This window comes from Hyaena hyaena, unplaced genomic scaffold, assembly GCF_003009895.1.
Source record: "Hyaena hyaena isolate Hyena2069 unplaced genomic scaffold, ASM300989v1 scaffold_88, whole genome shotgun sequence".
In the NCBI taxonomy this organism is placed as follows: domain Eukaryota; kingdom Metazoa; phylum Chordata; class Mammalia; order Carnivora; family Hyaenidae; genus Hyaena; species Hyaena hyaena.
This window is the reverse complement of record NW_024080720.1, coordinates 2,982,874-3,125,661: the sequence shown is the minus strand read 5'-3', so window position 1 is coordinate 3,125,661 and position 142,788 is coordinate 2,982,874. Positions and strand designations below refer to the sequence as shown.

General features: G+C 47.5%; 2 protein-coding genes across 5 annotated transcripts in view; one reads left to right on the top strand and one right to left on the bottom strand.

Moving 5' to 3' along the window:
- Positions 1-43,403, bottom strand: part of LCMT1 (leucine carboxyl methyltransferase 1) — a 43,676-nt gene extending 273 nt beyond the window's left edge. The window contains exons 1-11 of one of the 3 annotated variants that reach the window (XM_039234446.1): positions 43,160-43,403; positions 37,242-37,322; positions 26,447-26,538; positions 24,116-24,237; positions 19,214-19,290; positions 16,947-17,008; positions 12,993-13,095; positions 9,396-9,516; positions 5,662-5,763; positions 4,574-4,665; positions 2,804-2,901 (exon numbers count right to left, since the gene is read on the bottom strand). In XM_039234446.1, the coding sequence (XP_039090377.1) occupies positions 2,804-2,901; positions 4,574-4,665; positions 5,662-5,763; positions 9,396-9,516; positions 12,993-13,095; positions 16,947-17,008; positions 19,214-19,290; positions 24,116-24,237; positions 26,447-26,538; positions 37,242-37,322; positions 43,160-43,269 (1,060 nt within the window). In that variant the 5' untranslated portion in view covers positions 43,270-43,403. Of the gene's footprint in view, positions 1-2,803; positions 2,902-4,573; positions 4,666-5,661; positions 5,764-9,395; positions 9,517-12,992; positions 13,096-16,946; positions 17,009-19,213; positions 19,291-24,115; positions 24,238-26,446; positions 26,539-32,446; positions 32,532-37,241; positions 37,323-43,159 lie in introns of those variants that run through there. The other 2 variants (XM_039234447.1, XM_039234448.1) reach the window with 2 other exon arrangements.
- Positions 43,404-53,438: 10,035 nt separating this feature from the next.
- Positions 53,439-139,103, top strand: ARHGAP17 (Rho GTPase activating protein 17). Of its 2 annotated transcripts, XM_039234377.1 has the most exons (20): positions 53,439-53,607; positions 86,021-86,060; positions 89,775-89,876; positions 95,181-95,254; positions 97,580-97,691; positions 97,934-98,010; positions 101,019-101,130; positions 105,027-105,095; positions 105,271-105,352; positions 109,229-109,356; positions 110,765-110,876; positions 112,251-112,332; positions 114,427-114,507; positions 116,583-116,696; positions 119,764-119,855; positions 122,050-122,206; positions 123,954-124,184; positions 126,043-126,218; positions 130,139-130,726; positions 138,269-139,103. In XM_039234377.1, exons 1-20 carry the CDS (start codon positions 53,555-53,557, stop codon positions 138,397-138,399), a joined length of 2,613 nt encoding a protein of 870 aa, XP_039090308.1. In that variant the 5' UTR covers positions 53,439-53,554; the 3' UTR covers positions 138,400-139,103. The 2 variants fall into 2 exon arrangements, with proteins under 2 accessions (XP_039090308.1, XP_039090309.1); XM_039234378.1 differs by lacking the exon at positions 123,954-124,184 and having other exon boundaries at positions 138,269-139,102.
- The last annotated feature ends 3,685 nt before the right edge of the window (positions 139,104-142,788 follow it).

Genomic DNA, 142,788 nt, shown 5'->3' with positions numbered 1-142,788 from the left:
CAGTGGTGGGACTCTGGGACCCGGGTGACAGGCTTGGGGGCACGGGCCACACGTCCCGCCGCGGCAGCTCTAGTCAAGAGCAGCCACAGGGACACAAAGACTGGACGAGGCTGTGGGGGGGGGGAGGGGCATCGAGGAGATTAGGAGAGCCCCGCCACGACTCATGGGCTCTCTGCGGGCAATGCCCGAAGTCTGCCCTCTCAGTAGTGAATCCTGAGCAAGCGTAGACACGAACGGTCCTGCCCCTCACACATACAGCACCAATGTCACAAAGTGTTCAGTTTATTAAAAAAAAAAACCTTATAAAAACTAGAATCTGGGGCACCTGGGTGGCTCAGTTGGCAGGGTGTCCGACTTTGGCTCAGGTAACGATCTCATGGCTTGTGAGGTCAAGCCCTGCGTCAGGCTCTACACTGATGGCTCAGAGCCTGGAGTCTACTTCAGATTCTGTCTCCCCCTCTCTTTGCCCCTCCCCCACTCATGCTCTGTCTCTCTCTCTCTCTCAAATATAAATAAACATTTTTAAAAAAAATTTATAGGGGAGCCTGGGTGGCTCAGTCGGTTAAGCGTCCAACTTCAGCTCAGGTCATGAGCTCACGGTTCGTGGGTTTGAGCTCCGTGTCAGGCTCTGTGCTGACAGCTCAGAGCCTGGAGCCTCTTTCAGATTCTATATCTCCCTCTCTCTCTGACCCTCCCCTGCTCATGCTGTCTCTATCTCTCTTTCAAAAATAAATAAAACATTAAAAAAATTTTTTTTAATTTATAAAAGATAAAACCTAGAATTGGCTTCACCGTATTCCAGACAAACTACATTTCCAAAAGTGTGGGAAAGTTGAGTTAATCTGGACATAGCATCAGGACGGAATTTTTATTATTTTTTTAAAGTTTTTTAAAAATTGTCTTAAATGTTTATTTTTGAGAGAAACGGAGAGAGACAGAGACAGAGACAGACTGTGAGTGGGGGAGGGGCAAAGAGAGAGGGAGACACAGAATCAGAAACAGGCTCTAGTCTCTGAGCTGTGTTTGTGGGGCTCAAACCCACAAACCGCGAGATCATGACCGGAGCTGAAGTCAGACACTTAACTGACTGACTGAGCCACCCAGGTGCCCCCAGGACAGAATTTTTATAAAGCCACTGAAATTATCCTCAGTGCAAGTTTTTCACACAAGGGGAGATGGCTGTCATAATACTAAGTGGGGAAGGCTGGGATTCCAAGTTACACAGCGTGTGAATTCAGTTCTGCTAAAAAGAACATGGCAGCTAGAAAACGAGTGAAAGGAAAGAGCTACCAGTGGTGATCTCTGAGGGACTGGCACACAGGCGATTTTCTTCTTCACCTTACTTTTCAGAAGCTTTCAAAATCTCTACTAAGAATCACATGTCTTTAAAATTGCGCAGGAGGGGCGCCCGGGTGGCTTAGTCGGTTAAGCGTCCGACTTTCGCTCAGGTCATGATCTCACGGTTCGTGGGTTCGAGCCCCGCGTCGGGCTCTGTGCTGACTGCCAGCTCAGAGCCTGGAGGCTGTTTCAGAGTCTGTAACTCCCTCTCTCTCTGACCCTCCCCTGCTCACGCTCTCTCTCTCTCTCTCTCTCTCTCTCTCTCTTAGAAATAAAAAAAAAAAAAAATTAATTAAAATTGCGCAGGAGGGGAAGGGGAGAGGAGTATAAAACCCCACTCATCAATTCTTTTAAATAAAAAGACACATTTAAAAGGATCTTGTGGGCTGGACTGCTGGGTAAATTTATAAACTACTTGAATGATAAACCCCAGGGCACGACTGACAGCTACATGTACACACGGGGTTTGCGCACAGGGCACTGCCGGGCTCCATCATGTCCTGGGTTTCCCTGGACTCCCTGGGCCCCCTGCCTCAGGCTGTATGTCATCGGACGGACTGCAGGATGCCTCTGCAGGAGGTCTGAGGGCGGCTACTCCAGTCAAGGCCACAAATGGGATCTAAGATGGCCTCCACGGGCCGGAGAGATGGCCTGGAGGACGACCCCGCAGAGGAAGCAAGACCAACACGGGGCCCTTGTAAATGGGGAACTGGGTCAAGACCTAGGAAACAGAAACGTGGAGATGAGGATCCAGGCTCCCGCCACGGCCTTCTTCCGCCAGGCTAGGGGACTTCACCTTCATCACAAGAGGGAAGAGGTGGGGCGGGTATCTGGCTGGCTTGGTCAGTTAAGTGTCTGAGCTCAGCCCAGGTCATGATCTCACGGTTCATGGGTTCGAGCTCCATGTCAGGCTCTGTGCTGACAGGTGGGAGCCTGGAGCCTGCTTCAGATTCTGTGTCTCCCTCTCTCTCTGCGCCTCCCCTTCTCAAGCTCTGCCTCTCTCTCTCTCTCTCTCTCTGTTTCTCAAAAATAAACATTAACAAACAAAAAAAAGAGGCAAGGGAGAAATTCGACCTGCAGCTGCATGGGTTTGCAGGGGACACACAGGAGAATGTGTGTTTGACATCTAGCAAACAGGTTATAAGGTGATTAACAAGACAAACAGTGGCTACTTTTAGTAAGATTACTGCTTTCGACTCTCAAGGTCTCTTCCCTTCCAACCGAGGAAATGCCACAGGAGACCTTAAGGCGCTGCTGGTTCATCAGTGCCGGTCTACCTGGCTTATCTGAACGGTTCTCCTGGTTTCCATGCTAAGGAAACACGGAGAAGGGACAGCTAACTTCCTGTGTGTGCTCATGAACACACACAGACGGTGCCCCGTTCTTCCCAGGCACATCCTGCATTCTTTGCAGAGAAAAAGGTCCCCCATTTCTAGGTCAAATCAACAAAAGTAAAGCCACGTACCCAGTTCACTTCCTCCTTTGGTTGCCCAACAAAGGCAGTAGTGCTGCATGAGCTGTTCGAGAAGCTCCATTTCATCCAGGAATTCAAGGGACTCTATTCTGTGGAGAGAATAAAAAGCAGAGTGTGAATGTATGCAAAAAATGAAGATGACAACCTAAAGTTTAGGGATATGGAAGGATGTTTATATTCATACTAAGAGGAAAGAAGGCTATGAAATAGTGCATACAGTATGCTTCCACTTTAATTTATTTTAATGTAAAAAAAATATATACCGTAAACAAAGTCAAAAGACAAAAGAGAAACTGGAAAAAAATATTTGTAATACAAAAAACAAAGGGTAGATTTCTTTGCTACATAAAGGGCTGTTACACTTCATGAGAAAACTTTTTTTTTTTCTTTTAAATAGTCTCCATACCCAATGTGGGGCTTGAACTCATGATGCTGAGATCAAGAGTTAGTTGCATGCTCAATCAAATGAGCCAGCTAGATGTCCCCATTTAAAATGTACTCCTTTCGGGGCGCCTGGGTGGCTCAGTTGGTTAAGCGTTTGACTTCGGCTCAGGTCATGATCTCACGGTTCGTGGGTTCGAGCCATGTGTCAGGCTCTGTGCTGACATCTAGCTCAGAGCCTGGAGCCTGTTTCAAATTCTGTGTCTCGCTCTCTCTCTGACCCTCCCCTGTTCATGCTGTCTCTCTTTCTCTCTCTCTCAGAAATAAAACATTTAAAAAATAAAATGTATACCCTTTCACTCAGCAATTCTTCCTTTAAGAGTTAACACTATATGTACAAAGATGTACATTCCAGAATATTCACTGCAGCATCACAGCAAAAAACTGTAACCCAGGAGAGCTGGGCTAAATAGATTACAGTACATTCATACAACTGGAAGGTATGCAGCTCTCTGAAAGGATGTAATAGGTCTGTGTGCATTGACACGGAACAGCCTCTAAGGCTTATGATGAAATTCAAAAAGGAACTGTAGTAAATAACGTGCAGAGTACATGACTATCTATGAAAAGAAAAGTGGGGCATATGGGCTTGCACATGCATAGCTCACTTCTGGAAAACACAGAAGAAACTGGCAATGGTGCTGGTCTCTTGAGAGAAGGTAGTGGACTCATAGTGAGGGGAGCAGGATGGAAGGTTGGTTTTTGTTTGTACTTTATACTACCTTCTTCTGTTTTGTTTTATCATGTGCTTGTATGATTTTTTTTTCAAAAGAGCATTTTAAATATAAGTTTTAAAACATATGTACAAAGAGGTGCCTGGTTAAGCATCTGACTCTTGATTTTGGCTCAGGTCATGATCTCATGGTTCATGGGTTCAAGCCCTACCTCTCAGGCTCTGCACTGATATCATAGAGCCTGGTAGGGATTCTCTCTTTCCCTCACTCTCTGCTCTTCCCCCACTCTCTCTCTCTCAAAATAAAAATAAATTAATGGACTTTTCCCCCTTAGAAGCCCTTGGGCAGTGTCATTTTCTTCCTCCTCCAAAACACCGGGATTGCGCACGATTCCCACTTGTAGAGAGTGCTCTGGGAGTGTGACAGGTGTGACTGCTTGTTTTGACTAAACTGACCTGCGCTGGCATAAACCCTATCTCCACCAGCGGCTAATGAGTAACTCTCAAGGTGCTCTCAATGTTTACCCTGTATTAGCACGTTAACATGTTTCAAAATAAATCCAGTTAGGGTTTTTTTTTTACATTAAAGACAGTTATGCCTTTAATTCAGAATCCTTCGCCGGAAGCTAGCGCTCACCAACCCGCACCTGCTCACTTCGGCCTGAGGCAATGTGCTGTACACTTCCATCATGTTGACGGCTGACGCTGTTTCCCACCCATTCGCCAGGAGCCGTTCTTTCTAGAATGTGCGGTGGAGAGAAAAGGGGAAGAAGGTACAAGGCACTGTTGTACAAATCCAAGACACTCTTGAGGCCCAGGAGAATTTCTCTTAGAGGACTCCTTTTTCAAAAGCCCAGCCTGGCCCCTGTCTTTCTTATTTTCCAGTTTTCTACACCAAACATGCATTGTTGTAATGGGAGAGAAGTCACTAACGTATTATTTAAAGAAAAATAAAGGAAAAAACTTGTCTGTGAGCAAGAGTGCTTGGAAGCATTGGAGGGGTAATGTGATGTAAGACATGTACAATCTCACCTATTTAATGGGGGCACTGGCGGGTGGTGTCTCTTCAGTGAAAAAAACTATATAAATAAAAGATATTTTTAAAAAATCTATTATAGATCCTAAGAAACGTAAGGGACATGTCAAGTACAAAGTTTGGAACCATGTTTGGATCCTGTTTCAAACACATCATCTATACAATTTTTTTTTTTAAACTGGGGAAATCCAAACACGAAATGTGGAGTGGGTGGTATGAAGAAGTTCTGGCTGATGTGTGAAGTATAATAATGATATAACTGTTATCCCGGGGTGGAGGGGGGAGAAAGTGCTTACTGGTAGGAGATTCACATGGAAGTATTTACGGGGGAAATGAAACACTCTCTGGGATTTGCCTTAAAATATCCCAATGACAATACCAACTAAAAATGGGGATACATAAAACAATATTGAAAAACGTGAATCGCTAAAGTTGGCTCATCATGGGTTTTGTTTTACTGTTCCCCCTATGTTCATGTTGCTTGAAAATCTGCATCATGAAAACTTTAAATAATAGGGTATGGGAAATAGAAATGTGTATTTTCCAAACCAAGATGGCGGCCCAGGGCTTGGACTTCCCTGGTGCGAGGAACCAGTGGCCCACGTGGAGCCCCAGCTGCCTGCTCAGGTGGGCACTCGACCGGGCTTCGCACATTCTCTGATCTGAGGAGGGAGTCTGTCCTTCCCTGGACTCTCTGACCTGTGACTCTAACGACTTGCAGGTCTCCACTCCTGCCAGGTCACACTGTCGCCTCCGCAGGTTTTCGACCATGATCTGTCCAAACCGGTCGTCCATGTTCACCTGGGAAGGGAAAGAGGAGGCTGGGCACTGCCAGAAGGAGTTGCTGTTTTTTTTTTTTCTCAAATATGCAAAGTAAGACAATATTGTATTTCTGACCAGTCAAGGCTGACGTCTGCTAATACCCTGTGCAGGTGACGGAATTGGGTGCAGATGCGGCAGGCGGGGCCGACGAGAGCACATGCTGCCGCCCCCTGCAGGGCAACCGGGCGATGTGTGCTGGGCCTGGGAGCCAGGCAGACCGAGGCCAGCGAGCTGCTCCACAGGTACACTCACACGTACGCGCCAGGTGCCGGAGTATTTGCACTGCAGCATGACACCTGACAGGAAGAGCCTGGAAAGAACTGGCATGCCCAGCGTCTGGGGTTAAAGAAATTCTGGTGTGCTCATTTAATGAGATATTATATACTATATGACATATATGTATACATTATATATTATAATGAAAACAGGAAGACGATATCCAAGCAGGGGCAAATACAGATGTAGACGCAGATACAGACACAGACACGGAACGATTCTCAGATAATAAACTCTCGAAAAGTAGAGTATGGAGGGATGTGTGTAATACACTCCTACCTGCCTTTAAGATCTCTATCTACATTTATATAGGCATAGAATAATTCTGGAATCTGGCAACGTTGCTTCCCAGGTTAGAGGACTCAGGTCCAGGGTAGAAAAGTGACTTACCTTTCCCTGTGTATCGTTTCATACTATTTGATTTTTTTAAAGTTTTGTATGTGGTATTACTTTATTGATAAAAAAACATTTTAAACCCTTTTTAATGTTTGTTTATTCTTGAGAGAGAAAGAGAGAGCAAGAGGGGGAAGGACAGAGAAGGAGGGAGACACAGAGTCCGAAGCAGGCTCCAGGCTCTGAAGTGTCAGCACAGAGAGAGAGAGAGAGAGAGCAAGAGGGGGAAGGACAGAGAAGGAGGGAGACACAGAATCTGAAGCAGCTCCAGGCTCTGAAGTGTCAGCACAGAGAGAGAGAGAGAGCAAGAGGGGGAAGGACAGAGAAGGAGGGAGACACAGAATCCGAAGCAGGCTCCAGGCTCTGAAGTGTCAGCACAGAGCCCGATGCGGGGCTCGAACCCACAAGCTGTGACATCATGACCTGAGCTGAAGGTGGATGCTTAACCAACTGAGCCACCCAGGTGCCCCCCGCCCCCATTTAAAATCACTTTAAAAAGCCATTAATGTATCTATACACACAAATGCCACACAACATAATACACTGTGCATTATAGCATCTATACTATTACTTTGTCATCAAGGTACCAAAACTTCAACACTTTAATATACAAAATGCTTCCCAGAGCCCCTGTGACAACAGTGCCAGGCAAGACGCAGTATTACTCTCTTTTGGCGGACGTGTGAGGACAACAGGACCGTTGGCTTGATTAAAACATTGTTAAAAGAGGGGCGCCTGGGGGCTCAGTCGGTTGAACGTCCGATTTGGCTCAGGTCATGATCTCGAGGTTCGGGAGTTCCAGCCCTGCACCAGGCTCTGTGCTGACAGCTCAGAGCCCGGAGCCTGTTTTGGATTCTGCGTCTCCCTCTCTGTCTGCCCCTCCCCTGCTCACGCTGTCTTTCTCTCTTATAAATAAATAAACACTTAAAAAAAAAAAAAAGAAAGAAAGAAAACAGAATTCATTTTCCCCAGGACTGGTATCCTGCAACCAAAGACAGATTCCCAGGATTTATAGAAGATAAATGATACCAACTACAATTATATCCATTCACCAGGACTGAAGACTGAGTCTGAGGAATGCTCCCAGTTAGAGAGGAAGGAAAATCAACCAAAAATCACTTCTACAGGAATCTGGACTGGAGCATGAGAGAGTGAAAAGGTCAACCAAAGTCTAGCCTTAGACCTGACCATAATTATGTGACATTGTGCAAAGCCTTAACTGCTCTCATCCATAATGGAATTTAAAAATAAAATGAGATCAAAAAAATAAAAACAATAAAATTAAAAAAGCAACAGAATTAGCCACCATGTGCTCAGACACGTGCCCACTGCTACACAGCATCCCATGAACTGCCATAATAATCCAGAGAAGTTATCCCTTTATAAACAAGGATATGGCGGGGGCGCCTGGGGGTTCAGTTAGCTGAGCATCCAACTCTTGATTTCTGCTTGGGCCATGACCTGGGAGTTCATGGGATCGATCCAGGCTGCCAGCACAGAGCCTGCTTGGGATTCTCTCCACCACTGGCCCCACCCCCCCGCCACCCTTTCCCTGCTCATGGTCTCTCTCTCAAAATAAATAATGAACATTAAAAGAATACATAGAAACAAAAACAAGGACCTGGGGCTCAGAAAGATCCAAATCACAGCTAGCACCTGCTCAACAGCCAGGCGGGCCTGTAAATGCTCTCGTCGTACAAAGTAGCTTGCTTACTCCTCACTACAACCCTATGAAGTCAGATTTTATTCTCATTTTTTGGATAAGGAGACAGGAACAGAGAAGGTATGAAACTTGTCCAGGTCACACAGCTAGGCAATCTACCTCCAGAGCATGGACTCCCAACCAGCCTGTAATTCTGCCTCAGGTCACACAGCTAATCAAAAAAGCATAAGACTCAGACCCAAGCTGAATACTTCCAAAGCTCTAAGACAGAGCCCTTTCTACCGGGTCGGAAGAATAAACCAGGCAGCCAGTGGACTAAACTCACGGATCTTAGAAATTAGGAAATTTTAGGGGCTTCTGGGTGGCTTAGTCGGTTAAACGTCCAACTTTCGCTTAGGTCATGATCTCACAGTTCGTGGGTTCGAGCCCCGCGTCGGGCTCTGTGCTGACTGCCAGCTCAGAGCCTGGAGCCTATTTCTGAGTCTGTCACTCCCTCTCTCTGTGACCCTCCCCTGCTCATGCTGTCTCTCTCTCTCTCCTAGAAATAAATAAAACATTAAAAAAAAATTAGGAAATTTGATATTAAAATTCTGCACTGTAACTTCTGAAAATTTGGGAGTTCTCAGCTCCAGGCTGCCATGCCCACAGAGGAACAAATAACTGGCAGGCATCAAGCAGGGGTGAACTGTGGGTCACCAGAGTCCCTCCCCTCCACTCCTGCCTACCTTATACGTGGCCAGCCTGCATCACTGACACCCATATGCCTATGACACCCTATGACTTTATAATTAATACAGTGGTAAAATAAGAACTCACAAAGCTTTTATAAAGGTGAAGACAGAATTCCAAAAATTCTGGCTGTGAATCTGTAGGAAGTTAAGAAATCAGGAATACTGGGGACTGCTAGACTTGATTAAAAATGGGACATGTCGGGGCACCTGGGTGGCTCAGTCAGTTGGGCGGCTGACTTCGGCTCAGGTCATGATCTCACAGCTCACGAGTTCGAGCCCTGTGTCGGGCTCTGTGCTGACAGCTCAGAGTCTGGAGTCCATTTCAGATTCTGTGTTTCCTTCTCTTTTTTCCCCTTCTCTGCTCTTTCTCTCTCTCTCTCAAACATAAACAAACATTAAAAAAAAATTAAAGAAAAAAAAAAAAGGAGACGTGTGTAGCCAGCGGCGGAAGGAAAAGAACAAGTGGAAACTTATCCTGAGGCAGCTCAGAGAGGGTAAGCCACCAGAGGAATGCACGCAGCACGGGAATGTCTTGTGCTTCCTTTTACCTGTTCGTAGTTTATGAACATAGCGGTCTCAAAACTGTGAGCTGCCCACTTGATAAGGTTGGCCGACTGCTCCGGAGTCATGTAAACCAGCACACATTCCGTTATCAGGAGTGTTGGCAATCTTCAGAGAAGAAAAAAAGGCACATAAGTACGTATCGATCAAACGGGGACTCTCCAATGGACCCCACGTGGCAGTACTGGCAGGAGAACCCTGGGGTGCCCGCCGCAGGAAGAGAAGCCCTGAACAAGCACACCGACGATCAGGGCGGTAAGAGATGGGGACCCCCCCATCGTGACCCAAAGTTTCGGACTGTAAAAACGTGAGCAGCGAGCAAGGTTTTGTCCGGCTTGTGCATACAGTGTGAAAGGTGCGTGGTAGATCATAAAAAATGGCTACGAATTCTCCCCCGCCGTGCCCGCACATGGTCACGAGGTGACCCTGCCGACTCTCTCTGCTCCGAGGTCCAGTCTAGTTCCCTTCCCCTGGAACCTGGATTAGTCGTATAACTTGCTTTCGCCAACAGAACAGTATCAAACACGATGCAAGCAGAAGTTGAAAATCACTTGCGCGCTGGCCCTTGCTCTCTTGCTTGGAAACCTGAATCCCTAAGGGAGTGAACCCAAGCTAGCTTGCTATCGGAGAGGAGGCCCTGTGCATGAGAACAAGGCATCCACATAGGAGTAAGCCCCAGGGGACAGCAGCTACACCTGGCCCCAGTGGAAGAACCACCTCGCTAAGCCCAACCCAAATGGTCAACTCACACAGTCTGGAGCAACTTGTGAATTGCTCTATATTGTGAGTTGTTCTAAACCACGGAGTTTGGAGAGATTTTGTTACACATCAAAAGCTGACTGATAAAATGAAGAAATACTGATATCTATTTAACAGAATCTAATTCTTCTTATACAAACTTTTATGATCAAGAATTAAAAACAACATGAACCGTCTTCAGTAAATTACACATTAGTACACACTCTGGCGTTACCAGACTCAAAGTAACGAACAAATTATGAAACAGGATAAGGAATAAACTCCTATAGAAATCTCCAAAAGCTTTAACTGTAGAAAGGAACACCCTAATGTCTGAACTCCAGTGATTTATTACTGCTCCTTCTGACTCCTTTACTGCGCCTTCTCTTCCTTCTCTGCCCCTTTAGACTGCTGTTCCTCATGGCTGGTTGCTGTTTTTCTCACAAAGCCAAGTATGTTATTTTTGCCCATGTTTATTGGCAGGGAATTTCGAAGCAAATAAATCGTTTGAACTCAAAATACCCGAGAAATAAAAAGATGTATCCAGGGGTACCTGGGTGGCTCAGTCAGTTAAGCATCCAACTTTGGCTCAAGTCATGATCTCATGGTCCATGGGTTTGAGCCCCACATCAGGCTCTGTTCTGACAGCTCGGAGCCTGGAGCCTGCTTTGGATTCTGTGTCTCCCTGTCTGCCCCTCCCTGGCTCGTGCTCGTGCTCACTCTCTCTCTCAAAACTAAATAATAGTTACATTAAGAATCCAAGTGCGCCTGAGTGGCTCAGTCAATTAAGCATCTGAGTCTTGATTTCGACTCCGGTAATGATCCCAGGGTTGTGGGATCAAGCCCTGTGTCAGGAATCTTCTCTCTCCCTTTCTTTTCCTCTTCTCCTCTCCCCGAATTGCACATGTTCTCTTTCTCTCTAAAATAAAGACATGTGTGTATACACACACACACACACACACACTGCTACAAATAATCTCTGGAACCAACTGGATCATGGTACAAAGAAACTGAGAGAACTAAACCCAGAGGAAAGCCAATGAAGTCTGAGTTGCAGATGAAATTGAAAATCAGAGAGAAAAACATTAAAAAGAAGTTTTTTAAAGTAAGCATTTTTTTAACCTAAGTCTAAAACCCCAGATTATATCAATAGAAATGATTAGAAAGAGTGAGTGAGTGAGTGGAAAAAAAGGTTTCAAACCTTAATAGGTTGATAATTAGAAAAATACAGTCCTAAAAACCTTTTAATTTATTTAAAAAGTCTTTTTAATATTTATTTTTGAGAGACAGAAAGAGAAGCACAAGCAGGGGAGGTGTAGAGAGAGAGAGACACACACACATAGGAACCGAAGCAGGCTCCAGACTCCGAGCTGTCAGCACAGAGCCTGACGTGAGGCTCAAACTGACGAACCGTGAGATCATGACCTGAGCCAAAGTCAGATGCTTGACTGACTGAGCCACCCAGGCGCCCCTCTAAAAACCTTATTCAAGCAAAAGGCACTGATTATTACACAAGGCATTACCACATGGGGAAGCCAGGTGTAGAAGGCTACGTGGGAATTTCCTGCAGCTTTTTCATAGATTTGAATTATTTGAAAACGAAAAGTTAAGGAGGTTTACAGTATATTTTTAAGAGGCAGACACTGGGAATATTAAAAACAGGATGAGAGGCACCTGGGTGGCTTAGTCGGTTAAGCGTCCGACTTTCGCTTAGGTCATGATCTCGCGGTTCATGGGTTCAAGCCCCACGTCGGGCTCTGTGCTGACTGCCAGCTCAGAGCCTGGAGCCTATTTCAGAGTCTGTGTCTCCCTCTCTCTCTGACCCTCCCCTGCTCACGCTGTCTCTCTCTGTGCTAGAAATTAAAAAAAAAAAAAATTAAAAACAGGATGAATACTTTTCAAAATAGAAGTGAAAGCAAAGCAAAAACAGCCCATAAAGGAAAATACAGAGCACAAATGAGCCCCACAGAACTATGTATGCAGTTCTAATACTTGTGATAGCCGCTGTTCTCCGTCCATTTTGTAGATCTCCAAAGGCGAGGCAAACCTATCAAGAGCTCCCCTGATTAGCTTTTTTAAGTTTATTTACTTATAGTGAGAGAGACGGAGAAAGCGTGAGCAGTGGAGGGGCAGAGAAAGAGGGAGGGAGAATCCCAAGCAGGCTCTGCACTGTCAGCACAGAGCCAAATGTGGGCACGAACTGGGAGATCGTGACCAGAGCCAACATGAGGAGTTGGACGCTCAACCACTGAGCCACGGAGGCACCCCAAGGGCTCTCCCAATTTGTAAGTGGTTACTTTCCTGGCCATTTAGCACATCTGCCCAAACAGTGGGTTACTATAGTCGCAGCAGGCTGCTGCTGGTTACCACTGCCACTGTACTAATCTACAGGAGACTACACAGTCTACATACCAATTTCTGTTCAGTTGCTTTCACACGCATGCTTAACGTAAGCTCCAAGCTGTCAGCGCAGAGCCTGACCCTGGCGGGGTTCGATCTCACCAACTATGAGATCATGACCTGAGCTGAAATCAAGAGTTGGATGCTTCACCAACTGAGCCACCCAGGCGCCTGCAGTTATAGGTTTTTACGCATACAGTTAACTTCCCAAACTTTACGATGTTAGGCATCAGTATGTTACAAAAGCAATACATGTGATTCTGATGTGAAAACAGAAGACACACTGCTTCTCAAAAGATTTTAGAAAACTGCTCTCAGTAGCAATGAAATGGTTAACATTTCAGAATAAAAAATGGGACATGGGTATCATGCTGCACTTTTCAACTGACCTTATTTCGTATTAGCATGAAATCACAAATGCATAAGAGGTTAAAAAAAAATCTCACTGTGGATTCATGTTACATTTCTTTAGCTTCTCTTCGAGTTCAGGTAAATCTCGGAGGTCTGCTCCAATAATGGCATATCTCTTTGAATCCAACAGGTGTCCCTCTGTAAAGCCAAGAAGACATTATCATTTCAACAGAAATTAATCCAGAGATGATCATTTCAATAGAGTGTTTTCAAAATTAAATTTATTTTTTCTCTATTATAGAAATACACACTCCATTACAAATAGGAAAAAAACATCAGGAAGGAGGAAGGTGGAAAGGAACGAAAATCACATCTTCCAACTGATAGTGTTTTGGTACAGATCATTCCAGTCTTTATTTTCCCCCCTGGGTGCTTAAACTAATACACACAACATAAGCACATTTTCTGTCACACAAATGTATACACACACATCACACAGAAAAAAGAAAATGGGGCCAATTCTTCTTTTGAAAACTGCTTTTCCTACTTAACAGTGACATCATTCTCTGTAATGATTTCCTAGCATTCCATGAGTGGATAAAACAACTTATTCAGCCAAGCCCTCACTATTAGGCATGTGGTATTTCCAAATTTTCTCCATCTGAGGTGCTGCAAGGATTATCTTTTACAGATATCATGAAGCACCTGTCCGGTGAAGTAGGTCTCTAGTAGTAGAATTAGGAGGTCAAAGGGTAACATTGAAATACTGGTACCGACGGGCTGGCTGCTCTCTAAATGTTGTGCCAATTTGTGAGATACTATGGTTAAAAGAAAATAGCTTCTAAAGTATTTACAAGTAAGATGATAACGTTTGCTTGAAAATGCTCCTGCAGAGATTGGACGGTATGGTTTATATAGTGGTCCCCGGGCTTTGGCAGTCATCAGAATCACTTGGTGGGCTTGTTAAAACAGACTGGTCGGCTCCACACTCTGAGTGTCTGATTTAGCAGGTCTTCCAGAAGTAGACATTTTTTTCAAATTCTTTCAAAAGCTAGAAATCTGCATTTCTAACAAGTGCTCAGGTGGTGGTGATGCCACGAGTCTGGGACTGCACTTTTAGAATCACTGTAAGCTGAAATTGGCCAGTTAAAGTTCAGTGGTGGGTACATGGAGGTTCATAGATAGTTTTATTTTTTTAAGTTTATTTACTTATTTATTTGTTTATTTGGCGGGGTTGGGGAGGAGTGAGCATGAGCAGGGGAAGGGTGGAGAGAGAGGGAGAGAAAGCATCCCAAGCAGGCTCTGCCAATGCAAGGCTTGAACTCATGAACTATGAGATCATGACCTGAGCCAAAATTAAGAGTGGCCGTTTAACTGAATGAGCCACCCAGGCATCCCTCCTTGATTTACTCATTCTGACTTACTTTTCATTGTGTGCCCATTTATATACTTTTCATTTTCACCTCATACATATTTCAGCTTAAAAAAAATTATCAATTCCAAGATGAATATTTTTTCACACTTCAACATTTCTGAAACGAGGATGCATCAGTCAAAAATGTTTCAGTTTAACTTATCAGCACCTTTTCTTTCCTGATGGTAAATAAACAGTGTGATTCTTCCAATCACAGCCTCAAAAGTTTAATGAAGTAGGGCAATTTTTCAAGGAAAATCTGTCTGTTTTATTATCACCTATCACTTTCCTCAAATTTTCACTCATTTGCATTTCATTTATTTTTATTTGAACTGTCCCTTTCTTAGTATGATGGCAAGATCAAGAAACTATCAAGGGCAGGACTAGAAAATCTGCTTACATAAGACTCACAGAGTTAAAAAGCAAGTGAAAGGCTAAGAAAAAAAATATGCCCCCAACCCCCCCCCAGTTGGCAAGGGATTTATATCACTGAACATTCTGTTATGTGATAAAGGACTTCTATAAATTGAAAAGAAAATGAAACAGTGCAACCAAAAAATTTATGAGCAAAGGAAATTTACAAAGAAATCCCACAGGCCAATAGGAAGGAAGGAAGGATATTCCCTCTCATTAGCACATTCAAGGTTATAAAAAATTTAAAACAAACAAAAAAAGTTATAAAAAATTTTAAATTCATAGATCTGGCAGACTGGCAGAAATTGTTTTAAATGGTAGTAGCCAGTGTTAGTGAGGGTATAGAGAAAGAGAATTCTCATCTACTCTAGCGAAAATATAAATTAGTCAAAACGGGGGAGCCTGGGTGGCTCAGTCGGTTAAGCGTCCGACTTCAGCTCAGGTCATTATCTCACATTTCGTGGGTTCGAGCCCCGCATTGGACTCTGTGCTGACAGCCAGCTCAGAGCCTGGAGCCTGTTTCAGATTTTGTATCTCCCTCTGTCTCTGACCCTCCCCCGATCATATTCTCTCTCTCTCTCTCTCTCTCAGAAATAAATAAAACATTAAAAAAAATTAGTAAAAAAAAATTTCAAGGGTCTTGAAAAACGGTTTGGCAGCAGCTGTTAGAATTCATAACGTACAATTCTTTGAACCAGTAATTCCTACAAATATGCACATGCACCTATGCTTTCTACAAAACTGTCTACAGGAAACCATAAACTAGGCAGCAATCTAAAGGACCATCAGTGGTGAATACATGAAGTAAAATGGAATTTCCATGCAGAGGAGTGCTGTAAAGTCACCAGAAATAATGAGGGGGATCTAATATAGCAACATGAAGACAGCCATGAGTCACTAGGATGCACAAAGAACAAGTTACAAAACGGTACGTGTAAATTATTCACTTTATTAAAATTATACGTAGGCCCATATTTATTATAGAAGTATAGATTCACTCCTTCAACAAATATATGTTGATCTACAACATATATGTTTATTTTTTCAATGTGTGCATACATTCCTTCAACAAAAATGTATTGAACCTCTTATGGGCCAGGCACGGGATTACATTTACATGTGTATTTTCTCCTGTGTGATATTTACCTGTGTCTAGGTAACTGTCCATCCACAGGCAAAAGCACACTGCACACTGGTTATTGTGGTGGGGGGAGAGGTTACGCAGGGTCTTTACTTTCTACTTCACACGTTTCTACACTATTGGATCAAAGGCAATGCAAAGTGCTAGCCCTTTCATTACAGGTAATCATTCTAATCAAATAATAACCAAAGATACAGAAAATTTTAACAGCTACAATGTAGAGAAAGCAGAGGTGCCAGCCAATGGCAAAGCCTGAGAGGTTCTACTTAGAATCTGTAGGAGGGAAACGAAGGACAGGGGAGATGTTATTCTCTGCAGGTGTTTGTCCCCTGGGAGCATAACGATGGCACTGTGGTGGGGGGGCCTGTCTAGCTGTCTGCTGTCTCCTGTGTTACCCGCCCACCATCTAAGAAGGCCATTCTTTCTGAGCATGTGGTCTGACGTGAGTTATCATGAAGCCCCTTGAACTTCTCTGTCAGACACACACTGAACATGATGGAACATTCTGGAAGAGGTTTATCTTAGTTTTAAAGGCTTAGAAGTGAGGAGAGAGTTGTTAGAAACACTCATAATTAAAACTTAGGGGGAAAAACAGCCCTGGGCCCAAGGACATAAGGTAACGGGTGAAGCAGGTCAGGCACGAGACAGCAGATAACACAGCTATCTGATAACTTCTCTGTCAGACAGTTCTCTCTCGGTGAAGCAGCCACGTGGGAGTCAGGGTCCGAGGCTGCCAGACTGGAGTTTTCCAAGGAAAGATGGAAATTGAGATTTTCAGGGGGAAAAAAAATCTCCTATTTTTGAAATGTTAGCAACTCTCTGAAAAATTTTTTTTTTCGAGATTGAAGATTGGGACCTAAGGACATCTAAGAAGAGCCACACTAAAAGTTATTTCAAATTCCTTCACAGTAAATGTAACGCAGAAGATTATACACTCCGTGACATCATGTGGACACACGTGTGCACGTGCGCTCTCTCTCTCTCTTTCTCACACACACACACATGCCATTTTTAAAAAGCAAAGGGGAAGAAAAGAAGAGAGGTAGGCCATATTGTATTACTTAGGTTAAGGGTACTTGCCGATTTGAAGTGTGTCCTCTGAATGTAATTCTACAATGGATTGTGATAAGAAAGACTTATATCTATGGGAAGATGGGAAAGAGAGAGTAATGAGTCAAGTAGCTTAGTCACTGCAAAACGCAAACACCCGCTACAGAAATGGCAAACAGGCACTGCTACTGTTCCTAGTCAGGGTGACTCCAGAGGGCCTTCTGCCTAATTACGCCTGGCCCTGGGCACACGCAAGAAAAATTCAGTGGATCAGCTCTCAGATTCGCTCTGTAAGCGTTATACTCAGGATGTGATGTCATCACAAACTGATCATGAAATACTCAAGACTTAGACATCGCTAAAGATAGGCTAGCAATATTTTTCCAAATGTTCCGATGTTTTCCAAGCCGTCTCTTGTTTCCTGCCTCTGCTCAATTAAAAAATTTTAACATGGTGATTATTAATCAAAGATAACTAAAAAAAATTGAGTCCTACTTGGACCTGAAGTTCAGTAACATTTATGTGCTGACTCTCCCCTCCTCCGGAATATGCAAAAAATCAGATATCAGAGAGCTGAATTCAGGATCGCAGCCACCATACATGCATTTTTCACCCCAGAAACTGCCTCTAGGGTTTCTAGAGCCCACCTGCTCTTATTTTACTGTGTTTTTTTTTTTTTTTTTTTTTTTACAAATAGTTTATTGTCAAATTAGTTTCCACATAACACTCAGTGCTCATCCCCAAAGTGCCCTCCTCCATGCCCCTCCCCCCCTCCCCCCCACATCCATCAGTCCTCAGTTTTTGTCAGCATTCAAGAGTCTCTCATGGTTTGCCTCTCTCCCTTTCCCCCACCATTTCCCCCCTTCTTCTCCCCCTTGGTCCTCCGTCAAGTTCCTCCTAATATTTTACTGTGTTTTAACAAGGTAGGTTGTATTCTATGGGGCAGCTGGGTGGCTCAGTTGGTCATAAGTGTCTGACTTCCACTCAGGTCATGATCTCACAGTTCATGGGTTTGAGCCCCGTTCGGGCTCTGTGCTGACAGCTCAGAGCCTGGAGCCTGCTTCAGATTCTGTGTCTCCCTCTCTCTCTGCTTCTCCACAGCTTGTACTTTCTCTCCCTCTCTCTCAAAAATAAATAAATATTAAAAAAAATAAAATGCACATTTCGTGTAATATAATCTTATATTTGAAAAGGGGAAAAACTTATTTTCACAGGAAAAATCAGGAAAAAGAAAACCCATAAAATATATTTCTAGATTGTGAGGAGCACACATCTTTAAAGGACAAGGTGAAATTTTTAATGTTTACTAAAATTTTTTTTAACTGTAAGAATTAAGATTTTGTTGACATGATTAATGTACAAAGAAGAGGAGGAAGTATAGGTTAAAATCACCGAGAAAATCTGACCTTGGGCTTGAGGTCAGGGTTTAAATTTCAGCTCTACCCCTTTCTCAACAGGTGACCTTATGGAAATTAGCTTAACGTCTTTGAGCTTCGGTTTCCTCACTTGCTAATAAGAGCATGTAAGTCATGCATCGTTGGCTCAGAGGACTGAATGAGATGATCCGAGTGAAGCTTTTCACACAGTACTACAAATGCTCTCAGCAAAGATTCACAAACTCGTCATCTACAACTTTGCAAAATTCTTAAGACTTGGACTCAGGGTGGCCCCTACACTATCTCATATATAGTGAATGACCTACTTGGGGCTCCCGTTATTCTTCAAACGCTATTTATTACACATCTGCCCTGGGCCAGGCACCTTTCTGTGCCTGGAGATAAAGAAGTAGCCAAAGCACACATAAAAATTCAGATTATTGGGGCTCTTGGGTGGCTCAGTAGGTTGAGCATCCGACTTCAGCTCAGGTCATGATCTCATGGTTCATGATTTCGAGCCCCATGTCGGGCTTTGTGCTGACAGCTCAGAGCCTGGAGCCTGCTTTGGATTCTGTGTATGTGTCTCTCTGCCCTTCCATACTCAGAATGTGTCTCTTTCCCCCCTCTCAAAAAATAAATAATACATAAAAAAGCTTTTTTTTAACTTCATATTACTAAACCACTACAGGTCATTTCTTTTAAATGTTCAGAGAAATTATGTTAATGGACAGAAGAGTTGCAAGGGAGGGTATGTTTCATTTTGAAGATAGTTTGGAATGAGGATCTTGGGGCCAGAAAGCAAGTGAGATGGGGGTAAAAGGAAGAGTCCTCTAATGAGGTCTCTGGTGTTCAGAGCTGCCACTTCCTAAATGCTGCCTCTGAACTTACTGGGTTCTCCCCTCTGGTCAAAACCATACTTACTTGATGCTGTGCAGCTTTCTCGTGATTATCATGGGAAAGTCCACCTCAAAATATTTACTGGGGAGAAGATCTTCATCCTGAGGGAAAATACACAGTAAGTTTTAGAATTATGTATTCACTCATACATTTACCAATCACCTTCATGTACCAAGTCCTAGGCCCTGAAGAGTAACAGGGTACTGAAGGGTGTTAAGTCTGGGAACGATACGAGCAGAAATGTATTTTTCAGATTACTGTGGTCTCTGCATGGGGAATGGGTGGAGGCCGGGAGTGAGGGGTTATCACGGCTGTCCAGGGAAGAAGGCACGGGGAGCCCAAACTGGGTGAGCAGCCCCTGGGATGGAGGTGTGGAGGAGCTGAGAGGCAATGGGGAGTAGGACCTAATAGAATTTTCCAAAACGCAGGCTGAGATGAATTAGAGAGGGTCAGGACACCAGTGAGGGGTTCTGACCAGCAGTTGAGGGTTAAAATGGAATAAAACAGCAAAAATCCCAAAGCATCGCACACTATGGGGATGGGTACTGCTTTGTGACAGTCTACTTCTTCCTGTGAAGGGAGGTTACAGCCGGTGGTAAAGGGCAGGCACTCTGGAGCCAGAGACAGGGGTTCAGGTCCCAGCTCCACCGCCTGTCTGCCGTGAGGCCCTGAAGTCAGTCAACTCCCTGGGTTGGCCCTGGTTTCTCCTGTCTGTGAAGTAGAGAAAGTGATAGTGTCTCGCGGGGTTGTGAGCATTAATGAGGAAATAAATACACACCAGTGACCCTCAGAACAGGATCTGCCTTAGAAAGTGCCACATGTGTGCCATTACTGACATGGGTACAGGGCGCCTGGGTGGCTCAGTCAGTTAAGCGTCTGACTTTGGCTCCGGTCATGATCTCACGGTTCATAAGTTTGAGCCCCACATGGGGGCTTTCTGCTGTCAGCACACAGCCCACTTTGGATCCTCTTCCCCCCCCCAACCTCTGCCCTTCCCCCACTGGCTCTCTCTCAAAATAAACTTATTAAAAAAAAAACCTTATTGACACAGGTACGGGTCTTGGCCCGGGGTGTACATTTATTTTTACTGAGCCCTGCCAGGAAAACAGTGTGGCAGACACACCCACACCCATCTTTCTCTCACACACACGCGCGTGCGTGCGCGCGCGACCTTGCCTCTCCTTCGGCAGCCCCAGCCTGGTCGCTCCCCTGGCCATCCTAGCACCTTCTCTCCACCTCTGTCACGTCCAATCAATCCCTCAGCCCGATGAGTATTCTAGAACGCACTCTCTCCTCCTCAGCTCACACTGTAAGGACACTGCTGTCTGGACTCTCCACCACACCCCGCGTGTTGCCGCGGCAGCTCCTCATGCCCCTGAGGCTTGGGGAAAGACACAAGGCGCTCCACACCCTGGTGACCTGCCCAGCGTCTCCCCAAAGCGTTCTTTTAACACCGCCGTATCCACCTGTACTTACGTTTCACAAATATAGAGCCACTTACTTGAAGGAGAAAAAAAACAAAGAAAAAGACAGTTGTTGGTGCCCAGAACCCAACGGTGGGCCTCCCTGGTGCGGGCCAAGATAAAGGAAAAGCCGGAGCGAGGATGACACCCCTCTTTCTGACTTGAGCAACTGTGCAGAACACCATTTAAGTGGATGGTAATGGGGGATGGAGAGCAGGGATGGAGGGGAGCTGACCCCCTGGGACAGCATGACAGTGGGGAGGGGACAAGAATCACAAGCAAGCATTTTCCAGTAGGAGATGACCCGAAGGGCAAGTGTCAGAACTGTGAGAGCCAGCGGCCCCTCACCCCTTGGAAAATCTCAGGGGATCTATGTGCAGATCAGGGTCGTGTAAAATGCTGTCTAAAGATATTTGGAGGGAACGTTTAGAGCATAGAGGAGAAAACTCTTGCTAGGAAATTCCAGAGCACCCTACAAGAATTTTACTCACATGATATGAAAAAGTTACAGACACTCTAAAATTCCAGAAGGCCATGAGAACAATGGGAAGCAAATGAAGGACAACGTACTGATCCTATCTCATCTAGGACTTCTGACTTTACAAAGAGCTTTGCCACGCATCAGTGACTTGCCCCTCGTAAGAATTCTGATTAAGGGGTCACCGTGGAGGGAAAGCTTCCAGAAGGCACACCTGGGGTTTTAAGGAACAGACAGCTTTCTTGCCTTTGGGAAAGGGGCAAAAATGGTTGTGGGATGTGATGCTTCAATTGTTTATTCTGGTATGCCCTAAGCCCTTCTGACACACCACTCGCCAGTAGCTTGCGTGTCACAGGAGGCACGGAAGACACCCAAGACTGTGCATAGCTTCCGCAGGGCAGCCAGGAACAGCTGTGGGGAAGGGAATCCCGCAAACTCAGAGGAGATCCAACATGGCCGACCACTGCACAGGCTGCCAATAGAGAGACTGACCGCCTGCATCCTTGATCCTCTGGCTGTGCGGAAACAGAATTCAAGAGACACCAAGAAGCTGAGGTCCCTTGAAGGGCTCCACTTACCCTTTATTCTTGGTTTGGGACGGTACTGGCTTTCCTGTACCCTATTCTCACCCGCTGCCTGAAGGTGGGAGCCTTCAACTGTCCCAGCAGCCTTGGGCCCCTGACATCACACAGAACGGGCTCACACCCTAGCGGCCGTGGAAAGCCTGTGACCTGCAGCCAAGCCTCCGCTGGCGCAGCCAGGGACCATCCCAGGTGGCAGGTGCGACACCTAGACTAGCGGACAAGATTTTCCCTACTCTCTTACAGAAGCACAGAGAGCTCAGAAACAGGGATCAGCACACTTGCTGTGAACAGGCAGCCAGCATTCCAGCCTCCGCAGGCCAGGCGGTCTCTGCCGGAACCCTCCACCCCGCTGCCGCAGACATGAACCAGCCACAGGGAAGACGCAAGTAAATGGCAGTTGGCTGTGTTGCAATAAAACTTTATTTACAAAAACAGGTGGCAGCCTGAATTTGGCCCATTCAGCTCCTGCTCCAAAAAGCAAACAAGCATAACTTTTCTAAAAAGAAGCTTTGATTTTTTTAAACCCTTCAGACCAATATAATTATCAAACAAAACAAAAAATCTCCACAAAATCTTTCGGACCCTGCGCTATTCTCCTTCCTCACTCCTGACACATAACCTTTTTCTTGGAAGGGATACATAAGGCTCAGTGTACCTTGCTCAGACATAAAAATCTTAGATTTATTAATGATTAACCCGCCTACATGGCAGGGGGAGAAACCAAACCACAGGACCAAGTCGAAAGGGTGTCAGGCCCAAAGGAGGAGTTTCTCCAGTGGCTTCCATTAACACCGCACACGTTCTGCCACTGTGTTCTGTTCCAGTCCCTTCCACTGCACCATGGTCTCTGAGGTACAGAGGTACCACTGATCCCAAAGAGGCAAAGAGCCCCCCTCGGGGGCCCCAGGCTCTATGGAGAGAACAAGGAAGGAATCTGGACTCGGACGAACTGCAGTCCGTTGTTTGTTCCCTGCTCCAATGCCCTGGCAGTCAGATCTGGGGAAGACACAAGCTCTCACAGCCCCCCTCTCCCCATCTGTGTACCCCCACTCCCCACCCCGCACAGAGCTCCCATGTTAATTCCTGAGGTCACGTGTGTGCACGCACTTCAGAAATGTCAGCTACCTTATCCTGAATGAAGAATGCAGAGGCAAACGGTCAATACTAAGCCTGTGCTGAGGCCACTGATTTCTCGCCTCAGTGAGAGAAAGGTTGGGAGCACTGATGACCGAAGACCTTATCAGGTGAGCTGATAGGGACAAAAGACACACTCAAGTCGTACTGGCCACACACACTCTAACTTATCTTGGTGTACTTCTGCAAGAATCTGGAGAAATCACGTACCCATGACTGCCACGTGAATGACCTGATAGAGGAAGCAAGAAACATCTGTACAAACCTACAAAAAAGAAAATGCAATCGTTGAGATCACTGTAGGGAAAACGTGCGGTGCTAGAATTCCAGTCCGGAATCAGAGACCGGGCCTGCGGTCCTGATTCTGCCACTAACTGGACCCGTTTCCTCTTCTGCGAGTGAGTATAATTACACCTGCTGTTGATCCCTAACGAAGGAGGTGAGGGATCAGATGAGAGAATGGAGGGGCGCCTGGGTGGCTCAGGCAGCTGGCATCTGACTCTTGATTTCAGCTCAGGTCATGGTCTGGCGCTTCGTGGGATGGAGCCCTATGCTTAGGATTCTCTTTCTCTCTTTCTCAAAATGAAGAAGTAAACTTTTTAAAAAAGATCAGAGAATGGCTACAAAAGGGCTTTGTGTCATGTTACCATCACCCAGCCCTGCAAATCTCCAAACCGTACTGAAGACACCGTCACGATGACAGCACAATCTTTATTATCGTCAAAACGACAAGCGCATGGGCCCCCGTCCCAGCTGCTCTACTGACAGTGCTCTCGCACACACACACAGCAAATGTATCCGAGGGTTTTTACCACAACCCGTTAGTAAGAGCAGGAGCTAAGAAGCAAGGCATGTAACTAGGGCCTTGGTGACATCAAGTACGTGGCTGATGCTGGTCGCGCAGCAGGTGCAAGCAGATGGGGAGAGGGACGCAAGACAGGCAGTTGCTGCATTCCCTCTGAATATATTTCTAACATTTTAAAAAACGTTTGTTTTTGAGAGGGAGATGGGGCAAGGGTCAGAGAGAGAGAGAGACAGAGAGAGAGAGAGAGAGAGAGAGAGAATCCCAAGCAGGCTCTGCGCCCTCAGCACAGAGCCCAATGCAGGGCTTGAACCCACACACTGAGAGGCCTTGACCTGAGCAGAAAGCAAGAGTCAGGTGCTCAACTGACTGAGCCACGCAGGCGCCCCTAATAGCCTGAACCCGGTGGGAACCGTCACAAAATTAAACAATTTGGGAAAGAAGGGGGCAGTATTTTTAATTTACCTTTAATCTCCAGAAGGTGGTATCCATCCCAGCCCCGAGATTTAGAATTTGACAATGACATTCTGTCTTCCGTAGAAATGCCTTTATAAGCTGACTGACGCCATGGACGCGAGCAAAATATCCTGAGAGACAGAGACAAGCCATCACTCACTGATGATGGAAATAATCCCTGCAAAGCCCACCACACCAGAAGAACAAAACACAACCCTTCTGCCCTGCCATCAGGGGCCGTGATTTATCTGTAGACCTTATGGTAGAAATGACGACTTCCAAAAAAATGATGACTTCCTTTTTTTTTTTTTTTTAAAGCTATTTGAACCAAAATAAGCACAATCTACCTAATGGTTGGATCGACTATCATAAGAAAAATACAATGTCCCCTAATTCTACTTATGAAAGATGTCTTACATCAAAACATCAGATCTAAACGTTCCTCTTGGAAATGTGCTTTTTCATGGCTAAGTGAAAGCTACTCAGATCTGCTAAAACTCAAAATTGTGAGATCATATGGAAAATAATATTGGGGGGAAGTGAGGGCACAGGCAAAGGGCTGCCTAATGCACTGACTTGTTAAGCTCTGGGGAGGGAAGCTGGAACAAAGGAGATGAGAAATAAAGGAGGGACAAAGGAAGATAAAATCAATTGTGTTCTAAAGGCCTGCCACTTAATTTGACATAGGAATTTCACATCTATGGATTCTACTTGTAAATAATTTGAGCTTGTTTTTTAAAGGCCTCTTTCATTTTACTTTTTTTAAAAAAATTTTTTAATGTTTTATTGATTTCTAGGAGAGAGAGAGAGAGACAGCGTGAGCAGGGGAGGGTCAGAGAGAGAGGGAGTGACAGACTCTGAAACAGGCTCCAGGCTCTGAGCTGGCAGTCAGCACAGAGCCCGACGTGGGGCTCGAACCCACGAACTGTGAGATCATGACCTAAGCGAAAGTCGGACGCTTAACCAACTAAGCCACCCAGGTGCCCCTCATTTTACTTTTCTAGTAAATCCTTTTTATTATGGATACAGAACATCATCCACAGTGGACTGGATATTGGAAAAAATTTTAAAGATGCTCCCCGCACGCTCTTTGGGAAGCACTGTCCCACTACAGGGCCCTAGTCTAGTGATGCCAACCCGGGGAGAGGAAGAAGGAAGGAAGGAGGGCTGACATGCTGCCCAGGGCCCCCGGCACACAGGGCACCATGGTGGGGCCTTGCCTCTGCAGCGTTTGTTAGGAAAGTGGCCTCAAGAGCGTGGGACAAGGACTGATGCCTGGTTTCACCCTCAGCTCAGACTAAGTACCCTGTCCTTATTCTCAAGAAGCACCACTTTAAAATTGCTTTGCAATTCTTATAGAAAGTCCCCACAGGATCCATCTTTAGGGCCAAGATTCCTGCACTCACAAGAACTGTGGTCATTTGGCCACTTTCTCAATCTGTCTGAGCCTAAGTCACCCTCCTGTCTCAAATCCTTTCAGTGCCTTGACAGAAATGATTTGCAGAGCCTAATAGGGTCACTATCACTTTCACAAGGCCAAAAATGTAAATCTGTCCGTGAACGGACAGTTTACAGTAAAAGATATATAAATGGCTCTTAAACATATAAAGTTGATTTTGGGGCACCTGGGTGGCTCAGTTGGCTAAGCGTCCGACTCCTGATTTCAGCTCAGGTCACGATCTCATGGTTCAAGGGTCTGAGCCTCACATCGGGCTCTGTGCTGACAGCATAGAGCCTGCTTGGGATTCTCTCTCTCCCTCTCTCTTTGCCTCTCCCCCTACTTGCAAGCATGGGTACACACTCTCTCTCTCTCAAAATAAACATTTTAAAAATATATATTAAAAAATAGTAATAATGATCTTAAGCTTCACCCCAAAATAAGAGGAATATAAAATAAAATTACTGTAAGAGACCATTTTTCATGTATCAGATTAACAAAGATGAAAAGGTTCATAATACACTGTGTTGGTGAGGATGTTGGGAAATAAGCACTCCATATACTACTGGAGAGAGTGAACACTGGAGCTCTCATTTTAAGAGTGAATCCCTCTATTATACGGCTGGCTCTGAAATGGAGACGGGGCCACCCTCCATGGAATGTGGGTGGCTTCTAGAAGGTGGACAAGAAAAGGAAACAGACTCTTCCCTATGGTCTCCAAAAGAAACAGCCCCAAAGACACTCTGACTTAGTAAGACCCATGTTTGACCTCTGACCTTCAGAACGGGAAGATAATAAATTTGTATTATTTAAAAAAAAAAAAAAAAAAAAGAACGAATCCCTAAAACCTGAGGCCTCTCGGCTGATGAGGGGGAACAGGGAGGAGGGAGAGGGTCACTTGCCTCTGTTAATCTTGGGGGCCTTCCTCTCCTTAGACAGCCTTACAAGATGCTGGATGTAGGGGTCATGCCAGTAGCCAATGCTGACTGCAAACCTGGAAGGGATGAAAAGGAGGCGGGTGAGTAGAGGTCAGTAGATTCAGGTTCTCAGGAACCAGGGCAAGGAGGAAAACCGTCTACTTCCAAAGGCCGACAGATTCACGTTTCACACTCAGCACAGATGTAAACAGATGCAGCCATCCACTGTGTGTTCACTTACGCTGCCTCTCACCCTCCCTCAGCGGCCGTGTGTCACCTCTCTGTGTTCTGACGCTAATTCCATTCCCAGGACCCTAGAGAGCAGAGGACCTCACCTCACACCTCACCCAGAAGGCCTGCGGCCATGTATTCACTCCGCAAACTCACTGGCCAGAGCTCTTCAGACACTCTACTCAGCCAGAAATTCTGGGTCCACAGGAAAGGAGATGTAGAATTGTTCTGTAAAACTCACCTGGGACTCCCTAAGTATTTCCCCCGGCTCTGTCATTTCACATCCCTTAAGGAGGTCCTAGCGGGAAAACCAGGAACAAATAAACAGTACAGCTACAGCCTAGACAAAGCCATTGTCGCTTACACTCTCTGGTCTACACTACAACCTGGAAAGTGCTATGGGAACCTAAACGCTCCCCAGGCTACACCACAGGGAATCAAAGTTCTAGTTTCCTTCGCCAGGGATCTGAAGCCCCAATTACCGCTGAAGGTCTTCTGGCAACCACGGGTGGATCCAGCCTTAGGACAAGGACATGTGATGGAAGGAACCTGGATCCTTAAGGCCACACCAAGCCACTGTGGGCCTGGAGCCCGCTCTACCTCTCAACAGACATTTTGAGAGTTTATACATGTCTTTATCATTTAAACCAAATGGAGTCCGGCATCTGTTACTTACACTCTGAAGCATCCTAAGTGATATCCTGAGTGTAGGAGCTCATTTCCATGTTGTTTGATGAATCAGCTGAGAGGGGACAGTGTGTGTGTGTGTGTGTGTGTGTGTGTAATTGTCACCCAGCTAGGGTCTGAGCTCCCAGAAGCAGATATTCTACCTTCTCTTTATATCCACTGACAAGGCTTACTGCTGCCTTGACTGTGATCAGTGCTAATCCTGTACAAACCTGTCCCTTGCCCAGTCTCTCTCATGTCCACGTTCACATTCACACATCCACAGACACCCATAAGGAAGCACATACTTTTGGCTACTCAAGGCAGTAACTCAACACAGAAACACACAAAGTACTCGTTAAGGGACACAATTTGCTATGGGCCCAGACTGTCCAAGTTTTACAAGGGTGAATGGGCTTGGCTGTCTAAAATAGTGCTTTTCAAACAATGAATGATGACTCATCCGTCTCATAAAATCAGTGCTGTCATTTGCAAGTCTTCATCTGTGAAAATGCAGTCGAACAGAGTAAAATAGAAAATATCAGTATGCATTACACACTGTAAGACTGTTTTGTGAAGTTTTTGTGGAAGTGTGTGTTTGGGGCATAAATGCGATGGAAAATCTGTTCTCCAAACAAACAAAAGAGACTCTTAGACACAGAGAGCAAAGTGGTGGTTGCCAGAGGAAATAGGGAGAGGGTGGGAAAAATAGGCAAAGAGGGCTTAAGGGGTATAGACTTCTAGTTCCATAAATAACTCACCAAGATGAAAAGTACAACATAGGGAATACAGTCAATAATATTGTTATAACACAGTATGGTGACAGATGGCAATGACAATTGTGGTGAGCGCTGAGTAATGTGCAGGTTTGTCAAATCACTTTGTTGCACATCTGAAACTAATATAACATTGTATGTCAACTATCTTTCAATAATTAAAGAAAGAAAATGGTTTTTCTTGCTGTTGGTGGGTTAGGGGCGTACTGGCCTCAAAGGAATTATCTAGTGCCATCTAGTGGTAAAGGCCACATCTGCAGTCGAAGCAAGAACCAGACTAGTGATGAGAACACCATCCAAAGGTTGGAGGGGGCCTTAGAAGGGAACTGGTCAACCCTGACATCCACTGCAAGACTCCCTCAGCAACACCAAGAGACTGCCTCACTGTGCACCACAAAGAAGACACTCACTCCAAGGCTCCGCAGCCCTGTCTGCTGAAAGCTGATCAAGTTGCCCCTCTACAAGCTCTGCGTCGGACTTACTACCGCCCTCTCCTGGCTGACAAGGAGAGTTTCCCCTCCTCTCAGCTGTAGTCTCCTTCAATTTCATGCTATTGCTTCAGTCAAGCAATACTTGTTGAGTGTCTGCTACATACCAGGCGTGGGGGATACAGTGGTGAACCAGACACAAAGATAAGTAAGAGCTTCTGACAGATGAAGGACAACAGCATGGAGGATGGATGGCCCTATTTTAGAGAATGTGAGAGGGAAAACCTCGCTGGAAAGGGAATGGGCTGAGTTGGGTCCTTACAGAATTGGAGAAAGCTGTGCAAAAGGCATTCCGGACAGGAGGGCAGCAGACAGACAGCAGGGAGGCTGGAGAACACTGGAGAAACCAGAGAAACCGGAGAGGGAGGTGGAGAGAGAAGCAGGCTCAGGCCACAAAGGGCCTGGTGGGAGCCGGGGAGAGATCTCTGCAGCCGCGTGCAGTGGCCCCAAACCATGGGGAGATGAACAAATGTAACCTATCCAATCCCAGTCCTTAGGACTCTGACTTTCTAATGTTTCCAACATGTGTCTCCTTTCAGTCTTCAGATCTAGAAGTCTGCCAGTGGTTTCTGGGAGGAAAAGGATGTCACTGATCTGCACCTCAGAGTGGCCAACATAAGACAGCACGCTGGTAAGAAGAGGAAGGGTCAAAGGACTGTCGGGCACTGCTCACGGGGAGCTCCAAAGGGAGATGGGCAACCTCTTTCAGAACTTACAAGCTGCCACTGGGAGCTCAGCTGAACACGGTGGATCCATAAAAGGAAATGCTAACCGGTCACCTCAGATTAAACTAGAAGAATCAGACATGCCAAGGTGTTCAAGATACACTGTGAAGGGAAAAAAGTTAGGCCAAAAACATATGTAGCCAACATGCCCGTGAATACGTGTGTGTGTGTGTGTGTATTTACAGACAAGAACTAGGGGACTGGTACCAGAACACTAACAATGATTATCTCAGGGGGCTCTGGGGTGTGTGTGTTTGTGTGTGTGTGTGTGTGTGTGTGTGTGTGTGTGAGTGAACTTATCTCTATGTTTTCAACTTTTTCTTCACTAATTCTATGCCATATTTCATTCTAAGACACCACCAACTGTAAGACTGAAAAAAGAAAGAAGAAACACTGCCAGTTAGTTAGCTTAATGTTTTTCTTACTGCTTAGAATTTTAAGTTTGTGCTTGCTGGAAAAAGCCCACTTATTTACTTGTTTGTTTAATTATTCTGAAAGCAGGCTCTATGCACAACGTGGGGCTTGAACTCACAACCAGATCAAGAGTCGCATGCCCTACTGACTGAGCCATCCAGGCAGCCCTGCAAAAGCCCATGGATGCTTACTTGAACAGATGAAAGGAAATGGATGAATGCAATGAGCTGGTTAAGTCTTCCTTTGTCGGGTATCTGTGAGTTTCCACACAATATTGTCCTTCGTGCTGCCAAGGGCACTGGCAAGGCTGCGTTCCCAAGAGGTCTCCATCATCCTCTCCCAAGATTTCCTTCCATGCTACTGACCCTCCAGATGTAGGTTCTGTTACTGAGCCTTTCTTGATCTCATTAGAAGGTATCAATGGATGGTTCTCAAACAGCAATCAGAATTTGTGCTCCTTCTTCAAATGGCCCCTAAAGAGCAGGTAGACAGAAGCACCCGAGAGCCGTCCAGCCAGGCCCTGAGCGACGATGAGCACATCCACTTGCACAGATAATGACAACTCTAACCCAACTCAGTAGTGACTGCAGGACACATGGAGAATTAATCACAGCTGACGTCAAGAAGCAAGAGCGCGTGTCACAGCAAGGATCGAATACCATACTGCCTTCACCACACAGACAACAGTGAGCTTAGATGTCACAGGCAAACATGGAGGGCAAATATCACGTGAGGAAGACTACCTGTGACATCACAAAGTAGTAACATCCTTAAAATATAAAGGACTTGTAAACCAGTAAGAAGAAAAAATCCTAAAATCCTAGAAGGACAAAAATGAGCAGTTCACAAAAGAGCAAACCGATCACTTAATATACAAAATAAATACCCCCCAAAAAATGTAAAATGAAAGCAGAAACAGCACGCAGTAGATCTTCTATCAAATTAGCAACAAAACCATTTTTTAACAGAACCGGGCTTTGGCAAGTTCCAGCCACCAGAAGTGAAAACTGGCATGGCCGTGCCCCGAGGCACTTCGGCCACTAGTATTCAAGGTCAAAGTTACATATATACAATGAGCACACAATCCCACTTCTAGGATTTTGCCCTCAGGAAATAGGAATGAACACAAAAATGTTTCTCTAAAAACAGTGAACCCGGGGTTACATGTTGGGTGAACAAAGCAGGCTACAAAATTCTATGTACAGAACGTTCCCAATTCTATTAGAGGAATATGTACACTCATGTACACGTGAACACACGAATACATACGGTATATGTATAAAGACTTCCCAGAGGAGACACCCAAATGTGAACCGTGGTCACCTCCACACTATGATACTGTGTGCCCCTATCTGGTGCTGCTGTCTGTCCGTCCCCACTACAGTCCTCTGTTGTCCAAACCCAGAAAACATCCTCTCTCTTTGTATATCCTGACTTCATGTTTAAAATCCAAAGAATCAAAAATCTCAGATTTGGAAAGACCTATTTCACAGTCTTCATTCAATCCCTATTGCTTTTGAAATTTTCACGGCATTCACATACGACCTGTTCATTGTAACATTTCTTTATATCACACACTATTTTATTTTCTTCTAACACACACTATAATAAATACCTAACTATTAAAACTTCAAACATCTGGGGCCACCTAAAGTCATTTCACATTCTTCCCGTGGGAAACGCTGAGCTGGTCCAACCGCCTATTCATTCAAGAAGCATTTACTGACTCTGCCCTACTGGCATGAGTAGCACCTGCAGCAGTGGGAGCCTCACGGGAGCGGTGTGACATGCCCTCCACCAGGTATTTCTTCATCTGAAGGAACGGGAAGGGGCTCTCCCCGCTCTCCCAGCCAGTGAGGATCAAGGCCAGGTTCATTTTACTTCTATCAACACGCCTGAGAGCTTACTACCACGCCAGCCATCATTCCAAATGCTTGACAAATAGGAATGCCTGCAACCCTCATCATGACCCCCTGTGGAAGGCACTGCTTTACAGACTGAGGGAAGGCAGGTCCCTCAAGCTGTGGAACCTTGTAGGAAACTTAATTCTATTGCTTTTCAAACCTACTTACCCGCCCGGTCTTGGATCCCTCCCTTGACACTTCAGTTGTTTAAATGGTATCAGAGCGCCTAGGTGGCTCAGTCGGTTAAGCCTCCGACTTCGGCTCAGGTCATGATTATACGGTTCGTGGGTTTGAGCCCCGCATCGGGCTCTGTGCTGACAGCTAGCTCAGAGCCTGGAGCCTGTTTTGGATTCTGTGTCTCTGTCTCTCTGATCCTCCTCCGCTCACACACACACACTCTCTCTCTCTCTCTCTCTCGCGTGCATGCTCTCTTTCTCAGAAATAAATAAAACATTAAAAATTTTTTAAAAAAATGGTATCTGTGTATGCATGTGTATATATGCTACACTAAATATACGTGTATATATGTGATGTATGTACATATATACGATGCATTAAATGTAATTGCAAAAATCAATCCAATACTCTTAGCATCAATTTTCAAGTTTGAAATTTGAACTGCATACTGCATACTAGTCTTTAAGATATTGTTCTACCTCTTATTTTTAATCTTATTGTTCTTTTTTTAGTCTCATTTTTTGGTTCCTATTTCTTGATGGTTTTATTCTTGGTTATAAATGGAAGGCAGGAAGCAAAGTCTTAAGGGCAACAGACTTTGTACCTAAACAGACTTTCAGTTTGTTTCCTTTCTTGTGAGCTCTGTTGCTTTCTTAAGTAGATCTGCAAGGCCTTAAGTGTTGAATCACCTAAAAAAAACAAAACAAAACTGAGCCTCAATTAACTCACAGGCTCTTGTTTCTTCCCAACAGAGGCTACTGGTATTGCCTTCTGGCTTCATCTAACACCCCATTACATCACAAGGATTCATATGATCTAAAATCGACTGTCTCTACTGTAAGCAGTCATTGACTAGTGAGCAAGGCATCTATGAAAAAGGAACCAACATTCACAAGAGGGTGAATGAAGCAGAAGTTAGTCAGAAAGTTCCCGTGGTACAGTATCTCATATCTGACTTAAACAAACAAAAACTCCAGTGAATACAGAATATAGTAACGGGATGTCATGGGCCTGAATAACGCTGAAGTTCTTTGAGAAAAAAGAAAACATGTAAGCACATGCAGTCTGGATATTTTCTCCCAGTCTGTCTTGCCTGTTCATTTTCTCAGTGCATCTATTTTTCCTTTGTAATTAGTGCTTTTTGTGTTCTGTATACAAAACATTTGCCTTCCTCACGGTTGTCAACATATTCTCCCATGTTTTCATAGAAAAAGCTTTATGCTTCTAGCTTTTATATTTAGGTTTATGATCTATCCAAATTAATGCGTACAGAACAAGGTAGGGGTCAAGGTCCATTTTGTCTCCATTTGAATATCCAGTTTACCCAGAATTATTCATTAAAAAGACTTCCCTTTCCCCCACTGAATTAACTTGACACTCTAGGTGAAGATCAATCTACAGTACTTGTGTTTGGTCTATTTCTTGGACTCTTTATTCTGTTTCATTCATCTCTCTTTATGCCAAAGACTTTGATTACTGTGGCTTTACTGTAAGTCTTCAAATTAAACAGTATTAAGCAGTTTAAGGCCCTCAACTGTGCTCTTCTTTTGAAGACTTTTTTCGCAATTCAAGACCCTTCACATTCCATACACATTTCCGAGCCAATCTATTAATTTCTTCTAAAAAAATAAATAACATGGCTAGGATTTTGACTGGGATTGCATTGATTCTATGGATGAATTCAGGGAGAACAGAAATACCAAAACATCAAATCTCCCAATGCATGAACAAAGCATATCTCCTGTTTATTTCAGTCTTCTTGAATTCCTCTCAATGTTTTATAGTTTTCTGTGTAACAGTGTTTAATGTCTTTCATTCTATTTATTCCTAACCAGTTTATGTTTTTTGGTGCAACTGTAAATATTTCCAATTTTCATTTTCCTACACATGTATGTATATTTACAATACGCCTATCTGACAAAGAATTCCTATCCAGAATATATAGTAAACTCCAATAGGTTAAAACCAAAAAACCATTAACAAAAATGGGCAAAAGACTCAAACAGACAGTTCACAAAAGATGTAGGAGTGTCCAATAAGCACATAAAGATGCCTAAGATCATTAGTCACCAGGGAAATGAAATTTAAAGCCATATTGAGATGCTATTTCACCCTCACTGACAAAACAGAATGTTAAGAAGAATGTTGAAAAACTGAGTTTAGAAATATTACTGGTGGGAAGTGTAAACTGATAAACCATTTTGGAAATTAGTCTAGCAGTTAAAAATATACCCACCCTGTGACTAAACAATTGCACTCCTAGACATTTATTTGAGAGAAATTTAAGACTTCTATAAGAATGTCCATTGTAGCCTATTCACAATGACCAAAAACTTCGATACAACTCAAATGTCCTATCATTGGGAAAACATATGAACAAATTGCAGTATATTCATACTACATGTATAGGAATAAACTACTTTATACTGACAAAGACTGTCTCCTTGACCAAACTCTAGCCAGGCTCCTCTGAGCCCTCTTCTTAACTAGGCTTCAACCCTAACTTACCGTCTAGAGACTTGAACAAACACTAATGTAGACTCTAACAGCTCAAGACTCCACCCCTAGGATGACTCTAGCACCCCTTAGTGCCTGCCTGAAAAAACTCAAGGCTGCCAAAAGCATCCATTGTTTATTCTAGCCAACACTGAAAGATCAGGCCCCGATCTCCCAGTGAGCAAATCCAGGTGGTTTCACACAAACCAATTCCTTTCCTAGACTTTGTAATTTTTTTACTTTTTGGACTTTATTCACCCCAACCTTCTTACTCCCTCATTCTCTCTTTAAAATGTACTGTGTACAAATCAAAGTTGAGTTTCATTCACTCCGAACTTTTTTCCTTATTGCAATAGTTATTACTGATCAAACTCTGTCCTTATCACTTTAACTAGTATCTAGTTTTATCTTAAAAAATGTTTTAATTTTTATTTATGTTGAGAGTGTGTGGGTGTGTGTGGATACACAAGCAGGGGAGGAGCGGGGAGAGAGGGGGAGAGAGACAGGGACAGAGAGCATCCCAAGCAGGCTCCACACTGTCAGTACAGAGCCGGACAAGGGCTCAATCCAACAGTGAGATCATGTCCTGAGCCAGTATCAAGAGTCAGATGCACAAGTGACTGAGCCACCCAGGTGCTCCTGACTTTATCTTTGCGTCATCCGTGCAAACAACATGGATGTGTCTCAAAGAACACAGCTGAGTGAAAGAAGGCAAAAGAATACATACTGTCTGATTCTGTGTATATGACATTTGAGAACAGGCAAATCTAATCTATCATAGATTCTGAAATCAGAAAATGACTGGTGAGGGTAAGGAGACTAATCAGAAAGACATAACAAGGGAAGTTTCTAGAGTTTCAGATATATTTTGCACCTTGTTTTGGGTGGTGGTACACAGATATACCGTTGACCCTTGAACAACGCAGGGGTTAGGGGTGCCAACCTCCTGTGCAGTAAAAAATTTGAATATAACTTTCAATTCCCCAAAAACTTAACTACTGATTGACTACTGTTGACCAGAAGCCTTACTGATAACAGTAGATTAACACATATTTTGTGTGTTAGATTTATTACATATTGTATTCTTTTAATAAAGGAGGCTAAAGAAAATAGTAAGAGGGGCACCAGGGTAGCTCAGTCAGTTAAGTGTCTGACTTCAGCTCAGGTCACGATCTCACAGTTTGTGGATTCGGGCCCCACATCGGGCTCTTGGCTGTCAGTGGAGAACCTGCTTTGGATACTCTTTCTCCCTCTGCCCCTCCCTCACTCGTGTGTGCCCTCTCTCTCAAAAATATATAAGCGTTTAAAAAAAGAAAATATTAAGAAAATCATAAGGAAAATGTTTGGAGTACTGTACTGTATTTATCAAAAAATCCACATAGAAGTGGACTCACACAGTTCAAACCCATGTTGTTCAAGAGTCAACCATATATACCTGTTAACACTCATCAAACTGAACGCTGAAGACATGAGCATTTTATTTTATAAATTCTCTCTCTCTCTCTCTCTCTCCCCTGCCCTCTCACCTCCATTTCCTTCCTTCCTCTCCCCCTCTGTCTCTTAAGAATACCTGGGGAAATTCTGAAGGCAAAGAAAGATGAGAGATGTAGCCGACCCTCCAAGTCTCCCTTTCAATACCCACTTACCCCTCCCTCCTGACCCCAATTTTGCTTGAGGTATCAATCTGCCCCGTGAGAAATTCTCCCTTCGCACACTTTTTGCAGCTAGGGGTGAGGCCACATGCCCACTTCTGGCCAATGACAAGTATGTAGAAGTCTACAGGGTGGGACTTCCTGAAAAGCTATTGCTTTCACAGACTCAGACTCATGCCTTTTGTTAGTACCCCTTTCTTTTCTTTCTTCCTGGAGTCCAGCTGCTCAAATGAACTAAGAAGACTGTGCTATTTCCCAATGCAACCCTGTTTGACCCCAAGCTGGAGGAGCTCTTGGCAAGTCACGACTGACACTTCGCAAGTCAAAATGTTTAGGCATCAAAATGAAAACAGCAATTCCAACTGGAAGTCAAAAGTGATCTATGCATTGATGTGTTAACGTATATGTAAGAATTCAGTATGTAAGTGATATGTCAAAGCAATAGGGATACAGACCATCAATAGACGGTGTGAAACAAAAACTGCTACGTTGTAACATACAAAATTATGAAGATAGATGAATGCTTGACACAATAGAAGCCAAAAGCATAAAAGTGCTAAAAGAAAATGTAGTGATTGAAAATGGTCTCATAAAGCATTATCCAAAAGCCACGAGCCATAAAGTTAGACTGTCAGATCTGGCACCATAAAGATTCAGAATTTCTGTATTGAGAAATGTACGCTACAAGCTAAACTTAAAGATAAGCAACAGTTTGAGGGAATATAATGTTTCAAACAGGTCGGCCAAGGACTACTACCATACATAGGACAAGTTCTTACAGACCAATAAAAACACAAATAAAACCAAAAGACAACAACCCAGCAGGAAAATTATAAAGAAAAAAAGCATCATGTAAAAAAAGATCAGTGATAGTGACCAACTAAAAATTACTCAGTCTTACAGCTGAGCCTGGGAGGCTCGGTCAGTTGAGCGTCCGGCTTTGTCTCAGGTCGTGATCTCGTGGTTCGTGAGTTCGAGCCCCACGTCAGGCTCTGTGCTGTTTGTGCAGGGCCTGCTTCGGATCCTCTCTCCTTCTCTTTGCCCCTCCCCCTGCTTGCACTCTCTCTCTCTCCCTCTCTCAAAAATAAACACTAAAAAAAAGATTTTAATAAAAACGCTCAGTCTTACTAATGATTATAATAAAAATTTTTTAAATGAAAATAACAATGTTAAAGAGGTATTATTTTCCACCTGCCAGCTGACAAACAATTTAAGAGACTAAGAATATTCTGTGCTTAGCATCTCTTTTACCATGAGAACAGAAACGGACATAACCTCTTTGGAGGACCATTTTGAAGAGGCTTCTCCCCTGAAATCCATCTCACTGGAAAACTGAAACACACATCCAAAATGCTTATCACAGCCCTATTTTAATAGCAAAATCATAGCCACCCAAATGATGAACAGAAGAACAGTCACATAAAGTACAACCACACTGTGGAATACTGTTCAGCCATTACAGAAAAAAAATTATATGTACAGTATATTCAAATTAGGCTACTGAGTGAGGGGAAAGTATTCACTTTTGCCCTTTAAAAAATTAACCATTAAGGCACCTGGCTGGCTCAAAGAGTATGTGGCTCTTGACCTCGGGGTTATGAGTTGGAGCCCCATGTTGGGTGTAGGAGACTACTTAGAAACAAAATCTTGGGGGTGGGGAACATCTGGGTGGCTCAGTCAGTTAAGCCTCTGACTCTTGATATCAGCTCAGGTCATGATCTCACATTTTTGAGATCAAGCCCCATAGGAGGCTCTGCACTGACAGAACAGAGCCTGCTTGGGATTCTCTCTTTCCCTCTCTCTCTTTGCTACCCCCCACCCTGTGCAGATGCGCTCTCTCTCTCAAAATTAATAAACGTTAAAAAAATAATAATAGAAGTTAAAAAAATAAAATCTTAGGGGCACCTAAGTGGGTCCATTGGTTAAGCATCTGGCTCTTGATTTTGGCCCAGGTCATGATCTCACGATTTGTGGGACTGAGCCTCGCACTGAGCGCCACACAGATGGCACAGACCTTCTTAGTATTCTCTCTCCCTCTCTCTCTGCTCTTCCACCCCCTCAAAAATAAAGAAATAAAACATTAATAATAGTGTTAAAAATGAAATCTTAAAAAATAGTTATTAAAAGAAAAAAATTAGTGTTCTAGATCTGAGATCTTTTTTTCGTATTTTCCAAAACTTTACTTGTTCCTTACTGAAAAAATGGGGAGACCGTGCAGAAAATCCATGATTTGTTTGACTTTCTGGATGGGCAAGTGTGGCAGCTAATTTATCCTCACCGGAATATCCTAATTCTAAAGTGATATGTCTTCTCTGAGGACGGAAAGCAGCAGCCCTCACCTTCAAACTATTTCAGGTCAACAGCTCAAGCCCTGCTCTCCGGGCATGGCCGTGAAGGTGCGATCCATGTGCTAGAAAGGCCTAGGCCCTTGGGAAAATGCCGCCGCTCTGGAGACGTGATCCTATGGCCCACCTGCACCTAAGGGGGGCATTTGTGGATTTAGTTGAAGTCAGATTAACTTCTGTAATTTTTACAACAGGATTTCAGTCTTACGGCCTCTGGTCTGGTTTCTAAAACATGTAGATCACTGACAGCCAGGGAAACGGAACAGCAGACTGTTGAGACCACGTCAGGAAATGCACCCCTGAGCACCGACACTCAGTTCCTCTTCCCTCTGCCCCCTGAGAAATACTTACTGTGGGTCCAGCACGCACGTGGCTAGGGCAGATGTGGTCCCTCCCCGTACCTTTCTTCTCGCGGGGGAGACACACAGTAAGCAATACGCCTTCACTGAGGCTGCACTGACTGCCACCAAGGAGGCGCACAGAGAACAGGTGCGGGGCTGGGCCTGGTCTGCAGGCGGCAGGGGTCTCCTGGTGAGAGCCGCATCTGGGATGAGCCAGAGGGCTTGGCGTCTTCTTTGACTCACTGGCCTCACCCATATCCAATCTGTCAACACATCCCATCAGCTCCTCCTTCAAAACGTACCTAGAATCTAGTCGATTCTCAGCCCCTCCACCACGACCATCCTGATCCAAGCCGGCAGCACCTCTGTCTTGGAATATCCCATCGGCCTACTAACTGATGTCCCCGCTTCTGTCCTTGCTCCCTACAGGCTGCTCTCAACAGAGAAGTGATCCCATAAAACCCAAGTCAGGTCACCTCATTCTTCAGTTCAAAATCCTCCATCGGCCACCACCACAGGCCCGAAGACCCCGTCTGCCCTCCTCCGCCGCCCTCCCTCTGGCCTGGCCCTTCCTGGAACAAGTCAGGGCTGCTCTCTCCACAGGGCTTCCTACCCTCCCTGCTCTCTGGCTGGGACACCGTTTCCACAGACATCCACAGGGCTCACTCCCTCACCTCCTGCAAGTCTGTCCCCACCACTGTCCTTCTAGGGGGAACTCTAAGCTCCACTGAGAGACACAAGCCTAGAGGAGGCATCTAAAGGACAGAGGAAAAACGTCAGGTCCTAAGCAAAAACGCGCTGCGGGCACAGCGGAAGCAACTGACAAGCAAGGTGGAGAGCAGAGCTCGGGTCGGCTGCGCTGCTCACGCGTGAGGCGGTGCGGCACCAGGGCAGAAACGCAGGGGGCCACCATGGCAATGGTGACAGACGGGGATGAAGACAGGTGATCCTTCCAGACGAGGCATTCCAGAAAATGAGTGCCCTGTGTGCAGCCGGGGTCCTCCACACGCGCAACGAAGCCGACCAGGCTGATGGCAAGAATCGAAACAGACAGGAGGGCTGTGCACCAGGCACCCAAGTCGTCCACGAATTAGGTGAATAACCAAGTGGAAGACAGTGAGGACAAGAGGGTGCTCCACCTGGGGACCATGGATATCAAAGAAATGGGGGGTGGGGGAGGGGGTAAAGAACAAGGACACAAATCTTGCACCCCCAATCCTGAAACAGACAGGGTATGAGAAAACAGAGGCTCCATCAGAGAGGCCTTCAAGGAAGGCTACCCCCATGCAAGGACCAGGGTCAAAGCAAAGAGAGGGAAGAAATGGCTCAGGAGAGGCTGAGGAAAGAGATGAGGCTAATTAAGGAGGGGGAATTTCCTAGGAGACACAGGGAGGGTCTGGGGAGAGGGGGACAGGGGTAAACAACAGAAGGAACTGCCTTCACGGCACGGCAGGCTGGGGGAGACAAGGAGAGGGGAGATGGGTAGTGGCGAGAGTCAGCGATCACAGGAAGTGTTGGAAAAACACCTGCCGAATCCAGTGGAATGCGTCAGCATAAACCCAGAACGTCCCACCAGGACACTTCTAACTGAGGGCGGTAGGAGTGAGAGCAAAGGTCTGCGATGATAGTCATGACACTGACAATGACAGTACTGGGACAGCGCTGATAATAACCACCTGTCTTCAACACGTGCCGTGTGACAGGCACTGTGGGGAGCGAGCCACACTGAATCCTCCCAAAAGCCGTCTGCACCGTTCACATCATGACTGTCCCCGGGAGGGCTCTGAAAGGAAGGAGGGAACAGAATGCAACAGAAGCAACAGAACGGCAGGAGTCCTGGGAGGCGAACTGGCTTTCTTCATGTCAAGTTAGGGCTTTTACGGCTGTAACCTAGGGCGGCAGGAACCAGCCTGATCCACGGCTATGAGATATTCGGTAACTTCAACCAAATAGTATTCAGAACGGAGGGAAATCAAAACCTGTAATACTCTACTGCAGGCTTCACGCTGTGGCCGATCCTTGCTCACTGCCTTGAGTCTATGATCTCACCTCCCAGAGGTGGGTTACCATGATTCTCCCCATTCCAAAAATGAGAGGACAGTTCTATGCCCATGATTCACGCAAAGAATCCCTATTTAGTAACATGATTTTTTGACAAGATTTAAGGGTTTAACACATTATAGTGAAGATATCACAGAACTTGAAGGACAAAGACCTGCAAACTGTCTTAAAACATGAGCTTACGGATTTTCACAATCTTTTTGCATGGTTTTCCAGATGAGGGAAAACCCAGTGCAAAAAGCTTCGATGAAATGTATCCAGATGGCAAAGATGCCCAGTCTTTAGAGCCCGGGACCTATCCCAGGAGATTCTGATTCAGTGAGTGTAGACTCGGACGTGAGCATCTGTGTTTGCTTTTAAAAGCCCGAGGGTAAGGGCGCCTGGGTGACTCAGTTGGGTAAGTGTCCGACTTCAGCTGAGGTCATGATCTTCTGGTTTGTGAGTTCCAGCCCCACCTCGGGCTCTGTGCTGACAGCTTGAAGCCTAGAGCCTGTTTCAGATTCTGTGTCTCCCTCGCTCTCTCTGCCCCACTCACACATGCTCACTCGCTCACTCGCTCTTGCTCTAAGATTAAAAAAAAAAAAAGACTAAAAAAAATAAGCCCAAGGGTCTGCCAATGTGCACTCCAGTCTTAAGAGACTCTGCCATTCCAAACCCAAACTTTCCCTACAACGTTTAGAGGGCTATGGACACAGAGGGCATTGGAAACTAAGGCAGAGAAGAGCTGAGAAATCATAAAACTATCCAACAGAGAGTCAAGAAAAGGCATACTCTCATTACACTACTCTGTCCTCTTTCTGTGTCTGAATTATTTCATCGTCAATTTATTTTAAGCAAGGAAGTCCCCAAAAAACGTTTACTGACAAATATTAAAAAATCAATATTACCAATAAATTTTAAATGCACCTAATCAAAATATACTACTGTAAAGTATTTTATTTCCCTCTAATCATTTCTATGGCACTGCAGAGTCTCTTAGCAAACAGCAGTCGATATGAGAAAAATTATTTCTAATTCAACAGTGCTACAGATGTGGTCAAGAGCAAGTGAAAACTGGAGAAGAAATAGAGTTCAGTGTATTCTGTTTCAGTTCACAAATTTCCCGGCAGACTGCCTCCAAGTCTTAAATACTTATGCATGTATTTACCTATTTATTTAATCAACCACCCCAACACCTAACATACTGCATGGCACATGTGACTCAAGTGTTTTACTAATGTTAAATATCATTTAATCCGTGCAATTATCTATGAAGTGGGTATTATTAACGTCCCCATTTTACAGATCAGGAAACTGAGGCGCAGAATGGTTTAGGAATAGCTAGTAAGTGGCAGAGCTAGGATCAGCTTCACAGAGCCTGGCCTCGGAGTCCATGCTTTACATCACTGTGCTCAGTCTCCAGGACCCTACAAAAAGTGCAAGCCTTAACCCAAAATCTTGGCTTTCCCCAACCTACATTCCCTAGTAGCCCCAGCTTCAAGGAGCCACTAGCCATTCCTTTAATAGTTCATACTCCTTCCCTACTCTGCCTCAGCACCTTCCTATATCCCCGTTTTGTATTCAGCCTTCTGATCTCAGCTTCAACATTACTGCCGAAATTACAAACTCTAATGGCATGCTGTATTTCTCAGCACTCAATGCAAAGTGTAATTATGTATTTTACGGGTAATTATTTGCTTCCTTTCTTTGCCAACGAGGTGGTACGGATGTCAGATGCCATGCCAGTCGTACGTGTTCCCAATCATTGAATACCCACCAACCATTCAGAAAAGAAGGGTTTGGCACAACGGATACTGTCAATAATTTCTGATGAATGAATAAAGTACACTCAAGCCTCATGCTTTCCGAGGTGTGATACATGTCTGTGCTCACAGTGCTGCCCCCACTATACCGCCAAGTATGTAGCCCCTGCTGCATACAGGCAAGAGCTCTGGCAAATACTGGCTCTGCACACCAACATTACGTGGGCCTGGACAGGCCATTTCCCCCACCCCTGCCCCCCGATCTTGATGGCCTGAGTTTCAGCTTCACAATGGGGATCATAACCACCCCCAATGAAACGGAACGTATTAAAGAGGGAGAACTCGCACGTCTCCTCCTAAACCCACAGAGACTATAATTATTTGTCACGTCTGACTCCCAGCAAGACGTTAGCCCCCACGAAGACCACAGGGCCCCGTTCGCCTGGTTCAGTGCCGGATTCCCAGTCACGCTCTCCACACAGCCGAAGTGGGATAATTATCAGCTAATAAATGAACCGCTGCTCCGTGCCCTTCACAGGTGTGAAACGAGGGTCGCCGAAACTGACGGGTACCTTCTGGCGTCCTAGCATGCTCCGGGTACGCTGGTATCCCAGGCCCGCCCCCACCTAGGCCCCAGCCCCCCGGGGACGCCGGCCCCTAACCCCGCGCCCGGCAGGCACCTCTTGCATATAGAAGCATCTTCACAAGTGCCGCGCACACCCTCGTCGTCCGTGTCTGTCGAGGAGGAAGAACAGGAGGTGAAAGAGGGCCTCCTCAGGCTAGCGGCCATGGGCGTGGAGGTTCCGGGGTGCTGTGCCCACCGGGGACATGGAAGCGTGAGCCACAAACGCCCTGGGAAGGAGCAAGCCTCCAAGAAGACAGGAGAGAGGGGCTGGGCTCCAGCGGACTCAGCTGGCGCGGTTCAGTGACGCCGCGCACGTCAGCTGTCCCAGCAACCCTCCCGCTCGGTGGCGCCGCTGCCCAGACGCTCATTGGACAATTTCTCCGCCCCCTCGGCCCGCGGAAGGGCTCATTGGAGAACTCTTCTGGCCCCGCCCACACAGCCCGGAAGTACGCCGAGGAGGGGAAGGAAGCAAATGGACGCAAAACAGGGGCAGCGCAATGCTTTCCGGGAATTGTGGTCTTGGGTGCGCTGGGAGGGCGTTGGGCTTTTTTTTTCCTTTTTCTTTTTTGTGTGCGAGAGAGAAAGAGAGAGAGAGGGAGGGAGAGAGAGAAGACAAGTGGGAGGGGCACAGGAAGAAGGAGAGGGAATCTCAAACAAGCTGTATACCCAGCGCAGAGCCTGACGCTAGACTCGATCTCACCACCTGAAAGCGTGACCCCAGCTGAAATCAAGAGGCGGTCTCTTAAGCCACTCAGCCACCCAGGTACCCCATTTCATGGGTTTCTTATTACTGGTCAGAAAACTTTATAACTGCAATTCACGCAGGGCGGGAGAGCTAGCAGGATGCTCAGCCTTGGGGCAAAGGGCAGAAAATCCAGCTGGAGGAAGCAAGTGTTCGTGTTGCAGTTGGTCAGGGCTCAGTCTCATTCGACAATTGAACAAATGTTCGCTGAGTGCTGACTCTGCGCCAGGAGCTGTGCTAAGTAAGGGCTTTGCGCACATAATCGCCTTTCAAATGTGGAGGAAGGAATGTGGGAAACTGGTACAATGGAAAACTATGTTGCAGTATAGATGCACCAGGGCTGCCAGTTAACAAGCTTCGGTGGCGGATTTAAGAATATAATATGCAATGAGAGAAGGGAATATAACATTTTTATGAAGTCCAAACCAAGCAAAACTGATGTTTAGAGATATGCTCATATATAATAGAATACAGAAAAATGAAGGAATGAGGCGGGGGAGGGAGACAGGAATCACCACGTCTGTGACCTTTAGGGAGTGGAGTGGGTAGAACACTAGAAGGGAAGGATTACTTAGGCACATCAATAATTTCTCAAGTTGGGTGGTTCACATGTGTTTCATCATTATGCATATTGAGGACGTCCATTACATATATTTTGTACTGGACTTATTATTAAATGTTTTCTAGAAAAATAATGTTTGTATGTTCCATTTCTCTGTCAGGTGCACTGAATGGATATACTCAAACTTTAAGAACCTTGGATCATGCAAACACACACATGCAAAACAACAAAAACTCAGAGCACATATCTTAGGACAAAATCATCTATCAAAAGCTTGCTTAGTATTCAGTGGAAGGCTAAGAGCTCATTGATACCCAAGGTGGAAATGACAGTGGGGAAGGTTGAGGTTAGGAAGGCTCGCCAGGGGGAGTTGCGATGAGATGGAATACACCAGTTTCTTTGAGTGGTCCTCTGCCAAGAGGTGATGCAAACCACTGAATAAGCACAATCTCCCAGCTTGGCAGTGTACACATTCCAGGGGGGTCAGTAAGTAGAAAGTGTCAGTTATGAGTAGTACAAGGTGCCCGTCCCATAGGTGTGGACGGTGAGGCTGAGGGTAACTGGAGGAAGGTGGAGGCAGATATACTGATACACGTGTGTCGTTTGACAAGCAAAAACTGTGCCTTGCTGAGCCTTTGATTCAGAAAAAGCTCGTGATTCAGAGGACTTTGTCAGTTTTTCACTGAGGGCCACCCCTGGGGTTCCAATTCATTTCATTTAAGTTCCTGGTTAAGGAGCTAGATCTCTATGACTGAGGAGTGGAATGACAAGTATAAATGGCAAGCTTAGCCAGATCAGGCTGTGTGGTGCCTCCAAATGTAAGACTACACTGGGGTTGTTATGAGACAATGTCAGAGAAAGTTCACTGCCAACCAATCTGCATGCCCTGACAAAGTCAAGAAAAGAGAAACTGAGATTTAAAACCCCTGTGAACATTAATATTGGGAGCAAAGAGTGGCATTGACCATTTAATGTCTACAAAAGGAGACATTTGTGGTTTTGTCTACCCAGTATTTTTTCTTCTTCTACAACAGCCTCAGTTTATTAATGAGAGCTAAACTCGCCTTTCAGGCCACATGGGTCAGGATGAGGGGTGCCTGGGTGGTTCAGTCAGTTGAGCATCCAACTCTTGATTTGGGCTCAATCATGATCACAGGGTTGTGGGATTGAGCCCTGCTCAGCATGGAGCCTGCTTAAGATTCTTTCTCTCTCCCTCTGCCCCTTCCCCCCACCTTGCACTCTCTCTTAGAAAAAATTAGTGTAAACACCTGAGATCCCAACAAATTTAAAGATGGTGACTATTTTGCTATTACAGATTTGGCTAATAGGTTCTGTTCAGCACTTATTTCAATGTCCTCTCAGCCGCCTTTCCCTTGAGCTTGAAGGGGACATGTTTTACCTTTTTATGCACAGGACACCCAAACCCTCCTGCAATCGCACGCAGTCTTTGCAGACAGGATCTGAACTGTACCCATCTTTCTCCAGAAGCACAGGTGTGACATCACCTTTATGACATCCTACTGTGAGGACATTTGTTTGACACATTTGTTAAGGACATACAAGTCCAACCTTTTTCAGTATTGTTTGGGTTCTGGAAGCAATGTATTCCTTGTTTATAAATTTTACTTAAATTTTATGATTTATTTACATAAATTTTATTTAAGCCCATTTATGCTGTTACTCATAAATCATCCCATGTTGAGTGGGCCTCCACCCAACAAAAGGCTCTCCAATCTGTCCAAGGTAAAATGACCTGGTAGTGTCCTCAGTGAAAAGGCTCTATTTTAGCAACCTCCTCTCCTGCTTCCTGGAGTCCCTGGACCACCCAGGGTATCTGTAAATTGTCCATGGGCTCCCTCTGCAAGAGACTGCCCTGCTTGGTGCTCTGTTATATACCATTAGAGCAGCAGTTGGTTGGCCATGCACTGGGCTCTTCTGGAAATAGAGTCTCTCACAGCCTGAGCCTTCACACCCAGCTGCCTGTTATTCCTTGGGTCGTGGAAGCAGTACCCCACAAGCTTCATAAGGTTACCAAGGCCTTCCTGCTACAGGATGAAGCCAAAGTCTGGCCTATCCTACCTGCAGGCGGGGGTGGCCTGTCAGCAGCCCATTGCCCGATTCTGTGGTGCTGAAGGATGTCACCCTGTCTTTATACCCTTGGCTACCTGGGGAATTCCCTTGGGATCAGCTGCCTGGACATCAGAGTTCCTACATCTTGTTTTTGATGGCCAGCCCTCCCTCCTGGTCAGGTGCCAACTTCATTTCCTAAATAAGTGCCTGTCCTATTCCTTAAAAGTCTCAGGCCCAGGTTTAAACTGATGTCAAGACATCAGAATCAATTGTGCTGTAAGGCCTGAGACTAAGATTCAATATTAAGGGTTGCCTTGACATCTGGTAGAAACAGGGGACCCCCAATGGTCTAAATGCAGGTTCCCTTCCCCCTCTGCTCCCACAGATAATGTCCCCTAGCCCAACACCCCCTTGTCACAGGGACCAGGCACAGTTTCTAGGCTCCAGTTCCCTGCCAGCCTGGGGGATGACCCAGCAAGCCAGCCAGACCTTCCTGCAGGAACCAGGGCTCACTCTCACCATCTTGTTACTACAAAGCCTGTCCCTCCCCACCCCCCAAGCCCGTATTCATTCTGTTCCCAAACGCAACCCCCATGTGGCCCTGCGTGGTGTGTGGTGTCCTCCTCTCCTGGGCCATGAGTACCTGTGGTTAATAAATTACGGTCGAACTCATCTGTTTAGCACCTGGGCATCCCTTAACTTTAGGGTGGAATCACTCCACTCACCAATGGGTGAAGAGGAGGAAAATAAAATCTTTCCAGTATGTACCTTTTTCAAGGCATGACCTGCCTGGATGAGGTTCATGGACTTGAAGTTATTCAGATAATAATCTCTTGGGGTTTTGTAAGAATCCATATGTGGCTGAAGGGCGGCCTCCATGTGAGTTATGAGCAGGAAGAAAGGCTGCAAAGGCAAAGTCTTGGATAGTCTGTTAAAGTTCAAACTCCAGGTGATGGGGGAACCCAAAAATCACCACAGCAGGGGAATAACATTAAATTTTCATCTCAGTTCACCCTGACAGCAGTGTGGAGGATGGGTTCAAGGGACGCCAAGGGTAGACTAGTCCATGCAAGAGACAGGAGTGGGAGCAGCAGAGCAGTGGGAACAGAAGGGGAGGGAAGGAATTAAGATATCTGTGAGGCTGGGGCACCTACCTGGCTCAGTCAGTGGAGCATGCGACTGCTGAACTTGAGGTCAAGACAGATCAAGCCCCACATTGGGCGGGGAGCCTACTTAAAATAAATGTTAAAAATAATAAGAATAGGGGCGCCTGGGTGGCTCAGTCGGTTAAGCATCTGACTTTGGCTCAGGTTGTGATCTCATGGCTTGAGATCTCATGACTTGTGAGCTCTCAGCTCATGAGTTCGAGCCCCGCCTCAGGTTTTCTACTGTCAGTGCAGAGCCTGCTTCAGGTCCTCTGTCTCCCTCTCTCTCTCTGTCTCTCCCCCATTCTCACTCTCAAAAAATAAGTAAATAAACGTTAAAAAAAATTATTGAAAAAAAAGTAACCACTGTTTTAAGTTTGGCAAATACCTCTGCAGTCATTAAAAGCCTTAATATTAAGACATTAAAAGTCTTAATTAAGATATTAATTAAGATATTAAAAGATATAAGACATTAAAAGTCTTAATATTTTCCAAATATTAAGAATATTTTTATTAAACTTTAGCCAAAAACAATAAATACGTTACATTTTGCCAAAGGCCATTTTGTTTAAGGTGCGCGCACACACACACACACACACACACACACACACACACACAGTGACTTGGGTTTCTTTCAAGCACTATCTCATCTCTGGCTTGAGAATCATCTATTGCTTTGAAAGGTCTTTTGCTATTTTAGTGCTCTTCCCAGGTGACACTATTAACTAACAGTGTGTACTTGGGTCAGTAACAGCATTTCTTAGTTTAGCCACTCTGTCTTCTGCAGCCAAAGCATCGCGGTTATGAGACTCTTCTGATTCCAGAGCATGGCCTTCTGATCTCTCCAGCTCCCGGTTTAGGCGTAATTCTTTGTCCCGTAGATGTTGGATCTCATTCTGGAGGGCACAGGTTTCCATTCTTTTCTGTTTTGGTGCCCGCATGATTTCGTCTCTCTTCCTGCTGGAACACAGCTGTCTCTTCCCGCATCGATGTAACTGCATTTGCAAGCTGATTTAATTCCCCGGTCTTGCCCTGTTCTTTTTCTTTCAACAGCTCTTCCAAAGCGAGCACCTTGTTGTTACTGCAGCATAGGATCTTCCTCCCTCTGCACCGTTAAAAGCCACGCATTTGTCTCTTGCAGTGTTTGATTTTCTGTCTCCCTTTCTCTAGATGTTTCCACTAGTGTTTCATTTTCCTGTTGTAGTTTACACACGTCCATTTCAAAATTTGATATTCTCTCCTTCAGATTTGTTACTGCCTGCCTCAAAAGTTCCTTTTCACCCACTTCACTGGTGAAATTCTCATTCAGAGGAAGCAATTCATCACTTTTTCGCTTTGAGTAGGAGCTCTTTTTTCTGAAGTAAGTTGTAGGAAACGCCTTGCTTCTCCTTGAGCTGCTTCATCTCGGAATCAGGGTATTCATGTCAGCAGATTCACTAAGGCTATTCAATCTGATGTATAGAGTGAGTCTTCTCAGTTGCTCCATGCAGAGGTAGAAGAGCTAAGAAAATCAAAGCAGGGAAAAGATGCAACAATCAGAACTCTTCAGGACTATGACCAGAGATTGTCCGATTGGACTCCTGCCACCTCGGAACTGGAAAGAAAACAACATGAATATCTAGCAGTGCTGGATGTTTGCAAAATTGTCAATAAAGCCTGGCATTTCTGCCTTAATGCATCCACTTCGATGTCGTGTTCTTGAATAGCCTGTGTTCAATTCTGAATCATTTCTCTAAACATATCCTGATCACTAGCTTCAATTCTAGTGAACAATTTCTCAGGTTCATCTTGCAGCTTCCTGATATATGCTTCTTTGGCAACAATTGCATCTGTCATTTTTTGATACTCTCTTTTCAGATGGACATTGTCCCTAGTCTTCTCCTGGAAGACCAGCTAATACTTGTTTCCTTTCCAAGGCAGATCTGGCAATTGCTGCTCAAGGTCTTCCACATTCAGGAAGCCATAGACATCCTGCTGCGGTGACCCAGTATCTCCAAATCCTTTTGCTGGATAATCTGAGTTAGTTTTCCAGTCTCATCTTTGGACAGCTGATCAATCTGTTCAGTTAATCAGATGTTCTCTTTAGTTAGCTGTGTAAACTCCAATTCTTTTTTATTTATTTATCTTTTTTATTTTTATTTATTTTTAATCCCTGATTCTTGTTCTTTTATTCTTGTTACTTCTCTTTCAGTTTTGACGTTAGCTAAGTCATGCTTTTCACTTGCGTTTTTCTAAAGGAAGACGTTGAATCGTTGTTACTTGAAACACCTCAGAAAGTGCCATTGGAATACGCTGGGTTTTCTTCCATTTGTCTTCATTTGTTCTATCGTGTTTTGCAAAATCTTACTCTCCTTATCTTTCGGTGAAAGGAGCTGAGTGTGTTTCATGTTCATTTGCTCCTGTTGGTGTCTGAAATCGTCAATCTGCTGACCTGCTCTCATAAAGAATGAAGCAGTCACAGCTCACCCTGGCGTTGGTGTTCAATGATCATTAGTTGTTTGATTTCGTCTTCAAGATAACCTCTTTCTACATTCAGTTGATCCACCTCACATTCTAGTTCTGTGATACTGTCTCACGTTTGAGGGTCAGCCACAGGTGCACTTTGACTCTCGTCTCTCAGGCATTCCAATTTGTCTCGCAGATAATTAATTTTCCTTTCATGGTTTCAAGACTTGCTCCTTGCTTCTCCACGGTTTGCTGTAAAATTTCCTTTTCTCTGAAGACTTGGGCATGCGTCTCGAATTCCTGCAGAAACTCTGACTTTACTTTCAGTTTTTCAAAACAAATTTCTTTCTCTTTCAGAAGTGCTGCTTCCGCTCCTCTAAAGCAGAGGACAGAACTTCCTTAGTTTCTCTATGGTCAGCATCCATCTGTGTAACACTCTTTTTGGGTTGTAATATTTCATCATCTTTCTCTTGACTGAGTTTAATTAAATGCTCGTGCTCCAACTGGGAGGTGGACTTATCCAAGATATATGTGTTAGTTCTTTAATAGCGTGCACAGACCTGTTTTTTCCAACACCTTCTTTTGAGCCTGGCACAACTTTGCTTTTAATTTTCAGTTTTCTATTTCTAAAGCCCTCACAACAGTTTTATTTCTGAGAGAATTATTACGGTTACATGCAGTAGTTTCTTTCAGCTGATGTCTTACATCTTCAAGCACCAAAACCAACTTTTCTTTTTCTGCTGTGAGATCAGAAACAATGTTCTTTAAGTTGTCATTCAGCTGTTCCATTTCTGAAAGGTTTTGCTGCAACTTTGGAAGCTCAGTTTCCCTTTGAGGAACGGTCTCCTTCTGGATGTTTAAATTACATATTGGCCACTGAGCTGACTGATGCAAGTCCTTAACAGCCAATTTACTTTGACTTCTTTGTTTTGCACATCTCACTCTTTAATTATGTCCATTTGCTCATCTTCAAATGGACAAGCTCTCTTGTCATCAGTGAGATCTCGTTCTACTTTACCGTTGATGCTGTCGCCTTCATATGTTTCGATAGCTGACCTTCCATCAAACCCTTGGGCTGTGTAGTTTGTTTCTGTCCATCGAACTCCCACAACTCTGCTGTTGGGAGTTCCTTCTCAGTCATACCCTGATTGAAATTCTGTCCATTGGCCTCCAAGTCGCATCTTAAATGATCTACCTCTGAGTCCAAATTCACGCCTTCTGGAGCAGGACGCTCATTGCTTACTTTCACAAGTGCCAGTTGAAGTGCTCCCTTTCCTTCACCTAATGAGTTTTCTTGTACTAACACGTAGACCCGCTCTTCAAGTTTCAGACCGTCTCCAATGAGATTGTTACCCTGGGTTAAGTGATGCAGTCGTATCATTTCCTTTTTAGGGTTGGACAGCGCTTGCTGTGGCCCAAACACTCTTCCACTGCTGTACTCAGAAGAACTCTTTCCTTTTCTGTCACTATATCACTTGGCCTCAAGACATAAGGCTGCAATTCACATTCTTCAGTCCTTTCTTTCTTTTCCTCATTTATCCGGTCCTGTTTTCTCCTTAAAACGTCCTTCTCACTTTCTACAGATGATAATTTGTTATTTATGTATTTTACTGTGTCCTCAAGTTCTTCAGTTTTCCTGGTAGACTCCACTTTTTCAGTTTGTAGAACTTGAGTGGTGTTTTGCATATCCTTAATCACAGAGGCATCAACCACTCTGATTCCAGAGCCACCTTCCTCTAATAGATTTTCCAGGGTTTTGATCCTTGTTTCAAAGCTGTTTACTTTTTGAGGGCACCTGCAATGTATCTCTGCCAGTTTCCGTCCATAGACATTCAGCAGTACTGCTACTTCAAGTTGATAGTCATCAATTTCCTTATTTCGATTTTGTTCAAGTTCCTTGATGATAATCTGTAGTTTGCATATTTCGTTTGGGTCAGATGTATAGGCTCCCCGTGCTGAAGTCTGGGAAAAATGCTTCCGAGAGCTACCTCCAGCATTCAGTCTTACAACTTCATTTGCCAGTCTGTTTATTTCTTGTTTTGCCCAGATCAGGTCAGCAAAGCCCATGTTATCCCCTGGATTGCTGAAGCATGGTGGTTGGTATCCTTATCCAAGGAAGGTGAGGCTATGGTTGATTGCAGCTTCAGAAACTTGAACCGTATCAGTCTCACTTTAAGAAGTTTGATTTCTGCCTCTTTCCGTTTTAGCTCTTGTACCCAGCAGCGTCCTGCTTTAGTCGAGGGTCTAACGCTTCACACTTCCGTTTCAGAGATCACTACTAGGAGTTTTAAGTGTCTGATTATCTGGTCTTAAGATTGTCTGACTCAGTTCCCTCTCTTTTCTCCTCGAGCCAGGTTGTTGTTCAACCTCTTCGGTTCCCTTCAGCAGCACATCCTTGGTGAAATTAGAGGTGTGGTCAGTGACGGGAGCCACACTGCTACCCACTTGCTCTAGGGAATGGCCCAGGCCGCTAAACCTAAAGGACATCGCTGCGGGTCATGGACCTGACCTGGTCCGCTCCACAAGAAGCGTCCAGCGCAGTCGGACAGTCCCGCTAAGTGTCCCTGAACGGCAGCCTGCGGGAGGCTACGAATTACAACACAATGAGGCATTCCTAGGCAACGCGGCACAGTAGCCGGGCCCGCCAGGGCGGGGCCCCTAGGAAAGGCCTGGGCAGCCGGGCCGCGCCATTCCCGCCCATGACCTCCCACCCCTTTCCCTCCCCCGCTGCCGCGGCGGCTGTCCCCAGCCGTCCCCAGGTGCGTGTGGGCGCGACCTGGCGGAAGACGCGCCTCGCTCTCGACGTTCCCCCGAAGTCGGAGCACAGCACACAGCGCTCTGCAGTTTGTGGTTTCCACGCAACAATTTTGTTTTTTAATTGGGATGAATTGTACACAGTGACACACACCCATCCACCTAGGAGCGTAGAGAAATGTCTACAGCCGCCCGACCGCACGTCCTAAAGGGGGCGTCGGGCATTTCCGGCATCCAGAGGCTCCCGCATGCTGCGCGCGGTCTAGTCTTCTCCCCCCACCGCCCAGATCGCTCCCCGGCCAGTCCTGCGGGGACTGCGCTTCCCACGCCCGGGTGTGGCGGTTCCCGGCCGCCACCACCGCGGGGTCACGCCGCTGGCGCCTGCCGCCCGCTTCCCCCCAACCCCCCGCCGTTGCGCGGCCTAGCCAGGGCGGGGAGTCGGGACTCCATGCACCCAGCCGGGCGGCCCGGGGGGGATGGCGGGCAGAAGGGGCTCGGACGGCGGGGGCCCGGCTGCGCGCAGCGCCCGGGCCTGGAGCTCGCCGGCCGGCCCGGCCTCGCGCGGCCCCCGGCGGGCGGCGCCGCTGGAAGTGACGCGGCGAGGGCGGGGCGCCGGCTCGGGAGGCGCCGCCGCCGCCGCCGCCGCCGCCTCGGCCGGGAAGCGATGTAGCCGCGCCAGGCCGTCCCCCGAGCTGTCCGGCCCCATCCCCGCGGGCCGCCGCCGCCGCCGCCATGAAGAAGCAGTTCAACCGCATGAAGCAGCTGGCCAACCAGACCGTGGGCAGGCGAGTGAGCCGCGCCGGGCCGGCCGGGGACGCGCGGGCCGGGGGTCGGGGGTCGGGGTCGGGGCCCGCGCCGGGGCGGGCAGGCTGCCCCGCGGGCCCCGCGCTCCGGCCCTGCAGCCCGCTCCGCGCCAGGCCGGCGGGAGCCCGGGCCGGGGGTTGCGCCACGCCGCGGCCTGGAGCCCGGCTCGGGGCCGCCGCCCGAGCCCCCGGGAGCAGCGGGGCGGGCGGGCGGCCGGGGGCGCCCCCCGCGCGGGGCCCCGCCGCCCATTGTCCCGGCCCCGCCGAGCATGGGACTCGGGGGTCTGGACCCGAGCCTTCCCAGGCCCTCCTCCCCCGGGGCTTTGCCCCGCGCGAAAACTCGGGTCACCGGTGTGCCCGAGGCCGGGCGGGCGCGGTGCTCTGGGGGCCGCATTCTCAGCCCTTCCGTGTCTCCCGGCCGTTCTGGACCCTCCACCTCCAACTACTTGAGAGCAGTAGATCAGTAAGGGGCGATCAGAGCCCATCCGATCCGCGTAGTGAGACTCAGGACGCCTTTCGAGGGACTTTAGAGGGGTTGCTGTCTCCAAAGCGGGGCCCCTATGGACCGGACTGCTCAAGTTCTTGACATTTAGAAATTTGGAACTGGGAGGAAAGAATGGTGGAAACGCCTTGGACATATTAAAAAAAAAAAAAAGGGGGGGGGGCTTAAAAAAGCCCCTTTCTCCCTTTGGATTTGGAAGCAAATCCTCCTCCCGGTGTCTCTGGTACTGCTTTAATGCTCGACAGGAAACTATCGATTATGAAATGACAGACGAGACCGGAGTCTGGAGTGGTTTTGAGAGCCTCTGGAGGTGGATTGTCATGTGCTGTGTTATCTGGGGCAAATCTTTCAAGGTCTTTCCAGGGCAGTGAGCTGTGCCCACTGACTGTTGATTCTGAGAAGAGGTACGAAAGTGTGAAATTTTCACAGCTTTTCTTTTTTCTTTTTTCTTTTCAACAGTTGAGTAAAAGGGGGAGTTTGGTTTGGCCAAAGCACGTGGGGACACTTCTTATCTGTGCGTGTGTCTGAAAATACTTTTACTTCCCCTTGAGTTTTCTATATTTGCTTCTCACGGTTTCATTTCCCCCCTCACTTTTTGCTTAGTTTTGTTGTTCAGTTTCATTGCTACCCCCACCCTATTGTCTTAGCATGCACTTCTCCTGTCTCCATAGTGAATCCCTGTCCCCTACAGCCTTGCGGTGCCTACTTTTCTGTGCTTTGTGGGAAAATGATAGAAATAATGAATGCCGAGAGCATAATGAAGGCAGACAGAATAGTAGTGGGGCCCAAAGCTTCAGCTAAGCATCTGTGAATGAATTTAAGATAATTCCTTAGGAGTTTTCTACCCCTCCTTAGCATTCTTAGGAACATGCATTGTGAAATCAGTATTCAGTGGGTGTCAAGACACATCTGTCACATTGTCATTCTGGCCAGTGTGTACATCTTATCGGGAGAGGGGTGTTTGCTCTTTTTGCACAGATTTCTGAGGCCTTTAAAGCTATCAAACCAGTCGGGGTCTCTTTGGTCCCTGCTTCCTCTGTAGCTGCTTCTCTCTTCACAATTCTGAGTCCCAGCCATACGTGCCTGCTTTCAGTTGCCAGAGGCCGCCGAGCATTCGTACCGGTTAGCCTCTACCTGGAATTTTCTGAAGCTTCTTTCACCTCGGCTGCCTTATACATGCCTCCTACTCATTCTTTAGGTCTCCAGGCAAAGGTCGCTACCTCTAAAAGGCTTCTATGATGCAGTTGCCTGTTTACTTGGCTAGCGTTCTCTATTGGACTACACGCCTTCAGAGTCCCGGCCATCTTTCTCTTTCATTTCCTGGCTCTGTTGTGGCTCCTATCGTATGGTAGATTCTCAGTAAACATTGTCAATCTAGCACAAACCCAGTTCTTACTAGATCGCCCCTGTGGGGTGAGCCCAAGTATGGGAAAATGAAAGCTGGATAGAGTAAATGGTGATTCACACCAGAATTGTAATTTTGGCCCTGACCTTTGACTCTGTTTGAAAATCTTTATTGCTAGATGCAAGTGGAAGCAGCAGCCTGTACAGAGCTATTAAGGGTGTGGCAATTATGCTCCCAAAGCCAAAACTTTTTACTGGGGAAGCTTTGGCTTTACTGCTGTTGATTCCCTAGATAAATTTGTTTTTATTTTTTTCCACTTAAGTAATTATGAAGGACTAGGGAGGAAAAATGGAGACAAGAGAGAGCCTAGAATTGTAATCGTGTGTTATTGGTAGGCATCAGGATTGGGATTCTAAGGGTATTCGGGTCAAGAGGAAAGCTAGAAAGCAAAGAAGGGACCCCCCCCTACTCCAGTGAAGTTATATGTGTGAGTGGCATGCCCATTGTGTATGTTATCATTTCGTAGAGTTCTAGGTGGTGTCTTGCAAGGAAATCTTCTCTTCCCAAGAATGAGGACCTTGTGAGTAACCCCACAGCGAGGTTCCATGAGTTGGACATGTGGAGAATGAGTAACGGCTACAAGGAGTGAGTTCTCATGATGTGGTTTGTGGACGGTGGGTGGATGAGTCTGTTTCAGAAGACGGTTTGCATGTCACAGGCACAAGGATGACGCAGTGGCCTCATGATATGGGTGTCCCAAAGGAGAGAGTTAGGGTGGTTGATGCATCCACTCAAGAGACACTTGTTGAGCCCAAACTATGTGCCACTGTTGAAAGTATAAAAAAATCCAAAGTGAATACAACACAGTTTTTGCCCTGAAGGAGCTCAGTATATTTGTGGAAGAGATAGGCAAGCAAAAACCTTGCTAAGTCCTTGAGCTAAGTCCTTATAGAGGGATGGCTAATACACTAAGAGAAACTCTACTCTTATTGGATGGAGAGTGGTAACAAAACACAACAAAACAACAGGAGAAAATTTGAACAGAGCCTTTCCCCTCCATCTTTAAGCACTTGTTTTAGATTTCTGTTGTATTGAGTTAGGTCTCTTTGGATTATAAGAAAACCCAACTCGAGAGGTGCCTGGGTGGCTCAGTCGGTTAAGCATCTGACTTTTGATTTCAGCTCAGGTCACGATCTCACAGTTTGCAAGATCCAGCCCCACGTCAAGCTCTGTGCCAATGGTGCAGAGCCTACTTGGGATTTTCTCTCTCTCTCTCTGCCCCTTCCCCACTCTCTCTCTCAATTAAAAAAAAAAAAGGAAAAAAGAAAGCCCAAGTGGAATTGCTGTAAGCAAAGATGAGAATTTGATTGGCTCGTATGTGACGAAAGAGTCTAAAGGTCGTATGGCCACAGCCAGGGCTGGACCCAGGGGTTCCACGCTTTAGGTAGGCTATATCTACAAGGAGAACTGCTGCCGCCCCCCGCCCCCCACCCCCCATCTTCCAGTATCTTCAGTTCAAGTCCCAGAGGGACAGAGAATACCTTTCACTGTGGCCAGAGCCCCCAAGATTGACTCTGAAGGCATCTGATGGGGTCAACTGCCTTTCCCAGGTTACGGGAATGGAGTCAGCCCCACCCAAGCCACAGGGACCAGGAATGGGAGAGTGGTAACCTCCCTGCCCCCCCCCCCCCCCCAGATAACTGGGATGTTCTTACCAGCAGGAGGCAATAAGTGCTGTGTCCTTTGTAGTCTTGCTAAAAAGAAAGAGGTTTTTTGAAATCCCTGATGCAAATAATCTGGTGGAAGCAGATGGTAGTTTAGGGGTGGGGAAGGGGTACACACCAGGGTGAGGAGCTTGAGGGGCATTTGGTTGTGAGGGAGACATGTCAAGGAGAAAAGGAATCTGAGGGACTAACTAGAATAGTTCACTACGCAGGTGAGGCTCTGGAAGGGAGTGTCTCTTTGGGTGTTGGTTTCTACCAAGATGGAAGTGCTCCCTGGAGGCCAAATGCTCTCTTAGATAGTAGACTTTAGATAAATCAGGGTTGCAAACTCCAAGCCTCAGGGGGCCAGGCTAATAAAATAAGAGCAACTTAGACCCAGCAAGAGCTGCAGGGCACCTGACAGTGCCTGTCTCACCTTTCAAAGGGGCATGTGGAAACATGGGCCCAGTGTGGGGCGTGAGCTTTGGGAAAGGCCTAAAATCTGGATTTTCATGAAGATTAGATGGCATTGAATGCAACTTTCAAACAACCCCTGGGACCCTGAGTGGGGCTAAACAGTAATATATCTGTGGTCAGATTTGGTCTGTGGGTCACCAGGTGGCACTTGCTTGTGTAAAAGGATGGGGAGGTTAAGATTCCTGTTATTATTTTTCTTTTTCTCCTCCTGCACCCCACCCCGATATTACTACATTCTCGGTTCTTGGGGGTTTGTCGAACAGCTGGTTCTTTCCTTTAGAGAAATCTTTCAAAGATCCGAGAGTAGTAATCAGCAGTACTTCCCTAGTGGTTTGGTTTCCCACGTGTTGTACCAAACCTCCTGGTTTGTTCTCACTTACTGATGCTTATCAACATTCCTGGGTTAGAGACGAAAAATGACCTGCCACGTTTGCCCAGCCAGCGAATGGCCAAGGCAGGACTTGGGGCCAGGGCTTCTTCTTTTTTTTTTTTTTTTTTTAATATTTTTTAAATTTATTTCTAGGAAAGAGAGAGAGAGAGACAGCATGAGCAGGGGAGGGTCAGAGAGAGAGGGAGACACAGACTCTGAAATAGGCTCCAGGCTCTGAGCTGGCAGTCAGCACAGAGCCCGACATGGGGCTCGAACCCACGAACCGCGAGATCGTGACCTAAGCGAAAGTCGGACGCTTAACCGACTAAGCCACCCAGGTGCCCCGGGGCCAGGGCTTCTGACTCTGGACCCCGTGTGTTTCCGACTACAGAAACTGGGCCGGCTGCCCACCAGGGAAGGGTTAACGTTTATGAAAATGTCTTTGGTGCTTGGTGACTTGCTGGGCTAGGTGCTTTTGAGTAAATTATCTCACTGCCTTCTCAACAGCAGCTCCCGGGAGTGATGTTATTTATTCCTGGTTGAATGATGAGGAAGTGAGGACTCAAAGAGGTCCTCAGGCCAGATAATAACAGTGCTGTCATTAACTAGAGACCAGGTTTCTGCTTCCAAAGCAGCTATAAGTCCACACCTCACGCGGGCAACTCTTTAAGAAACCCCTTGTTAGTGTTATGTGTGACGCTTCCATAAAATCCTGGAAGCTAAGAGTTGGATGTTGCTCTAGTCCAGTGGCTTCTGCCAGGAATGCCCCCACCACCACCACCCCGCCTGGGGACACTTGGCAATGGCTGGAGACATTTTTGTTTTTGGCATGACTTGGCTCTGGGGTGGGGTGCTACTGGCATCTGGCGATAGAGGCCAGGGATGCTGCTGACCAGCCTACAGCGCACAGGACAGCCTCACCTCATAGGATGATCTGGTCCCAAATGTCAAGAGTGGTGAGGTTGGGAAAGCCTGGTCTAGTCCTTTGAGATTCTGGGTATGTGAATTATCAAAACCAATCATCTGCACTGTTTGCCTGCAGGGTGTAGATGTGTTGTGTTTGGTCTATTTCTTATGTGTGGAAGCATTAATTATGATCATTAGCCCCTATTTGACACTTTGGAGTTTTCACACGGGAACCTGGATTTCCAGCTTCTTCTCCAGTCTTGCAAGACCTAGCGAAGCCCGACATCACGCTTTCGTGCACACAGGCACACTAGTAGCTGCAGCTGCGCAGGCGCTGTCCCATCTGGGTGGTGTGCCGACCTCCATTGTGCCCAGGTCCCTACCTGGCTTGACCTGCTGTGTGACGTTCCTGGCAGACCTCTCCCTGCTCACAGACCTCTGACGACCTTCTCCAGGAGGAGGATCTCTGCCTCCAGAGGTACCCATTCTGTTAGGGGCAACGGGAATTCTCACGCTGAGTCCAAGGCATCTCTGCCTGGGAGTCCTTGGGTGCCACGACACATGTGTGTCTCTTCTGCGAGATGGCCCTTTCTGTATTCAGCATCGCAAACCATGTCCTCACTCTCCCAGCAGTAACATTTTCCACCCCTCACCTGTTCCACACCCTGACTTCCTCTGCCTTTTCTAGGAGAGGTGGCCGTGCTTCCTTCGCTTCAATCTGAGGGGTCCCATCCAGCCTCTGCATAGAGCAGAGGAGGAAAGGAATTTGTTATCCCCACAACTTCTTTTGAACCTGAGCTTCTGTGGCCTTGTCATACACTCTACCTACTGTGAAATCCTAGAATATCAAACGGGGTTATTGATATGTGAGTGAAAACCCATTGTTCACGGAGCCGAAATTGAATCCTAAACAGACGTGGTCACATGTGGTCTTGTGGTATCAGTTTTACATGTGAAGGCAGCATGTTATGCTGATATGAAATGATCTCCGTGGTAGTGGTTTCTAGTGTGTACATGGCAGCTCCCCCCCCCCCCCCATTTGACATCCCGGTGCAGGGTCCCAACATCAGTATGTGCCCCCAAGCCTTCTCCTCAGCCTATAGATGTTTAGCGTATATCATTCTGTTTCTCAAATGTAGGTAGATGCCGTAATAATCAAGTATAGATCCATGTACAAATATCATTACACTCCTATCTGCTGTGTGTGTCTGTTTTCTTAAATGTTGGTGTTAAAAGTACAACAAGCCCACAGCCCTTTTTCTAAAACCGTAGGGGCCAGATGAGTTTTAGAATTCAGACTTCTTCAGATTTTAGAAAAGTGAAAATGTACATATGCTGTTACTATATAATTTCTCCAGCACGGTCTGGGGCAGCAGCCGTTCATTAAGTATGGTAATATTTCTAGAGTGAAAATCGAAAAGTATTTCACACTAAGTGGAACATGTAAAGATTATAAATAGAGGAGCCTGGGTGGCTCAGTTGGTTAAGCATCTGACTTTGGCTCAGGTCGTGATCTTCCAGTTTGTGGGTTTGAGCCCTGTGTCGGGCTCTGTGCTGACAGTTCAGAGCCTGGAGCCTGCTTCAGTTTCTGTGTCTCCCTCTCTCTCTCTCTCTGCCTATCCCCCACTCATGCTCTCTTTCTCTCTGTCTCAATAATAAATAAACATAAAAAATTAAAAAAAAGATTATAAATAGCTTCATATTAGTTCAGGTCAAGTTTTGTTACCAAATAAGTTACCAAACATCCTTGTGTTTTAGATTTCAAAATGTTGGATAAGGGGTGATGATGGACGTGTCTTATTATTAGTAATGCTCCTACTGAGTCTGAGATTTTATTTATTTATTTTTATTTATTTATTTTTACTTTAACATCCCCCTTACTCCAAGAAGTTGGAAATTACAATGATGTTCTGTAAGCAGGGGTCACAAAGTCAAGTGCTAGGGCAGGTAAAATTAATAAGTGAAGGGAAGGTAGATGTAAGGCAATAGAGAGATGTGGAGTAGCATAACTAGTTCATGCAGCGGGCCTGCTTGCTATCAGTTCTAGCTACTTGTTGCCATGGTGAATGGGGGCGAAAGAACACCCACCTTCCCATTTTTTAGGATACTCCAGAACTCTGATTTTTATGTGAAGTTTATTGGTTCTTAAGTATTAGCAATGAAAAAAGAAAAGAAACCACTGGGGGTAGGCCAAAGAAAACATGTCTGCAAGCTTTATCTGGCCTTGGGCTGCCTGCTTTGACCTCTAATTGTGAGACTAATTCTTACAGTATGAAAAATTGGACTGTGGTGTTTTGGTAATGAACTACTTCTTGAGATGGGGATGGGACATTTGTTTGACCACTATTCGTTGTACTTTACGTATATGTTATATACTCTTGCAGTTAAATGCTCTACCCCTTAGCTCTACCCCCAATATGTAATTTTGGAGTGTAAAATATTTCAAAAGAAAAAAACATTTGAGCATTGCCTCATTTTCTACCCAGTGGGAAGTTTTCTTTCCCATGTATGAATTTGAAACTTTAATGTTCTTTATTCTGGGAAAGGGAACGAGAACCCCAAGTTCTCGTTTTTTAAAGAGTTTGAGTTGAGGGGGGTTAGATTATAACGTTCCTCCCTTCCTAGGGCCACAGCAATCTGAAGTGCCATGCATATCTTCCGTCCGACTCGGACATTGAGGTGTTCCTCGTTTTCTGTCTTCTCGGACCACATCCCTGGGTGATCTTAGCCCCGTACCTACCACCACATGGCTGATGATTTTCAATGTGATGTCTTTTTTTTTTTTTTTTTCAAGTTTCTTTCTTTATTTAGAGAGAGCGAGCACACAAACAGGGAAGGGAGAGAGAGAATCCCAAGCACACTCCATGCTGTCAGTGCAGAACCTGACTCGGAGCTCAAACTCACGAACCGTGAGATCATGACCTGAGTCAAGATCAAGGGTCAGATGCTTAATCAACTGACCCTCCCACCCCCGCCCCTGGTGCTTCTCAATTTTATGTCTCTAGTCCTGGCATCTCTTCCTCCCTAGATTAATCTTTGTCTTGAACTTCTGTACTTAAATGTCCTGCTGAAATTCAGCTCATGAACTGCATCCTCAAATTGGCCTTCTTTCCCTGTATTCCTTAGCCTGTGGGTCAGCAAACGCTGGCCTGTAGGCCAGATCCTGTCCACTGCCTGGTTTGTGAAAAAGGTTCATTGGCTCGCAGCCATGCAGGGCAGCAGCACAGTCAGGCGGCTCTCACAGGGACCGTACGGCCCACGGGGCTCATGCTGTTCACCGCCTGGCCCTTTGCAGGAAGTTTGTGGACACCTGCCCTGGCGCATCAAAGGCCAGAACCACGCTTACTCCGTCACCTGCAATCTCCCTCTTTCTCCTCCATGGTCTTTATATCCAGGCTCTCCCCACCATCTGGCAGCTCTGCTTCTGGACTATCTCTGACTTGGTCTCTGCCTTTTGGTGGCCTTAGTTCAAGCTTACATTTTTTTTTTTTTAACCTGGACTCACAATTACCTTCCAACCGGCCTAGCTAGCTTGAGCTGGATTTTATCCATACGTGGGACACCTAGGGCTCCACCTTGGTTTGACATGGCCAGTCCAAATTCTAACGGTCATAGCTATTCCTCTCTATATTATTTTCTTCTGATGAATTCTCTGGAGTCCAGAATCATGACATTTTAGGACATTAATATTTATGTAGTGATAATATTGCTATATTGCCTTCTAAATGATAGTGCAGCAAAGGATGTACACTGGACTGCACGGCACTGTGTGTGACATGACAAATGTCACGTTTCACTATTATGCTGGTAGCATTAGATGCTGTCTTATAAAAAAAATCTCCCTATTTTAGTTTTTTTCTGCTAAGGTTGAAATGAATGTGTCCCATGTTTATATTTCTTTCTGAATTTTCTATATGTGTTACTTGTTCATTTAATTGCCATGGAATTAATTTGACATGGAACAAATGTGGAATTTGTTCATTTAATTGCCAGTTGTGAATTTCATTGTTCAGTTACCAGTTCAGTTCAACACATGTCTGCTGAGAACCTGTCAAATGCTGGGGGTTAAAAAGATAATTGATTCCGGGGTGCCTGGGTGGCTCAGTCAGTTGGGCGTCCAACTTTGGCTCAGGTCATGATCTCGCGGTTCGGGAATTCGAGCCCCGCAGCAGGCTCTCTGCTGACAGCTTGGAGCCTGGAGCCTGTTTCAGATTCTGTGTCTCCTTTTCCCTCTGCCCCTCCCCAGTTCATGCTCGTGATCTCTCTCTCTCTCTCTGTGTATGTGTGTGTATGTATATATATATATACATATACATATACATATACATATATATACACACACACATATCTATACACATATCTATACGCATATCTAAAAAATAAACATAAAAAAAGAAAAGATGGCTGATTCCTAGGAACTTGAGTGGGGAGACAGACCTAGAAGCAGATAATTTGAATACAGCCGGCTGTACTTATTCTAGCAGGCTTTAGGAAGTATTAATGCCATATCTCTATTTATTTATATATTGCAAGATAAACAAGTTGGCATTCTTATCCTCAGACACATCACATAATGAGTATAGCGATGGAATCTTGAGAGAACACATTCATGACTAGGTACAGGTTTGATATAAGTTTCGGAAGATAAAGCAGAAAATCCAACCAACCGTGTGGTTTATAGAAGGAACTGCTTTTGAATAGGTAGAGCCTATTTATAGCCAATGACATGAATACAGTATTAAGTTCATCTCAGCTCTCCAGGTTGTAAGACATATTTCTGATGTCTTGCCATTTCATGTTAATTACAGCTTATTAAGTAGGCTCCCTTCTTTTGATTGGTCCCAACATGTTTCTCCCTGTCCTTTCTCACAGTTCTTTTTAGGTGGCTTCCTTATCAGAGATACTTGGGTCTAGTTGTCCACTTGATCTCTTTTTAAATGTTTCATTAGCATGTTTTCTGTCATTTATAAATGGGTTAGCTAAATTTCTCCCTCCTAAAGAGTTTATATCATAAATGGTAGACTAATTAAAAAGGCACTCAAATGAATATAAATGCTTAAATAAATAAATGTTCAGAACTGCACAGAAATTCTTCTAAGCAACGACCAACTACCCATCAGTGTGAACATTTGTAAGTGTACCAGCTTGGATTTCGTGTGGTCACTGCATACTTCTGATGCATAGGCAGGGCTGGCCACTTGAACCCGAGCCCATCTGGGAATAGGGAACTACATGCAAGTATTTCTACTTCACTCAATACGGTTGGTCCTGGGATAGATACAGCATGGGCACTGGCGTGGGGTCTCTGAGACGTGCTCAGGGCTCCGGGAAGCCTTCTTTGACATGTGATGCTTGAATAATCTTGAGAACCAGAAGGTAGAGGTGATGGGTGATACAGAATTCCCAGGGACGGGAGGAGAAAAATTCTCACGGGGAACCTAACCCACTGACGATTTTGTCCTGTAACTTGATGTTTTTGGTTTTTTTGTTACTATCTATTGGAAAAAGGCAACACTATCTGATTGCTAGCAGTGGAAAAACTGCCCAGCTCTTATTTTCCAGTAACATAGTGAACTCATGGCTGTTTGTAGATCTGTGTGGTCTTAAGTCCAGAGCAACTGTGGTGTTTAAATTCACAAGCCTCTGGATGTGTTTCCAACTTAAGAGCAAATTGGTTCTTAAAAGCTTTAAAATCAGGGGCACCTCAGTGCCTCAGTCAGTTAAGTGACCAACTCTTGATTTCAGCTCAGGTCATGATCCCACAGTTCACGGGCTTGAGCCCTGAGTCAGGCTCTGTGCTGATAGCTTGGAGCCTGCTTGGAATCCTCTCTCTTCCTCTCTCACTCCTCCTCATCTGGTTCTCTGTGTGTCTCTCTCTCTGTCTCTCCCTCTCTCTCTCTCTCTCAGACACACACACACACACACAATAAACATTAAAAAAAAACAAAAAACAAGGCTTAAAACCAATGTACTCTTATTTGCTTTGCTTAATAAAAACTGACAGCCATCTTTCCCCAAAATAGACAGTTTTGCTGTGCATTGAAAATCTGTGGAGGCATCATTTCTCACAGCGAAACTTGTCATTTCCTTAATTTGCATCATACATGTTCATCTCCTCTTAGAACCTTTTCACTACTCTCATGGCTTTTACCTTCCTGGACGCCCTAAGATGTGTAACGTTCCTCACAACCCAAGATGGCAGGACTAAACCACACGAACACCTATGACTGTGGACGTCAGCTTTTAGAAACAGGCAGCATTGATCGGCCTTTGTGCTCATCTGTGGAAGACCATTGTTAGAAAAGCTTCTGGGCCAGTTCTGGGGGGGTTATGGTTTGAGGATCACTGCAGTAGAATTGGGGGGAGCCCATATGTGCAGAAGGTTGAGAAAGCCAAGTGGTGCTTCAGGAGGAACTCTGTGGCGGCAACTGAGTTAGGACTATGGAGGAAGAGGAAGGGACGCGAGTGAAAGACCAGTCAGGAAACCACTGCAGCAGGCTAGGGGAGAGGTGATGACTGCCAGAGCAGGACAATGGCATGGGGCTGATGTGAGAAACTATTTAGCACCATGGTGTTTGGGGTGAAGAAAGGAAGGGTTGATGTAATTCAGGTGATGGCTGGATGTTATTTACTGAAATAGGTATCGCAGTGATTCCTCACTTTTCCATTCGTTTCGAATGCGTCTCTTTTTTTAAACACATAACTCTCACACCTGCTTTGACTCTTTAGTTGGCTTTGTTTTCATTGACACGTGGCTTTGGGTGGGTGTGTGTGTGCGTGCACCGACACCACGCTGTGCTAATAATAACTGTTGGTGTCTAACGTGTTCTAAATCTGGCAGAGCTGGGCTTTTTCGGTTTTTCTTTTTCAGTTATTGTCTCCCATTTCTATGTAGGAAGGAATTTTGGTATCACTTCTAGTTCCTAGAAAAATTCTATGATTTTGATTGGTCTAGAGCACGTTAATCCATATATTTTATTGGGTCCCTGCTATGGGGTGGGTCCTGAGGACACAAAAATAAATAAATCCCAGGCATTCATGGTCTGGCATATCTGTGAACTAAACTTTGCGGAGGATTGATGTATTTTCAGCATGAGCGTGGCACATCTCTGTCTAGACACAGAGTTTTTCTGTGCTTCCTGAGTACTTTGCTGTTGTTGGAAAGAGTGTGTAATTAGCTCAGTTGGTAAACAGGAGCGATGTTAATGTTTGTATATATCTTTATTCACTTGACTGAATTAGTGGCAGCTGATAATTTTGTTACTTCTTTGAATTTCTCTGTATGTATCATGTGTCATGTTTTTATTTATCCTTTTTCTGTTCTTTCAGCAGTTTTTTTTAGCCCTCATTTAATTGGTTAGACTCAAAGATAACATGTAGCCGTATAATTGTTTATAGCAATATTGTTCAAAGGGCATGTGATTTCACCCCAATTAGGCATTCCAGAAATGTGATGAGGTTAAGTCCTGTTTAAATGCAAGTGTCCTGATCTGAGTGGTTCCTAGCAGAAATCGACAAGCATTTTCCCTCTCCTTTTGGAGCCACATACCTTTCAGTGTGTCTGCTGTTTGAGCCTTTATTCCAAGGTTTAGTCATAAGACTGGCAGGCGCTGTGGCTTAAAGGCAGAATACTGAATTGGGGTAATCTAACCATCCATATGGAGAAAACAATCACAGTGCACTTGGACTGAGGAAGGAACTGGAAGAGAAATTTGAAATGGAGCCTATGTGGCAATATGTATTTATTTATTTTTAATTTTTAAAAGGTTTTATTTTTGAGAGAGAGAGAGAGAATGTGAGCAGGGGAGGGGCAGAGAGGGAAACACAGAATCTGAAGCAGGCTCCAGGGTCTGAGCTGTCAGCACAGAGCCTGATGTGAGGCTCAAACTCAACGAACCGCGAGATCATGACCTGAGGCGAAGTTGGACACTTAACCGACTGAGCCTCCCAGGTGACCCAGTTAATATGACTTCTAAAGAAGTGATCAGCAGGTCACAGGGCAATGGACTTACTAATTTCAGCCTTTGACTCTTGGAACAGCCTTTGGGAATAGAAACCTCCCCATAAATGTAGATGGAGGTTCTGACAGCCCTCTCCCCGAAAAAAAATCATCTACACACGCAAATTGGCATAGAATTTCACAGACCTCTTTGAGCCCAGGGCCAGGAACCCCAGGCTGGTTCCTGGAGAGAGGTGTAGCGTCGGCTCCCGTGCTACGAGCAGGTCTGTGGAGAAGCGCTGTTTCCAGGTGTGTGCCTCCCATGTTGGTGGGGGCTGGTCTGTTCTCCAGAACACACACTCGGCGTCTGTGTGAGAGCCTTCCCCAGAAAAGCTGAAATGTGATACTCTCCATGATGAGATCTGGCAATCACATCAAATTACTCTCCCTGAATAATCGGCTTCTTTTGGTAGTTAGTCCAATCCATAATGTTTTCAGAGCTTTTAGGTGAGGGCTTAAGAAAACTAAAATGCCTCTGGGGCAGCTGGAGTCTAGTAAAAAGGCCGCCGGACTTGAGTGTGTCCAGCTCACCAGCTCTGTCTCTGACCTTGGCCACCCGAGCCTCCCGGCTGTGCTCCTGCGCTGGTAAGACAGGGCTCCTGTGGGAACCAGCCCTGTGAGATTGAAGGAGTCGGCATGAGGGAAGGAGGCATCATAAGACAGCAAGGAAACAGTACAAGACAACAGGTTAGTGCTGGAAAAAAATAGGCAGGTTAGATTTCACCTTACCATTAGGGGCCAGAGTCAATTCCAAACAGGTGAAGTGTTTCAAGTAAAAATACTAAACCCCAGAATGGTGGAAAAGATGGAAAGTTCTTCACACTCTGGCATAAAAGTACAGAGAATGAACAATAAAAGATAACCACACAAATTAAAGCCACTGTTATAAATTTAACCACCTTAGAATTAAACTTCTGTCTGTCATATCTCATAATTAAAATTATGGCCAATGAGTAGTTGTAAACAGTTGGGAGCAGCCACAACAGAGAGTTAATATCCTTTATAAAGCTCTCTTAGGAATTAGGTTTTTTTTTTTTAAATTTTTAAAAATGTTTTATTTACTTCTGAGAGAGAGAAAGACAACATGAGCAGGGGAGGGTCAGAGAGAAAGGGAGACGCAGAATCTGAAATAGGCTCTGAGCTAGCTGCCAGCACAGAGCTGGACTCGGGGGCTCGAACCCACGAACCGTGAGATCATGACCCGAGCTGAAGTCGGCCACTTAACCGACTGAGCCACCCAGGCACCCCAGGAGTTAGTTTAAACAAGGGCACTACAGCGGCGCCTGGGTGGCTCAGTCGGTTGAGCATCCAGCTCTTGATTTCAACTCAGGTCATGATCCCAGGATCATGGGATCAAGTCCCATGTCAGGCCCTGCACTGAGCATGGAGTCTGCTTAAGATTCACTCCCTCTCCCTCTCCCTCTCCCTCTCCCTCTTCCTCTCCCTCTCCCTCTCCCTCTGTCTCTCTCTCTCTCTCTCTCTCCCCCCCTCACTTTCTCTCTGCCCCTCTTCTATACTAACCTGCTCTTTCTCTCTCTCTGTAAGAAGTGCACTATAGTGAGCAAATACCATGAATAGAATGCTCACAGATGAAATACAGATGATGAGTAAGTATTTAAGACCCATTTTAAAATTATAACTGATGGTAGAAGCACAAAGCTCTGGGACTGCATTTTTCACCTACTAAATTGGCACAGCTCAAAATAATGCTATGTCACTGTGTCAGGAGCACCGCTGAAGGCTGTCCTATAGTCGTACACTGGCAGGAATATAAACCAGCATCCCTTTCCAGGAGGAAAGTTGCCATCGCGTTTTAAGAGCCACTTCTAAACTCAGAACCCAAATCCTCCACCTCATCCTCCAATCTCTTGTCTCTTTGGATTCCTTTCCCTAACGGACTCCCTCTGCGCCTTCCTAGGTCCCTTTCCTTTGGCCTCAGTCAGTCATAGCAGGTGTCTCTGACATCCCTCGCAGCCATCTGTCCAGCCAGCCTTTTTCCTTCACCTGCGCTGCAGGGTGACAGCCGGACTCTTTCCTCTGGGGCTTCTTCACGCCTGTGCCCAGGATGCAGGGCATGGTCCAGAAGGGTCATCCCGTTTCGAGGGGCCAGCCGGCCGAACCGTCACGCCCTCCAAGCTCAGCTGGGCTTCAAAGACTGCCTTCCAGCCCGTGGCGCAGTTTCCCCTCCCGTTTTCCGAAGCGTTTTTGCCAGACTTTTACTTTTCTCGAACCTCCTCCACCCCTACTCCAGACACACTCACTCTCCTCAGATGACCTGCCTCCCGGTTTCCAGGGAAGACTGGCTACTGCCACCTCCCCTGGCGCCCAGGCTGCTGGGTGTTCATGGTCATTACCTCCTGCGTGCCGCTCTCCGGGGGGCTCTCCCGCTGGCCTTCCTCCGGCCGCTCGGCATTGCCAGCGGCCCTCTCTCCACCGGCTCTTTACACGCGCTCAAGACGGTCGGGTTTTCTCAGCTTGCTTCTCTCTCCACGTGGCTTGGCTTCTCTGTCTGCCCTCGGGGCCCTGCCCCTGGGCTCCCCGGAGCCACCCCTCACACCTCCCTGCCCTCGCTGCCGCACTGTGCCTTCTCAGCCCGCCGTCCAGCCTCGCTTCGGCGGCCCCGCGGTCCGGCCTCTTCCCCGGCCTCCCTGGGGCCTGCGGTTCTGCTCCGTGCTCGGGCTGCCCTTGCGCGGTGCTGCGCTGAGGCTCCTGTGCTTCGCCTTCCTCTTCCCCGCAAGTCTGCATTCCGAGCAGACTCCCCCAGAGCAGTGTTCCTTGCTGCTCCTGCTGACAGCCTGCGCCGAATTTCCCGTCCAGACGCCTCTTCTGGGCTTCACAACCTCCCGGCAAGAAACACACTGGACAGCTCCACCTGCACTGCCTACCGGCCCCTGAACGCCGGCATTTCTGGAGCTCACCTTGTTGACTTCACCTTCAGATGATGTCAGACTTTCTCTAGAGCTGAAGAGCCTCACTATCTAGCCAGTCACTCTAGGTAGAAACATGGTGCTCATTCAAGGCGATCCCTTCTCCCTTTCCATCCACGCCACGTCACGAGGTCCTGCGCATTGTATCTTTGTAATAGCCCTCTGTCCCCTCCCCTCCTTCCTTGCTGCTCTGGGTGGGGGGTGGGGAGGCTCTCCTTTTTCTTACTTGGGTCTCCTATTCTCTGGTCTCTTAATTCTCAACTCCTCAGTTTCTCTGTACACCGATGTATCTTCCCTCCACGCACTTCCCGCACTGTTGCCAGAAAGATCCTTCTGAAAAAAATAACTGTCATACTGCCAGCTTACACGTATTTGGGTGCTTACTGTGTGCCAGGCACTATTCCAAGTGCCAGTCTTGTATTGACTTGTTTACTCCTGAAATCAGTACTATATTATCCCCTTTTGCAGGTGAGAAAACAAAGGCCCAGAGAGGTTCAATCAGTTGTCTGAGGTCATAGACCTAGGAGGCCTGGCTCCAGAGTCTACACTCTCTACCACTTACATCATAACAACAAAAACCACATTTTGAGCTTTCTAGGAATTAGCATGTTGCGTATATTATCTCTTTTCATCCACTGAATTCTAGAAGTTAGAAATTCTTAATATCTCCATTTTTTGGATGAGGAAATAGGGGCACAGAGACATTAAATAACCCCCTCATACTTACACAGCTTTTAGGTGGCGGACAGGGCTTTGACCCGCAGCAGATGCACTCTCGGCTGGCAGCCTTAGCCACTTCACCCACCCACAAGGAGCCAGCACCTTCTGAACTCCCACTTTGATGAGTATTTTTCTGTTCTTTTAGGTTGTGGGTGGCCAAGGAGGTCCAGTCGTATGAGATGTTCACAGTAATAAGAGTGTGATGAGAAAAAAATAACACCTTGTTCAGGGTGATACCCAGACAGAATGAAGTGCTTTTTTGCCCAGTAATGCCATAGAACTTCCTGTGCCAGTGGAACGTGCTCCATTTTGTTTGCCCCCCTGCCTCTGTGTGAATTGATTTTATAATTTGGAATTTTTCTTAAATCCTTAGGAATACAACTATCATAATAACCTGTTAGAGCACAGTGGGTTGCCTCCACCGGTAGGTTCCTGAAATTATCCCGGGTAGGAAAATTCTCCCATTAACTTAACACATCACGGGAGACATTTTTGTTTAAGGTGATCGACCAAACATGTGTGTCTTCCTTCTCTCTCGTTATGATCCACTGAAATGCTAGAGCAGGTATTTAAAAAGAAAATTTTCTGGGAGTTAGAAAAGATGGTACTGAAAGCCATTCAGAAAAAGTCCCAGATGACTGATTACAAAGTAGCCCTGTGGCTGTTTTATCTGTTCACTCATGGTCCAAGGTGGGACAACAGGATGTAAGAAAATCCTCAGAAAGGCCATTCCATCCATTTAAAAAAAAAAAAGAAAAGAAAAAAAAAAAGCAAGCTACAAAAGGTACAGAGTTTTTGGCAACTAAAAAAATCTGTCACCAATTCATAAAAAGTCTTAGGGGACTGAGAAAAGAAACAGTCTTTGGAAAGGCAGTAAAGCAGGTTTCTGTGTTCTTTCATGTCCCGGGATAGAGGACTCCCCATCCCTCCCCCAAATTTACATCGTCAGGAACAACACTACTAACGCGGCCATTACAGAGGCAGAGGAGCCTCCCTCCTCTTCCTGCAGATGGCCCGTAGTCCTTTTAATGCGGCTAAGTTATGTTGATTTTCACACAAGAAGACTGCTCTCTTTTTGCCTTCCTGGCAGCCCTGAAGATTTTTTTTTAATCCAAATTGTTCTTAACCGGAAGCAGCTTTGCCCCCATCCCTCGCTCCCCTGATCGCCCCACCTGATCTCCAGATGGTTTTGGTTGTCACCTCTGGGGAAAAGGGGACGTGGTGCCACTGGCTTCTAAGTGTGTAGGGGCCAGGGCTGCTGTTAACATTCTGCAGTGTTCTGGACAGCCCACAGGACCAAAGTGTCAAAAGTGCCAAGGCTGAGGAATAGTTAACTGTAAATTGCCAAGCCGACCTGCAGCCAGAACTGTTCCTTAATCTCCCAAGATGCCAGGGACATGAGAAGTTAAAGGCTGCAAGCTGCAAGTTGGCAGTCTTCTCTCTATGTGAAACCATCCTAATACTTTACTAGAAAGTAGATAAAATCTCTAACACTTCTTGTGCCTCATGTGCCTGCACAGTGAAACTTAAGGTGTGACATCAAGAATAACATGTAGCCTGGGGAAGAAAACCATCCGTAGTTGGAATGATTGGTAGATCTTTCTGTTGTCATTATCAGTCTGTCTGGTTCTTTCCCAAGCAGGCTGGGTGCAGTCTCACAGCCTTCCTGTGACCGGGACTGCAGACAGCCATGCCTAATCAGCGCTGGCATGGGAAGCCAGAGCTCCTGCCACCCTTCCCTAAAAGGGGACCACCCGGACTGGTCCAGTATAGGTGTCAGGCGCCTAAATTCTTTCCTTCTCTCCCTCCCTTTCCCTCACCTCCGTACTAACGAAAGGAGAAGACCTCTCCTGAGGTCTTCAGGAGATGAAATCTCTTTAATCTTTGTCTCTTTGATAAACGTCATTATTTTAGGGGCACCTGGCTGGCTCAGTTGGTAGAGCATGTGACTCTTGATCTTGGGGTCATGAGTTTGAGCCCCACGTTGGGTGTAGAGATTACTTCAAAAATGTTCTTATTTTTGTTTTCATCGTTGAAATATTTGCATTTGTTATACAATTGCAGGTTGACTAGTTTTTTTTCTTTAACACTTTAAATTGCCACTCTGTTGTCATTTGGTCATAGTGTTTCTGATGACGAGTCAGCCATTTTTATCTCTCCCCCACACCTTAAGTGCCTCTATTTTCTTTTTTTTTCCCTGTCTGCTTTCAGGATTTTCTCTTTCTCTTTAACAGTTCGACCTTGATCTCTTTAGGTGTGTTGTTCTTTGTGTTTATCATGCTTGGAGTTCTTGGAGCTTGAATAAGTGGATTGGTATTGTTCATTACATTTGGAAACTTCCCAGCCATTGTTTATTCAGTAGTTCTTCTGCCCCACATTGTCTCTCCTTTCCCTCTGGCACTCTGAGTCCAGGTATGATAGGCTGATATTGCCCCACTGTTCTTGAATGCTCTGCTCCAATTTTTTTCCTCTCTGTATTTTTGTTTGGATAATTAAAAAAATTTTTTTTAATGTTTTTATTTATTTTTGAGAGAGACAGAGTATGAGCAGGGAAGGGGCAGAGAGAGAGGGGAGACACAGAATCCAGAGCAGGCTCCAGGCACCGAGCTGTCCACACAAGAGCCTGACGTGGGGTTCCAACTCATGAACTGTGACATATGACCTGAGCCAAGGTCAGATGCTTAACTGACCTGGTGCCCCTCGCGTGGATAATTTCTTTCAACTTCTAAACTTCTGATGAAACCCCTCATCTACTCATTCATTCTGTTCACCTTTTTCACTAGATCCTTTAACGGATTTATCATAATTAAGTTCCTGCAAAATAATTCCACCGTCTTAGCTGTCTTTGGATCTAGTTCCATTGGCTGTGTGTCTTGATAGCGCATCACGTTTCCTGTCTTTCTCCTGTGGGGAGCTCTGACGGGATGCCAACCGTGGGTAGACACTGAGGGGTGCGCCTCTTCCGCCAGGCTATTTGTGCGAGGACTCAAGCCCACTGGTCTGTTGGTGCAGAAGTCTGGGCTTTGCTGTTGCTCTGGATGCATGCATTTCACCACTGGCCGCAGCTCCTCTGAGGGTGGGATGGAGAGCTCTCCTCTGGCAGTTCTCCGTTCTCCTGCCTTACACCCTCAAACTTGGTAGGATGTGTGTGCTTGCATCAAGAGAACTGGAACTTTCCTCAGCTCTCTTGCCCTCCCTTCAGTAGTGGGCCAGTGCCTGATATTCATTTTAAGGCCCGGAGCCTCGCAGGGACCGCTCCTCCTCTCAGTCATCCCCATTTCGCTTTAGCAGGCTCTGCCTGCGTAAGCCTTGCGTGGCCCTGAGTGTGTGTTGGGGCGGGCGGGGTCAGCTGTCTGTGCCCTCCTAAGTGGTAGAGGGCCATTGCCTCCTGCTCTGTGTACGGCCCGGAGTACCGGAGTGCCCTTCTTCATTCTCCTGCTTCCCCTCAGACTTCAGCAGGCCCCATGCAGCAGGGTCCCGGGGGTCCCGGGTTCTCCCGCAGCCGTTATCACCTTGTGTGTGTCCTTCCTGCGCTCTCCCTCTCTCACCGCCATCCTCACTGCCTTCTTCAGTATCCAGGCTTCTAAATCCAGCTCACCGATGAGGTCTCGAGAGCCATCAGCAGTTTCAGAAACCCGTCCTGCTATGTTAGGTCTGCATCAGACACCTCCCATCTTTTCTAACCTTTGGTAAGTTGTCATCATCTCTGTGCTTAGGTTTCTCATCTCCAGAACAGGTATGATGATAGCATCGAGGGCTTAGTTATCTTGAGGATTCAGTGAGTCCATGTATGCGAAGCACCTGGAACACAGAGGTGAAGAACAGGATCTCGGGATCAAAATTGCCCAGAGTCAGCGCCCTCCTGCCAGACCTTGGGCAAGTCACATCACTTTTCCGTGCCTCCGTTTCTTCCTCTGTAGCACGGAGGTAATGATACTTACCCCTGGATGTTATTGTGAACGTCAAGGGCTCATTCTTACCAAGCACCCGGACCAGTGCCAAGCTCACGGTACGAGCTCAATAAACGTTAGCTGTGACGGTGGTGATGACAGGCCTGTACTCTCCGAGGCCCTGCGCTTCACTCACTGCTTATTTTCCTCGACAGCCCTTGCGCCCAGTCAGCGCATGGGCCATGACTCTTACTCATGACGGCTCATGGAAGGGATTCCAACAAATATTTGCTCAATGACTAACCAAATGAAAAGACTAGTGGCGGAGTATGCATGACACGCTCTGGGGCTGAGTGCAGTAATGGGCGGTACTGCCCCACTCAGGGAACATTTCATTATTCTGAATATCCTTTGGAGAAAAGGCCTCATTTTTAAGAAAAAAAAATCAGTGTTCTATTTTGAGTCATCAATAGCGTCCTTCCATCCATCAGGCCATGGTGTTGGAACACACTTTTCTTTGACCTTTAATAAAGGGCGAGTGAAGATTCATAGTGTTCTCTGCCCTGAGTCTCTCCGTCATCCAGCCAAAGCAGCCTCACCCCAGTTTTCCAGGTGAACATTGTTTCCCTTCATTTTTTGCACCACGCTGATGATGGAACTTTCTGGGCTACATCTGAAATGTGTTCTCCTCCTAGAAACTTAGAGGATCCACAATATTCCAAATTCTTATGCCTTTGAAAATTATGTAGCATTTATTGTTGTTTATAGAAATACGTTTGCAAAGCACAGCTTTGGAGGTTTCAGATATTCTCTTTTCTCACAAATACTCTGTTTTGTTGCAGTCTCTTAGAAGTTGCATGAGATGGTTGATGCAGATATAAATAAAGTGAGGTGCAAGAAGGTCAAGGGTTGGGTTGTACTTTTAGAGCATATGGTTGGTTTGCGGAGGAGCTAGGACCACGATGTAGCATGAAAATGAGTTAGGAGAGAGGCCGCTTTGGTCGCAGGACCTTAAAATTGCTCCTCCCGAGGGTCCACAGACTTGGGTTCACATGTCATTTATTTACCCGGTGTCTGCCCCAGTTTCCACCTCCATGAGATAGGGATAAAAATTGCCCCATAAGAGTACGTGTAATATTATAAAATGAAATAGCATATGCCAACGTGCTTTCGTCAAAGAAAAGAATGTTCAAGTGTAAGCTTAATCTAGTATTGGAAAGCTGGATGACTGAGTTATGGTCCATGAATTCTAGTTTCTATGTCCAATTTCTTTCCTGATCAGAGAGACCTCCACGTTGTATAGGTTTTTCTTGAACTTTTTAAAATATTTTCAAGGTGATGGTTTAGTCAGTGATTTAGCCTTACCATTTCTTTTAAAGTAGCAGCATGGCATTGGCCAGGATCAGACTGGTAGGACTTCCAGTCTGTGTTCTTATTCACTCCCTGAATAACTGCAGACGCCCTCCACGTGCTCTTCTACCTTTGTCCTGTTCCCCGGTGTCAGAATTTGCATTCTGAAACTCAAATCTGATGCCACTCCAGGGTGGAGAAACCATCGATGGCTCCCTATTGCCCCTTAGTTCCTGGTTCCTGGTTCTTTTCAGCCAGGCCCCCTCTCCTCTTATTCTGTGCCCTAGCATAGGACCCTTTCCACATTCCCTCTCCCATACTGTTTGGGTCCCCTTAGGCTGCTTCCCTGTGAAGCCCTTCCTGGCCACACAATCCGTTCTGCTTCTCTCTCTGCTCCCAGAAGCTCAGAACAAAGCTGGTATTTTACATTTCTGTCTTTCCTCCTAGCTCCCAAAGGTGGGGACTGTGACTCATTTCTCTCCTTTTATCCTCCCCAGTTCTTGACATTTAGGGAGGGCTCCACGAATACCAGCTGAATGAATGAAGATCTAAACTTCCCGTAGCAAGGCCATCCTAAGATGGTTTCTGTCTAGACAGTTCTTTGGCCTTCTGTGAATGCACACCTGAGAACGGCCAGGGCCGGCATTTTTACAGCTGCATTCCCAGCGGCGTCAGGCACAGAGGACAGAGACGTTGATCCTTTGGTGAAGGGTTTTTGCTGACTCACCACATACTGGGTCTCCAAGTTTCTGTGCGTTATGTGCTTGTGATTCTCTTTGGCGGCCTCCAGCCCACGCAGCGAGGCCACAACCAACCCTTTGTTGTCGACGAGCGGGCCGCCGGGCTCTTGCTGTAGTTTTGACTTTGTGTGGTCTGCTGGTCGCTGCGGAAGTCTTCCACAGATAAGACTTAGCCAGGGAGTTATCTGAAGGCGGTGGTTAATTGTCGTAATGCTCCGAACAGCTGACACTCCATGCACCCTCGCCGGGGACCGAGCTAATGAGCTAAAGGAGATTAGTGGCCTTGCTAAACCATCACTGTGGTGGTGGCATTATCATTGCCATCCTTCCCGTTTGACTGTGGAGGATATGGACGCTCATACTTGCCGCGACCAAGCAACAGCCCTGGGACGCCCAAGTCTGCCTGTCTAACCCCAGAGCCCTAACTCAGCTCGTACCGCGTTCTGTCTCCTTCTCCTTTGCCTGCGGTGAACTTTAGAGTCTGCCGTCCTCGGGTTCTTATCACTCAGCCCTCAAGGGCAAGAGCATGAACTCGGTCGTGAGTCATACACATCAGACCACATTCTAGGCAGCACTGACCCGGCTAGAGTACAGCTGCGGCCCGTGCTGTGCGAGCACCTCTGATTTTGCTACTGCCAGCCATTTACTGCTGGCCCCTCTTTTTGTCGTGTCCTGGTGGTTACGGGGCCACCTGCAGCTCTGGCCCTCTGACCCTCCTCACTCGGGGGTTCTCAACCCTCGCTGCACTTCGGAATGGACTGAGAAGCTTTACAACAGAACGCCTGGCCCTCCCCCCAGAGGTTCCGTTCGGTCCTTCCTGTTTGGAGTCTGCGTGTTAGCCTTTCTGAAACCACCGTATTGAGATATGCTTCATATGGCATAGAATCTGCGTATTTTAAGTGCAAAACCTCAGTGATTTCTTAGCAAACCGACAGCATCCGTGTCACTGTCACCACGATCTGATTTTACAACAGTTCTCTTACCCCAGTGAGATCTCTCGTGCCCTTTAGAGTCAGTGCTCTGTTCCACCCCTGTCCTCAGCTAACCCTAATCTGCTTTCTGCCTCTGTAGATTGCTTTTTCTGGCCTTTTCATAAAAATGGAGTCATCTGGGGGCGCCTGGGTGGCTCAGTCAGTTAAGCTCCCGCTTTGGCTCTCTGCTCTCAGCGTGGAGCCTGGAGCCTGTTTCGGATCCACTGGCTGCCCCTCCTCCACTAACTCACTCTCTCTCTCTCTCAAAAATAAGTATTTTTAAAAAATGGAACTACCTGTAGTGTTTTTAGAGCCCCCAGGATTGTAATGTGTAGCCATGGTTGAGACTCACCGTTCTCTCTTAGATTTTTCTTTTTTTTCTAACTACTGTTCCCTAGATTCACAGTGGCTCAGAAAAATCAATAGGCGCCTACAAGGGCTGTCTTTTAGATGAGCTGTAAGCATAGTGGGCCCTTCAGATAAGCCATAAGCAGAATGGGTCCTGGACTGAGAACTTAATGATCATTTATAACCTGCTTTTCATGGGAACCGAACCTGCTTTTCAAAGTCCAAATGTGCTGACTTAGAAAGAAGCATTTGGAAGAGAGCTTGCACAACCTGTCTTAAGATGCGGACTGTCTCCCTACCAGTGGCCACAGCACTGAGTCAGAGCCCAGCCCTTGAATTTGTGTAGCCTTACCGCCTGGCCTCTTGCAGGGCTGTGGCAATAAACTGGGTCCCCCATCCCAGAACCTCCCTCCTGCCCAATAGGATTTAGCTCCACATGCTGTCTGCATTGAGATACTTTACCAAATATATCTCCCCTACTTCTGCCTGCTTTGGTAATTTTGAAGTCTTGAACTCAGCTGCCCTCAGGCCCAAGCAGGTGCTATACATGACCCCGCCTGAGGAGACCCCTGAAGGGACTTGCACAGTGTCCCTAGCAGCCAGCTTCCTTCCGGCTCTGCCATGAGCAGAAACCGTTGGTGGGGGCACGTGGTTACAGCGGGGACAGCAAATAGATTCCGTTTCATGTGCCAGAGGGGAAAAAGGCCAACTGACCAAACAAAAACCTGTGGGATAAGCTTACATATGTAAGAAGACAATAAAACTCAACTCAGTTTATCTGAAAATTGTCGTTATGGATCGGAATTCAAGTAATAGTATGGAGATGCAGTTAAGATTGATCCGGGTTTTGTTATGGTTGTTTAAGGCAAAAAGTAAATGGTACTAATCTTAGAAAAGCTATAAACCTGTAGGCAGAGGTCCATCATTTGGGGAAATAATTCAGAGTATGGGATATAGAGACATTAGTATATTTCGCCTATCTTGTTACCGAAATAATTTGATCATTTTCCCTCTGAAAAATACCCTTTTTCTTTGCCATGTTATGCGGGGTGGGGGTGGGGAACTTCTGTTTTTCTTTTCCCATACTGTCCCTAGAAGTCTATAAACCCTCTTTTAAGACTTTTACAACTACTTTGTGGAATGTGTAACGAATTGTTTCATTTATAAAATGTCAGAAGTTTCCTTTATTTTTATAATCCAATTAAGTAGGCATCAGATCCCTTCCCAGGAATCCAAGAAGACAGCTAATCTAATGAGATAGAACAGGAAAAACTCACCCAGTAGTTCCCTGGCTCACTGAGAAATCAGATGAATGTGTCCAAGCCCAGCACAGAGGCTCAAGTGGGTTCTGTAAACCACTTGTGCCAGGAGATGACAAGGTTGCTCAAAGTCTGGCTGCTGGCAGACTGCAACACCGCTTAGCTGTGGGTCCGGCTGCTGTAATTTCACTGTAAACAGAAATTTCGTTGCAGTCAGTGACCCTATACGTCTCTGCCCTGTAGACAATATTGAGATTCCTCAATTGGTCGTAGTTTATATTATTTATCAAACATACACTTAGATATTTGCAGGTAACCAGCATTTCAAATCAGTTTATTAAAAATTCTCTCCATGCCCCACTTTTTTTTTTTTTTTTTCATTTTAATTGATCTCCCCAAGTGATTGTTTAAGGGAAAAAGCCAACAGATATCCTGTGTAATTGGTCAACCAAACCCATCAACACCATGATCTTGGGGCACCGGGAAGACACGGGTGCCTGAAGTTAGCGTTGGCTCTCGGGCCGCATGTTTTCCATCCCTGGGGAGAGAGGGACCGAGTGGTAAAAGGTGTGCTCCTGCTCTTAGGGGCTCAGAATGGCTCAAGAGCTGGTGAGGTCCTGAAAAGCCAGCGCCTCTTGCCTTCGGAAGAGCAAGTTGGGAAAGCGCAGACGTCCCCCTTCAAAGTATGAAGAATCTGGGAAGTGATTAGAAAAAAATCGAAGCTTCTTGGGGAACCACATGGAACTGGTACACAGATCTGGGGTCAGCAGCCCTATGACCCGCGGGCCAGATCCAGCCCCGGTAGGCTCAGAGTGGTTTTTGCAGTTTTAAATGTTTGGGGAAAAAATGCGAGAATTTTGTGAATTCACATTTCAGTGGCATAAGTCACGTTTACTGGACCGTCGCCAGGTCCGTTCATTTATGTGCTGTCTGTGGCGACCTTGGTGTCTTGGCGTCAGAGCGGAGTAACCACGGCAGCAGTGGTGCGGCCCGCAGGCCTGGGGTGTTTATGATTTGGCCTTCCCAGAAGAAGGTTGCCGACGCCTGGCACAGGCAGTTATATTTATTTGGATCTTGTCCTGAAATGCATGTATAAGTAGGGATCAGAAAGAACACGATAGTTGTAATATTTCAGTGGGTGTTGGGGAGGGGAGTGGGTGGAGGTGGGTGAGAGAGGGCATCATTTCTGATTTTTCCCTGTCGCCAGCGTCACCAGCACTGGGCTGTGCCTCACATTTGGACTGTATTATCAGAGTCAGCCACCCCCATTCATTTCAGCAGCAGCTTCTCAGACATGAGGCAGAACGCCTGAGAAAGCCAGATACACACCTCCAGACCAGCCTCACATACCAGTCCTCAAAGTGATTCCAAAAAGCCTTCTTGCGAGGTTTCACCACACCCCGTGAGAATCACTTGTGTACAGCAGGATTGGCACCCTGGTTGGTAGGCAGCCAGACAGTAAATATTCTGAGCTCCACAGGCCACGTGGTTTCTGTCGCAGCAACTCTGGTCTGCTGTTGTAGCATGAAGGCCGCCGTAGGTAATGCATAAACACAGGAGCCTGGCTGTGCTTCAATAAAACTTTATTTGTGCACACTGGAACTTGAATTTCATATTATTCTTGGGGATCATATTGTATGTTCCTCATGAATTTCTCTCCCCCACCCCTGCAACCTTTTTAAAGTAAAAACTATTAGCTTGCCTCATAAAAATAGGCAATGAGCTAGATTGGATATGTAGGCCATAGTTTGCTGGCCCCTGGTAACATGGGTAGTTTAGTCGCTATATATATTTTTTTCAACTTTGGAAGGCACTATCACGTTTTGATTTTGATTGCTGTGGATTCTACTGTGGCAGGCAGTCCTACGTGTACATCTGCTTTTCTTCCTACTGCTATTGAATTTTTTTCTTGCTACCTCTATTGAAATCTAGAAAGACCCTTTTTTCAAACCATTCTCTATTGTTGGAAAGCCATTTGCTTTTTCATCAATTCAGTCAGTGTATATTTATGAGGCACCTACAATGGAATGGCAAGCAGGTGGCAGGCTGGGTGCTTTGGGGATGGGGGCAGTGATGGTTGAGATAGATTTGTTCTCTGCCCCCTTGGAATTCTCTGGCTTGCAGGGATGGTGTAGTCCTGCACAGTGCTTGGAGGATCACAGCATGCTTTGAAGGTGTGGACTTGAGCATTAATTCCCATGGCTCCCATATAACACTTACATTATGCAGATGCGTGTGGCCCAGATGCGGTAGTTGGAATCCTGGGAAACAAGATGGCGGCTCACAGTCTGGCATTGGGCGTTTGAGTGTAGCGATGGTAGAAACTTCTCCAGAAGTTTGGTCCTGTGTCCTTGTTTAAGCATCTCTGTCTTTCTGGGTGAGTTGAACTACTTCAGACTGGGAGCGTTTCCATTTTCTACTGGCCCGGTGAGAGCGAGGCCCCTGTTAGGCATGACTGAAAGGCTGGGCATTACCACAGTCAGTCAAGGGAAGAGGGGAGGACATCAAGGCCTGCACAGCCCTGCTGCTTTCAGGCTTTGGGGATTACAAAGAAAAACGTACTAAATTTAAAAACCCTGCCCGAGGTAAGCCTTGTTTGAATGACTAGTAAGGTCGCACAGTGGCTTGCATAGGAAACAACAAACCCCCCCAGTAACATGGTGAGCCGGAAGTGCTTTCCTGCTTTGTATTGTTTTCCCAGTTACAGACAGGAAACACTCAAGCGTGTTTTCAAGCACAGAATGTGGGACACAAAGAAGGCTCTGACAAAGCAGAAAAAGACCCATGTACAAGAAGTTTAGGTCTGTGCAGCAAAATGTCTGATTTAAAACCATCTGACTTAGCAAGTATAATTTTTAATCATTGGCTCACTTTGTCTTTAGGTGCCTTGATGGCCTTAATATATTGCTCTCCCTCTTTGCTTAGTTGATGAATTTCTAAATCTGATCAAAAATCACATCTCAGTAGCGCTGGGGTGGCTCCAGATTTTGGCTCAGTCATGATCTCACAGTTCAGTTTATGAGTTCACGTCCTGCATCAGGTGTCCATAATGAGTCCATATAGAGTGTCCATAAAGGCAGGAAACAGCATAAACTTATTTTTAAGCAATATGTTAATATTTTCATATAATATGTCACACATATATTTCACTCTCTAGAGCAAAAGGTAAAGTACCTCTAAATTGAAAGCAAAAGGTCCAGTTGTTAATCTGAAAAGGACAATAAATATATTGATTTGCTTTGTATTTTGGACACTCTGACGTATGTGTTCTTGTATACTTTTGTGCAGATTGGCAGTTGGACCCATTGTTTTAAGTTAGAGTCATGCTTCACTTGAAGATACGCATCACTCAACCATATCGAGCATGTGGCTAAAAAATGTAACTAACGTACTGTTTTCTAAACGTTGAAACTAACTATACACATAATCTAAAAAGTCAAATATAATAGTAAAAGGCTTATCACAGTGAATTCTCTCTCTAGTAACCCCACTCTCCCAGTCGAGATTCCCCAACCTCAGAGGCAGCTGTTTTCAAATTTCTGTTTATGTTGGCATTTACTCATGTCTACATTTATAGATAATATATAAACTGCTATCCTTCAAGTTATCAAGTTTTAGTTTTTACTTATTGGCTTCCTGTCATGAAAAATGAGGGTTTAGTGCTCTTGTGTGACTTCCCTCTTCGTTTTTCTGCTCCCTTTTCCTTCTACTGCAGTTATAATACAGTTTTTGGATATTTACATTATTTACATTAGATATTTTGGTATTTACATTATTTGATATTTACATTATAATATCCTGTCAGTTATTGGCAGCTAAGCATAGTAATGTACTATGATTCTTTCTTATGGACTTTCTGTTTTTCCCGAAGTTAATACTTGATTTGTTTCTCCGTTTGCTTTATTTTTTTGTGTGGCTGTTGCAGTGCTGTGATCGCTCATAAGTGTTTGCCAGCCGTCATCCTCCCCCTCCCCCCCTGCCGAAAGAAAAGCGCCAATTTGTATCGTTTGCATTTGTTTGTTTTGTATTTGATTTTTCATTCCAAATCGCCAGGGAGAGGTCACTGAACAAGTTGTACACAGCAGGTTTTCCTAAACCATTGGGCTATTACTGACCCTCTCGTACCTGCTAATGGTCCACGTTCAAGTTTTAACATTAAGTTTTTCTCTTCTGTTATATTTTAAAAATAATTTTGTCTCGTAAAAGGACTTGGTTACTCTGAACCTCTTCTTTTGAACTTTTGAATCTCTTCTTTTGAATGTTTTAATAGGCCTTGGGGACTTTTCTCTGTGTATACTTCTACTTACGGAAGGAAGAGATTTCAGAGTGCTGTCTGCGGCACACAGGGCCCTGGCCAGAGAAGATGAGGCGGAAGTTGCACAATCCAGTCATGGAATTTTGCGAGAGGAGGGACTAGGCTCTCGCTGAACAGGAGTCATGGGGAAGCTGTGGCCGTCCACTAGGCGGACCGTCAGGGTTCTTTCTGAGGCTCGTTGCTTGAGCTGCTAGGCAGCTAGGCAGCCCTGTTCCACTTCCCCCACTGGCATGACTACCTATGTTTGGCGCTTCAGCAATGCCTGGCACCATGCGTGCCAAGCAGGGACTGGGATGGCATATTTTGGCCCTCTGCTTGCAGGGCTCGTTCATAGAGTTGAAAGTTGGCCTCGTCTGAAAGCTGGGGCCTCGACCTCATCTCCAGGCCCTGCTCCTGTGGACCAGAGGGTATCTGCATTAGGTCAGAGTTCTGGTTTCCTGAAGAAACTAGTGAGTGAGCCATTCCCATTGGCATCTCTGAGTTAAGTAGGGCACTGCAGCGACAACTGGCATTGGCAACCTCTGTGGCAATGCTGGCTTTTACCTGACGTGCCGCTGCCCAGGTGTGGCCTGGAGGCGTGCACACTGTACCTGCTGCAGCTGGTGCTGCGCTGAGCTTAGTGGCGTTTTAAGGGCATTCTAGGGTGTCCCATCCACTCTCCCGCCAAACAGCTTTTCCTTCTCTTGCATTAGGTTTGTTCATAGGCAAGGTCACACAGCCTTCCATTCTGCAATATATCTTATTAAAAGGCTTTAGAATTCTGGTTTATTGATGGTCTTCCTTTCTCCTCAACTCCCCCAATGTTCAGAACTGAAACAGACTTTTTTCTTTTCCCTTTAGAAGTTTCCTTGTTCAGGGGCACCTGGGCAGCTCAGTCATTTGGGCGTCCAGCTCTGGATTTTGGCTCAGGTCATGATCCTGCAGTTTGTGGGATCAAACCCTGCGTGATCAAACCCTGCGTCAGGCTCTGTGCTGTCAGCATGCAGCCTGCTTGGGATTCTTTCTCTCTCTGTCTCTGCCCTTCCCCTGCTCACACACTTTCTCTCTCTCTTAAATATATAAATAAACACTTAAAAATAATAAAATAAAAGTTTCCATGTTCATTTCAGTAGGAGTGGGGCTGGGGTGTTAAGTGACTTGGCCTAAATCGCTATCTGAGCCAGAAGTCCCACCATGGCACCTTGATTACCATTATTCTGGGTACCGTGTGCAGCAATGAGGCCACCCCTTTGGACTGCAGAGAAGTCCTCGGAAAGTACTGTGATCTGGCAACTGAGGCTCGAGCAACTCGGGGTGCCCCTCTGCTGATTGTTGGCCACCAGGTCAGCTTTCTGGAAAGGTCTGTGTAGTTAATGGTAGTTGGAAAGCATGAGTAGGGGAAAACTGTGAAAATACTTTATTTCTTTTTTTTTTTAATTTTTTAATGTTTTTTTTAAATTTATTTCTGAGAGAGAGAGAGTGTGTGTGAGCAGGAGAGGGTCAGAGAGAGAGGGAGACACAGAATCCGAAGCAGGCTCCAGGCTCTGAGCTGTCAGCACAGAGCCCAACGCGGGGCTCGAACCCATGAACCGTGAGATCATGACCTGAGCCAAAGTCGGATGCTTAACCGACTGAGCCACTCAAGTGCCCCTGTTTCTTTTTAAGATAAAGATGAGATGCCTGAAGGAAGGAGTACTTAGTTGTTACTATTCCAGTGTGTGTACTGTTGAGTTCCTGGATTTGTGACTGACTTGTTTCAGTAAGGCTGTGAAGCTCAGAAAGGATCATTTTAGGAACTGAAGTTTCAGCTTCTCTACAGTGGTCTTTTTTTTTTTTTTCTTAAAGGAGGCTCCATGCCCAATGCAGGGCTCGAACTCATGACCCTAAGATCTAGAGTCACACACTCTATAGACTGAGCCAGCCAGGTGCCTCGAGAGCAGTTTTCTCTCCAGAGGTGGGCTGTTGGTCTGGGCCGTGGAATTCTGGGCAGAAAGGGCCTCTTAAAGAGGCAGGATCTTGCTCCAGACCTGCTTTAGCACAGAGGTGAGGCCTGGAGACTGGCATTTTAAACCCTCCCCACCCTCTGTGATGCTGTACATGCCCAAGTCTGGGAGCCACTGGCCTCGAGGTGCTGGTCTTCTCTGGGGCTGCCGTTCTTTGCACACTTTTGTTGGCTTCGCTTTTTTCTTCGGTTTTGCTAAAGCAGCCCTCTGATGTAGAAACTGGTAGGATTTCTCCCCCCGTTACCATTCGTTTCTGCCTGTTTTGTTTCATTAATTTTTTATTTTTTTATTTTAGAGAGAGAGAGAGAGAGAGCACACGAGTGAGGGGTGGGGGGAGGGAGGGGCAGAGGGAAGGGGAGAGAATCCCAAGCAGTCTCCATGCTCAGCACAGAGCCTGACATGGGACTTGATGCCACAACCCTGGATCATGACCTGAGCCGAAATCAAGAATTGGACACTCAACCAACTGAGCCACACAGGCGCTCCTGGCTGTTTTGTTTCCAACAGCGATGGGATAGTAATTGTTCAATTTCATGAGTTGCTTTGCATTTCTGGATTTCTAACACTGAACTTTTAATTTTTTCTTCACAGGGCCGAGAAAACAGAAGTCCTCAGTGAAGATCTGTTACAGGTAACAACATAAAATCTTTTTAAAGAGCTTTGCTTAAAGAGGGAAGCAAAACCAAACTCCGTTGGCGAGAACTGAAGCGGATTTATGTCCGGACGCCTGTATGTGTGATCCGAGACAGGATAAGATTGATCAGCAGGGTTCTGAGCTGGAAGGAGAAGCAGTTGGGCTGCACAGTGATAAAAAGGGGATCCGAAACTTTGGTGTCATGTTGTGAAGTTCAAATGGGGCTGTGCTGCTTCCGAGTGCCAGGTGTTGGGGTGGGGTGGGGGAGGGGACGGCTGGCCCGGCCGGTACGCTGGCACTGCAGCCCGGTCACGGGTTCCGGCAGGCCGAGGGCCTGTCGCTCGCTGCCGGGATGGTGTCCTTGCTGGAACAGCCGTGCCAGCGGCCCCAGAGGCCCCCACCGGCCCCCCCCCGGCTCAGCCTTGAGTTTCCACTTCTTGCCTCTCACGCTATTATTCTCCACTTCTGGGCTGAGTTGGGCCCCGGGGGACTTAGAGTCTCAGTGACGGTGACCAGACCTGGCAGAACCACTCTGAGGCCCCGTGGTGGGTGGCCTGTCATCAGCCTGGACTTCTCTGCCCTGCAGGAGGGATGTTTCCAGTGGGGACCTGAGCCACGGCCACCACACCGTGTCTCTCACAGGCTTCCCTAACTTTGGGGCGGGGGTTTCCTCCCAGAAGGCCCAGGACTGTTTGTACATGTCCCTTCACTGGGCCTCAACCCCGCGCCATCTCTGCCCGCCCCAGAGCACGCCAGGAAGGACAGAACGCCTCCGCGCTGAGGTTTCTCTTAAGCCTCCTTGCTTGCCTCTCTCCGTCCATACCCTCAGCAGGTATGGTTACCTGAGTCCCCAAAGACCAGCCACCTGCTGCCAGGTGACTTTCTGTCTCTGCCTACGGAGCGGAGTCGGCATAGCTTAGAAAAATGTTGCTGTGCCCCCCATGTCAGAACACCCTTCCAAATTATGACAGCCACCGAGGTGGGAGATGTTAAGAGCACTTTTTTTTAAGGAACAGAAGTTTTTATTAAGAATTAGAAGGGTTTTTTTAAAAAAAAATTATTAGACAATCATATTTTTTTTCTTTGTAATGCTTATTTTATTTATGAGAGAGAGAGTGTGAGCAGGGGAGGGGCAGAGAGAGAGGGAGACACAGAATATGAAGCAGGCTCCAGACTTCGAGCTGTCAGCACAGAGCCCGACATGGGGCTCGAACTCCAGAACTGTGAGATTGTGACCTGAGCCAAACTCAGACGCTTAACTGACTGAGCCACCCAAGCGCCCTGACAATCTTATTCTTTTATTTTAATGTTTATTCATTTTCTTGAGAGAGAGAAAAAGACAGAGTTTGAGCAGGGGAGGCACAGAGAGAGAGGGAGACACAGAATCTGAAGCAGGCTCCAGGTTCTGAGCTGTCAGCACAGAGCCCGACACGGGGTTTGAACTCTCATACCGTGAGATCATGACCTGAGCCGGAGTTGGCCGCCTGAGCCAGGGGGTGCCCCTTGACAATCTTATTGTTAACAATATTTCCTCATTGGCTTTTATCATGTATTTGAACTTCATTTTCAGACTTTCAGAAATGTTGCTTGGTCTAGATAACCTTCAACTAGACTAGGTTTTCACATCAGTGTTCTCTCTCCCACGTCCCACGTCAGTACTATGCATGGTCTCCTTGAACCCTTGAAGCCCCAGGATGCAGCCAGAGGCCTTGCAGGCAGTTTGAGGACAGCAGAGTTCCCCCGGAAGGCAGGTGGCCACTGTCTGTGCCTGTCTCTTTCCCGAAACATCCACTGGGGACTCCAAAGTTTGCCAGTTTGAAGGAGCACCTTGCTTCATGATGCAGATGCTTACCCCACATCTGCCATAATTGCTGCAGGCGTTCCCCCCTTCTTTGACCAGAAAGAAAGAGTCATGGTTGAAAGTGTGGAGGCTGGTGCCTACCTACCCAGTTCTTTCCCTGACTCATGCTGTGGCCTCCCGGGTTTAATTACCCTCCCTGTGCCTCAGTTTCCACTTCTCTAAAATGAGGATAATGGCTGTATTCACCCCAGAAGAGTATTAGCAGGAATTAACGGGTTAAATAGGAGAGCCGTAGGGATGGATCCCAGGCCATAGAAGTTTTGTTTTTGGTTCTGATGTGAAATTTCCCTTAACTTACTCTGTGTGCAGCCTGTTAGATCTCTGTGAGAGCAGTTTAAGAGGCTCTATTTTGCTTCTTATTTTTTGCTTGTAAGTTTATTTTGCTTGTGTGCCGTTGCCCTGGGAGGCTGTGAATCCCAGGGGGGTGAGAACCACAGTTTATTTACTGTTGTTTTTCTAATCCCTTGCACGGGGACTTGATACACGTGCTTGTCCTTTCAGCAGACATTAAATGAACACCTTGCATTTCGCGTTCCAGACAGGGTTCCGGGCACCTGGGTTAAATCTGTGAACAAAACAGACCAAGGTCCCTGTCCCCATGGACTTTACAGGTTCCTAGCGGAAATTAGAATCAAAGCGAAATAGAGTTTTGTGGGGTTTTATTTTTGTTTGATTTTGCCTGTTTTTTGTGGCCAGTGAAGAAATGCGTTATTAGTTTTCCAGCATGTTATAATCTGGTCACTCTGACATGAGGGGACAGTGATGTGGCCTCTGCTCCTTATATAAATGTGCCTGCTCTATCCGGGCCCTGGTAGTCGGGCCTTGGATCTGAAGGAAAGCTGCTGGGGGTGGTGGGGACCTTCAAGAGAGAAGCCTAGAACCATGCCATTGGGTAAAACGTTGTGGGGTAAAAATGCATTCTGCTTTGAATTTGTTGATTTTTCTTTAAAATAGAAAGCATCCCTGAGGGCCCTTACTCGTTCTTAATGAGTCATCAGAACGCGCATTGTTGGCATTCCTTGCTGTGAAAAGCAGCTCTCTTTGCCATAAACAGCCATATCCCAGCAATAATATTTTGGGAAGCTAAATCTTGGTGTGTGGGTCCCCTCAGAGTTTCTTATGTCGGCTGTCCATGCTGCTTCAGGGCTTTATTTAAAACCATAGCAAACACAAAGACAAAAACCCACCCTAACCCCAATAAGGAATAATTTTGAAAACAACTGACCTTGAGTGGAAACTGTGAGGCCTTGATTTGGACTCTTCTGTCTGATGTCCCGGGTGTGGAAGGCTCTGCCACCATCCTCAGGGACAGCTTCTGAAAGTCCCCACAGTTTTTTCCGCTGGGCAATGGGCTGGGCCTGGGGTTCTGCAGGCCGGTGCTAGGCCTTCCCATGTAGCGCGGAACCCGACTGCCGTCACCCTTTCTGGTAGCGAGAAAGGGCACTCCCTCCCTGCACAGACTTAGCCTTTAGGAGATCGAAACCCCTCTGCATAGGGGAGGTGGGCCGTTCTGAACCAGGGGCCGTTTCGCCCACTGGCGGGATATTTGTTAATGTGGGGAGATGTTTTTGGTTGTCACAGCTCGGAATGATGCACCTGCATCTAGTGGGTAGAGACTAGAGAGATGAGACTAAACATACTACATGCACAGGGCAGCCCCCCACACCCACACCCAGAATTATCTGGCGCCATATGTCAATAATGAGAAACCCCGCTCTAGGTGAGTGGAGACGATGTGCATTTACACCAAGAGCTAGAAAATGAGACCCCTGGGTGCCTGCAGGCCAACGCCACATGGGAAGGGGTGTGTTCTGAAGCCCTGCAGATGCCTCCTTGTCTCTGTTTATCAGATCGAGCGGCGCCTGGACACGGTTCGGTCAGTGTGCCACCACTCCCACAAGCGCCTGGCCGCATGCTTCCAGGGACACGGCTCCGACGTGGAGAAGAGATACGTGAGTATCGGATATGACATGGGGCCGCGGCCCTTGTGTCCTTCTTGTGTCTCCGTGAAGCTCTGCACCCTTCAGTCGCTTGGTTTTGCCCAAGCAGCGTCAGCACCTTGGCCTGCAGATTTGTGCCTCCCACTGCCATTTATTCTCCTGACCAGAACATTCTTTTGTGCTTAAGACACGGCTGAGCTGAAGGCACTGCTCATTCTGAATTTTCCCCAGGTGCTTTTAAAGACTCGATAAGCCATTTGTCATTGATAAGAGAATGGAGATGTCTGTTAGGAATGCTTTGATGGCAAAAAGCTGAAAGCCTGTCTTAAATGGGCTTAGAAAATGGACGCTATTTATTGGTTTTCTAACTGAAAAGTCCAGAAGCTGGGATGGACTTGAGGAGAGGCTTGGGCTAGCATTTCATTGGTGTAAGCAAAACCTCAGTCTCTTTCCTTCTGTCCCCTCTGCCTTCCCCAGTGTCTGCTTTACCCCTAAACGGGCGCCTCTCATAGACGTGCGTTGGCTGCCAGCCCATTCCACAGGCTACTTGCTTCCTGGTGCAGGTCTAGCAGGAGTAGAAAGCACACCTTCCAGTGGTTTTCTTTAAGGGAGTCAGAGAACTTTCTTTGCCAAGTCCTTGGCAGGTAGACATGGCCTTCCGTTGCACTGGTCTGTATTGAGTCCTATTCCCCTTTCCTGAACATTCCCATTCCACCCCGGCTACCGTGGGTACGGGTGAGGTTGGGAGGAGACGGGATGTGCTGGTTGCTTAAGCTAATCAGGACCTACCTGTAGAGCATGGTCTGTGGCGCTGCCTCTGTGGCTCACAGAGTTTATTGAGCCCAGAGTGGGTCCCTCAGAGAAGCCAGGACGCTGGCCTAGAGGGAGCGGGATGGCCTCCAGAACCATCGAACGTCTGCTCCAGGATACATTTGTCCGAAGCATCCAGGTGCTCTGATGTCACCAGCGGAGCGCAGCAGCTTTCGTTGGCCAGGCAGCTCCGTCCTTGGCTTTACGAGTTCCCAGCTTATGAGCACACGCTCACCCTTGGAAGCCCACGCACCAGTAAGGTGACACTTGCGGTGGCACACAGAGAAGCTGTGACCTGACCTAGTGTTCTGTCTGACCCCCGATGTCTCGAGGAAGAACTGGTATGCGGGTGACCAGTGTCTCCCTCCTCCCAGGTCTCCTACGCTCATTTGTGGCACACCCGACAACAGGGCTACCCCTCTCATGCAGCACTTCCCTTGCCGCGGTAACGTGCACACACCTACGGCTCCCGGAGTGCTTGCTGCACGGCCTGTCCGGCAGCACACCGCCCAGTCCACCGGTCCTGTCCCCGCGGCTCCTCCTCTGCCTCTCGCCCTGGCTCCTGCCCCGCTTAACAGTGGTTCCCAAGGCGCTGTCCTCCTCCCGCGTGCCCCTGTCACAGTCCTTGGGCCACCTCCTCGGTCCTCGTGGCTCCTAACTGATGTGGTGATGCCGGGGACGTCTAAACCATTTCGTCCCAGCAAAACACTTCCTCCCCTGGATGTGTGTTTCAGCACGCATAACCGGTTCTTCCTTCTGTGCGGACTCTTGAATTCCACCCACCCTGTCATGCAAGCGGGAAACTGTAGGGTTATGTTGTGTTCCCTTTTATTTTATCCTCAGCCTCCCATGGCTGCTTGGTTAGCAAGTCCTGTGATTCTCTGTGACTTGTCTTTCGAAGTCCTCACCCTCGCCTCATCTCTGCCCCCTCTACCTGATTGCCTCTCACCTGGATGGGGCGTCACCTCCTGGGCTTCATTTCCTGCCTCCGAGCTCCTTCCTGTCCATCCTGCCTCAAACCTGGTCACCAGAGTTGGTTTTCTGGAATACAGATAGATGCTGGCATCCTCCTGCTGGGGGAAAAAAAATCATAGCTTAGCAGTTCTCAACAGGGGCCAGAATTACAGTCCTGGGGATATTTGGAAATACACTGAGACATTTTGGGTTGCCATAGGGATCGGGAGACCCTACTGGCATTTAGAGGTTGGGGACCAAGATGCTGAACATTCTTGAGTGCATAGGGAGATAATTCCACACCGGAAGTGACCCCTAATGCCAGAGGTGCCTCTTTTGAGGGGCGCTGGCTGGCTCCATCTCTGGGGATTGAAAGTCTAAGCTCTTCATGGGCAAGAGGAGCCCTTTGTCATCCGATCGTGTTTCCCCTCATCCAGTCCCATTGTCTCCTGCTTCTGCCCATCACACTGTCCATCTCTGTCCTTCACGTTGCTGTGTCCTGTCCATCCCTTTGCCTTATTAAACAAGTATTTATCAAACACCCACTATGTACAGGTGCTGGAGATAATAAAATGAATAAGATGTGGCCTCCACCTTAAATGTGCTCACATAAAATGACATGCCACACAAAGTACGCACAGCCTATTACGGGAGGACCGAGAACGGGCATCACAGGAGAAGAGGTAGTCAGGGGAGGCTCCCCAGAGGAGGTGGTAGCCCAGCCATACAGGAAGGCAGTGAGTGGCAGGTGACTGGCACGTTCTAGGCAGCAGGATGCAAAGGCGCCTGGCCGTCATTTCTAAAACTTGATGCCTTGGGCTTCCTTCTCCAACCTCGAACAACAGGTGCCAACAACAGGCCTCTGAGGCTGTCAGCGCTGTGCACATGGGTGGGAGCTGTCACCATGGAAACATAGAAGATGGTGACCCCAGAGGTGACATATTGTAGGGAAAAATGACAGTCTCTAGGGCTCTGAAACACACAGGAGGAGCCTCCCAAGGGCCCTATGCACGTGAGGAGGCAAGAACTGGAGAGGTGGCCTCAGTGCATGACGTTGGTGTGCAGAGTGGGTGCTGCGCCTCATGTGGGTTCCGGAGCGGCTGCCTTCTGTGCCGTGGGCAGGCGTTTTGTCCATTTTGACTTCAGAGCTTTTTTAATGAACCCCTGATGATTAAAAGGGGGTGGGTGCTGTTCATGCCTAGGAAGTGCTTAGCTGGGTGTGTGGAGGCGCGTGGCATTGGCGGGCAGCACCCGCATCCGGGAGTGCAGGGCCGAACAGGCGGAATGTCCTCATCTGTGTACGTCGGGACGCAGGACTGTTGTGGCTCTCGGGCCAGGGTGTGGGGACCACAGCTGTGCATAGCCGGGAACTTGAATGCGATTTGTCAGAGTGGACTCCTCTCTTCATGATTTTTTTGGTTCAGATCTCCAGAGTTGCACAAAGTATATTTCTCTGGATTATTGCACTTATCCTGGATTTAATTCCAGGATAAAGGCAGCATGACTGAAGTGTAAGAACTACCCTCATTATGACAAGGCATACTGCCCGTTTTCTCCTGTCTTCCGGATCTGGAATTGTAGAAGCTTCAAATGTCCCCTTGTGGGGCAGGGAAAGCCTGATATTTACTTACTTGAAAATAACTTGGGAGGATGAGAGGTGGGTAAATATAGTTGTTATTTATTTTTATTTTTTTATTTTAAAGTTTATTTATTTTTGACAGAGAGACAGAGACAGAGCATAAGCTGGGGAGGGGCAGACAGAGAGGGAGACAGAATCCGAAGCAGGCTCCAGGCTTGAGCTGTCAGCACAGAGCCCGATGCAGGGCTCAAATTCATGAACTGCGAAATCATGACCCAAGCTAAAGTTAGACGCTTAACCAACTGAGCCACCCAGGCACCCCAATTGTTTATTTTTAAATTTCAATATACTGTTTTGAATAGGCTGCATATTTACATGGTCAAAACCCAGAAGATATAGAAAAACATAAAGTGAGATCTCTCCCCATCCCGTTCCCCGGGCACCCTGCTGCTCTCCAGAATGGCCAGCATTAGTAGTTCTCTTTCGAGAGAGATTGTCCACAATATGAGCAAATGCAGTAAGTGTATCACACGGAGCCCTTTAAGGCAGGACAGGCAGGTGACATGTCAAGGCACAGCAAGGCCGTGCAAGGCAGACCCTGCGTTTTTGACATGACAGCCCTGTCCACTGGGGAGCCAGAATCATGGGGAGCATTGCCACATTGGGTGCGTTTTTTAAAATGTTTATTTATTTTTGAGAGGGGGAGGGGAGGTGCAGAGATAGAGGGGGACAAAGGATCCAAAGCAGGCTCTGTTCTGACAGCGGAGAGATCGATGTGGGTGGGGCTCGAACTCATGAACCATGAGATCGTGACCTAAGCCCAAGTTGGACACGTAACCAACTGAGCCCCCCAGGTGCCCCTGAATGCAATTTTTGTTTGCAGTCTGTGTGCTGTAACCAGCCCACTTGTACTTGACCAGCCCCTTCTACCCATATTCTCAGATGAACTGCCAAGTAGTGGTGGAAAGAAACTAAACTGGGTCTCAGGCCGTGGGCACAGAAGTCTGACTCTGCTGCCCCTCACTGGGTTGCCCGGCCAGCCTACCTGACCACCAGGCCTTCAGGTCCCTGAACAGTACAATTAGAACATAAATCGGATGATTCTTATAGTCATTTCCAGCTGAAAAACAAATCTCTGATACGAAAACGCATGGCTTTGTGATTCAGTATGTTAAAACAACTTTTCCAGATGTTTAGCCAGGTATTTTTATACTTAACTAAAGCTGAGTCCTTATGATTACAGCCAGATTAAGAGCCAGTTTAAGAATGAGTATTCTAGGGGCCCCTGGGTGGCTCAGTTGGTTAAGTGTCCGACTTCAGCTCAGGTCATGATCTCACGGTTCGGGGTTCAAGCCCCACGTCGGGCTCTGTGTTGACAGCCAGCTCAGAGCCTGGATGGAGCCTGCCTTCAGATTCTGTATCTCCCTCTCTCTCTGACCCTTCCCTGCTCACACTCGCTCTCTTGGAAATAAATAAAACATTTTTTTAAAAAAAGAAAAAAGAATGAGTATTCTAGCAAACGTTCTTGAAATTGAGCATTTTCTTGTACTTACTTGTTACGATAATCAAAGAGCAAGGTCTGATTATGTTCCCAGTGCTTCGGACACAGTATGCACTTGATTAATTAGTAAGAGCAGTTAACAGCTACCCCAGCAATAATACTAGCAGCCAGTGCTTACTGAGCACGCAGCACATGCTAGGTACTGGACATTGAAGATCTCCTCAGATGGACAGACAGCCCTAGGACACCCATGCAGTTATCATGCCTCTGTGTCATCCAGGTGTGAGCACATGGACACAGAGGTTAAGTCACACAGCTCACGTGTTTGAGACCAGCACCCGAGCCCAGACAGTCGGTCTCTTACCTGTGTGGTTCCCCCAGAGGACAAATCACTCGATGATGACCTGAAGCTGGTCCTCGAGAATGGGTGTCAGTACTAATGAAAACAACACATTTGTCTTCTGCCTTCCAGAGAAAACTCCCTCTGACGGCTCTCGCTCAGAACATGCAAGAAGCTTCGACTCAACTGGAAGACTCTCTGCTGGGGTAGGAGCCGGCTGCTTTCAGGGAGAGAGCCCCATGCCCTGTGCTCAGCGGGAGCGGGTGGGCGGGTGGTGTGCACAGCAGCCATCAGTGCGACTGGGGGACCGTGAGCGTGACGGCGCAGTCTCCGTGGGAAGAAGTGGGGTCTGGGCCACTGGATGGGAGACAGTCTTCCTTTTAGGAGGAGCAACTCTGGCGTTGGATGATTGCAAGGGCCGCTGGCCGAAGTGATTGGTAGGGTCATTATTTATTCCCCTGAGCCTGGGTTGTAAAGAACACATCCCTTCCCTGAGCAGTCCCTTCCAGCCCTTGAGAGTCACCTCCTTTAAGGGTAGTCACCATGATATCAGTGGTGCTTGTTTCAAAATCGTGTGTTTTCTGAACTATTTGGATTTTTTTTTTTTTGCAGTAAGCATGTGTTCTATAAATAATTTTTAAATCTAATCATGAAGTTGTTTTTACTGTAAGAAGGCAGGTTAAGCCTTCTCCCTGCTTCTATGTGAGGCTGGGGGCCTTTGATCCCATCTGCTCTCTCTGCTATACCGTGCACTTTGCTTCCCGGCTGCCATGGACTTTCTGCTCCGCAGCTCCCCTTCCAGGGGCCTGTTATCCTCCATGCCCTACGGTGCGCCCCGTGTCTTTTTTATTTTACAGTTTCTTTATTTTGAGAGAGAGAGAGAGAGAGCACAAGTGAGGAAGGGGCAGAGAGAGAGAGAGAGAGAGGAAATCCCAAGTGGGTTCCACCCTATCAGTGGAGAGCCTGATACCCGGCTCGAACTCAGGAACTGAGATCATGACCTGAGCCAAAACCAAGAGTCAGATGCATAACTGACCGAGCCACCCTGGCACCCCCTACCTTTGTTCTTTGCAGGATGATGGTTTCCCCCTACTCTCCACCCTTCCTCCGTCCCGTCCGTGCTCCTGTATTTGGGACTAATGGTCTTGGGAAGAGGGTACACGTGCTGGTGCTCTTCCCGGCTTAGGGAGGGAGTCCCTGCTCTGCGCTAGCACTGTGCTACGTGTTTTCCATGTACTCACTGATTCAGTCCTCCAAACAACCTACACTCTACCTCCCATTGAGGCAGTTGACAAACAGAGAGGGTGAGTCAGTTGCCTGAGACCCCACAGCAGGTGACTAGCAAAGCCTGTATTCAAACCCAGGTAGCATGGGGTGCCAGGCATCATGTTCTGCATGACAGCACCATGGCCACCTCACGCCAGCACCACACACATTGCTCATTTTGAAAGGACCCCTGGATGGGGCACCTGGTTGGCTCATTCAGTTAAGCATCCGACTTCGGCTCAGGTCATAATCTCACGTTTTGGGGTTCGAGCCCTGCATCAGGCTCTGTGTGGGCAGCTAGCTCAGAGCCTGGAGCCTGCTTCAGATTCTGTGTCTCCCTCTCTCTCTGACCCTCCCCTGCTCACGCTGTCTCTCTCTCTCTCTCTCTTCTCTCTCTCAGAAATAAATAAAACATTAAAAAATTTTTTTAAATAAAAAATTAAATAAAAGGACCCCTGGAGGGGTGCCTGGGTGGCTCAGTCGGTTGAGCATCCAACTTCAGCTCAGGTCATGATCTCATGGCTTGTGGGTTTGAGCCCCACGTCGGGCTCTGTGCTGACAGCTCGGAGCCTGGAGCCTGCTTCAGATTCTGTGTCTCCCTCTCTCTCTGACACTCCCCTGTTCATGCTGTGTCTCTCTCTGTCTCAAAAATAAATTTAAAAAAACATTTAAAAAAATTTAAAAGGACCCCTGGAGCTCTTGAGGGGCAGGGTGAGGAGGAGGGAGTGGGGAGGAGAACGGGAGGGACAGAGTCAGAGCAGTCGTATCATTTGCACGCGTCCTTGGTGTGACATCAACTCCATGCTCCCAGGAAAACAAAAGGAAACGTGGCTTTCCTGCAATGCTTCCCTTGAGCTCAGCCCTGTCCCTAGTGGAGAAGCAGCACTTGCACTAACAGCGGAGAATCCCTGCCTCAGCGGGCCTCACTGACAGATGTAAAACAGCACATAGCAAACTGTACATGTGATTCTAAAGAATTTCAGGGTGCTTTGGGGAACGTTTGGTTTTCCCCTGACCTGAGAAGCCAGTCCTAGAGTGATCACCTCACTGGTCACACACACCCACAAAGTGTACCTGAGAGTGCCTTTTTCACTTTAGTGCACAAATTGGGGGACTCACATTTTAGGCGATGCCCCAGACTTGCCACGTTTTTAAGGTTCTCCTATGTAGCGTGTTCCCATCATGTAGAGAACTGGCCGGTGTGGTATCAGGTACCTGATTTAATGAGCGTATGCTTGTTGTGGGGGTATCTTGTGTTTTTAAAGGAAGCTGCTGGAGATGTGTGGTGATGCTGAGAACCAACTGGCTCTAGAACTTTCTCAGCATGAAGTCTTTGTTGAGAGAGAGATTGTGGAACCTCTCTGCGTCATCGCAGAGGTGAGTGCTTCGGGCAGTGTGGGCCGGGAGTGGGCCTCAGTGAATGGTTCCTTTGGGTCTACAGTGTTCATGATAATAATTGGTGACTTTGACAGGCTTCTTTTTTAGAAATAAGGGGAATCACCTGAGGGTACAAAATCCTATGCCTAAGAGAAAAAAATGTAAATAAATATTGCCTTTTCAGATGTTAAGTTAAAAACCCCAAAGCTTACCCTACTCGGTATGTGGTATGTTCTTTCTAGATGGATATTCCCAACATCCAGAAACAGAGGAAACAGCTCGCTAAATTGGTGTTAGACTGGGATTCGGTCCGAGCCAGGTAAGGTACGGATGAGAGGAAGACCACTGAGTAGACAAAATGCAGGTTTCCAGATTCACGCACTTGACCCACAGGCCAAGCCGTGCCCTCTTACGCCTGCCTGGAGGGCCCGTTCTTCCAAGCATGGCGGTGGAATGATGTTAGAACGTCCTGTCCTAGGACAGTAGAGTGTGGGAACAAACAGGTCTGTGACGTTAGCACTTCCTGAGGGTCCTGACACGTCCAAACCCCATGTGGTTATGGTACTTTCGTGATCGGATGCTGTGCTCAAAGGGGAGAAACTCCCCGTAAAACTAACCATCACAGCGGGCTGCCAACCATGGCTTGCTGCTGGATGACAGTGTGTGGCACTTCATGGCAGAACTCCAGCCCAGCTCTGTCCTTGAGGGCTTTGTATCAGTGACATAGGTGACTTTCTCCTCAGATGAGGGTGGGGAATATGGAGGCAGCCTCCGCCCACCCTGACCTTTCTCATGCTTTATCATAAGAGTTGGCAAACTTTCTATAAAGGGCCAGATAGTAAGTATTTTCAGTGTTGCAACCTGGATGGTCTCCTTTTCAGCTCTGCTGTTGTAGCGTAAAAAGAGCCCTGGACTATAAGTAAATGAAAGCCTGGCCATGTTACAATAAAACTTTATTTAGAAAAAAAAAAAGGTGCCTTTGTTGACTGACCCCTGTTTTGTTAGCTCTCAGTTTTTCTTCATTTAATTTTTTTTAATTACCACAGTATAACTGATGTGTGATGTATTGATTTCAGGTACATAACATAGATTCCACAGTTCTGTACATCACTCTGCTCATCACGATAAGTGAGGTCACCGTCTGTCACCATACGGTGTCCTTACAATATTATTGCCTGTACTCCCTCTGCTATACTTGGCATCTCCAGGACGTATTTATTTTGTGACTTAAATCTCACTGCAGTCCTGTGAAGCAGGGGTGACCGTTTCTCTTTGGCAAAGATGGAGATATAGCTGTCATTTTCTAAGCCTCTGCCTGTCACATGCTTTTATTACAGATTTAGAACATCTATAGCAACACAATAGTGCAGCGTTTCCTCATTCCTGAGATGCCACTGACTATCGTGCACCACTGATAATAAGTCCTGGGGGGGTGGGGAGAAACGTTAACTGTCCATTAAATGTATAGATCACCTGTTAAGACACGTTGTGATGTAAGATGTGTTGAAGTGATGGGGGGGGGGGGGCGGGGGTGTGCATCTAGGAAGTAACGCATGGTAAAAATAATTGCCACCACTCACCGGACGCTTGCCACGTGCCAGGTGTGGGGCTATGTACGTGGTGTTGTCAGCTCCTCTGACTCTTCCTCCAGTCCCTGTTCGTTTGCTCATTCATGTCCTGGACAGATCTCGATTGGGTGCATCCTGTGTGTCCGACTCTGTGCTGGGGCCTAAATTGAGAGGCCCCCTCAGTGAGGACTGGAGAGGGAACAGGGCCTCTGTTCTCTTGGGAAGAGACTTCTTTTCTAGATGAGGGAGGAAGCTGCACGGCTTGTCTACATGGCTTGCATCATGCGCTGTTGTGTGCACAGCTGTGAGGAGAGTCCCCGAGCCAGGACCAGGAGCGGAGGCCCCCCTGAGGTGGATTTTGCTGGAGACAAGGAAGAATGTTCTAATGGTTCATTAAGCAGGGCCGCCATGCCCCTCCCCGGAGTTGGTTGAGTGACACCACAGGTGGTTCTGTGCCAGAAATTTTATGTCTACGGTACATGTATCCCGGAGGGGATTTCAACACTGATTCTTGATCTGCGTTCACAGTCCTGTTCACCTAACTAATCACAGCAGGTATCAGGGAAACAAACAGTCGAGTATTTCATCTGTACTTATCCCTGTGGCTTCTCCCTGGAGGAAAATGATAATAGCAAATGACTAATTACTACTTAATTCCTAAGGAGGAGTCCCTAATAGAGCAGACATCGTGTGCACATACGTGCATGTGCATGTGAGTTTGTTCTCTCCTTGATTCCTTATCACCAAGTGTTTGTTATCATAGTTTTACAGATGAGATTACTGAGGCTCAGAGAGGTGAAGTCATTGCCCACGGTCACACAGCTGGTGTGGGAGAGCCAGGCCTCAAACCTGAGCACGTCAGACTCCCAGGTCCACGCTCTGTCCATGCCATGGCATCGCCAGATTTGCTTAGGCAGACTTGCCGAAGGCTGGCTCCAGAGGGGTGCCTCCCCTCAGGAACTGGAAAGAGGGCAGTACCATTTTGGGGGCAGTGTGGCAGCTGGGAAGCTCGATAAGTTGCTAGCACGGGTTTTCATGCGGCATCTCTGTAATATCTGTGTCTACATTTAAATTGCGTCCACAACAGCAGACATAGTCCATATTCGAACAGAAGGTCAAAGCACACGGGAAAACCAAATAGAAGTTGTTTTAGATTATTACCCCTCCCCACCCACGCACCCGCCTACTCTTGCTGTGGTATAATTTCTGTTTTTTCAGTCCTTCTGACTTCATGTAAAGGAAATGTAAGTATTCCACCTTACGCCTCAGACTTGCTGTGCATTTTGTCTTTGGAATATTCATTCTCAACAGATGTTTTTAGTTCTACGTGTGCTTTCCTAGCTGCATGACCAAAGTTCCAGGCTTTACTTGCTGGAAGTAATGACAGATGAGGAGGCAGCAGGACTGGTTCCCAGGGCCACAGGAACATTCCAGATCAAAGCAGGAAAGGTGCCATGATCCGACACTGCAGGAAAGGGGGTTCACGGCATGGTTTCCAGCAGTGGGGCGTGTACGGCACAAGATTATCCTCAGAGCAGACAGCTGCTCCCTGGCCTGCGAGAGTCCCGTCATGGTGGGGAGTCCATGTCCCCTGCTTGCTCCCTCCATCCCTAGAGGATAAACTCATAAGAGGCTGGCGTCCTAGGGACTCCTACCAATCCCCGGGAGAATCAGTTTTGGGGGAAGAGTCTGTCTCCCTTAGGGCCTTGAGTCCGTGCAGCCACAGCTCTCAGATGCCGGTCGCCCCCATGTTTTACAGGTGGAACCAAGCTCACAAATCTTCTGGAACCAACTTCCAGGGGCTTCCATCAAAAATAGACACCCTAAAGGAAGAGATGGATGATGCTGGAAATAAAGTAGAGCAGTGCAAGGTATCAGACCCCCCTCCCCCATTCATGTGTACTTGCATCAGTCTGCTTTTTGCAAATGACCGATGAAAGGCCAAATGTTGCGGGTCATATAGTGCTTTGCACAAGTCCTATCAGAACACTCTGAATGATATGAAAGGTGGCTTCTAGCTTCTTTTGCCTTCTTTCTTTATTTTCCAAGACTCTGTATTACTTTATAATAAGAATAAAACAGTCTTTTAAAAAATTTAAGTGGGGAGCACCTGGGTGGCTCAGTTGGTAAGCGTCTGACTTCAGCTCAGGTCATGATCTTCCGGTGCATGGGTTTGAGCCCCACATCATGCTGTGCGCTGACAGCTCAGAGCCTGGAGCCTGTTTCAGATTCTGTGTCTCCCTCTCTCCCTGCCCCTGCCCCACTTGCTCTTTGTCTCTCTTTCTCTCTCAAAAACAAACAGTAAGAAAAAACTTTAAGTGGGGTTTTTTTTAATGACAAAAATGTCTGAGCTTGCTTAAAATAAGAAATAGGTATTTAAAAAAAACAACCATATAGTTACAACAGTGCACTGTTGGGGTACCTGGCTGGTTCAGTCGGTGGAGTGTGCAACTCTTGATCTCAGGGTTGTGAGTTCAAGCCCCATATTGGGTGTAGAGATTACTTAAAAATAAAATATTTTTTTAAAATGCACAACAGGCACAAAAATAAATCTGTGGAATAGCATAGGTTTTCTAGAATCAGTGCTATTAAACAGGGGGATATATAGTAAAAGGGTTATCATATACCCATAGAGAAGGAAAGAACTATTTTTTAAATGTTGCTGGGACAATTGTTTTGTAATTTGGGAGAAATATAATTTTTTATCTCATAAAATAAATTTCAGGTTAGATTGTTAAGTGATCTCATTCTCTATGAAGATAGATCTTTATTCCAAATATTATTTGAGGTGGTAAAGAAACAGGTCTTTGGTGAGACTTATGGTCATTGACCTAGGCTTTTGTTCCTCTTATTATTCAGCATTTTTCCAAAAATGGTCTCTATTCTATTAGATAATGTTGGGACTGTTACATTTTAGTTTGTCCAGGTCATGCTATAATTCATTCTTCAAGATAATGAACTTTAAGATCAGTTAACTGCAGTAAAATGAGTTGTTTAAAATAATGTAGTGGGTGAGAATTAAAACTGAACTTACAAAGTCATGCCATAGCCTTTGCATTTGAAAAGGTGACCTTCAGATAAATGCTTCTGAACATGGTCTCCTCTTGGCTTATTCCCATTCAGAAGAGTTACAGCTTTGCTCCTGTGTCTTTTATGTAACATCCCTCATACCCATTCTAACCTTTTTGGCTACTTATCAGACATAAACTTGGCAGAGGTCTTGGGAGTCTGAACTGGTGCATTATGGGCTGATGTGTCTTCTTTCCACTTCCATGCCAGAGCTTCTCAATTCAGATGGTGAAAACTTGTTGAAATATCTTTTGTCTCTCTCTGTATGCTAACTTTTGGGTAATTTCCTGAGATCTAAATTCTGTTTCTCTGATTTTCTCTCTAGCTAGGTCTCATCTGCTGTATAATTAATCAACATTGAATTTGGAATTTAACTTACCACATTTTTCCATTCACATGTCTTCAAGTCAGCCTTTCTTAATAGTGTGGTATTGTTCTCTAGTGCCTGTTTCTTTTTTAATGCCTTTAATCATTTTATATTTGCTTATTGCAACAGTCTTTGGTAATTGTTTCCTCAGTGAGAGTGGTGGGAGTGTGCCTCATGGCAGATTGTTTCTCCCCGTGCTTTGCAATTTTGTATTGTGAGCTCATTTTAAGAGCTACTTTATCCGTGGGACTCTTTAGGATTGGGAGTGATTCTCCCTATAAGAGTACTACTAGTTTGAGGCCATTTTTAACTAAACTTTCTCAGTTTGAGGATTCCTGGACCACACATATTGTAAACTTAGACTTCAGACCTTCATGAAAGCAGGTCTATATTCATAAAATCCAGGGAAAGGATTTTACTTTACCAGTGCAAAACACATACATTCTATTCTTTCCATATGCTACTGAGCGAATGTCTTCTAATACACCCTTCTGCTGAGGGTATAGTTTCCTGGAATCTTTGTGTGTGATGTGCACGTACTTGTCTGATAATGGTTCCTCACCTTGCTGGGGCCCAGGCTTCATTTTCTGTCCTCTAACCCCACGTGACTGCTGGACTCCAGCCTGTTGGCCGTCACAAGTGGCACAGACCCACCAGGTCATGCCCAGCTTCTGCTTATGGTCAGGCCTTTTCTCTTCCCTTAAAAAAAAATTTTTTTTTAATGCTTCAAGTTTTTATTTAAATTCTAGTTAGTTAACATATCATGTGGTATTGGTTTCAGGAGTAGAATTTAGTGGTTCATCACTTACAACACCCAGTGCTCATCCCAACCATTGCCCACCTTAATGCCCATCACACATTTAGTCCATCCCATGCCTGCTTCCCTCCAGCAATGCTCAGTTTCTTCTCTATCGTTAAGAGTCTCTGGGGCACTGGGCTGGCTCAGTCAGCAGAGCATGTGACTCTTGATCCTGGCGTCATGAGTTCAAACCCCCTGTTTGTGTGGAGCCTACTTTTAAAAAAAGCCTCTTTTATGGTTTACCCTCCCTCTCTCATTTTTTCTTTCCCCTATGTTCATCTGTTTTGTTTCTTAACTTCCACATGTAAGTGAAAGGCCTTCTCACTTCCTTTGTTTCCTTTCTCCTCTGCCCTGCCTTCATTTTCTCTTCTTTCTCCCTTTATTTTTTGGGGATGTGGTGTTGGGGCTCCATGAATTTCCCAGTTATCCTAAATGAATGTCAGTCGGTCCAAGCCAGCATTTCCAAATTTTTTCATAGATGAGAGGGCCTTCATGTTAATTTGTGCACCTTGATGATAAAAACAAATGGCGGTACCTTTTATAAATATATACATATGTAATTAAAATACAATCTAATTCAAATATAATATAGGAAACGTGTGTATATATATATCTCCAATTGCCTAATCTATCACTTTTAAGCAAATTAATTTTTATAAGCAATTCATCTACATTTGTTCAAATATCGAAAGTATAAAGTCTTCCAAAATATGAAGTCTTTCTTCTGCCTCCATCCTGCTTCTGCCGAATTTCCACTGCTCACAAAAGGTAACTTCGATTGCCAATTTCTTGTTTTTTCTTCTGGAGATATTTTTATACTAATGTGTCAGCAAAAATATAACAATTTTTTTCTCTCTTATTTTTACTCAGTTGGTAACGCAGCAAAAGTAATGCTCTATACTTCTCTTTTTTAAAGTTTATTTATTTTGCGAGAGAGAGTGGGGAGGGTTGCAGAGAGAGAGAAGTGAAAGAGAGAATCCCAAGCACAGAGCCTGACACAGGCTCAATCTCATGATGAGATTAGGACCTGAGCTGAAATCAAGAGTCTGGATGCTAAACCGACTGAGCCCCCCAAGCGCCCCTGTACTTCACTTCTTTTTTTTATGCTTATTTATTTTGAGAGAGAGAGCCAGCCAGCATGGGGAGAATCAGAGAGAAGGGAGAGAGAGAAGAATCCCAAGCAGGCCCCAAACTGTCAGCGCAGAGTCCAATGCAGGCTCAATCTCACGAACTGTGAGATCATGACCTGAGCTAAAATTAAGAGTCAGCCACCTAACCGATTGAGGCCCTGAGGCACCCGTGTACATACTTCACTTCATAATAAGGAATATTAACTGTGTATCTTGGAGATCTTCCCACAACATTCCCCTAATAAGCTTCCTTTATTTGTTGTCCCAGTGTACGGTTATACCAGGCAGTCGATGGACATTTAATCTGTGGCTCTTTCCGTGACACTTTGCTCTAAGAGCTCATGGATATTAATTCTCAGATGCCTTCTCCTTCAGTGACCTCTCTTCTCTTCCACTCATCAGGACCAGCTTGCAGCGGACATGTACAATTTTATGGCCAAAGAAGGGGAGTATGGCAAATTCTTCGTTACGGTAAGCACCTGGCCTTGACAGAGTAGTAAAGCGTTGTAAAAATGGAGTCATTTTAGTTTAGTTTTGTTGTTGTTGTTTTTGCAAAAGATTTCATTTTTGGTTTTGCTCAGCCATTGTGTGTGTGTCCATCCGATGCTAACGTTACTTTTGTTTTTGAATGTGGGTCTGTTCTCAGTTATTAGAAGCCCAAGCAGATTACCATAGAAAAGCATTAGCAGTCTTAGAAAAGGTCCTTCCTGAAATGCGAGCCCATCAAGGTAATGTAACCTGCGTGCTGGCTGATGCCTCCTTTTTGCCTCTGCCACTTCCGCTCTATTCTTCTTCACCCTGACTCCTTTGCATGCATTTCCTTCGGATAACACCTCTCTGCCTAGGAGAGCACTGTTCCCCAGCATAAGCTCATCTTTCTCGCCGCATCCTCTACTTTTCTCCAAACCCAAATTAACCTACTAATGGGACATGTGCGGTTCTGACATCTGCAGCTGATGGGCCCCTTTGGGGGGACTACCTGTATATGTTTTTGTGTCTTCTCCTTTTCCGGGTCAGTTACTTGTTCCCTTGGGTTTAGAACTCTGACCCTGTGACTGCGTACATTCTGGGGAAAATATTGGACCTTGCAAAAGGAATTTTAGAAGCCAGTACTTGATCGCCCCCCATCAGGCACTCAGTCAGCTCGACGAACCATGAGGCCGTGAGCGCTTCCTTCCCCCCTTCCTTGCCTTCATTCTCAGCACTCCCGTTCTGCCCGCCACACTCAAGCTCTCGGCAGCCTTCACCCACAAGTCGTGAGCCACACTCAAGCTCTCGGCAGCCTGCACCCACAAGTCGTGAGCGGACCGAGCTTTCTTCTGAGGTTTCATTTTAGCCCAACATTAAAGCTTTGGAGTCTCATTCTCCCATTTGCCATCGGAGCACCGACCAGCAGAGATCTGAAAACCTAGTTGAGGCAGAAGTCACTCTGTGTCCTCCGGACCCATTGTACTCTTTGGTTGTGTAGACCCCACATTTGGAGCCTGGGTTCCCCCCGCAGAAACTTTGGTCTTGAGCTGAAGAGGATCAAGCCAGGTGCTGAGTGGGAGGACTCTGATTTGGAAAGAGAGCGAGCAGGCGTGTGGGTGGGGGTGTGCTGGGCGTGTGCACGCACACTGGCACCCTCAACAATGCCACTTTTCTAGATTTGAGGCGGCTCCGACAGCTTCTGGCTTTGTGCCTAAAAGTTTAGGGTTATAGGCTTGGGCAGTTCCGTATCTCAACCGCCGGCACAGGCAGATCTTCAGGCATCTCGAGTGAATGCCTCTGGTGGACTCTTCCTAGGGCAAGCTGCCCTTGCTTTCCTAATGGATCCGGTGTCCTCGCTTGTGGATGACGAGGTCGAGTCCCTGTGCAAGGGACTGAAGCCGCGAGCGTACATCCAGGCCTTTCAAGGCGCAGGCTCTTGTCGGGCGAGTTCCGGGCACCAAGAGTGTGTACTTACGGGATACCTATGGTGTGCCGGGCCCCGTGGGGGACAAGATGGTAACCATCATCATCTTAGCCTCTGAATGAATTGAAGTCTGGTTTAGAGCTGACTAACAAGCATAGCAAAAGGGAAGATTGGATTTTGTGAGCAGGACTTTAAAAAAAAAAAAACCCACCTCTTTTTTTCCCAAGGCTATTTTTCCTGGAGAAGTAGGTCAGCCAGTGACAGGGAGCAGGACAGTTCATTGTTAGGGCTGTGCTCTTCCCCCTCCTGCCCTCTTGGTCCCCGGAGCCTCCACCTAGTGACCGCTCCCATCTCACCGGCGTCTTTGGCCTCACGGCCTCCTCAGTGCCAGTTCTGTCTGAGGGCCACTGTGCCCTAAAACCCCACACACCCCAGAAAGCAGACCGATGCTTCCCCGCCTCAGCTCTCCTGGATGCCGCCTTCCTCCAGACCATCCGGGCTTGACCTTGGAGCCACCTGTCCTTCCTTGCTCAGACCCTGTTGCCAGGGTCTGGCCTTTCTGCCCTCTGCCTGGCCTTCTCCTCCTCTCACGCCGTCCCCCCGCCCCCGCCCGGGCCCTCGTCACGTTGCGCGTGAGCTGTGGAATCAGATGTCACTTCGGAGACTCCGGCTGCCTGGACTCTCTCAGCTGGCCTGCCCCGCTCCTTTGAAGAGCCATCTCTGAAGCCAGCAGTGCCCACTCTGTCTCCCGGGTCGCTCTGGCGTCTGGTCTATGGCAGAAGTTGCAAACAGCCACATCTCTTTAACAAACATTGCCGTCATTTAAACACCAGACACCTTCACGTAACAGTCGGGTTTCTGGCTTCTCTTGGAAGCTGATGGCGTGTGATGGCGCTGCATCTGCTTTCCCATGTGGCACTGTGGCTCAGGCGCTGGCTGCAGGGCTGCCTTTCGGCTCCTGTGGTTCCTCCCCGGCCCCCGTGGACAACTGCACTGTCCCTCATCTACACCGGTTTGCAGCCCTGACTTAGCAAGCATGCGTTGTCTTGTTAATGAGTCTTGTATGTTTACATGTGCATCATATTTAGAAAGGGGGTGGCCTCTGTGAACTGTGGGTGCGGCCGTGGAGCCCAGCACTCTGCAGGTCTGTTGTGTGAGAGGCCAGCACCCTCAGAGCAGTTTGGCTCAGCAGCCGTCTAGGTCACTGGTTGTCATGTCCACCCTCTGCCAGCGTTATACCACAGTGGGGGGCAGGGTGCACTGTCGAGTGATTATTAGAAAGTTCCAGCAGGGGTTTGGGGAACACCCAGCCCTTGTTGCCACAGGGTCAGGCCTGTGGTGGCCGTAATGGCAGGTGCCATGTGCAGAACTCCCCTGGGGGACTCTGAGGTATCCCCCAGGGGAGGGTCATGTGGCCATTTTCTGCCTGATTGAGAATCGTTGTTTTAGATAAAAGGACAAAGTATGCAGGGGAAGGTCTGGCCTCTGAGAGGGCTGTCACGGAGAAGGGCCGGGCCCCTGGGATGCTCTTGCTGCTAGGAATTATACTGCCCGTGGTCATGGCCATGGCCAGGGCCAGAGATGAGGAGGGCACCTGCCTTCTGCCCTCACTCCTCTTTGATCTGGACCCCACTTGCCCTTTCCCTCAATTGTAACCTCGCACAAGTTGTCAGGCCCGTGGACCTGGGGGATCCCGTTCGTCTCCCTCCCAGTATGTGCAGATCAGGAGACGGGGCCTGTCCCCGCCCTATCGGGTAGCGGAGTGTAAGAGGACACGCCACAGTGCTGCTCCCTGCCTTGAACTCACGGTTCGAACAGCAGAGCGGCCGAAGGGTACTTGTCCATTAATGGTGCTGAGCAGGGCGGGGACCCTTCCTGTCGCTGGAAGGGACTAAGTTTTCCTCAGTCGGGCATTTTTATGGGCCGGTTTCCCCTCTTCTGCGTCCGTGTGCTTGTCAGCCAGCGGTAGATGTGCCCAGCACCCGTGGGCGGCCTGAACCCAGCCACGTGCTTCCTGTCCCGATGGGACCTGTCCGTTCCCCTAAACTCTTGTTTCTGTTCTACTGCTTTATTGTATGTATTTCTGCTAAGCTGCCTCAAATCTCTTGTGGAATGGAGCAGAGTATGTGACCCCAAATAATATAAATGGTTGCTTTACTCCTGGCACAGGCGTCAGCCTCGGCTGCCTCAGGGCTGCGGAATGTGTGGCACCGTCTGGGGCTCTGGCCTTCAGGAGCGCTGCATGTCGTGGACACACTGCGTGTGCCACAAGCTCCCATCGCCGTCTTCCACTCCTGTGTGATGCTGCCTGGCTTGTGTTTAAAATCTTAAGTTTTTTTCTCTGGCACATCGAGGGAGTCCCCTAGGGGGCAGCCCAGTGCTGCTTGCATGGCTGGAGCGCATTTCCTTCTGGTGAAATCAGAATGCCCGGACGCGTCATCCGCCTAGCTCCAGGCAGCCCCCTAGCCCCATGCAGGGGCCCCATCAGCCCTCAGCTGGGCAGCTCTCGTGGGTGCCCCTGAGGGCATTGGGGCTTCTGTTCCACAAGTAGCCTCCCAGCCTGGTGCCTGTGTTCCCTCTAGTAAATGGTAAACAGCAAAAGCAAACGGAACAGATGTTTCCCCTTAAAAAATCCCCTTTGGTATTTCGGGGAGGAAAAGATCCCCCAGTGATGCCATGAGATGTCTTACCGGATGCTTTGCTGCTCTAGATAAGTGGGCAGAAAAGCCGGCCTTTGGGACTCCTTTGGAAGAACACCTGAAGCGGAGCGGGCGTGAGATTGCGCTGCCCATCGAGGCCTGCGTCATGCTGCTCCTGGAGACGGGCATGAAGGAGGAGGTGAGGGTGCCGACGGTCCTGCGTGCTGCGCCTGCATTGTGTTGACTGCTTGGTAGTTTTCCGACTTTTGTCACCATGATTCACATTTTAAATGGAGATGCTGTACACTATGCCTGGAACAGACTCTGTGAATAAAACCGGATTCACAGACACTGTTTACCTTCCTACTTACAGTACACTCTCACTTTCTTTTGTCTGCCTTGATTGTTGCGCTTTACACTCTGGTTGTGATTTGTGGCATTGACTTCCACGGTGCACTAAATGGACCAGAGCTTCTGCGAACTTTGTCGCGGGGATCTTACACTTGTGTGGTACTATGCAGTGTTGGTGGAGGCTTATTTTATGGATGTGGAATCCTTAACCCAGAAAAGCCCATGAGCCGAGCAGGGCAGGTCTTGTTATGGGCTCCCTGTGTAGAAAAGGAATTCACACAGTGAGTTCATAGTTGGGGGGAATCAAAGTCAAATGCTAAGTTTGTTTTTTTTTTTTTTTTAAAAACCATATTGCAGTATAATGTGTACAGAAAAACGTACATGCCCTAAGTGGTACACTGACAGATGTACCCGTGTGATCAGCATCCAGATCAGGGAACATGCTAGAAGCCCTCTTATGTTTGCTTCCAGTCACTGCCCAGTCTCCCACTAACGTGACCCCAACTTCTAGTAGCCGAGATCGGAGCTTCTCAGCTGGCGCTAATTTTGTCCCCTTTCGGGAGCTATTTGGTGAAGTCTGGAGACATTTTTGATGGTCACAGTTTTGGAGGGGGTTTGCTCCTGGCTTCTATTGGGGAGACACCAGGGCTGCTGCTGATAATCAGCCTGCAACACACAGGACAGGCCTGCAGCAAAACATTACGTCTCCTGGAATGTCAGTACTGCTGAGACTGAGAAACCTCGCCTAGGTTAATTTCACTTAAAGACCACATCTTATAACTCCAGGACCAGTGTCTTCACATCCCTGTCTTTCTTGGTGGACCTTCATGTGTTTTTCTCCAAGTAACTTTTAGGGCAGTGAAAGTGACTAAGCAGTCTAACAATGACCAGTCTAACAATGGTCTAACAATTTCTCATGAGATGTCAGTTAAAAAAAAAAAAAGAATCCTCAATTTAGAAAATCTATAGCAATCAACGTTTCAGAAGTATACAATAACACAGTAGTAGATTTCGAATAAGACCGTTATTTCTGCAGCAGGGCAGAGCACGAGCTCGCGCTGATCAGGATGCACTGCTCTCTGCCTGTACTAGTCCCCATCTGCCTTCCTGGCCGCCCTTCAAGACAGGCAGCGTTCCCTGTGCTCAGAGCAGGGGAGGTCTGCAGGAGTCAGTCCGGGGTGGAAGGCCCTTCCACCAGATTTATACTGCCACCCACAACTTGAACTTGACACTGATGGCTTTTTGTTGTCTTTTAGGGCCTTTTCCGAATTGGGGCTGGGGCCTCCAAGTTAAAGAAACTGAAAGCTGCTTTAGACTGCTCCACTTCTCACCTGGATGAGTTCTACTCAGACCCCCACGCTGTAGCAGGTGAGCCGCGAGGGGTCACCCTCAGGGTGGGGGCAGGTGGCGTCTCAGACAGAGCATCAGTTAAAAATCCAATTCTGGGGGTGCCCGGGGGGCTCAGTCAGTTAAGCATCTGACTCTCAATCTCAGCTCAGTTTGTGATCTCAGGGTCGCACGTTGAAGCCCTACGTTGGGCTCAGTGCTGAGTGTGGAGCCTGCTTAAAATTTTTTTTCTATTTTAGAATTAAGTGACCGATAAAATTGAAATGGTCTCCCTATATAAGTTTAATTGAAAAAACTAAAAGGACAAATAGAGGAGCATGTAACTCTTGATCTCAGGGTCGTGGGTTTGAGCCCCACGTGGGGTGTAGAGGTTACTTAAATGAATAAAACTTTTTAAAAAGCTGAGGGTACACACATACGTACGTCTTTACCTATATTCTGGAGGGTCTATTTGTTTCTTTGTTTTCCTGATTATTAGGTAAGGTAAAGGCGGTTTATAATCCAGATATTTGGAGTCATGCTTGTATTTCCTTCCCCCTTTTTTTTTAGTAAATTTTCTTAGTGTTTATTTTTGAGAGAGAGAGAGAGCAAGCAGGGGAGGGGCAGAGTGAGAGGGAGACACAGAATCTGAAGCAGGCTCCAGGCTCTGAGCTGTCAGCACAGAGCCTGGCTTGAGACCCGATCTCACGAGCCATGAGATCATGACCTGAGCCGAAGTTGGACACTTAATCCACTGAGCCACCCAGGTGCCCCTTTCCTTCCCTTCTTTTACCTTCAGACTCTAGATTTTCCTGGGGAAGTGATATCTATTAGAAGGTAACTTTGGGGGCACCTGGGTGGCTCAGTCGGTTGAGTGTCCGACTTTGGCTCAGGTCATGATCTTGTGATCAGTGAGTTCGAGCCCCATGTCAGACTCTTTGTTGACAGCTCAGAGCCTGGAGCCTGCTTCACATTCTGTCTCCGTCTCTCTCTACCCCTTTCCCCACTCATGCTCTGTTCTGTCTCTCAAAAAATGAATAAATGTTTAAAAAAAATTTTATTTATTCATTTATTTATTTATTTATTACAAATAGTTTATTGTCAAGTTGGTTTCCATATAACACCCAATGCTCATCCCCACAAGTGCCCTCCTCCATGCAAAAAAATTTTTATTTTAAAAAGAAGAAGGTGACTTTGAAGCTGCTTTTACTTGCCATTGACCCCGCCATATATTGTGCAAGGGAGAGACTTTGTCGTAGGAGCACTTCATTCTCTTGCCACTCCCACCGGGTAATGGCTTGATCTCAATATTCTCGGAAGGTGGTAACTGAGATCCTTTCAGTTTGCAAAATAACACGTCCTGAGATTCCCAGGCTTACCCCTGGACGTACTCAACATGAGTGTTAATAATTCCAGGTGCTTTAAAGTCCTATTTACGGGAACTACCTGAACCTTTGATGACCTTCAGTCTGTATGAAGAATGGACCCAAGTGGCAAGGTAAGTTTGAAGAATACAGAGTTTTAAAAGTTAAAAGAATACTATGGAATATTATGTCCCGTTTGTGAATGATCTTACTCTTGGGGGTCATAGAATAACATTAAAATGGCACATTTGTTAAATAACATGTTCTTAAGTTCAGGGTGAAAATATTGAGTAGGAGCATGATTATTAGTGTAGGAAAGTCACCCCTTGTGCATTGGCTTCAATATGTGTGATGTTTATAGATGAAGACATGCAGTGGGACCCGCACTAACAGATCAGCTGATTCCAGGCCCCTTTTATATTGAAGACAGCCCTGTAAATGGGGACAGGTGTCATACCAATCAGTGGCGATGTGCCTGGTGAACCGTGTAGAAACTCAACAGTGCGGTAATTAATGTTGACGGCACCAGTCATACCATTTTACACTGACTATTTGCCAAGTACATACTAATCCTCGTGCCCATTACCTCCTATAATCCATGATCAATGACCTAAAAGGCAGATGCTGTTATCCTCATTTTATACACATAGAAACTGAAGCTTGGGGAGGAACGGGGCCAAGGTAACAGCAAGTAGTTGGCAGAGTGGGAATTCAGACCCAGACTTGTCAGACCCAAAGACTGTGTCCCTGTCTTTGTCCCTTCCCCTCCCCCCCCGCTTTAGTCTGTCCAGGAGCGGCTAACAGCTTTGTCCAGAGTCCCAGGGGCTTCGATCTAGCCAGCCAGCCTGCCTCCTGGTTAGTTCGTGCCTCACGGTTCTAACTCACCTCCTCTGGCAGGTGCCTAATACCTTTTCCTCTTCCCTAAGGAACAAATCTCCCTCCCCCTCCTGCCCCTTGCCCCGTCTTTAGCCACTGTCACCCATTCCCGGCAGATGGGCCGCTGGGTGTGATCAGTTCAGCTGCAGTGGGAGGTGGGGCTGCCCTGTCACTTCAACTGCATTTGCTGGAACCTTTGTCTATGGCTACAGAATGTAAGACATGTCTCTGGGTAGGGGGTGAGGTTTTTAAAGTCAGAGTAAGTTCTTAGTTGTGGTCATATCCTTGGAACCTGTGTGTGGCCCAGCCTGTTGTAAGGGTCCCTGTTTGTGGGGCTGAATAAATGGGACCCAACATCAGTGTCAGGTAGGGGAGCATTCTGGGGTTTCTTCGTAGGTAGCCTCTACTCCTCCTGAACTTGATTCATCTCTCGGTTCTGAGACTCTCAAACTCGTCCCTGTGAGGAAATACATTTCAAAGAAGGTGTCTGTTTATTGGTGTATTGATCATCCCGGTGACACATCGACTGGCTTTTAAAGTATAAGTACGTTTGGAGCCCCTGGGTGGCTCAGTAGGTTCAGCATCCAACTCTTGATCTTAGCTCAGGTCTTGATCTCAGGGTTGTGAGTTCAAGCCCCATGTTGGGCTCCACATGGGGTGTGAAGCTTACTAAAAGTATAATTATGTGTGACCCCTACTTGTAACTCGGATTGGTTCAGTTGTGGAAGATGTTCTAGATCCAAAGGTGTATTGTGTGGGTGACTTCTAACGCTCTCTCTTGCTGGTGAGCAGAGGTGACTGATCTCATCTGGCCCTTTTTTGTGTCTGTGAAAGTTTGTGTGTTGGAACTATAGAGCTCCTGCGATTGCTTCACCACAGAAAAGGGCTTCTTGGCCTGGAGCCTTGGAGCGGCATGAAGGGCAGAGAAAGACGCTGGTGCCTGGGTGTCTGGCCACCTCACATGTGGCTGGGCCAACGGAGATCTGGGCTCTATGAAGCCACACACGAGACACGCATTTTCTAGACAGAATTTTTGGGGATGTCTTGTCTCCTGAGTGCCAGGCATTGGTGCGGGCATTTCACATGGCTGTGCTTCCAGAACCTCACGATCACTTGGTAGAATCAACACTCTCATCCTCTGATGGGCAAATCCAGAGGTTGAGTCTTGGCGGGGCTACTAACTGCTTAGAGGTAAATATTTAGTTGGTAGTGTTTCCAAAATTTGCCCCGTGTTACAAGCGTGCTTTCTCTGTCAACGGAGAGACATTGCTGTGAACATAGCCTATTGACGCAGATGTTACTAATAGGTGTTTTAATAGAGTTATGAATACAGGGTTGTTTTTTTTTCTCAGTGTGCAAGATCAAGACAAAAAACTTCAAGATTTATGGAGAACATGTCAAAAGTTGCCACCACAAAATTTTGTTAACTTTAGGTACGTATGACCAGCTTTTTGCAAATTAAGCTGCCAAGCCACAATGACTGTGGAGTGAAGAAAGGTTCTTCTGCTTGCAGCAGAGGCTATTTAGTTCAAGCACCCTACAGAAGTGCTTTGGGTAGTACCCGGGGGTGCTGGGGATGGGATTTGGTGTATGTTATCGTGCTGCACCTGAAGCATCTGCTTTGCATCTGCCTTAACATGTGAGTCGCCTGGTCAGTTTACCACTGCAGCTGTGGGGAAGGAAGGTCTCGTAGAAAGTTTGCTTGACTGCACATTGGATTCAGAGTGTAAGTTGTCCAGTATGGGAGCATGCTGGGCTGGCTTAGTTGGTGGGGCATGCAACTCCTGATCTCAGGGTTGGGGTCATGAGTCAAGCCCCACGTTCAGGGTAGAGATGGATGGATGGATGGATGGATGGATGGATGGATGGATGGATGGATGGATGGACGGACGGACGGACGGATGGACGGACGGACGGATGGATGGACGGACAGACAGATGGATGGATGGACAAATAAGTAAGCAAATAAATAAGTAAATAAATATCTCCAGCATGTAAAAGGCAAAAATTAATAATTCCCTTTTCTGCAATAGCTTTTTTATGTTACATAAATTTATTTTTAATAGACCATAAATCATCGTATTAAATGAAAGGTCAAGAACTGGAGATTATGTATTGCTTAATGGAATAACTAGATTTCTAAGAAAGGGTTAGATTTCTACAATTTAACCTCCATTTTCCTTTTGACTTAAAATGTGACTTTGAAGAAATGTAGAGAGAAGTATAAAAGGTTACCCTGAGTCATTGAAAACCAAAGAGAATTTTATAAGAGGACTTGGTCCAAAATGACAGATACTTTACTGGTGAAATTTCTGGTATGTTACCTGACCTTTAATTTCAGTCCCAGGTTCAACCACTAAACTAAGCTAAATATTCCCTTCTAATATCTTAAGCATCAGCTTTGCCTTAGGAGTATGTTAATATTTTTAGTAACCCTCATTGCTTCATTTAGCACACCCAGCTTGGGACTATGCATAGGCTTAGTCAGTGCCTTATGGTGGCACTTTAGGATTTGGCCTCTTATTTTGTTCATTTTACTCTTTGTAATTTTTGCTAATTGTTTTTGTGGTAGGGAGTATGTTCCCATAGTTCAAAATCAAAAGCTGTACAGAGAAAAATCTCTCACATATACACATAAACATAACATTTCTTTCTCTCACATGCCTCCCTTTTTTTAAGAAAAACCAAATGGTAGTATATATTGTATACATCATTTTCTTTGCCTTCTTTGCTGGATATACATCCTAAAGATTTTTCCATATCAGTACATAACAATTTTTTACGGCTACATAGTACTCTACTGTATGGATATATTACAATGTATTTTTTATTAAAAATTTTTTTTAAGTTTATTTATTTTGAAAGAGAGCAGGCGGAGTAGAGGCAGAGAGAATTTATGTATCTTTTTAAAGTTTGTTTATCTTGAGAGAGCAAGTGTGAGTGCGTGTGGGGGAGGGGCCAAGAGACAGGATTCCAAGCAGGCTCTGCGCTGACAGCACAGAGCCCAATACAAGGCTTGAACTCACCAACCGCAAAGGCATAGCCTGAGCCACCCAGGCACCCCTGAGTGGCTATGCTTGTATAGAAGAGAATATAGGTATATGATAAATTGGAGATTTTCATAATTACCACATAAAGCATTTTCAAATACAGTTTCCTTTAAGCAGTGTACCTATACTTGTATTTTTTATATTTATATTAAAATATATTGAGCTCGCAGTTAATCACATTGTGATTGAGGGGTACATAGGGCATAAAGGAGAAATGGATTGGAAAGATACAGTAAATAGGGACTGAATCATTGAGGTTTACACGTGAGCTGTTTTCCTCCTCCAAGCCCTGACGTAGGGCTTCTGTTTTCCGAAACAAAGAACACAGGACTTTGTAAGATAGTGAACCTGAGGCAGATTCCACCTGAGGCATCTGGGACTGAGCACGTGGGCAGGAGGATGCTGGAACTGCAAAGATTTCAGAGTGCGTGCTTTCTCTCTTCTCTTTTCTCGCATAGGTATTTAATCAAGTTCCTCGCAAAGCTTGCTCAGACCAGCGACATTAATAAAATGACTCCCAGCAACATTGCAATTGTGTTAGGCCCTAACTTACTATGGGCCAAAACTGAAGGGTAAGTAAGCCTTCCCCGTATCCCTTGATTGTGTCTCTCCACCCGCTAGGAATAGACACACTTTCTGGTACAAGGTGAACTTCAAAGTTGCGCTTCTGAACTTGGGTCTTTCCATTGAGCCAACATTCTTGAAACAGTGCTGTGAACTGGGTCCTGTCCCCGATGCTGGTCACACACACAGTCCTCAGATGGTCCCACTCCTGGGCAGCCAGGCAGGCGAGCAGCTGTGGCACAGTGACGAGCTGTGCACACACGTGTGAGCTCGGGGGGTGCCGTCACAGACGTCATGAAGCGTGGGGAGCACAGTACTCACTGAAGGCACACCGCTCAGGCTGAGAAGCAGCATTGGGCTGGGCTTGGATGGATGAATAGCTTCCTGTAGGTGCGGCCAGATGAGCAAAGTCATCGCGGGCATGAAAGGCTCTGGTTGCTAATTTGGGGCTAGGGGTGGTGTCACATGGTCTCAGACACTCAGGGGCCAGGAGACTGAGACCAAGGATCACGCAGCCAGAGCGAGGTTCTGACCGGCCACATGTGTCTAGCTGAGGTTGGAACTAATTCAGGTGCTCAGAAGGGCTCGGGAGGCATCAGGGCTTCTAAGCAGAATGACTTCATCCAACCATATTTGGATAGATAATTTGCTGGCACCGAGAAATGCAGATTAGAGGAGAGGCGTCAGGGAGGCCAGCTAGAAAGCTGAGAAATGACTAACGCCGACATGTACTCTGTCCAGGCGCATCATAATTAACCTTGTTTCGTCCTTACAAATAACCTTTCGAAGTAGGTGCTTCTGTCCTAATTTTTGCAGAGGGGGACTAGTAGCTTGCCTAAGTTTGCACAGCAGGGATGTCGTGGGACCCTCAGGCCCCGTCCCGAACCTTCCCGACCACCCCAGGGCTTCCGCCATGTCTCTTCATGTTGGAAAATCAGGGGCAGTTCTTGTCTCCATTAAAAAATGCAGTGACTTTCTTTTTTTTTCATTTATTAATTCATGCCTGCCCAACCATTATATATAAGATTACTTACAGAGATCCAATATCATAAAGCAAAACTAATGGTAACATTTGTATACAAAATTAACTACATATGTCATATCTTACAGGCGATAAATTCCAGGTAGACCAAAGAATTAATTACATAAAAAGTGATGCCATAAACATGGCAGGTAGTTTACTACCTTTGGGGATAGAGAAGTATTTTCGAAGTATAAAAAGGGCGTAAGAAATTTTAAAATGGTTAGATCTGGCTCTCTCAACAGCTACAAACTTCTCAATGTCAGCACCTTAAACAAATGGTAACATATGGTAACTCACAAACTCGGAAGGAGTTCCTCCAGAAGTGTCCAGAATATATTGAAAGATATGAAAAATTGGCTGAGATCATGGGTGAAGAGTTGCTCCCCAGTCCAGCAGGGTTCTAAGGCACGAGGGTGATCAGAATCCAGAAGGACGGAGGGAGGGCTGAGTGGGTGGTGAGGAACATGTGCAGGCCACACTCGCATTTTAAGCTGGAATGTGAAAGGAGCTAGAACATTTGCTTGGTTGGCAATGGGGGTGAAAATGTGCTTCCCGGAGGGGAAGAGAGGTCAGAGGGTCCAGAGGGAGGAGGGAGGTTTGGGGCAGGCAGGCAAGGGCTCCGGCCTCATTGGGGTTCCGTGTCGTCATTTGTGACGCAGACCTGTAACAGCCCCACGTTGTAAACACTGAATTCAGGGAGGCGGAGACCCTGCCGCACCGAAGCACAGTGGGGGCTCCGGAGTGTCCGGCCTTTGCAGCTCTTTGGCTTCTGTGGTTTTCTGACTCTGACCTGGAATATGAGCTCCTTGACAAGAGGGAGACCATTAATTTTGTTTGTTTGTTTTTTGGTTCTTTTAAAAAATTTTTTTCATATTTATTTTGAGAGAGAGATAGAGTGTGAGTGGGGTAGGGACAGAGAGAGAGGGAGACACAGAACCTGAAGCAGACTCCAGGCTCTGAGCTGTCAGCACAGAACCCAACAGGGGGCTTGAACCCACGATCTGTGAGATCATGACCTGAGCCCAAGTTGGGCGCTTAACCGACTGAGCCTCCCAAGCGCCCCAGGGATAACAATTCTTATTTATTTTCTTCCTTTTTTAAAAATATATATTTTTTAATGTTTTTATTTACTTTTGAGAGAGAGAGCATGAGTGGGGCAGAAGCAGAGAAGGAGTGAGACACAGAATCTTAAGCAGGCTCCAGGCTCTGAGCTGTCAGCACAGAACCCGATGCAGGGTTCGAACTTGTGGACAGCGAGATCATGACCTGGACTGAAGTCTGATGCTCAACCGACTGAGCCACCCAGGCACCCCTATTTTCTTCCTTTTGAGCCCTGGCATTCACACTGTCAACTTCCAAAAATATCTTGGGACAAGTCCACAGATATGCCAACCTTAATACTATGGGTTTGTGTTTTTTCAAGTTTATTTATTTTGAGAGAGCGAGCAAGAGCAGGGGAGGGGCAGAGAGAGAGAGGAGAGAAGAAAAAAATCCCAAGCAGGCTCCATGCTGTCAGTGCAGAGCCCAGCCTGGGGCTCGATCCCACAAACCGTGACATCATGACCTGAGGCAAAATCAAGAGTCAGATGCTTAACCAACTGGGCCACCCAGGTTCCCCCTAAATACTGTATTTATTGTGGGGGCTCAGGCTTGCTGATACAAGGGGCACACCGAAACAATACACACTTTTTGTTGTATTATGGGCAAAATTGGTGGTGGTGTCTTGGGTCTTGGGTCTTACAAGATAACTACTGCAGGCAGCACTGTTCCAGTGGGAAAATGCCCAGTTGGAACCCTGTTCTGAACCAGCTTAAAATCAGCATTTGGACTGAACACTGTCATTCACCAGCTCCTTCGCTGTGAGCTCAGTGCGTGCAGACCAAGGAGCAACAGTCAAATCGCGGTACCGTCACTGCCACACTCCTAGGTCAGAGACCCATACATCTCATGTTTGCATTTGTGCTTAAAGATTTTATTGTTTGAAAGCAGTCACACTGCCCTGACACAGCCTGCCTGCGGGAGCACTTTGACTTTGTGAATGTCCTCTGCAGGTCGCTAGCTGAAATGGCGGCGGCCACATCTGTCCACGTGGTTGCTGTCATTGAGCCCATCATTCAGCACGCCGACTGGTTCTTCCCTGAAGGTAATTTACCTTTTCAACTTCACTGACCACCCAGGCAACAACAATAACAGTATAAAAAATACTTTCGAGAAGAAAATGCATCGATAATCCCTTCACCGTTACCTAACCGGTTTCCCTTTCTTGCATTTCTTTTTAGACCCCTTACCTTCATCTTTGACACATTGGCCACCACATTATTTTGTGTTTCGCTTTGTTTCACTCAGCACCAAGTTGTTCACTGTAGCCAGCGTGCATGAATGCCCGCTAGGCGCCATGTGTTTGCTGGTGAGACATGCTGTCTTCCCTGGAGGCCCAGGGCCCTTGCAGAAGGACACACAAACAGATACTGTAAACGCGGCGAGTGAGAAGGAAAGGCGGATAGTTTGACAGAGTCAGATGCTGGGCGTAAAGAACCAGGGACCACTTTGTAGGAGAGGTGACGCTGAATATGCAGTTTTGCACTGGGAAGACGGCTTTTTGTTTCTCTAGGCAGAGAGCTGCCCTTTTTGTAAAGGAGGCAGGTCACGCAGGATCGGTGGACTAGAGCCACTTTGTGAAGGTCAGAGTTGGCGCGTCAGAGAAGTAGGACTTGAGTCTACAGGCCATAGGCTTCCAAACTGCCTTTGTTGTAGCCTGGGGGCCCCGAGTGTCCATGACCCCCTGGGCGGCAAGTTTTGTGAGTCCAGACCCTGCCCCTTTGACCAGAGTGGCCCTGCTGTCACCTCCCCTGGAGTGTGAACCCCGTGAGTGACACCAGGCCATGTGCGCCCCTTCACCACGGTTTCCACACCATCGAGAATCCCGCCTTGCTCACGGAGGCTGCTCAGCAGATCTGTCTGAGTGAGTCCTGGCGTTCCGCCCAAGATGTCTTTAGGAAAATAAGCCTTGGAAAAACTGCTATAGGCAGCACGGAGTTGGTGTTGCCTTTTATTTGTATTTTATAATCAAAATGTAAGCACTTTTCATTTTTTTGTTCAAAGAAGTAATCCATGCTTATTGCCCTTGTCCATCTTCCATGATTTTTTAAGAAATTTTATTTACAAAGAAGAAAGCAGAGGGACCGTGTAAGTTATATTCTTCCATATTTCTTGTTACCTCATTTTACCTTCCCTGGCTTGGTAAACCATTTTTTTGATTGATTGATTAATTGAGAGAGAGCGTGCACACAAACGGGGAAGGGGCAGAGAGAGGGAGGGAGGAAGAATCCTAAGCAGGCTCCACACCCAACATGGGGCTCAATCCCACGAACCGTGAGCTCATGACCTGAGCCAAAATCCAGAGTGGGACACTTAACCGACAGAGCCATCCAGGCACCCCCTGGCAAATCATTCTTAAGAGAGTGCAAGGGGTTCTGCTTTAGAGGCAGTGAGGGCAGGGGGCTGAAGCATGAGGTCCCTGCTCCAGAGGGAGTTTTAAAGCCCTGTTCAGCCATGTGCTCTCTGTCACACAGGGCACGCCTCATTTTATGGCGCTTTGCTGCCTTGCGCTCCCTAAATTCTGCATTATTTTACAGACTGAAGGTTTGTGGTAACGCTGCACCGGGCATGTCTTTCGGTGCCGTTTTCCTGACAGCCTTTGCTCATTTCATGTCTCTGTCACATTATGGTAATTCTTGCAGCATTTCAGATTTCTTCATGCTTATTATATTTATTGTAGTGATCTGTGATCAGTGATTACAACTCACTGAGAGCTCAGATGATGGTTAGCATTTCTTAGCAATAAAATCTTTCTTTAAAAACAGTTTACTTATTTTGAGAGAAAGAGAAAGAAAGCAAGATTGGGGGAGGGGCCGAGAGAGAGAAAGAGACTCCCAAGCAGGCTCCATGTGGTCAGTGCAGAGCCTGATGCAGGACTTGAACTCATAAACTGTGAGACCATGACCTGAGCTGAAGTCAAGAGTTGGTCACTTAACCGACGGAGCCACCCAGGCACCCTGACCATAAAGTATTTTTTAATTCAAGTATATACATTGTGTTTGTAGACATTATGCTAGTACACACTGAATAGACAGCAGTATAGTATAAACATAACTTTTATATGCACTGGAAAACCAGAAAAGTCACCTGACTTGCCTTCTTGTGATACTCATTTTATCAAGATACTCACTTTATCGCAGTAGCTGCTTTCTGGCACGGTTCACCTTGTTGCGGTGGTCGAACACCGACCTGCAGTGTCTGATGGCTGCCCATACGCTGGTTTCTTTCTTTTGTTGCAGAGGTGGAATTTAACGTCTCCGAAGCATTCGTGCCTCTCGTCACCCCAAATTCCAATCACTCATCTCACACTGGAAATGACTCTGACTCAGGGACCCTCGAGAGGAAGCGGCCTGCCAGCATGGCGGTCATGGAAGGGGACTTGGTGAAGAAGGAGAGGTGCGTTTAGCTGTTCACTTTCATCCAGCAGCAGATAGCACGTAGAAGGATTATTGAAGCCTCGGCATCTGGTACTGCCTCAGTCGACCTGTAGTGAGAATGGCCCACTCCGCACCCTGATTGTTAGGTCCAGACATTTCGTGAATTTTGCTCTAGTTCATTCCAGACATTAATATGACTTACATAAGGCAGATACATAACTTGTCTGTTAACACCCGTGCCCTGTGCATCCAAGCTTTCCTTGGTGGTCCATGGTCAGTAGGCCCTGTGGTGGAATGGCATCATACACACGTTATAAAGCCACCTGAATGCACTCGGAGAGAAGAGAGAGAAAGGGGGAAAAAGTTCAATACTGTGGATAGAGGTCCAGGAGCAAATGTGAGAATAACCCACCTCTCACAGTAAGCTATGTGACCTGGTGTTTAAAGAGACCTGTTTTGGATAGAATTTGGCCCCTCGGTGGCAGCCAACCACTGAAGCTGATGTTCAGCTGGAGAAACTTAAATATTTGCCAGTTCTGGAAGGAAAATTAATGACGGCAGTATCGGATCTAGCGAGAGTTCATAGGTCTCCGTACTGTGCTCCGTGGGTGATTTTAGTGGGATTTTCAAAGGTTCGGAGGCTCTTTGTGACTTGTGCCTTCAGAGGCCAGCCTGCTGAGTGTGTATGATGAAATGCCACGAAATTCACCAGTAAGGCCAAGTTAGAGAGGCCTGTTTGAGTAGCGTGCTTTTCTTGCACACGCAGAAGTAATAACCTCGCTGGAAGTAGTGTTAACATTGCAGGTAAACAGCAAGCTCCTATTTTAACTGCCCAGTCTTAGAGGGAGCTTTGATGGCTTTTTGCTTGATTTTGCTTGGTGGGTGGTGGTTATTTTTAATCCATAACGAAGGCCAATTCACTCCACTTCCCTATTTGGTCCCCCTGAAGCCCTCATTTATTACGTGCAGAAGCCTTACTTACCCGCAGTCCCGTTCACACATTTGGTCCTGACTCTTGACGACAAACCGGCCACCATGAAATTAGCCTTCGTGTATTCTAAGTCACAAAATGCAGTGTTATGGGTCTGACTGGCATATAGTAAACGATTCTCGGTTACCCCCAGGGTGGATTCTCCCCCACCGGCTGACCCAGTAAACACGAGCTGAAGGAGCCATGTGCCTTGATTTTTCAAACTGAAAAGTTTTAAAGTTCATACATCAAGTAAATCTTAGCGAAAAATGAACCTCCTCCCCACCCTCCAACCACCATCTCCTTCCCCAAAGCAACTCTGTTTCGCAAGGTTACGGACCCTTTCAGACGTATTCTTTGCACACGCACGTACCAGTGTTTCTACTTCTCAGCTCGAGAAGCAGGGCTGTGTGACCACCTTCCTCACTCAGCTTCCACCTCATCCCCCACACACGCAGATTTGAGGTGGCCGTTGGGTGGTACGCAGATAGGCACGCTAGCGGGCTGCCACTCACTCGAGACGAGGCCTGCCCGTTGGCTTGCAGCTGTCCGTCCCCACCCTGAGGAAGGACGCTGATCAGTACCGGGTCTGTGGGCTCACTCGGGTTTAAAGCCCGGTTGAGCTGCTTGCCCTGGTGACAGGGATGACTGTGAACCTGGTCCACACCGCTTCACTGCATGCTGGGCAAGCTGGGGGGCTGTCCGCGCGTGTGGGTTTCAACATGCGTGGACCGGTGTACTTCTGTCTCCGTAGTCGGCTTGCATGGTGTGTTGACTGTTTCTTCTTTCTGTGTAGCTTTGGTGTGAAGCTTATGGACTTCCAGGCCCACCGGCGAGGTGGCACTCTAAATAGAAAGCACATAGCCCCAGCTTTCCAGCCGCCACTCCCGCCCACAGATGGCGGCGCCTTGGCTCCTGCGGGCCCGGAGCCCCCTCCCCAGAGCTCTAGGGCTGAAAGCAGCACAGGGGGTGGGGCAGTCCCCTCCGCTGCGGGCTTACTGGAGCAGGGGCCAAGCCTGGGCGACAGGTAAGGAGGCAGCTTCTGCTGGGTGTCCAGTGCCCAGCCTTCTCGCAGGGGCTGGCCTGTGGGCGCGGCTTCCCGGCCGAGAGTGAGCCAGATTTGCCTACATTATTCTGGTTGGCAAAGGATAGGGGAAAAAAGACTGCAAATTGCTTGCTTCCTTTCCTGTTTTCCAAAAGAAGCAACATTTGTTTGCATTCTTTACCATACTGCTTCGGCGCTGGAAGCCAATAGGTTGCTAGCAGTACTATAAACCTCTTAGCTGTTGAATGTGCACTCAGTGTCCATTGACCACTTGCTTGTTGTCATCTAGTATGCTGACTAGTTAACACTTGAACACAGCAAGTTACTTAGGTTATAGTATTCTTGGCATTCATTCACTCACCCACTCACCCACTCACCCATCCACCCAATCCACCCATCCATCTAATCAGACTCACTGAATAACTAACTGAGTGCCGGACGCGTCCGAGGTGCAGTTGGTGACTGAGACCTTCCCAACCCCTAGTATTCAGTCTTGCAGGCAAATTGATATGTGAGTACGTGGTAGGAAATATGATATTGAGCCTAGCCACCTGGAGTGGGATAGAAGTATACAGCAACTTTTAAGAAAGAGGACCTTTGAGCTTGAGATTTCTATTTAATGTGTATGAATTCATTTCTTCACACTGACCCAGGCAGATGACCACCAGAGGCCACTACAGGTGGTCTCTCGGGTGGTTCACGAAATAATCACACCTAAAGTAAAATAAATGCATGGAGCAAGGATGACCTGTTTCTGCATACATTACGTGCAGAGATGAAGCTGGCTCCTCTGCGTGGGGAGGGAGTGCCTCGGGCGCGTGAAGCTCTTCTTGTTCGGTCCTCACGCCTGAACTCTGACTGCCCTGGGTCTTCCTGAATTCCTTCTTAGTCCATCATTTGCAGAAGTTCACATTCTGCTGAAAACACCTGCGGCTTCACACTCCCGGGGCTGCACATGCTCGTCCGTCATAAGCTCCATGTTGTCTTGTAAACCGCTGCTCCACACGTCTTCGTTTTGGCTTAAATTTTTTTCTTTGACAAAAAAAAAAAAATTCTCGCAGACTTTCACTTTTTCATGTACCTGTTAGCATTCAACCCGATTAATCAAAGCTTAAGTACATCATGTAAGACAATAATTAGAATGCACTGCAGAAGGACACGGAGAACGTCAGTCCTCGGTTTGCCTTTGTTTTTTACGCTGTATGGATATTTTTGTGTACACTTCACTGGTGGCATTAGTGAATGCGTTGTGGCATTGGGTGACCCTGACCAAATGTAGCCATCAGGTTTAACATAAAAGGTTCGGACCCAGGAATTAGCCTGAGTTCTGATCTCTCTCTCCCCTGCTACTAAGCAGCTCCGGACTTTGAGCGATCGAAGGGTTTCTCTTTCCTCCAGTCCAAACTAGTGATAACAATTGAGTACTTTGTAGTTTCCAGCACTAGTATTTTGCCATAGTGTTTGCTTTGTTTTATACACTATCTGTGTTAAAATCCTGTTATTTTGAAGTCCAAAAGCCCTTTTGCGTTTTTCAGTATTGCCCAATTTAAGTACAGGCAAGCTAGACATTTCTTGTTGGTTGCTCAAAATGGTCTCTATCATGATGTTCAAGGGGCAGAAGAGTTGGAAGATGGTGTGATGCAGTGAGTCTCACATTTAGTCCTGTGTAGCCCCAAACAAATATTAGCTGTGTAGACCCAGTGAGAACTACTTAAAATTCCACATCACCTCCCTGCCTGCCGAGGTGAAAGCTCTGGCTGGGATCTGGTATTTTATAGCATGCTTATTAGGTTTCTAGCTGGGAATGCCTGACATCTAACTTGACTTCTGCTCCCCTTAGTCCGCCAAAACCCAAGGACGCTGCCCCCGCCCCCGCCCCTGCCCCGGGGAGAAGCAGCAATCCGATGGCCGCTGGCCCGAACCAGGCCCAGGCGGCGGCCGGCTCCCATCAGCTCTCGGTTGGCCCGGGGCACAACTCCTCTGGCCCTGGCCCCAGCCCACACACTCTGCGCAGAGGTAAGTAGCCACTTCACTCCTCACCCTTAGGGAGGGATGCGCCGACATCCTTGGGTTAGCGCGGTGACTCACTTGCAAGGCTTTCCAACAGGTCATTTCCATGTCGGTTTATGAAAGGGCGGGCAGAAAAATCAGTCATTTTAAGAGCAAATTGACTGAAGAGAAATGAAATAATGGAGAGCAGAGAAGCAGACATGGCACAGTATAGTGAAGCCACAAAGTCCAGCAACCGAAAGTCGCTTCTCAGCAGCAGTGCTCCCCGTTTTCCGGGAATCTGGCGTGACAAGCCCTCGCTCTGTTTGGAAACCGCCACAGCCTCCGTAGTAGCCCAGCTTTAGGCTCTGCAGCCCTGGAGATGGTGGCCAGGGCCTTCTGGGTCCTGACTGACATGTGATCGGAATTGCTCCCGCGTCCACTGACATGGACGACCTCCACCCGGCAGTTAGGGAGACTGAAAACACAGCAGATCGTGTCTTCTCTCGGTTGAAACGCTCCAGTGGCTTCCGTGGCCCCGTGCGGTTGGGGCTGCCTCTGGGCCCCGCTCTGAACCACTGCCCTCTCTCGCCACGCTGCCGGCAGTGCTGGTCTGCTCTCCGCTCCTCGCCTGCACTGAGCTCATTCCCTCTCTAGAGCGTCTGCATTCCATGTCTTCTCTTCTGGAACACTCTGAGCCACATCTTCTTGTGGCTCTGTTGAGATTTTATTTTGTTGGGGCGAGAAGACCTACCACCAGATCTACCTACTCTTAGATCCCTAAGGGCCTAACAGGCACACTGCACTGCGGCAGACCTCCGGGTCTCACTCACCTGCCCGAAGTGATGAGCCCCCGCCCAGGGCATGGCAGAGGCCGCAGGGACAGCCAGCTTCCGGAGAGCCAGCTGCTCTCGGGTGGCCTGGTCGAAGCTGGGCAGTTGTGATAAATGGTAAAGGGCCTGGACTCCAGAGTTTGAGCTGTAGCTGTGCCCGAAGTCGCAGGGCTGCTTGGGTTAAAGGCTGCTACTTTCACCTTTCCCAGCCGAATTCCTACAAATATAAAGTAGAAATAAAAACGCCTTCTTAAGGGGTATATGGGGGGGAACGCCCACGAAGGCACTGTCTGGTCCCAGACCCACGTGGTCCTTCGTAAGGCGGTCCCCCACCTCTCCCTCACCCGCCAAGCCAGCAGCATCTTCGTCTGCACCGCAGCTGACCCTGGCGCGCAAGGAGGTCTCCTCCTCCTGGATTCTGGGGGAGCCCTGCTTCCGTATTGAGGCCCCGCTCATGGCCACATTAGGGGTCTTTCCTGCCTCCCCAAACTGCAGGCCTCTGGCTTCCTCACAGGACGAGTCTGATCCTTCTGACCCTGCCTCAGCCTCCCCAGACCTTCCTAGGTGGTGCTAAGGCAGAGCCCGCCTCTCCCGTCTCCCCGGCACCCAGCTCTCCACTTCCTCTGCCAGTTTCCTCCACACCCTTTAGTGTCTGGATTGGTCGGTTATTCTTTCTTTAAGCTTATTTACTTATTTTGAGAGTGAGAGACAGCAGAAGCAGAGTTGGGGCAGCGAGTGAGTGGGGAGAGAGAGAATCCCAAGCAGGCCCCACACTGTCAGGGCAGAGCCTGGCGCGGGGCTTGAACACGTGAACTGTGAGATCGTGACCTGAGCCGGAAGCAAGAGTCTGACGCTTAACCCCCTGAGCCACCCAGGCGCCCCAGGAACAGTCTTGTATTTGAATTAATTCATAATTAATCTTGCTCATAACAGAAAACTAGAACTTTCTCTTTTTTAACTGTTTATTTTTGAGAGAAAGCTAGTGGGGGAGGGGCAGAGAGAGAGAGACGGAGACACAGGATCCAAAGCAGGATCCGTGCTGACAGGAGAGAGCCTGATACGGGGCTCACGACCTGAGCCAAAGTCAAACGCTTACCCAACTGAGCCACCCGGGCGCCCCAGAACTTTTTAAGTTGCTGTGGTAACTAGAGTACAGCTAATATTCCAAAGGTTTCTTCCTTTGTCCGTTGGTTGGTTGTTTCTGTGGGAAAAGGTCTTCCAAGGTCTGGGGTCAAAAATTCTAGGCCAGCAGAGCAAAGCAGCCTTTATACCCTTTTTATTCCTTAATTCTGGGCCCTGGGAGCAGAGAGCCAAGCAGTGTAGGAAGGAGGAAAGGGATGAAGAGAGTCCAAGGAGTCCACAGAACATGGTTGTGAGCCTGTTTTGCCAGTTACTAGCTGCGTGATCTTGTGAATACTTGACCTCTCTGAGCCTCAGTTTTCTCCCCCGTGAAATGGGTGTAACAGTGCCCATCTTGCAATGAGCTTATGAGAGTCAACCTAGGCGCCTTACTTGGTGCTGGTGATGTGCTGGGTAAATGATTGATACATTTCCTTAATTTCCCTATCCCTTTTTGGGAAGGTGAGTAGGATCTCAGTACAATTTGAAAAATACTGGGGCACCTGGGTATCTCAGTCGGTTAAGTATCTGACTCTTGATTTCAGCCTGCTTGGGATTCTCTCTCTCTCTCTGCTCTTCCCCCACTTGCACAGGTACATGCTCTCGAAAGAAAGAAAGAAAGAAAGAAAGAAAGAAAGAAAGAAAGAAAGAAAGAAAGAAAGAAAGAAAGAAAGAAAGAAAGAAAGAAAGAAAGAAAGAAAGAAAGAAAGAAAGGAAAGAAGGAACCCATTGTTTTCCATTTCACCCTCCTTGGTAGCCAGTTCTCCTCCCACACCCTTTGGTGATGCTGAGCTCGGCTGGTAACGGAGAGGGGTAGTGATGTGCTCCAACTCTCCGTAGATACATCTAAGGCAATTCCTCTGGACTTATTTGTATTTATATCCAGAATATATCTGTTAATTCAAATGATTCTGGAACTGGTAGAATTTCTCTTACTAAAAAAAAAAAAAAAAATCAAGCCGTCTTAGGGACGCTGGCTTAGGGCCAGGGCCCACGGTATGCTGTGTAGGCAGGTCAGTCATGCCTGACGGTCATCCCCTCAGGCCATCTCGTTTCTCCCCTTTTCTTACCAGGCCATCAGGTCACCAGGGAAGGGTACTGACAAGTGGGAAGCTCGGTGAGCTGAAGGCAGTGATTGGGGGGGGTGGCCCCCTGACTGACTTCTTTTCTTACTGAACTTTAAACTTTTTTAAAATAGTTACTTATTTTGGGGCGCCCGGGTGGCTTAGTCGGTTAAACGTCCGACTTTCGCTTGGGTCATGATCTCGCTGTTCGTGGGTTCGAGCCCCGCGTTGGGCTCTGTGCTGACAGCCAGCTCAGAGCCTGGAGACTGTTTCAGAGTCTGTGACTCCCTCTCTCTCTGACCCTCCCCTGCTCACGCTGTCTCTCTCTCTCCTAGAAATAAATAAAACATTAAAAAAAAATTAAAATATGTACTTATTTTGAGAGAGTGCGAGCTGAGGAGGGGCAGGTCTGTATATGTATGAAGTTATAATGTACTCTTTTTTCCTTTTTAACATAAACTTTCTGTTTGGGATCAGAGAAGCTGCCGACAGTCCTCGGAGGTCCCGGGTGCCCTCTGGCAGCTGCGCCCGCAGTGTTACTGTTAACAACTCGCTGCCCCCCCGGCGTCCACTGCCTGCCGCAGGCCCGTGGCGTCCAGGACACCGCGTCACATGCAGTCACCTGTGTCCCGGTCTCCTCTGGGCTGGGACCGGCTCTCGCGTCCCTTGTGTTTTCCCGCCTGGACGGCTCCGGGAGTGCGCGCCCGGCATCTGCCGCCGCCGCCCACCTGCGTCGGTCAGCTGGTGGTCTCGGTTAGACGGGGCCGAGGGCTTTGGGGGAGGACGGCCGCGAGGGGAAGTGTCCCCAGGACGGCGTCCTTCCGCGGGGCGCAGCGTACCCCGCGGTCGCTGCCGTGAGGTCCGCCTGCCGAAGGCGGTGCTGGCTCTCGCGTGCTCTCCTCACTGAAGGGTGTTCTCCTCCTTTGTGCAGCTGTTAAAAAACCTGCTCCCGCACCCCCGAAACCAGGAAACCCGCCTCCCGGCCACCCCGGGGGCCAGAGCTCTCCAGGGACATCTCAGCACCCGCCCAGCCTGTCGCCAAAGCCCACCACGCGAAGCCCTTCGCCTCCCTCCCAGCAGGCGGGCCAGGCCCCGGGCCCGCCGAGCGCCGCCCCGCAGCCCTGCGCGCCCCGGAGGTTCTCCAGCAGCCTGCCCCCCATCCAAGCCCCCAGCCACCCGCCGCCGCAGCCCCCCACGCAGGCCGCGCCGCCGGGGCTCGCCAAGCCCGGCGCCGAGCACGGACTGGAGCAGCCGCCGCACACCCCGCCGCGGACCCCTACGCCCCCCAGCACCCCGCCTCTGGGGAAGCAGCACCCCGGCCCGCCGCCTTCTCAGCCCCAGGCGGCGAGTAACCCCGAGACGGCGCAGCCCCACGCGGGAACCTTGCCCAGACCGAGACCAGTACCAAAGCCCAGGAACCGGCCCAGCATGCCCCCGCCTCCGCACCCTCCCGGCGCCCCGGCCGCAGGGGACAGCGCCCTCACCAACGCGGCTCCCACTGCCTCCAAAATAGTGACGGGTAAGGAGATCTGGTCGGACTCTGCCGTTGCCTCTGCGCGGACCCCGCTCTGTTAGGCCTGGGTGGACAGCAGGGGGCCGCCGGCCACACCGCCGGCCCAGTCTGGCCCGTTGCCCATTTTTGTAAGTAAAGTTTTATTGGGACACAGCGGCTCTGATATGTTTACGTATTGTCTTGGGCCGCTTTTGTGTTAACAGAACCGTAGAGCCCTTTTAGAGATTATTGGGCTCACAGAGCCTACAGATTAATTTACTCCCTGGCCCTTGAATTGGCTGGCCATTGACTTACAGTTTCATTCTGTGTCTAAGACCTATCTACCTTGACATTTTTCTAAGTGTAATGACCTAATCCATGTGGAAGGTACCGTACCACATGAGCACCAAATTCATTTCTTCCTCATTAGGATACTTCTTTTCCTTATGAAGGTAAAAATGTTCATAGTAAATGAAGCATTTCAGGTATTAACTTTAAGAAACAGGATCTGTGCCACTTTGGCACCGCAGGAAGGGAGATCTTGGGGGCGATCACGTCAGAGTGCTGGCCTCCGGTGGTGGGGGAGGGAAGGGTTGACATTTTCCCGGAATTCCCATTGAAACCTGTTTTGGGTGGTGATGCTTGTACAGATTTCAGTGGGCTACCTAATGGGGTGTTTTTTATAGGCAGTGGAGAATGTGATCATTTTATTTAATTATGATTTCTTTTCAAAATTCCACCCCAAGTGCTCTAATATGCTATTTGATTTAAGGGTGGGGTAGATGGGGTTGGGGTTTTTTTTTATTTTTTATTTTTTAATGTGTTTTTTTAAATGGCAGTTAGGAGCTTTGGATCACAACAGCTTAATTTTCCATTTTCTACGTGGAGCTAGTTTTAGAGACGAGGTGGAATATACCTCTGGGCCATCCAGCTCTACTGCGTGACTTCTCTGCTGAAAATGAGCCAACGGTATACCCCAAACTGGTACCCCAAAGGATGAGGGTTAACCAACTAGTCTTTTGATGACTTTCCCCCCACCCCCGGGAACATTCTGCATAACTTGCGTGTATTATAAATTTATAATTTTAACAATTTATGACGACACTCCAGCTTTTATTTTAAAAAACCAAAGCCACATTGGTATCTTTGTTTGTTTCCCAATAGATGCCCTTCCTAGTGCCCCAGGTGGGGAAGGTTCCCAGGACTAAGGTCTGTAACCCCCCCACCCACCCCAAGAGCCCGCACCAAGCTCTGTATGCTGCTGCTTAGCCATGTTTTGCAAATGTGCTTTTGACCAGGTGCTCAGGAGCAGCTCCCAGACCCCGTGCTGTCCATTCTGTAGCAGGTGGACGTTACTTTTGTTCTCACCAAAAGCATTTTGAGCTGCAGTGCTCCAGATTCGAGGTAGCTGTCAGTAAATTGAGAACCCAGTTTCAAGCCACTCACATAAGATATTAGGAATGTCTTCTTTCTTGTTTGTAAGCCTTTCTTAAGTGTCCTGCTCTTCTCAGTGATTTCCCAGCCGTTGATTGGCTCATCACGTCCCACCAAAGAGGACTCGGGTGCAGTCAGCACAGAAACTTGTGTTCCTTGTGTAATTGTACATCGTCAGTGCAAGTTAACTGCATGGAGCTTCTTAATTTGATGTTTGAAATTCTCAGGACCAAACCGAACCAAACCAACAAACCATTCTTCTTCCAGAGACCCCCACACTAAATTCCTTTGCGTTCTAGCACGCTTACATTTTGCCTTCTTAAACCACATGAGCTTTTCAAAAGGCACTGTTAGTCTCATCTGAGCTGTGCCTCAGGGTCCACACTGGACTCCATAGGGCTCTTGTTGTGCGTACCATTGCTCTAATCGGCTGATCTGAGCCTGAAACCCTTGGTGGGCTACTTTGCCAGTGTTTGCAGCTTTGGTCTGAGTAAGACTTTCCATAGAAGCCATAGGACACGAGTGCAGCTTTAGAGCCGTGGAGGAAGGCACGGGCGTGACCCCACACGGTGACCCCTTATAACCCGCAGCCGGGGCCGCCCGCTGGGTGTGGGAATCGTGCACAAGAGTGAAGTGACTAACCCCTGTTCAAGGTGGAGCCTTTTAACCCTTCAGGACTTGTGACACACCAGCATCTCACCCCAGATCTTTCCTTTTATGTAGATGGAAAACTACAAAGACTGGAATCATGTCTGTTGTTCCAGAACACTCTGTTACTGATCCAGTACAACACCGTAATGCTCTGTACTTTATCAGATCAGGCATGTTTTATATGAAAGGTACCTTGCCTTAAGATATTAGCTAAGTATTTAAAAACCAATCTATGTTACGAATTCTCCTAAATGCAAAAAATTCCAGGCCACCACAATTATCTCTGTATCGCAGAAGTACCTTTTAATTGCTTGAAATCATCCAGACTGCCATTGGGAGCGCACAGAAGGCCAGCATTTAGGATTCACGCATCCACTAGTACTGAGCAAGCTGCTATTATGAACCGTTCTTGGATACAGCTATTGGGTATTTCAAGAAGAAAAAAGACGTGACTTTCTTAAAAGGCTATCTTTTATTATGGCATTATGTTTTCGTGTGGAAAACCATAGATAGGTTCTTAAAACAGGTTATCTGCTAGAGCATTTAGTCCTAAAAAGTTGAGTTAAGGCCTGGGAATTAGGATCAACCCCTGGAGAAGACCGCTGCTGCCAAGCAGACTTGGCCGCCACCATCTGGCAGCTCAGCACCAACACAGAAGAATGGGAGGGACTCTGATGTCATTTGAAGCTCTTCTTTGTCGTTACTGTAGAAAGCGTGGCAAGCCTTTTAGCTTTGAAAGTAAAAGAGTTTGCGTCTTATTGTTTTTAAAGTAACAGATTTTAGCCAAGAGTGTTCTAATTGAATCATTTTATTAAATAATTTAGATGTATGACCTGCCATATACAGTAAGAGCCCAAATTGGAATATTTAATGGTAAGGAAAAGGCACCTGATTGGCCGAAGCATTTGTGCTACTTGATGATCATTCTTGTGCACTAATGCCTGTTACTAACCCGGCACCCTAACCCTGCCTGCTTGCATCCCTGCTAACGGTGCATGTACTAAATGACGCTGGCTTCAATCCTGCTTGCTATCGATCACTCTGATTACTAAGTGTGTTCACAGACGTGTGACAGGGGGTCCCAGGGCCGGCCTTGTAACGTCTCTGCTTTCTGTTCTTTTATATACCGGGCAGGCTTGCGGTGTAGCAGGAAGAAGACATTGTAGAATTGGGCATGCCCGAAATATAACCTCAGCTGTGTAATGTCAGGCAAAGGCACAACCTGGCTGATCAGTAAAAGGGTGACATTCGTGAGAATTTTTGTTGAAGGTATCAGATCAGATAAAATAAGAAAACACCTTGTTGTTCTTAGTACACACTGGGTCCTAAGTAAGTGCTAGGTCTTTGTGATCATGTTTATCTTGGAAAAAATAGATGATCAGAGTTATGTACTAGATTCATAAGTGAGCGCTTTAAAAATGCATATGCCCCGGGGTTCCTGGGTGGGTCAGTCGGTTGAGCATCTGACTTCTCTGACTTCGCTCAGGTCATGATCTCGCAGTTCATGAGTTTGAGCCCCGCGTCAGGCTTGCTGCTGTCAGCACAGATCTGCCCCTCCCCCACTTGTGCTCTCTCAAAAATAAAAAATAAAATAAATAATAAAAATGCATATACCCAGACCCAGCCTTCTAGAGCCGAGACACAGGAGGGCTGGGGCCCAGGCACCCATGTTTAGATTCTGTTGCACCACTTGATTTTCCCAATAGCAGTTCTTTTGTGGGTTAGAAAGACAATGCTCAGGAGTAGAAGATACTCCTTAATGCTTCGTGATACTTTGTGAGCCTGAGGATACATACTCCATGAGGCTTCTGCCCACCGTGTGATGGTAGTCATGTCGCGCTCGGGGCCGTCACTCAGAACTTGACACTGCTGGTTCTCACCGTATTCTTTTTAAAAACTAACCCCAAAAGTAACATACTTTTAAAAATTAACCATAGGCGTTAAAGAATATTTGGAAACTAGAAATAATAAGTCACCCTGCTACAATTGAAGAAGTTTTTCTCTACTCTTATTTTTTCTTTCCTAAAAGTCCAGGGTGGGGGGGGGAGGGGTTTGATCAATTATTTTGCATATATGGATTTTGATCCTGCATTTTTATTTTACCTTACATCACATGCCCTGCCCATGTTATGATGTTTGTTTACAACCTTCTCAATGACTGCATAATATTAAGCAGGTATATTTTTGCTCATAGTTGGACATTTTCAAGTGGATTCTGCTTCTCCTTGCAGATTATTTTTAACAAATAGATACCAGAATCATGTCAAGGTGAACATCCAGTGAACTTGAATAGAATCTCTCCTTTGTAAAAATAATAAAAAGTTGACGCATTGTCTCTGACAGACCGGAAAGTGTCCGACGGCCCGAACGAGCTGGGGAGGGGCAGCCAGGGGTCCTGCTCTCAGACAAATTGGTCGGCAGGCGGGGTAGATCGCCCGCAGTTGGGTCTGCAAGTATAATTCCAAGGCTGTGTGGGGTCTGTTACCTAACACAGTGGCGGGAGAATGACCTCAGACTGTTTGGAAGGTCAGTTAACAACCGAAAGCACATATTCAGAATTGTTGAAGTGACAAACCTTCTATGAGCGTGTCCTAAGTTGTAGAGCGCGCGATGTGGCCCTTCCGGGGACCCGCTTCCCTGATACAGGTACTCAGGGGAAGAAGCAGCCTGCTTAGATTTGTCCACACCCCACCTCAGGGGTAACGTTCTGCCTGAGCAGAGGCAGGGTTCTGTGGCGTCTCTGTCTTTTTGTTCTTGGCTGTTTAATATAGTATCAGTCATGAGGCCTTAGCTCCATGCTTTATGCTCAAAGACTGGCCCTTTTTAGAACGCATACAGTGAAAAATGATGGCTGCTCAAAATTCGCAGCCAGAAAGCTTCAGAGGCATTTTTTTTTTTTAAACCAAGAAGAGTTCCTGCGGGAATCTTTCTAAAATAACTTTTTTACTACAGCGAAGCAGAGTGTTTAAGACTCACGCATCATCTCCTCAGATCCCGTCTTCTCTGTCAGGACCCTTACCCGCAGACGCACAGACTCCTGTCAGACTCGAGAGTCCAGCCAGTGTGGCTCTGATCCTCTGAGGAGCCGAACCTCTCAGAGTCCCCCTTTCTTACCTCTGCGGTGGGCCCCCTGCTGCCTCGCCGTTGTTTCACACAGGGGTGATGTGTGTGGAACACCTAGTACCGTATCTGGGACATAGTAGCTGCTCCATGGTGGCAGTCATTGTGGTGAGGGATAGGCTCCTTCTAGAAGCTGTCTCTGCACACACGCCTATTCATACTACCTGTCGCGTGTGAACAGACTTGCTGTCTTCTTTTTTAAAAAAGGTTCATGTAAGAGAGGGGGGACTGGGAAGTAGTGTACCTCAGGCCTCCCAGGGGCAGCGGGCAAGAGGCAGAGGGGACTTCCCTTACGCTCCCCCACACACTTTTCCCCTGGGTATAGAGGTCAGGTGTGTTCGTCAAAAATAGAGGAATTCCGGAAAGTACAAATCCAGGAATTATTTATATGCGATGTAAAAAGGAAGGGAGGGAGGGAGGGAGGGAGGGAGGGAGGAGGGAGGGAGGGAGGGAGGGAGGGAAGGAAGGAAGGAAGGAAGGAAGGAAGGAAGGAAGGAAGGAAGGAAGGAAGGAAGGAAGGAAGGAGAGTGAGTTTGTCTTCTGAGAAGGATCTGTGGCTGACTGATGTTGGTTTGCATGGAAACCCACACATTAACAAGTAGAAACCTAACCAGTGTGTACAGTGCCTGTGCGTCACGCGCCCCCACCGGGCATGGCGGCTCCACGGTCTCTGGTAGCCTCTTTGGGCTGAAAAGAGACACTGACTGGTTGCACCATCTGTCTTGTTGGGTTAGGATAATGGTGAAGGGGTTGAACGTGCAGGGATTTCTGGAAAGAGTCTTGTCCTTAAGCTGTGACTGCTCTGCCTGAGGTGATAGGAGCGGGGATGGGAAGGATGGCTGGGCTGGCTGACCCTTCCCCATCCATCCATCCGACTGGCCATCAGCCTTTAACCAGTCACTGTCCCAGGCCTCAGGGAGGCACTGAACAGGACAGACGCAGCCCCTGCTCTCGCTGACTCCCTTGCTGCCGGGGTCAAGTCTGAGACCTTTGGATCCCTATTCCATGCACACAGACGAGCCCGGACTCCCCGCCGGGCAGTGCAGCGCAGCCCAGTCCAGTCCGTGCTGTGGTCACTGCAGGAGCTGAACCGGCTGTCTGCACCCGCACTTGAACTCTTTGGCACCTTGGCATCTCCACAAATCTAGAACTTTCCCTCGAGTTGTGGTACATAGGAAGCCTTGAGGGCGGGGCCCGCCGACCCAGGAACCCATTGTGAGGAAAGGGAGGAGGTGGATCTCGCGGCTCAGGACGGTGGGGCCGGTGGGAGCAGGCAGCCCCCGAGGTGCACCTGCATCTGCCGCTGGGCCCTGTGGACAAGGAGCGGGTGAAAGAGAGGTACTGTCACACGCGGCGGACATGGTGTCCCCCCGCACCGCGGCCAGTATGGACAGCATCTCTTAAGCCTAACGGGGACTCCGCCCAGCACAGCCACCCAGCCCGGCAACGCCGGCAGGTCTGAACGCCTCCCTTCTGCGCCAGCCCTGCCTCCTGTTGCCAGGCTCGCAGTTTGCTAGAACACACCCCTCCTAGAGAAACAGATGGTTCTGTCGTGACGAGGGGCTGTCCCCCCGCACTCGACTGTCGGCTTCACGAAGGCTCGTTCGCTGCTGTGCCCTCAGGTGGGTGCTCAGTGAGTGCTTGTTGAGGAACAGGCGCGTGTGAGGCCCCCGGCCTCACTAGGAGGGGGGCTGTGGCAGGCGACGATGCCCTTGGTGAGTTTAGGATGAGGGGCCGAGGCCGGAGGATCGTGTGTTTGCCCTCTTGCTACCGGGATCCCAGCCAGCGTAAGACACGAAAAAGGAACTGGGGTGTAGGTGTTAGGAAGGGAAGAGAAAATACGTGTGGGACACTGGCCATCTACCTCAGTGTTTGTCAACCAAGGGCTGTTGTCAGGGGACGTCTGTCAGCGTCTGGAGACGTCTCTGTCACCCTGGGGAAGAGAGGGCCACTTGCCACTGGCAGCTAGTGCTCTGCACCCTGCAGACGGCCCCACAGCCCGGAATGTCGCCGCAGGGAGGCTGGCGTAGTGTCAGGAAGAGGAACGGCTCCGCGGCCCCAGAGGAGGGGCTGTCCCCAGTGACGGGCGCCCGTCCCCGTGGCCCAGGGGTCCTGAGGGGAGTTTTGTTAGCGCGTCAGAGGCCTCGGTGAGAATGCGGGTTCCTCTCCTCGGGCAGAGCGAGCACAGGTGGCAGGCGCTGCATCTGAGAGCTGCCCTCGACTCCACTCGCGAGGGCGAGCGCGGCTCCCGTGAGAGGAGGCGTGTGTGCATGGGCCCACTCGGACTCTCCGGCTCCCCTTCCCCTCAGAGCGCCCCCGGGGGCGCCGCCGCGCGCTGACCCCGTGTCTCCTGTTTTTGCCCAGACACCAGTGCTAGAGTTTCAGAACCGCTTCGCAGCACCTTCCCCGACACGCATTCAGACTCCGCAAGCAAAGAGCTGCCCGGGCGCCTTCTGCTGGACATAGACAACGACACGGAGAGCACGGCCCTGTGAAGAAGGCCTCCCCGGCCCTGGCCCCTCTGCCCTGGGCACGGGGCCGGGCGCCATTGCCTCTGCAGACCCGACAGGGAAGGGCTTTCAGTGAAGGGAGACGGAGGCCGGCTCGCCGGCCTCACCTTCCCGCGGCCCGAGGAGAAGGTGGGGGCTGACGCTTGAAGCCCAATGACCTGTGTCTTGAGGACGCTGGCTTTCTTTACACGGAAGAGAGATCATGCCCACAAACATCTCTGAAAGGAGGAGAGAAAGGACAAAGAAGTGGCTGGACTGGAAGGAGCGCGCCCGCCGCGACTGGGCAGGAAACGCTGCCGCCGCACCGCGTTAGCTATTTAATAAAATGCGTCCATCATGCGAATCGCCTTCTTCCTGCTCCTCAGACTGTCACTCTCATACCTTCGGAGGGAGGCTCCCCTCCTTCAGAATCGCTGCAGAACCATTTTGTATGAAGTACGGTCGGCGCCTCGCCGGCCCCCCGAAAACCACGCGCGTCAACGGTGACTGCTGGACCCGTCACCTCAGCGAGCTGGACATGACCTGTGCCTTGCTGGATTGCAGAATGTAGAAAGAAGTGTACTGTTCTTTTTTTTTTTTTTTAAACAATATAATTGCTACTTGATAAGGACCGAACAATATTCTAGTTTCATGTTTAATTTGAATTAAATATATTCTGTGGTTTATATGAAAACTTTATCATTCTTGGAAGTGAGACCGTGGATTGTGTGTACGTGTGCGCGTGCGTGCTGTGTCCCACCCAGACAATTCGGATGAGACGTTGGGGGGTGGGGGGAGCGTCTGACTGTGACCACAGAAGCCTGAAGGAACGGAGGGCGAGGCGGTGGCAGGGACAGCAGCCCCCAGGGGCCCCCGGAGACCTCCTGGACTGGCTGTGCCCCAGAGAATGTTCTGCGGCCGGGCTCTTCCTCTGCACTTCCCGGTCCTGACTCCCTTCCCCGTCCAGCCAGAGACACTGAGAACAGTCCGCCCCACAGGCCCAGCGCAGGAGCCCGAAGCTGCTCTTTTCCACGGGAATTCCCTTTTCTGGGGGCCGGGAGGCACCCCGTGCCCGGGCTTGAAGCACTAGGGAGGAGCGCTTGGGGGCGCGGAGCAGAGCGAGGCCCACAGTCTGGATGTCCGTTCTGACGGCAGCCCCTTGCGGCGGCCCAGACGTGGGGGCCCCTCCCGGGGCTGGGGAGGGACACGCGTGCCGGCGCTGGCTGCCGTGACCCACTCTGGGAGAGCTGGTTGCCAGGCACATCAGTGACCTGTGCCTTGCCTGGAAGACCCTGGCCCCGTGTGTCCACTCCGGCAGCGCACACAGCTCCCCGGGCACGACACGGAGGACACCGGCCCCCCTTCCACGCGGACGCTAAGCAGGTTCAACTTGAAAAGGGCGATCATTTTTTCCTCCCGACTCGAAGCTCCCCGTGTCCCCATCATGCTTCCTACACTTACTAATTACGTTGAAATAGGTACCTATTGAAGCGCCTGGGTGGCTCAGCAGGTTAAGCGTCTGACTTTTGGTTTCAGCACAGGTCACGATCTCAGTTTCATGAGTTCGAGCCCCACATCGGACTCTGCACTGACAATGCGGAGCCTGCTTAAGATTCTCTCTTCTTTCCTCTCTCTGCCTTTCCTCCGTTCCTATTGTCTCTGTCTCTCAAAATAACTCAAAAAAGGAGAGGGGTGGTGCCTTGTTGGCTCACTGGGTTAAGTGTCAGCACAGAGCCTGCTTCAGATCCTGTTCTCATCTCTGCCCCTCCCCTGGTTGCATTCTCTCTCTCTCTCTCTCTCTCTCTCAAAAATAAACAATGGGGCACCTGGGTGGCTCAGTCGGTTAAGCATCCGACTTCGGCTCAGGTCATGATCTCACAGTTTGTGGGTTCGAGCCCCGCGTCGGGCTCTGTGCTGACAGCCAGCTCAGAGCCTGGAGCCTGCTTCGGATTCTGTGTCTCCCTCTCTCTCTGACCCTCCCCTGCTCACACGGTCTCTCTCTCTCTCTCTCTCAGAAATAAAAAACATTAAAAAAAAAAAAAGAAACACTAAAAGAAACACTGCCACATCAAAACTAAGCACTGAACAGAAAATAAAATGTATTTAAGAAAAAAAATATGTACCTGTAAACCCATGTTCCCCTGTATCTTAAATGTATTTGCTTAAGGCTCACTGTCCCTCCTCATATGCCATCCCGTGCTTTGCTATAGACCAGGCTCCTTGCGGAAGGCAAGTCTCCGTGTCAGTTGCTGGTCCGAGCCCCTTCCTTGGGGAGCCCGCTGCCGCTGTCCGTAATGGCCATCTGAGCGGCACCTTGAAGATGCTTCTCCCACGGAACCTGAGCTGGCTCTCAGGAGGGAGCTGAGGCACGCGCTCGCCCAGGAGATGGCGTTGGTGCCTGGGGACCAGGAAGGTCCACGATGGATAGTGCTCTCCAGAGCGGCACAAGCCTTCCGTTCCTGCTGGCTCCAAATATAACACAGGCCCTCTTCATTTTAAAAATGTTTCAGTTTTCACTCCCCTCCAGTTTGTAATGATCTCCCCACCCCAACAGCTCTAATCTAAAGAAAAATTATGCGTGTCAAAGGTAATACCAGACCGAGGCCACTGGGCATCTTCATGAATGGGGGAGGACCAGAGTGGGGTGTGGGGGGCTGGTTTGCATTCAGAGCTGTAACTGCATCGTAGCGGAAGCATCTCCAAGGCCCCGCAGAGACATGATTACCCCCTGCTGGGAGGGTCGCACCTTGCTGTCCCCTTCTCCTGGCGCTAACTCCCATCAGAGAGCAGGAGAGGTCTTGTGATCGGAACTCACAGTGGCCATCCCTGGTCATCCAGGGACGCTGATTACTACTGACCAGTACCTGCTGATTACCTGCCCCTTCAGATGGTTTACTTCCCTTCTCTACAGAATGCTTTTTCATAATAAAGTTCTAGCCTTGTGTGCTCAGGCCCTCTCTTCCTGTTCCCCCACCCATGGCGACACCAGGGTCATGGCCCTATTCCTCACACACCTTGTGTTCAGGACCCATCTGACCTGTTCTTGATCCAGTATTTGGAGACCATGAGGTCTGGGCAGGCACCTGGCTGCCGGGTCTGCTTGCTCCTACCTGTGAATCCCCAAGAGCTCAGATGCAGTTGGGCCAATGAAATCCCTGGGCTATCTCGATGGCCTGACTCTCTGGGGGCTCCATGGATGGACCCTTCTCCCATTCTTGGGACTCTAGATCTCACAGGCTGCTGTCAAGCTGCAGGCCGGGGTCAGGCTCTCATCTGGAGGTTCGACTGGGGAGGGATCCACGCCTAAGCTCCCTTGTGGCTATAGGACAAGGTCTGAGAGCCCCAGCCTCTTGCTGGCCCACATCTGGAGGTCCCCTCAGCCCCTGCACGGCGTGCCCAGGGTGGCCGCTAGTGCATCAGACCAGCAAGGACAGTCTCTAGGACGCATCTGTGGCAAGACGGTCTTACACGATGTGAGGTAACCACCTGCTGACATCGCGTCACCTCTGCCGTCTTCTACCGGTCAGTAGGCCGTTGCAGTCCATCAAGGGGAGAGGACGACCCAAGGGTGTGAATGTCAGGAGGTGGGGATCATCGAGGGTCTCCTTAGGTTCTACACCCCACACATCAAAACATTATCACAAATGATACATGTGGGGCAATATTCTCACCAAATATTCTTTTGAAAGAACCAAAGTCATCAGGGTTCTGTTTTGACCCTCTACTTGTATCTGAATGGAGTCTTTATGCATATCAATAAATTATATTTGAATGGCCAAAAATTTTTTTGCATGTCATTTCATGGCAGGGACCCCGCATTTATATTTTCACACAAAGACCCTTAGAATTGAAGCCTGGTCTTATATAGATCATTGCTGTGTGTCCTCCAAGTAAATACTGAAGACTTACTCCTCCATGCGCTGGCCTGGACCCTGGGGACCCAACCCAACCCACATGGGCATGGCCTTAGCTGCCGGGGCAACATGCAAACGAACCCAGGATACAGACCCAGCGTGCAGAGAGGGAGGAGCCACCGGAAGGCCCTGCAGACGCAAGGACAGCTGGTGAAGTGGCAGAAGTGGCGGAGTGAGGCTGAGAGGTGAGGAGGAGCCGGAGCGTGAAGAGCCTCGCCCAGAAGTTGTCCAGGGCAGTCGGGAGGCGCTGAGGGCGCCTTGGCGGGGGCGGGGGGCCCCGGGGTTTGCAGTTTATTCCCTGTGGCTGTGACTGCAGGAAAGGGACTGGAGCAGAGGCAAGACTGCTCGGCGGGAGACCCCAGGAGAAGAGCTGGCTCAGGCCCAGATGAAGGTGGAGGTGGCGGAAGGGGGTCCAGCAGATGATGACACATCCTTAGGGAGGCAGACTGTCCCAAGGGCAAGGGCCAATCCAAGGGGCAGC

Coding starts and splice junctions, on each gene's coding strand:
- ARHGAP17 (XM_039234377.1), top strand. CDS start 53,555: ATGAAGAAGCAGTTCAACCGCATGAAGCAGCTGGCCAACCAGACCGTG. Junction 95,255..97,579: donor CTGGAAGACTCTCTGCTGGG/GTAGGAGCCGGC, acceptor GTGTTTTTAAAG/GAAGCTGCTGGAGATGTGTG. Junction 97,692..97,933: donor CTCTCTGCGTCATCGCAGAG/GTGAGTGCTTCG, acceptor TGTTCTTTCTAG/ATGGATATTCCCAACATCCA.